This window comes from Strix aluco, chromosome 7 (genome assembly GCF_031877795.1).
Source record: "Strix aluco isolate bStrAlu1 chromosome 7, bStrAlu1.hap1, whole genome shotgun sequence".
Lineage (NCBI taxonomy): Eukaryota > Metazoa > Chordata > Aves > Strigiformes > Strigidae > Strix > Strix aluco.
The window spans coordinates 33,750,875-33,895,053 of NC_133937.1; the positions used below are offsets into that span (position 1 = coordinate 33,750,875).

At 41.1% G+C, this 144,179-nt stretch overlaps 3 protein-coding genes across 12 annotated transcripts in view; 1 reads left to right on the plus strand and 2 right to left on the minus strand.

The window, feature by feature from the left end:
• Nucleotides 1-358: 358 nt before the first annotated feature.
• ENO4 (enolase 4) lies at nucleotides 359-21,469 on the plus strand. 10 transcript variants are annotated; one of them, XM_074831369.1, is made up of 15 exons: nucleotides 481-555; nucleotides 1,445-1,534; nucleotides 3,027-3,155; nucleotides 4,375-4,565; nucleotides 5,863-6,005; nucleotides 8,043-8,212; nucleotides 8,441-8,572; nucleotides 10,031-10,096; nucleotides 10,799-10,861; nucleotides 12,918-13,085; nucleotides 14,894-15,019; nucleotides 17,288-17,483; nucleotides 18,459-18,526; nucleotides 19,083-19,200; nucleotides 21,252-21,469. In XM_074831369.1, exons 4-15 carry the CDS (start codon nucleotides 4,393-4,395, stop codon nucleotides 21,422-21,424), a joined length of 1,596 nt encoding a protein of 531 aa, XP_074687470.1. In that variant the 5' UTR covers nucleotides 481-555; nucleotides 1,445-1,534; nucleotides 3,027-3,155; nucleotides 4,375-4,392; the 3' UTR covers nucleotides 21,425-21,469. The 10 variants fall into 10 exon arrangements, with proteins under 10 accessions (XP_074687461.1, XP_074687466.1, XP_074687467.1 ...); XM_074831360.1 differs by lacking the exon at nucleotides 1,445-1,534 and having other exon boundaries at nucleotides 359-555; XM_074831368.1 differs by having other exon boundaries at nucleotides 1,445-3,155.
• Nucleotides 21,470-22,349: 880 nt separating this feature from the next.
• On the minus strand, nucleotides 22,350-89,709 carry SHTN1 (shootin 1). The gene is made up of 17 exons (XM_074831370.1): nucleotides 89,426-89,709; nucleotides 79,569-79,621; nucleotides 72,114-72,174; nucleotides 67,618-67,712; nucleotides 65,333-65,501; nucleotides 61,939-62,036; nucleotides 60,888-60,969; nucleotides 58,114-58,208; nucleotides 46,523-46,669; nucleotides 45,065-45,218; nucleotides 42,714-42,819; nucleotides 40,916-40,998; nucleotides 37,080-37,189; nucleotides 36,353-36,406; nucleotides 33,320-33,440; nucleotides 32,217-32,400; nucleotides 22,350-23,911 (listed from the first exon to the last, which is right to left on the minus strand). Exons 1-17 carry the CDS (start codon nucleotides 89,481-89,483, stop codon nucleotides 23,701-23,703), a joined length of 1,881 nt encoding a protein of 626 aa, XP_074687471.1. The 5' UTR covers nucleotides 89,484-89,709; the 3' UTR covers nucleotides 22,350-23,700.
• A 52,268-nt stretch (nucleotides 89,710-141,977) lies between these two features.
• VAX1 (ventral anterior homeobox 1) overlaps nucleotides 141,978-144,179 on the minus strand; it is a 5,639-nt gene continuing 3,437 nt past the window's right edge. The window contains exon 3 of the mRNA XM_074830089.1: nucleotides 141,978-142,531. Coding sequence (XP_074686190.1) covers nucleotides 141,989-142,531 — 543 coding nt within the window. The 3' untranslated portion in view covers nucleotides 141,978-141,988. The remainder of the gene's footprint in view (nucleotides 142,532-144,179) is intronic.

A 144,179-nucleotide genomic window follows, 5' to 3' on the forward strand; every position in this document is an offset into this window, starting at 1 on the left:
ACTAAAGAGTACCTGCTCGAGGCATTCTGACTTGGAAGACCATAACCAGCCTCTGAGGGAAGCGCCAACACCGCACATTATTAAGAAAACCAAACCAAACCAAACCAAACCACCCCCCGGCTCTCCAACCACGCCCGGCCCAGCAACGCAGCAGAGGCAGGGCGTTCATTAGCGGCGCCGTTCACCGAGGGCCCCGCGGGCCGGGTCGGCAGCACCCTGAGCGGACGGCGGCCCCCTGAGGGGACAGCAGCACCCTGAGGCGACGGCAGCACCCTGAGGCGACGGCCATCGCTCCCGCCCACGGCTCCCGCCGGGGCGCGCGACTCTCGCGAGAGCGCGGGCAGCCGTCGCCTAGCAGCCAGCCGGGCCTGCGGCCGCCGCGGCCCCGCCATGGAGCCCGGCGGGCGGCGGCGGCAGCAGCAGCAGCAGCGGAGGCTCCAGGAGCTGCGGCGGGAGGCGACGCAGTACTACCAAGACCACCGAGTGCCGCAGCGAATGGAGGAAGCGCTCAACGCCCTCTTCCCCCAGCGCCCCGCGGATCTCTACGGGGAGCTGGTAGCGCGGGGAGGGGAAGCAGCGCGCAGGCGCCCGCCCCGGCTCCTCCTGAGGGAGACACACACTCTCCCCCTCTCCGCCCCCAACCTCGGGTGGGCTGCGCCGGGCTGAAGGGCCGCTGCGCCCTCCGGCGGGGTGAGCGGGGCCGGAGGGGGCTTTCCCCGGCGAGCAGGGGCCTTCCTGGCCCCGCTTCAGGGGCGAGGAGCGGCGTGGAGGAGGAGGCGGCCGTATGGCGCTGCCCAGGGCACCTGCGGGTGCCCGCAGGACTGGGCCTTACGGGCCAGTGGGGCCGCTCTCTGTGCTTGCCCTCAGGCGAGGGGGCTGCTGCCAGCCCGCCCCAAGGGTTTGATAAACCAACAGGTTCATGCAAGGAGCTCGACGTCTCTGTGACTACAATTAAGCTTCAGTAATTTCCTGCTGACTCGGGCAAGGTCCGTGATGGTTTTGTGTTTGTCACCAGTGGGACTTTGACGCTGGGCCAAATACATTTCCACATCAGCCAGCCTGTGTTGGTTGCTTGTCTCTAAACCAAAGTATGTTGCCCTAGGAGGGCACAGATGGAGGTCCCTAATAAAACTGCTTCTCAGCATGGTGATGTCTCGGGCCAGTGACAGCAAGAGACTGGGTGCTATTCACACTGCAGCTGTTCCTGGAAAGCAAATGGGCCTCAGTAGAAGTGTCGAGAATCAGACCAATTTTATCTGTTCCCAGGTGGCAAAATATTGTAGATAGTCTTAATGAAACCTCTATTAGTGGTGATACTGGAATAGCCAACACTACAATAGTGAGCAGCTCTTGAAAAAAGTGATTTCGAGTATGTTCTTTCACATGAAAGTGGCTGTGGAAATGAAACATTTCTTTACATCTTACACCCTTTTCCATCTCCAAGTGTTTTGCCGTCACCAGTGGAAGCAACTAGAACTGGTAATCCCTGTTCTTGCTTTGCTTGGTGTTTGGCGTGTTCCTCCTCTGTGTAGCTGTAAGTGTTTCCTAGTTTTCCCATTTGGCAAGTCATGGTTTGATGACCGTCTCTGATACCAGACTAAAGAATGAAACTAGGAAGGAAGTATGTAGTAAACCTCAGGTAGCAACTTAATCCTTTTTTTTTAAAGCAACAACAATGTTTATTAAAAATGAACAGAGCCCCGAAGGCTCTTCTCATAGTTGGGTGATGACAGTTCAACAGGCCCATTAAAGACGATGTTGGAAGAAGTAAGAGAACTCTGCCTGCCAGAAGTCTGGGTTTTCACCTTTCTCACACGGCTCAAAGCTTGCTCACCTAAAATCCCAGATTTCCTGTGGAGTAGTGATCCCTAGCTACATCAGTTGTCTTGTGTCCTATTAGTATATGCAGCATACCCACAACTCCTTAAAATTGTGCCAGCCTTGTTAGCTCTGTTCTGTCTAACCAAAAAACCACTTCTAATCAGGAGTGTTTGGTCATCATGATAAATAACCTTACACCAAGTATGTTCTGTAAGAGAGGACTCTACAAAAGGAGTGATCATCATTGCTATCGAGGAGCTTGCTGACAAGCTTCTCTTCCTGCCAGATTAAATCTTCTATAAAGATCTTTAATACTGCATTGGTTGAGTGTTGAGACATATGAGCTGCTGTACATATGTATTTGATGAAGCAACCTTGAAACAGTATTAGATATCTGGAACATTAAGTACTTTCTATAAGCAAGAAGTATATTCTGAAAATAGTTTTTGTTTTTCCCTGTCAGCAGCACATACAAAATGTTATGCATAGCATTTCACATGAGAACTTTTTCTGAGCAGGAGGATTTTGGTTAAAGTCACTTCTAGTATTTTTGTTAGGGAAAAAAAATTACAATATTATTTTAAAGCTTAATAACTACTTGTTAATAGATAACTGAAAGCACACTACAGGAATTTTAATACAACATTAGGATCTAGTTGAGTTCTCTATGGATTTCTAAGAGTTTCTCTTGTCCAGTATTCTCTTATGAGAGAGAAGAGGCATGTATTTTTTCAAGATCTTGTCCACAGAAGAAATCATTCTTTTATAGCAGCTCACTACCACAGGGCATGTGGAGGCTATATAAATTCTAATAGAAATGAGTTTCATGAGTAGCATGAGTAGCACGATGACTATTTTTGTTACTCAGTGTAAAGCCAAGTAAGCTTTGGACAAATGCCTATTATCTAGGAAGGTTAAGGAGATTTTGATACTCATGACTAACTTTGCCAAATAAAACACATATTAATCTAACCTGGATATGGCTTTGGACTTCCATGCTTAGATATGAGTTGGATCTGTTCCCTGGAATCTCATTCTTAAGCAGATAATACAGAAGTAAATGTGCAGTGTAACAAGTATGTTGAATACTGGAACATATAAATGGATTTGCTCAATAGTGGATTTGATTGAAATATATTTAATGGAACAAAAACCTCTTTGCATAGAGGTCAACTTTTAATTAAGTTCTTTCTCTTTCATTTAAGGCTAACTACTTTTCTAAATTTTCAAAAGCTCCAGTAATATGCAAATTAGTTGGAAGAAAAGTTCTTGATGGAGTTGGTCAGCCAACATTAGAAGTGGAAATATACTGTACAGTTAAAAACTATGAGAAGGTATGAGCTGCTTCTTCCTGTTTTGTTTATTTTAACAAGACAATATCAGGGAGAGGTACTATTCTGCTCACATCTTAAGGAACATTTTATTTTCCATCTTTAATGAAAGGATATGGGTCCCTGTGACTCAACAGTTGAGTGTTGTAACTTAGAAAAAAACTGTAACGTTAGACAGTGGCAGCAACTATAAAAACTTTTATTTTCCATGTATTAGACAATACTCATCTTTATGAGTGGGATGTGACAGTGCATCTTTGTGTATTAAATTTTTAGTTGTCTTAATGATCATGTAGCTTTTCTTTATACCCCATATCTAGCCCTGTAAGTTGATTTTCCTTTTACATTTTTCTTTTTTATTTTCAGATCCTTATATTTATATTTGTATGACAGTATTTCAGAAAAATATAGTGTAGGTGAAAAACACAGTATAGGTGAAGGCAGTTTTTTACACTGAGCTAAGAGGCTGATGTGGGTGATAATTAAGTCAAACAAATCCATCTAGCACCTTCATCCAAAATTCATGGTACATTGCTATCTCTTCCCCTACCTGAAATATTCAAGATACTATCTTTTGCAAATGTAGCTATTGTGGCGTAATTATTTCTACTTCCCCTCAGTTAAACTATGGTTCACTTCATTCTTGAATTAAATATACCTTCATAGATATTCACAGTACATAAATAGTATTCACAGTAATACTATTAATGCAGGCAACTGTGATATTTGTAAATGATGTCTTCGTTAAGTGAATTTTCTTAAGTATTGTTTATTCTTCAGCAGTACAGAAAGATAAGTTGTAAATTACCTACATAAGACAAAGTGTAACTCATCCTGAGGGATGGTGTTAAGCATGAATGCTGATGAATCATGGTACAACAGGCTACCAACAGCTGCAATAAAAAATGTCCTAATGCCTGTATGATCTTTAAAATAACTCCATTCTATTCTGATAACAAAATATATGTGTAAAGCAGATCTGTCAGAAGGTTTTTGCCTAAGTATTTATAATTTAGATCAAGAAACTTGAATAAGATCTGTAATTACCAAAGTATAAGAGACTAGGAAGAAGGTGTTGGATGAAAAAAGAGAAGTAGAGCAAACAGCAGATGTGGAGATAGGTCCTTGTAGAGTTGGTAAAGACTTATACTTCTTAGTCTTTCAAATGACATTTCCAAGTTAGAAATGAAATAGTTTTTTAAGCTTTTTTACTTTTTTGCAGAGGATTTGTTCCACTGTAATGTCTTCTCATTCTCAAATACCTGAAAATGCTTTACCTGAAACAACTGAAGCTGATGAGAAAGAAAGAAATGACTCCGTTAACACTGCTGTGGAATGGGTCAACGAATCACTGAACATGATGTTAAGAGGCTTGAAACCTACTGACCAGTGTAAAGTTGATAAGATTCTTGGGTAGGTCTTGCATATTATGCAAATTATTGCATTTGAAATATACACCATTAATTTATATTCTCAATGAAAAACATGCAATTGTCAGCGTTTTCTACTATTATTTTTTATATATTTTTAGGATGTGATGTCAATCTCAGATACATTGCACTATATTATTTCCTACGTTTTTCATAATTATGATACGAAATCACGCTGGTTTTTACAAAATTTCATACATGGGATACAAAAATAAGGGTCTCTGAGGAAAAAAATGCCTGAACACCTCCATAAGTCAAAGGCTCCATTCAAGAAACTCATTCAGTACCAGTTTAATTCAGTGGGGATGTTTTTTCAGTCTGCAACTTCACTTCTACTGTTCATTGCACTGCAGAACAAAAGTGGTACGAAAGGCCTGTGCGTGTGTCTTCTGCACTGAGCTAATCCACAGAAAACGTATATACATACAGTTTTCAGGTTCTGGTGGAGTCTTCTTTCTGAGCAAGCTACTCCAAAAGGCTTCTTGCTTGGGGCAGATAGTTTCTTTGGAAACAGTTTCTTTAGTAAACATCCATGTTCATTTTTTCATAGAAATATTTGTTCCTGGGAGTATCCCAAAGTAAAACAGAATGCCCATATTTTTCCATTCCCTGCCACACTCTGCACAGACTGTAGCAGACAGACCTAATTGCCTTCCGCGTGGATTAGCTTTGGGGAAACCTTGATGAAGGGAATAAAAACTCAATTGGAAAGAAATTCTTCCAACTGAAGTGAGTGTAAATAAGATTTTAATGAATTGTTTACTTTATATATCTTACATACTCAGTTTGCCTGCATTGGGTGGCTGTGACCCATGTATGCAGTTCCCATTTTGCGCATGTAATTGAAATTCAGCCACTTCTGAGTTTGCAGCCACTGAGATAACCAGAGTACAGCTGACCTATCAGATTAGCAACCTAGGCCAAGCTGTTGTATGTCATGAAGTTATGACAGGATCTGTCACTACCCGTGCAAAGTGAATACATCCTTCACACCAGGATTGTCTGCTCAGAGCTGGCTTTCAAACCAGTGTGGTTTGAAGACCATGTGTTAACGTTTATAATACTTGCTCATGGTTCTTTTTGTTTAATCAACGATGCAGATGACTACCAAAAAACCAATGTCATTCATTGACTTCTCCAGCTTCACACAGTGAGTATATGGCAGAAGCTCAGATGCCCTTAATCTACCTCTTAGCATGTTCTTTAGCCTGAATCCTATGTCTGCTTGTCACATGTCTAACAATATTTTGAGCCAGTAATCTTTATGCCTCTTCCCTCAGTGAATACTTTACAAAAAAGGTAGAAGAAAAAAAAGAAGTTCAAAAGCAAGAAGAAGAAGAAGAGGAAGAAGCCACTCTTGCCCTTACTTCATGCACTCCATCAGCAACATCACTACCTGGGAAAAAAAAATCAGCAAAACCAGGTTTTACTTTATTTTAATATTTTCTGCAATACAGGTATTGATAAAGGTGCTAAAATACTTTCTGAAGTATTCTGTGGACACTGAATACTTCAGAACACATGACACAATGTCTCACATTCAAAGGGTTTGGTTACTCTCCTAAATCATCTTTCTGATCACAGCAGTTTCTACTGCAGAAATGAGAGAGGGGAAAATACAGAGTTTTCTCATCATTCACATGCATTGGTTGAACAGAGTTTCTGCCTTTGTTCTACATTTGGCTTAGACAGGAGGTTATTACTCTTCAGAGTGAGGAATAAGAATGGAGGAGGATGCAGTGAAGAATAAAAATGAAAATGTTAAGAAAAGGGAATCACAGAACTGAACAAGAAAATGGAAATAGAATTGAGATAGAAGTTGAAAAGAATGGAAGGAGAGAGGAAGTTTCTTGCTAATAAAAGGAGGAAATAAGGTGAAAAGCAAAAGAGAAAGAAGTAAGGGGATGAGATGGGAATGATAGGCAGTACAGAGTAAAAAGTAAGCAAACCATCCTACTACAGGAAAAAATGGTGTGAGAGTAGAGAAATAGGGTAAGTATACATGGCCAAAAAAAAAAACCCACAAAGGAAAAAACCCTATATGTTACCTCCATAGATGCGTTACCCTCTGAAAAAAAAAGGTTTGTTATAATTTATTGTAAGGGCAGAAAATCTTGGCAAATTATTATTTCTTACCAGTTTAGTTTCAACTGTCATATGCTATTAGTAAAACCTCCCAATTAGTATGTTAGATGTGTGCCCAGTAAATTCACCTTTGACCTGAAATGTAACATCTGCCATTGTCAGCTTCATCCAGATATCATCATGTTGTATATTATACTTTTAGTCAAGCTTTTGCTGTTACATATATTACTTGTTTTCACTAATTGTATTTTCTTTATACTTGATTGTGACATTGGCTGTAATATTATTGTTGGAATCAATACCTGACGATTAGGAGCCAATGATTATAAAGCTACTTGTTACAGAAGACCACTAAGAGATAGTGACTTCCAGTAGCAGGTGCTTTCAGAGGTAGCATCTATGTTGTAATTCATGCAGGTTGGAAGGTAGCGTAGTGTAAAGGATCTCTGCAGTTTGTCAGAGTTGCTCAGTACTTGATTACTAGTGTCTATGTGTGTAGCTCTTTATCCTCAGTGTAAGGGGTAAAGAATCTGTGGACAGTATGCAAATGATGTATAATCTAATGTGCATATCCAATTAAGGTGCTATTAAGAACATTTTATCATAAAATATCAGTTGTATCCTGTAGTATTTATATTTTATTGAAATCAAAACTTGTACGGCACTCCTATTAGGAACCAAAGTAGTTTGGTCAGATTTACAAAAAAGTGCCCAATCCATATGATTCTTGAGAATCAGATGGCTTCTTTCGGTTTCATATGGGTGCCTACTGTGCATGTTCGTGTAAACACTGTAGGCAATAAATAAGCTAGTGGGAACTGCTGGGTTTCAAGCATTTTGACAAAAGTTACTGTATCTGAAAGAGAAATAAGTTCTTTTGAAAATTTACAAGACTATGTATGTGGTATATTTAAAAGATCTGTTTTCTCAATGGAAAATCCAACTGCAATAGGCCTAATTTTTTTTCACAGTCATTATTAGAAGAAATCAAGTATGTGTACTCCCAATCAGGTTGGAATGTAATCTTCCAAGTTGTTTATGCAATGGCTGAGCATATAAGGAGGATGATAAAGAATACTGAGATCATGCTTATGAAAGGAACCTGAAAAATGATGTCACATTACTGGATATAAACATAGATAAATAGATTTGAAATATGTTTGACACCAGAGTGAGGACAGATGCATTGATTACTTGTAAGGTCATGTCATATAAAGCAACTGACAAGATTAACTTTTTAAAAAAATAACTGATTCTTTTGTAATACATTGAGTACATACTGAAATGACAATATCATGTTTACTTGTATAACTGTGATACATAAGCACATGTTTTAAACCAAGAAAATATTTAGCTACTACTCTCTGTCTTGTAGGAAAGAAGGTGGCAGTTGCAGAGAGACCGATCCCACCTGCAGAACCTGCTGAGTCAGTGCTTCGGGGCAGCGTAGCCATTGGGGGCACGTCACTTGCTGTAGCTAAGGCTGGGGCTGCCGTTAGCCGTATCCCGTTGTATTTACATATCGCACTGCTGAAATGTGATCAGGTACATGTGACTTCTGTAATTTTGTTTATTTTATCCCAGTTATCACAATTATTCTTGAATTCTGAAGCCAGTAGTCCTTTGTGACAGTGGTATTAAATATACCTCATAGAGTACACCCTTAAGGCCATTGCCTATAGCAGTCTTTGAACCCTGTGCCATAATTAAAATATGTAAGAAATTATTCTGATTTTTAACATTTTTATTTTCACATGGTACTCCCAATTGCAGGATTCACTTAAAGAAATGACTCTCCCACTCCCAATGGTTACTCTGTTGAACTGTGAAAAAATTTCACCTGCAAAACTGAGATTAGTGAAAGAAGTTATGCTTATACCACCAGTTCAGCTATCACTCAAACAGGTACTGTTTCATTTTCATTTTTATAAATGTATTCTATAGACTTCATATAAACTATATATGTACATAAGTATGTAGATCTTTTCAATATAGTCCTTACAAACTGTATTTTTCATTTTTTGTTTGCTTGCAAGGCCATAGTCTTAACAAATGTTAGTGCAGAATTCTAACACAAGGAACATTAAAAGAAGTAAATAGATGAAGACTTTAAAGAAGATACATGAAGATTTCAAGCTTTAAAAGTATGTGTTTGTATAGAGGAAGAAATCAGTGTATGGAAGAAGATGTAGGGGAATTGTGTAACAATAAAAGATTTTAGCTTTGTTTAGAATGTGATTTTACATTAGATTATAAATAGTATCAGTTGAAAGACAGCACACAAAACAGCAAAACTTGTAACAAATTCACAGGAAAACATAAAATCTTTGGGAATAAATTGCTTTAAAAATGAAATTGTGAAGATAGAAGGGAATACAAAGCAGAACAAAATCCATTCAAGGGGCAAGAAGGATGGATGAGACAGACTGGATCAACCCTCTCTTTTTGTTTAGCCAATGTGATGCATTAAAGAATGTATCTGCACAAGATGCCTACATTAGGGCTGTGATTCCTACTTTGTATGCTGGTGACCTGAACAAATAGCTGAGCTCGATTCTCTTTCTCTTTCCTTTTCCTTTAACTTTTTAGAATTGTCACCGAGAGCTTTTAGTAAGGTTGCTAATTCCGTACCTTTCAGAGACATAATGCCTCCTAGTGCTCATGGGAGAGTAGCAAGCTGTTTGCTGCAGTGCACAAAATGTAGCCATTCCTCCTGTGTTGGTGTGTTGTCAGCTGTGACTGACTTCTGCCCCCTTCAGTATTCCTTTACTGGCACAGTTTAAGAAAATCTGAAATGTCATTTACAAAGTTAGCATTAAACTTCTACTAACTCAGCTGAAAAGGAAAACGAGTCTTGCGTTAAAAGCAATGGATTCAGTTAATTGGAGTGTTCCTCCATTCCCGTGTTTAAAATGAAGACAGTGATTTTTCCCTGCTTCCTGGAAATGTTCTAAAGGGAAATACATTGAATTTTGTCAGTTTCCAGTTAGGAAGACATAGATAGAGACACAGTTGTGAACAGTGATTATCATCTTCCCGCTTCTCAGATATTAGGCAGACAAGTTGCTTACCTGTTAAATTTGGGAAGGGTTCCTTTTGGGGAAGAAGAGACCATTTTTCTTGCCATCCCATTCAGCAGCATAATCAAATATTCCTGTTCATTCCACTGCTACTAACCCTTATCATTGGACACCTGACTGCATTTCGTAGGTGGGGGAATTGTGTTAAGGAAGTCTATAAGAGGTTTTTTTTTAAATTCTTTATATTAAGATCTGGGTTTAGAATAAGTGTTCTGTCCTGATTTAAGCTGCTAAAATGAAATCATTTATCTTTCTTTTGAAGATTACTGTCATTTAATTTCAGGGCATAGAAAGAGTTCTGGATATTCAGAAAGAAATGATGAGACTGTTGCAGCCTCCAGGCGAAGCGGTACAATAAAAATGCATAATAATAATGTGATGTTCTTTATACTATTGTCTTTTTAAGCATAAACGTGTAACATTTAGCCTATTGCCAGGCTTAGTCTTATGGCACAGAATAGAAGATGTGTTTCTCTGACAGATGAATAAAACATTGGCCATATGGTGATATTAAATTAATGACGATAGAATAAAACATTGTTCTAAGCATAGCAAGACTGTTTACCTGAAGAAGTATACTGGGAGTGAATGGTACCAGTGAATATACAATAGGTGGTTCTGGTCTTGCTAAGTCTCACACACAGGCAACACATATTATTCAAGGTACTATTACTGTAGTCTATCTGTCTCAGTATTGTGCATATGCTTTTTGCAAAGCAAGATTGTTGGGTTTCTCCAAGTACAGAGCCTAGATTCTCATTTTTGAGATCCCTTGTATTTTTGATAGCCTAGGTAAGAATCTTTTGGAAAACAAATGATGTTTGGGGTGATGCCCGCATTGAAATAAACATTTGAAATTAGTTACCACCACAAAATAAAACTGGATAGTTGCTGATAGTGTTCAAGACCAATAGAAACCATTTCCTAACTTAAATATTTGCAACCTCTTTAGACCAAAATTCAGTCAGCATATTTTTTTTCTTAATTCTGAAGTTTCTCTATCATTTTTGGACTTTTCCATGGAATTGATTTCTTTTTTCACTCCCAACAGCCCAGTTCTCAAGTAGCAGACAGTAAGAAAGGCAGAGCACATAATACAGGGAAGAAAGCTCCGGTAAGAAAAGATTTTCATTTTAAGCCTTCAGCAAGGTATTAACATCAGCAGGGAACCATGTTCTTAAATGAAACATTAATCTACATTACCATTTTGGAAAGGTCAAAGCAAGACTTTTAAATATTCCAAATGCTCATATTTTACATAATATTTTGGATTCCTCTGACTACACCTTCGCTTCCTGTGGGACAATGACAAAGGGAAAATTCTTTTGGAATCTGGTCATTTTTCACATATAGAAATCCTGGTAAATTATCTAAATGAGCATTTTGCAGGCCTGTAGCACCAGCAGAGAACATGCCGCTTTGATCATGTAAGCCATGAAACTACCTGGAAGACTTGCATGATGTGCTGTTTCCTAACTCCCCTCCTAATCACACTGCATTAAGTTCCCAGTTCTTGTTTGAGGTTGTAGATAATGGCAGATATGAACTGCTGGGTAAAGGGCAGCACTCACAATAGTGCACAGGACATTATGACTCAAGTGATCTTTTTTTATCACTTCAAAACCTGTAGTTTATAGATGAGTTTTCCCGATAGTGGAATGGAAATGCCATGCTGGTTTTGCTTTCCATTCTGAGATGATTAAAATGTTACCAGGTGAGAATTTTTGCTCTTGAGGAATACTTAAAAGAGAGGATAAATAAAAGTTTTTCTATTTTTTTGTTGCTTAAACAACACAAAATTCATCATCATTAAGCAACTGGCCAATGTTCTTCTGGTGGGTAAGTTCCATATTCTTATCACAATATGTACTGCAGCCACAAATTGAAATAATTCCTTAAGATATGCACAAGGAAACAGTGCATTAGATTCTCTGAAAAATTTCTCTTTATTTCAATAGCAGAAAACTAAAGGAGATGGTAGTGAGACTGATGAAAGCACCATGTTAGTTTGAACTTTTTGGGGGGAAAACAAAAAAGGAAAAATTACAAAGTAGGCAGTGAAGAAGAACTTGTTTAGGTTACAGAAGTAAAGATTAGACAGAAAAAAATGTTTTTATAAACAGTGCTTTTAGTAGAATGTAACAAGGCACAACATATGGGTGCCTTGAAAAATCACATGAAAATGCAGACTTAACCTCTATCTCACATTAAATGCAGGAAGACTGCAACATTTCATGCTGTCTGTTGCTGCAGCTTAGTGCTCCAAAACCAACAAGTCAAATAGATTTTCTCTCCTTGCAGATTGCTACAAAATAATCTCGTAACAATTTGACCTGCATTTTCTCCCTAATTTTTTATGTGAAGAAACATTCATATATCCTCTGTAGCTAGGCCTCTGTTCTGTCCACTGTAGTTAGTTCTCAAACTCTTGTCAAAACCAATGCCTTCCAATTGACTTCTCCAGTCTAACCCAGGATTATATCCTGCTGCTTTCTGGGTGAGTTAGTGTCATTCTTTGTAAGCCAAAATTCACAGACTTTAAAGTTAAAAATCAGTCATTGAAAAACCTACAAAAAACTTGACAACAGAAGACCATGTGAAATATTTGCTCAATACAGCTCTGCTTGTGGCTCATGTCCAGGAACAGTGTTCCTGAGGCAGATGACTCCATGCAGCTGTGCTAGAGGTATTTCCCCTCCATGAAATTTGTTTCTTCTAGAAGTCTTGGAAGAGTCTAGTGGTTCTTGAACACTCCACAGAGGCAATATCAAAGTTGTAGTTGAGGATAAAGGAGTAAAAGCTGTTTAAAATTGGAGAATATGTTTGTGTGGCAAAGGGATGGTCCACAGTGCTGGAAACTTTTACATAGCATCCATGACAGCTCAGTGGTTGTTAAGAGTTCCTTTAAAATCTTTCTGTAAACCAGTACTGGCCATATAAGAGCAAGAACCACAAGACTTGAAATATTTCCAAGGACTGTGTGCTCTCTACTTATTAGCACTTGATTACCCCTCATTTATAGAGAATTATCCTTAAAGTTGTCAATGCGATTTCTGAGCGCAGATGTATATTTTGATGACTGAATGCATACTGAAACAGCAGAGAAAATACGTATATATAATATATATGCATGTGTGTAAATAAAGTTATTATTTTTGTTTTACTTTCAGCCACGAGCCTTAAAAAGAATATCACACTTAGGTTGCCTAATAACGGGGTGCGATAATCTAGAACAACCGCTACTCCTAATGCAAACAGTTTGCAACAATATAGGTCTGGAGCTAGGAACAGACATGTACGTAGCAATAAATTGTGCTGCTCATGAATTAATGGATTATGTAAGTTATTTTCAATATCTATTTGTTGGTTTTTAAAAGGAATGTAGCTATTTGTTAACATTATTTATTATTACATTGCTAACTCACCTAGAAGCTTCTAACCCCATTTTTTAAGGTAGCAATCAAGCAAACCAAAAGATTTGCCTCTGAATTTATAAATTATGGTTGAATCAGTCCTACAAGTGTAGCAGATATGTTATTGGATTGTGAGTGCAAGGGCACGAGAGATGCAGACAACCTTCTGGTAGCTTGGTGCAGCGGGAGCAGGGCGAACGCACATATTCCTCCTCCCCAGCGGTACCAGCACGCTGGTGCTGCACCTTCCCCATGATAAGGCTCGCTGGACCACGGCAGACCCCCATTACAGCGTGTGTCCTGCCTACAGGAATCTCTGTTACTTTCATGATTTAACTTTAATCATTCAAATGCTATAAGCCTGCCTGCATCAGCCAGGTTTGTTCCTTTTCTCAGTTTATTTATTTAATATAATTTTTCAGATCAGTCTGTGTCAATTATAACAAACTCTTAATGGGCAGACACCTACTACATGCTCTATTTAACAGACCAGCTTTATTTCACATTAATTCAAAATTGCCTAAGATGCAAAGTATTAAGTAGCAAATCCTGTTTTGTTTTTTTATTTCACCACAAGGTATAAATGAAATAATTATTTTCTATCCACCTTGCTTTCAAGGATGAAGAACAAGAAATTCTTTACACATGTATGCTTCTATAATTCCTTCACACCACTAGATGCTTACTTGTCCATTATATTACACTCCATCTGTTGGTTTTTCAAACTACCTTGACCTTTCTGTGTATTTTTACTATGGTATGTTTCTATACCCACTAACATTCATCTCCTTGTGTATCAACATTTATTTTTTAATTCTTATTTTTCCATATTTTTATTTGACAACATTTATTTATCTCCAGCTGAAGTCTTCAAGTTCTTGATCTTGTTCCAAGATCAATCAGGTTTCTCTCTAAGCAGAAAAAGAAACTTCCAATTATATTTAATATCTCATGAGATTTTGTGTATTTGGGTGTACTATAGTGACAAACCTTCCATTACTATTATCTTTTGTGAAAGCAGTTGCTTTCCTGACAATCTGGTATCTGTATCCTGTACCAGAATAAGTAAAATCTTAACCAATACATTATCAGTAATTCTTTAACTTTCTGTTATTGAATTGTTAAAGTCACTAAAGCAGCAAATACTCTAGCTCAGTTTGACAGTGTGCCCTTAATAATCCTCATACACTCTGGTTTGTGCTTCCCATAATGATGTTTTAAACTAGTCTTTTTTTTTGAAAGGGGAAAGAGGCAAGGAAAAGCAGTATCTTGGTTTTGAGCACTGAGGGTGCACTCCTTTCCCCTAGCAATATTTTCTTCCTGAAATGAGGACAAAAAATTAACTTTTTTTGGAAGTAAAACGTGAGATTTTTCATGCAAGATTCAATAAAAATGTGAGACATTGCTAACTTTATCATAAAATAGTGTAAAACTGTCATTGTTGCCTAGAAAATGCTGAAATAGATCTCCCTTGTTTTGGAAGTGGCATCTTTCAGAGACTGGCATGAGCCCACTGGAACCCACTGTTACTTTAGGCAGAGTTTTCTGTAACAATGTGCTGACCACTTAGACACAGAGTAAAGTAAACAAGTGAATGTGTGCTTATTGGAGAGCACACAATCCACCACCTTCATAGAGATATCCGTGTCACAGGATCTGTATGCTTATGTTAGTACTCTGGGGTTTCAAGTATTACCTTCCTTACCTTTTATGCTTTTTACTTTCCTTTCTAGCTTAAAGGAAAATATGAAATACTCACTGGAACATTCAAAAGTCCTGATGAAATGGTTGACGTGTATGTGGAACTGATTAATAAATTTCCTTTTATTATTGCCTTAATAGATCCCTTAAGAAAAGAGGTAAGATACCACAGTGCAGTCCTTGAAAAATGGATAATAATGTTAAGTGGCATATTACTGAAATTTTCACATTTTTACAAAACATATAAAGTATGAAACTTCTGTTTTCAGAATCTTTAAGCACAAAAATATCACTATAAAAAGGTATTTAATAATTCATTTGTATATCTGTAATTAACAATAACTCTAAATTTTTCTGTATGTTTGACATAATTCCTGACAGAAATAATCCTGGCATGAAGAGAATATGGTCAGTACAAATATTTTAAGGAGTTACAGGAAAACGCTTTTTTTTCTGATTCTACTTGCTAAACTACTGTCCTTTTTATTACATTTTTCTTCCTATGTAACCAGCTCAAATTATAAAATCCAATTATAAAATTCAAGTGATATATAAATTCAATTCTATTCTATTATATGGGAGAAGCTAAAATTTGGACATAGCTATATATTCCTTAGAATCACTCAAAAAAAAATTATTGCTTCTATTCTTATGATTGAGATTTATACTCAAAGCCAGAACAAACCTGTCACTGGCAGCATTGCTCAGCAGAATTTTTAAAGTGGTAGTAAGATACCATGTATTTACCACCGTGATCAAAGTTAGAAGAGTTAATTGAGTGTGGCCTATATGTTACAACAATAAAATAGAATACTATTAAGCATGTTATCAAGTTCTAGATGGGTTAAAGAAACAGATTGCTTAACCTTAAATATTAGCATTTATATATGTAAGATTAAGTTTCTATGTATTACAAAAATTATAAAAACTTAATTGTAGCAGAACCTACAATTGTAGACCTAGATTCTGCAGTTGTACAACTTAATAAAAATTTGCTCTTGCTGTCAAATTGCACACTTTATCTTCTTTAAAATAAATATATGGGATTTGTTTTCATGAACAAAACATGAAGACTGTGATTGAAGGGGGAAGCAAAGTGATGTTGTCTTTGTGAATCTGCCAAGTGCCTGAATCAATAATTCTAAAACAGATGAACTGCAAAATCCATCTGATTTTATTCTTAACTGGAACGTTAAAAGTTCATTTTCTAAATATCCGTGTTTACTGTTACCTCACTCTAGTCAGCCTTGCCTCCCTGCACTGCTTCAGTCCGACTCTCTGAATTACCCATGTTCCAGAACATCAGATTATTCCCCACTTCTGCCACAGCTGCAAACTTCCTTGAGAATTCTTACGAAGAATCGTATTTGCAATGTGAAAATCTGCAGGAGAATTACAACGGATAGTGAAGTACAGTTTGAAATAGAATACTGTTTAGGGAAATGCCTCTCCTCCTCCTCCCCCCACGCAAAGCTACAAAGTTTACCCATGCCACATCTTTGCCACAGATAATTAGGTCCTTGAGGATTAGCCTGGGTACCAATTCATTGACAGACAGCAGACCACATTAGTGCTTAAGTTTAAAGATTTGTTCAGGTGTCAAAAACTTCATTTTCACTTACATGTGGGCTTGAAATCCTTATAGCAGTGGACCCTTATACAAATTGCAGCTATAAGTACAAAAGTCTGTCTGATCCACAGACCAAGAATTATTACTGGCAGAATTATTAACTAGAAAAGTAATGTTTTTAATGTGAGAACCTTGCATTCTCTGGACACAAAGAAAGCAAATTAATTCATAAATTTCTTCTTTCAAATTGTTTACGTATCCTTGTCCTTTATTTATCCTTCAATCTCAGTACCATATGGACAGTGCAGTAAAATCAAGAAACAAAGACCCTAAAACTGGAGCTTTGCTGGAAAGAGCGTTGTATTCTGCTGTTCCCTATGGGTCAGTCTTACAGCTCTGATCATCCTGTCTTGATAGGTGTCATTGAGTCTATGACTGCCTCCTGTTTCATTATTTTATATTCAAACAAATATTATGACACTTAAAATATTAACACGAGAATGAGTCCTCTGAATAAAATAGAAAATTATTTTATATTCCATTAAAATTAAATAAATGTCAGGAGGGAAATCAAAATAGCAAACTCCTGCAGTTGATTTAATTTGAAATACTTTAAACTATACTTGTATGCAACTAGCTTTGATTAACTCCAGATTAGAGTTTATGTTTTCTAGCAAAATCTTAAAATCCAAGCAAAATTCCAGTGGTATGTTTTTCTTAGGTAGACAGATTTAAAATACAGTATAAAATGTAGTATGTTAATATGAAGAGTATCTTTAGGATAAAATCTCCTCAATTAGGGTTTTATTCAGTTCAGGTTTTTGAACTCCAGTTGTTTACTTGATTGTTTATGCAGGACAGACAACAATGGAGTAACATATGTTGTGCTCTTGGTTCCAAATGTTACCTGATTGCTGAAGATGCTGCCACATATATTTCCAAACTTAAAACTGACCAAAACATAAATGTACCGATGTGCAGTGGTGTTGTCCTAAAATATATTAATGAAACCAAGGTATCAGACCTCATAGAAGTTACTGGACTTCTGGACGGTGAGTAGAGGGGGGGAAAGGCTGACTTTCAAACCCTACAAGTCCATAAATAGTGTTGCTACACCTGTAAATATTACATTTTTCATTTAATTATTGCCACTTGTAATTTAGAAAGCGCTTGTCAGAAGGAACTAAATTCATGTTTTGATTCACAAATCTCTGTTCAGGAGCTTAAAATGGCATTCAGGACTTCAACTCTAGTAAATTAATACACTGTGGAGGTTTTGAATGTGGGTGCCCTTTGACACTGCAGCTAAGTGTCGTACAGTTAGATATGAGAATTAAACAAACTCAAAAAAGATGTAATTGAGTAATCTGAATTTTGACTAATACTAGTATTAATAATTAAGAAATCCAAACAAGTCCAAAATGTTTAAAATTGCAGTTTACGTAGATTATTGACTACATATTATTGAGCCTTTGTGGTAACAGTACTAAGAACTTGTGCAGTTTCATATGTAAGTTTTCTCTTTGTATCAATTTTTCTTTATTTATTTTTATACCCAAGGAATAGATGGTCAAATTTAATATATCTAAGTTCCTTCCTTATTCCTTCAAAAAGCTCAGAATCGCTATATCAAAGTGGGTAAATAGCAACTTAAAGATTTCATTCAGTCAGGATGGTAAACTCTTTTTTATAGCGAAGAAAAATCATTACTATAGTAAGGAGCACATTTGAAATAAATAGACCAGCCTCCTAGCCTGTAGAATACATTACCAGAGAGATCAGCAAGAGACAGAAATTAGGATAGGATGTTAGATATTCCCTTATGCATGCTGAAAATAAAACATAATGTTAACGTAGCTAACTAATATAGCTTACATTTTTGTGAGATGGGTCTCACTGGTTTTACTCCTGTTTGTATTTAAGCTTAGATAGCCCAAGGGTAAAAAAGAATGAAAAGTCCAAACAATTTCTGTGTCGAATATATAAAATATACACTAATGAAGGTTTTACACTCCTGTTATATATAGGTCAAAGACATATTACCATATTAGGAAGTCCAGATGGAGAATCTTCTGATGATAGCCTTGTGGATCTGGTAAGTATTGAAAACTGTTCAATTGCAGAATTGCCAAAACACTGCTTTTAACATGAACTATTTTTAAGGAGAAAGCCTGTTTCTGCTTGAGAAAGAAACATTTTACAAAATAGGCTTTTTCTAGAGTTGCTTTTTTTCCCCACTGAGAGTTAATCTTTGAGTTTAAAGAGAACACACAGGAAATTTGCCAGAGCTGGGAGTATATTCTAAAGCGTCTATGATCTATTTGGTTGCATTAGTTTATAAAAAAATGCGTTACTTAAAACATTTCTGAGTAGTAATAATATTTTAGGCAAAAATTCTTAACACTAATATATTTAGTCTTTTTGTATTAAAGCTACATTTGCAAATAAAATTTCATTTCATACGCCAGTGAAAATTATTGTTTGCATCCGACAAATCTTTCATTAAGAGATTTTATTTCTACTTAGAGGAGGGTTTTTATCTGTAGAAAGAGGAGAGTGTTAAATTAGAAGCAGGATACCATGTTTAATAATGAAGAATGACTTCACTTCCCAAACCGTGTAGTTTTAAAATACGCACTTTCTCGTTTAAGGCTGTTGGACTGGGTGCCAGGTTTATCAAGTTGGGAGGTCTTTCCCGCGGAGAAAGGGTGACCAAATACAACCGCCTTCTTGCTATAGAGGAAGAACTGGCCAAGAATAGAACGCTACGTATGAGCTTCTTTCTTACTTTGTTTTCAGCTTGCAATGAATACGAGAACAAAGATTGGAGGGAGAATGATTGAAACTGCACCACAGGAGGGAAGCGAAATCAAAAGACTATAAATAAGCGCTGACAAAAAAAACCTAGGATAGCACTTGCCACAATGTATATTGTTGTCCTAATGGATTATCTGTTTACTGAATGTTAAAATAGACCCCTTCTTGAGGAGTAGCCTACATTAAGCTTTTTTCCAGAATTAATTGGTTGGAGTCTTGAAGCCCACAGTGCAAAAGGAACAAAACAAAACCCACGCATATAACACACCGAAAAGCTGCCAAAACGGAATTTTAGGCCAAATACCCCACCTCCCTAGAGCCCCTAAACATATATTGCTAACAAAACTTCATTTCACAACCCTCCTTTGTGTGTTAACATTTCCAGCAAAATGTGTTTGGAAAGCTACAATTGCATGGGTAAGCATTAAAACCCCAGAAAAACCGAAGTTGACCGATGCACATTCAGCCTTAGCCACTTGTATGCATCTGCCTGCATTTCAGAATCTGCATCTTTTTTTTTTTTTTTTTACACTATATGCTACATTGTTAAATGCTTAACAGTTCATTAGAGCCACTTCTCACACGCTCAGGTATCAATCAAGACAGAATAGAGGCATACAGGCTGAAGGGGAGGCAGGGAGACAAGGGGAGGAAGAAAGGAAGGAAAGGGTTTGCAAGAATTTATTATGTCTAAGAAAAAGAAGCATGAAGGAGAACTAAGTCATTTTACCCTCTTGTTTCTAATCATTTTCAATGTTCTATACATAGGGTAGCAGCACTTGACATGCACACTATAGAGCAAAGTTTTTATTTTAACAAAAATTCTGTTGAAAATATTCTGAATTTTCAAAATCTCCCCCTCAATCATACATAATCATTATAAAAAATAAAAACATAGAAATAATTTTTGCTAAGAAAGTAGTTTCACACAATGTTCAAAAACAATACAGGTAATTATAGAACTATGAATTTTAACTGCCTCAGCAGTATTAATATATTCCCTATTCAAATGGTACCGTCTAAACAAAAGAGCTCGAGTTTGACAAATATTTAAACCTGTATCTCGTAAAATGAAACAGCAACAATTCCCGAAGCTGTTAATCGTTTGGCAGAAATAAAATCCAATAACTCAATCAACAGCAGGGAAATATTGAGACAGCATGTCTGAGCTGCATCCCAAGCTCCTCATTTGGCGGGGCCGCGAGCTGCGGCAGACCCCGAAGGGCCGAGCCCAGGAGGCCTCTGACAGTGTCTCGTAGAGGGGAGGTGACACCGTCCTGTCGGGAGTCCCCCGGCGTGACCGAAGGGGCATGCAGCTGGGCCTGGGAGCTCCGCGGCCCCTCGGCTCTGCTGGCTGGCGTAGGAGGCCTGGCCTCCGCGCAGCCCCGAGGCCGATGCTGTGTTTCAGCCATGGGAATCATCTGGAAGGCGCGTGCGAACCCCACGCGAGCCCATTCACACGCCAGCCACCCCTTCACCGAAAAGTATCCTATAGAGCCGAGATAGATTCAGGGACGGGGTGGGCACTGGGCGTGCAGCAAAAAAAGGGAGTTGGGCGGTGAGGTCAGGGAGGAAGGAGTGTGACGGTGGGGGAAAACAGCAGCGAGAAGAGAGGTGAAGTGTTAGTTACAGGAGCGACATCTGGGCTTACATCCAGTTGTTAAGGGCTGGGTGAAGTGGCACAGCTGGCTGGGGGGAACTGCTGCGGGAGCACCAGCACAGAGGAAGGTGGGTGTTCAAAAAAGGGGTGGCAAGGTGAGATGATTAGCAGAGAAGGGAATGCAATAAACACCCCAGCTCAGGCTGCTGCACACCAACCCTAATCCTGCCATCAAAGTACAGGACTGTCACTCCTTTGTTTCTAAGGACCAGGCTTTGAAAGGTGTTTAGAGACCCTCGTAAGCATCACGTGGCATTTAAAAAAAAAAATTGAGTGCACCAGAGAACATTGCAAGAAACCGGATTACAACAAACATGAGCTTCTTTTTTCTCTTCTATTTCAGGTGAAGCAAATCTTGAATTTATTGCTTTTGCTGAAGAATCACAGCCAGAAAAACAACTTTCTGATGTACTTCCTCCCCCAAAGCAGGATTCGCTGCCTCCACAGCTCTCTCAGCCAGCCCTGCAGGTTCACAGCCTGCCTGCTCAGCACGCTGACCTAGGTCATCCAAATTAACTTTTGGGTACATTTCTTTAAAAAAATAAAATTCTATGATAACTATTCCTTAATCCATTTACTTTCAAGCGCCTTAGCCAAACATTTTTAAAAGCATTCAGATACTAGCTTCTCTTTTCCCAGGAGAACATTGCTTTCAGCTGAAACCAAGTGGCTATAGTTTGAAAATACCACAAAATTCTGTGCTGTATTTACAAATTGACAAAACAAATACCTCTGTGTTAAGTCCAAAACTAAATGTTTGCTTTGGGAAAGTCAAAATCTTTCTCCATACAAAGAGCAAGCTATTGACAAACAGTAAAAAACCCACATTTTACAAAAAACAAAGGCCTTGACTGTTATGCTGCTCCATCCCCCCACACCCCCTCAATGCTGCGCTTAGCTCTGGCCTACAAGGGAAACTTTGCTCCAGTTCTAGCTCTATCAATACAATCGCACCAGTGCAAACCCCAAATGTAGGGCACAAAGCTGTAATTGGCATCCCTAGGAAGCCTGCTTCACTCCGAGGCAGGGAAGAACAAGTCAATCTCACAAGGTCTGGGAAACTTGTCAGGAGTCTTTTTAATAAGTAACAGTGAAAAGATAAATAAATAATTTATGTCCTAGGTAACAAACAGTTTAAGTAAAGGAAATACTTCTTAAAAAACTTCGGGGTTTTGTATAATTTGAAAATTTGAATGTATAATACAGCAGCAATAATTGGAGGAAAAACACACACATAAAATGTTGCATTTTAAATTCAGAGTAACAGATACCTAAGTGAAAAATTAACCACCAGAGCCAACTGCCCCCCAGAAATGAAGATACCAATGAGAGACAAATTTCCCCAAGTTTAGGAATTATATGTAGTTCAGTAATTAGATCAAGTCCAAGATTTTCTTAGCAAACATGCAAAAAACACCAAAAAAGATGTGAAACTACCACACTCGTTACTATCATTTTATTTTTAGGAAAAGCACCAGACAGTTGCATGCAGAGCCAAACCAACAAACTCAGAACATTCATCCTTCAATACTATCACTGTTTCAAATAATTAAATAAAAAATAATCCAAGTGCATTCAAGTACTTGACCACCCAATTTCAGTTACACCAATCTTAGGCAAATCCCTGATTACATTTGCTTGTTCGTTATAAAAGAATGAGATAACCGTGTTGAATTTAAAAAGAGACTACAATGGAATGTGAATTGGCAGTGGAGCAAATCAATTCTGTACCTATCTCAGTCTTCACAGGAAATAAGGGCTGAGGGAAACTGGGATTTGTGTTATCAAATACAGACATCTAAAATGTTACCTAGTAAAGAAATTAATGCCACCAGCGTGTACCAGGTTCAAAGCAAAGGCTCATTTGTTAGTGCTGCGAGCTTTCAGCTGGGAGTTCTCAAAATGCTGATTCCAAATAACTTGCAATCCTAGAATGACTGAATCCCAAATGTAGTCCACACTCACAGGAGCCTAGGGTAAGTGGTTTTTTTTTTCAGCACTAAATGCAAACTCCTGTTGCAGCAGTTCCAAACTTTGCTATGTAACACTGAAACAAAACCCAGGACTTACCAGTCCTGCTTTGAAAAGCTTTTCATCCAAATGAGAGCTCCAATCTCAACCCACAAACTTCTGACTTTGGATGCTGTTACCAAAAGTCCTGGTACCAAAATGACGTGCTGCACTGCCTCTGCTTTTCAGCCTCTGGGCTAGCTGTCCACCGGGGAATCTGCTTGTGCTTTTCATTTCCTCCAAAGAGCGTGTGTGGAGACAGCAGTGAGGAGACCTACAAGGTCATGGTTTAAGTAGATATCAAAATATTTTTAAAGCAATGTGCCTAAACACTGATTTTTTTAATAATTAGTAATATCCCCCATACTAAAGCTGATGTGTGTGTAATCACCTTCCTAGGGTCTAACCCAAACCTGTCCAATTCAAAGAGGGATGCAAGGGGCTTCTGGCAAGCTTTAGAATGGACCTTCAACAAGGCATCTGCTCAGTAAAAGAACAGTTAAAAAAAGCCTTTTCAAATACAGTTTTAAAGTAAAGGTAACTGACACTATCTAGGAAAATAATAACCATACCTGCAAAATTAAAATGCGAAAGGGATTTTGAGTGATACATAGTTATTGAACACTTTAATGCATGTAACAAAACTGCATACAAAAGACTATTTCAATCTATGTTATTGAAAACTGTTTGTGGAGTACAGACCGTAGCCCCTAGTAACACACCTAAGCAATTTACATGTCCAGATAATGATTCCCAAAAGTTACAGCCTTTCAGAATAACAATTAACAGTTAGAACTGTCTGTTTCTTTTATTTTTTCAACATTAGTTTCTTTATGCAGCGGCTTGCTTTTTTCTTCTTTCATTTTGTTCTGATTCAGCGTGTTTTCAGACCTCTGATCCCCACTGGTGGAAACGGGATCTAAAACTACAACAGATTCTGTGTCTTTTTCACTGCTGGAAGCTTTTCTTGTAAGTTCTGTATGACTAGTTGATCTAAAGGAGAAAGAATAAATATATGAATAAGGTAACAGTTCACATATTTAGGAGAAAGGCCATAAATATACAGAAAAGCATTTCTATTATTAGTAGCACGTATGACCAGGACAGGTCTACTAAACTAGTAAATAGATTTATAGATTTAACAGCTGTTACATACAGATAGTAGCGCACAAAATGCAACAGTCACATTACCCCTCCTGAACCATTTGTTAAACTGGCTGTGGAAGATACTTAACAGGAAAAATGAACTCTCAAAGCACTGAAAAAATCCTTAGACTATGAAAGAATCAGTTTAAAGATAGCCTCAAGAATTTATTTACTCTCTGCTCATCTCGGAGCTGGATTTAGGTTCCCCCATGTTCAACAGAGCAGTTGCAGACAGAGAACACGCCACCAGTTCGTGCAGGGGTCCTGCAGCCTGGGAGGAGAACATGGCTGCCTCTCCACACCCCCAGTCCGCAGCAGCCTGTGCGGGGCCCTCGCTGCACCCGCTCTGCCCTGGGGCAGCCAGGGAGACGCAGCGCAACCAGATTTGCCGCCGTGGCCCGGCACCACCAGGCTGCTCGTGGTCTCGCGGGGAGCAAGCGCAAATGATTCCTGAAAATTCACCTGCTGGATTTGCTGAAATACAGAGGGCGTTAAACCTACATTCTGCACCGCAGAAATGGGGTTATGTCTTGATTGCCTGCAGTGCAGGGATTCTTGCAGATAAAAAGCCCTCTGAGCAGGGAGAGAGGAAGGAAAGGTCAGAGACACCAGGGTTATTTGTCGAGGCTGGCATCACGCTATAAACACTAAAAGCACTTGTCTATATTCAAAAGCTTTGTCCTAGTGTTGAAAACGTGTAGGCAAATCCTCAGATTAACTAGAATGCACTAGCAGAGAACAAGACAAACACTGGGAAAGCACGACCTGAGCAAGTGGCCCAACACTGCTGCATGGGCAGGCGGGCAGCTTGCAGGCCCAGGCTCACACCTCCACCACCAGGCTTCCCGCACGGCCCAGGGTGTGTGACCAGGCAGGCTTAGAGCAGGTGGCCACGCAGGCAGGCTTAGGTGGGGGCCTTACACAACGGCCTAAGCACCCTACAGATCTCCACACCGACATGGCTACAACCACCAAAGACCCTTCGTGCAGGAAGGTCCTACATGCGCCAGTGGGAGCGTGGCTCCACTCTCCTGGGCAGCCAAACTGGAGAGCTGCTGAGTGAAACTGCATTGGCTAGTCCAGAGCCTTTTTTTTTTTTTTTTGTGAATTTTTCATGCTTAGTCATGAGGAACAGCCTTCCATACTGCTAAGATAACACCCTTGAAAGGAAAAAGTAGAATCAACTGGAGGCTAGAGAAAGAAATTCAGCTACTGGATCCATCTGCTATGAACTGCCCTTTATTGTGACAGTCTTTGTCCTAGAGAAAATGACAAAGAAAAAAGAGGTCACCCCACTCAACAATTAGAGCATGGGGCGGAGAATGTACTGGCTCCCACCTGACAGGGAGAGTGTAAACATACAGGTTAAAACCAAATAAATAACCACAGAAACAACAGTTGTTGCACTTTCCATTTCAGAAAGAATTTACTCAGCTTGCTATTGAAGCACTGGATAGAGCAAATGAAATTCCATGTTCAAGCTTTAATTACAAGAATTGTCTCTAACATTAGAACTTTGGTATAAGTTAATTAATGCAGAAATTGGTGCTAATGGATACAGTTTCAGACTCATTTGATTATCATCAGAAGCTAGTGATTTCATAAGGAAAATAATGCTTATTTTATGCAAAAGTTGCCAATCATTCCAGAAAATACAAGGTGGGGTATTTTGAATGTTACAGCAAATTAAACTTTTTAAAGCACTGTAACCAGAAGAGGGTTATTTTAAAAAGTGCTACCTCTGAAAAGCTGATTGCCCAACACTATAAAAATGGTCAAAGCCATAAATGCCAAGTTCATTTTTATTTCACTTTGGAGGTAACTATCTTTCAAATCCCAACAGCTGGACTATTTAATACAATCTGGTGAATCAAAGTATAATTCTTCACTGGGCTCACAGTGGGGAGTCTGCATTAGTGTATGGCAGCATTCCAACAACTGATGCACAGCCAAACGCTCTGAAGTCTGTTTCATTTATAACAAAAATGGATAAAATGGCAATCATATTTACCACCTTCAAAGGACAGAAAAATGAAAGATGTCGATATAAAGTAGTTTAATGGAGAAAACCAGTGATTAAATCAGCGTTTCAAGCATAAAAATAAGAATTACTATTCAGACTTCGTTGTACTAGCATTCCCTTCTTCAAATCCTTTACACTGCTGCAGCACCAGCCTGACAGTGCTGCTGTTACAGCTGAGGTATTGTTAAAAATTATTAACCCTATTTATCAGGTATTCATAGTTCATTTTCAATAATTTGTCAAGAGCAAAATGCAGGCATAATAAAGTTTCAGTGAAAGAATGAACATAATTTTGGTGGTCCCTTTCAAAAAACAGTTTTTACTGCTACAAATAAAGCTGGGAAAAGCAATTAGTACAGATACAGTTAGCCACCGTTTTGAACAATTACAAATTTGTCCAGCCAAGGTATTTGCATTTAGTTCTATGCAACGCTCTTTCCTCATTAATATTGTTAATGTTGTTATCAGTATTCTTGTTATTTGTCCAACTATATATTTAAGCCAGAAATTAAGAACCTAGTTCTATTGTACTCATTCATACATAATTGTTTGTAAATCTGCATATATTTTAATGACTAAACACATAAAACCTGTACTGTGAAATCCAGATTTAGATGATAAATGCATTTTAGATTAATTGTATGGGATATGCAAAATCCCACGCAGTACAGAGGACTATTTCTGATGTAAGAGTATCAAAAGCAATACATTCTATTTATATAGTTACAGAAGCTACAGAAGGTGTAAAAAAAAAAAAAAAGGGTTACGCCTGACGGGCCGTCTGTGAACTAGTACTGCTGTGCCCTTTGTAAATAATTTACGGTAGGAGTACGAAAGGACAAACTAAGGATTGGATTGTCAACTGAGACTTGGATTTTCTTTGTTTCCTCTGGTTAGTATTATAATCCTGATATTATTTAACCTTGCTTATTGCTCTATTCATGAAACCACTATAATATGTTTCCACAAGAAACCAGAATTTTATGTAAGTATAACGGAAAATTTTATTGGATTAAGTCCCATCCAATTTTCTAACTATATGTAAAAGCAGAAGGCTAAAGGAAACCATTCAAGGAAAACACTGTAGGAAAATCCATGGTTTTTACAGCATATTTAGAAAATACTGGCAAAAATCTATTCCAGCAAAGACTGGTTTTGCAAGTTCATAGTAGAAGCATGGGAGACTCCATGTAGATGCTCTACTTGGAATCTGCGATGGTGTGAATGAAGTCATTTCTGCTACAAAAGCCAACCTTAATGTGGCATCCAATTAGTATACTTGGTTTTTCAGTGAGCTCCCTAATCTAGAATGCTGAAATAGCTGTCATCTGTATTCAAAGCAAAATTGCTTTCAAAGCCAAAATAAAACTCAACCGGTGCTATTTGTTACTCCCCAAAAGATGAGATTTGAAGCATTAAGATAATTTGGCAGTTGCTCACCACCAGTTGTTTCTTTATAACACTTTAAAACCGTGCCTGCAGGTCAACTATAGCTTGCTATTTGCCTAACTACCACCCACCCTGACCCCAGCACTCCCATCTTCCTGCAAGATCCCCACAACTGAGGACAAACGTCACTCGTGCAATAAAGCTCGTACTCCAATCTCTGTGTCCTTTCCAAACTACCACACTAGGAGGATTTGCCAAACAACAGCAGCTCAGCTGTCCCATGCCTGACCTGGACTGAACAGCCCACAGTGTCAGGCTGTACAGGAGAGCAGGTCTCAGCTCGGTGAAGTGCCACTGCGGTCTGTCTGATGCGTGCCAGACCACAAGAGGTGAGTCAGTTTTATCCTCAGTCAAAAAATTCTATTGAGGATAAAAACCAAACTGCAGGTGCGTTTGTTAAATATTTCAGAACTCTTAACAAGGCAGAGGAACACAACAGACAGGACCAAAGGCTAATACCGAACAATAAGTAAAAAATACACCAATTCCAAGTCTTGAAAGTCTTCAACGAACAAAAAATTCCATCACACTACAGTATTTGTCAAAAGGAAATCACAGGGAATACAAACAGTGACAGTAGTGAATTAGTCTGTTGGTTTCCTCCTCTGATAGCACCAGTACGATCTGTAACACCAGACATCTGTGAAAAAAGTGCAAGAAACCTTCTCCATTTCAGGAATGCCCCTGCTAAAGCTAACTGAGTAGAAAGGTGGTCAGCATAGCAGTGAGCAGAACGGAACTGCAGACAAGTTTTAGTATGGAAACTGTGCCCATTTTTAGGTGTTTCTTTGAAAATGCTCAAGACTGGCAAATTCATTTAAATGAAGAATCTTGGAGAGCTTCTACCTGCATTGGGAGAGCACACAAAAAGTACACTCTAAGAAAAATGTGGGACAGTAGCTTTTAAAACTGTTAAAATTGAGGACACCTCAAACTTCCAGAACATCCCATTGTTTTCTTCATTTGTTGTTCAGACTAAATTGCCCATGTTCAAGCTGCACTGGAAAACCTTTGCAGTTCTGTCTAGCTGAGGCTGAGCTGCTTCCTGCAGAGCTGGTAGATGATTCAGGGGTACTAAGATTACAGCCAGGAGAAGGAGGACAAATCCTTTAATTGTATAAAATCATCAGATTAAGACTAACCCTCTCTGTGGTTCACTCTGTTAGCGGAGAATTCTGCTTCCCAGAAACAAAATGTTTACAAAGTGCTGGAAAAAAAAAAAAAACCACCACACCAAAAAACCCAGGGGCAGAGCCAGACACACCTTTTCCTTCTGTGTCTACACACTGCAGGGAGTCACAGGAATTCTCTTTGCTCCCAAGGGAACTAAATTGTCACCTATTCTCTTCGAAGCAATTGTCACAGAATTAACTCACGCTGGGTTAAACATTTGGGAAGAGATTTGCAGAGGAAGTTACCTGAATACTGAGGTAAGACCTTAATTTCTTTATAGGACACACATTATTGATGTCTTCCCCCTCAGCACCACCTCAGCAAAACTTGACACATTCCAAATCATCTGCTTAATGGCTTCAGGACCTTCATCTAACAACCTCCTGCACTGGAGTAACACCTCACCTAGTGCTTCAAAACCCAAATTTTTCTTCTGAAGTTTGATTACAGGAAAATTTAAGACACAATCTGTATTTGTCGATGTTACAGACCTTTTCCACAATCCCTCCTCTGGCAACTCACGCCAGTGGCCCAGCTGATTCAGCTGGAGGTCAGTGTTTTGGTAACACTTACCCACAGGAGTAACCACATTAGGGGTGGAATCCTACAACCAAAGACTGAAATTCCTTACCCTGTGCATATTTAGGTTAGAATGACATTGATTTGGGGTTGGGGAGGATCCAGTCAATGAGCTGACTCCTGTCTATGTATTGTTCATAGATACATTTTCAAGACTGGGTCTTTTTCAAAGGCATGACCTTCTTCATGAGAACGGGTGTGTTCAACTGTTACTCAACATGAATGATGAATAGGGCTGCTCGCATTTAAATGTCTCCACCTTCAGATTACAAGACTTAGTAAATGGATGCTGCAGCAAAATGAAGTATCTCATGCACAACTGTTCCTAAGGTTTTCTATAGGAAGCTGTACACTAAAATCTAGGTGAAGAAAAAGGAACAACACTGCCCTGCAAGGGACACCTGGAGATGATGAGACATGCAGTACTCTACTGTGCTAGAAAAGGTTTGCTTGGGTGCTGCAAACAGGTGACACAGGTCACACCTTTGTCAGATTTCAAGGAATTGCAACTGATGAGACTGCTCCATCCTTTTACCTCAGGTATGACTAAGGACAAGAGCCACAATAAATGTTTTTTACACCTTTGTCATTTAGGCTACCTGGTCAAATCAGCGTACTGTTTGTTTAGTGACCACAGTCTACTTTAGGAAATAGTGTGGTGCAACAGGAGCAGACGTGTAGAGGAAACAGCCTGTGCTTCACACCGATGTCCTCATAACACACGTTTCAGGGGGTTATTCACTGAACTAGGTCTTGCGTGGCTCTGGGACAGCCCTTAAAGGCTGGATCACATCTTCTGGTTTAGTTTCACTCATCCAATGTATCCAGGGATCCAGTTTATGCACTAAGACCACTCCAGGATACAAATCAAAGCATAGCAAATGGGGACAATAGGGAAATTTGCTTCAGAAGTGCTCTGCTGATCCAAACTAAACTGCTAGTACAGATGCACCCAGGGAAGCCCAGAAAACTGCCTAATTACAGAGCCAAGTTGTCAGACATGTTAGACAAATGAACTTCCTTCTGATGTCTGCTTCAAACAAGCCCTGTTACACACCTTGGAGTCTGGAGGCTGCTGCTAACCTTTGCTGCAAACAGTACCCAGGAGAAAAAAGAAAAGTAATTGCACTTTAACACGATATGAAGCATCTAGGTTATTTCTGCTCCTCCCTGCCAGCCCAGCAGCAGAAGAGTATGAGAGCCCCGGCACCATCTCGCTCGCTGGAAAACCATCCTCGGCAATGAGCCTTTCCAGTTGGGCAGGTTTACACCAGTGACTCAGTACAAAGAAGCCCTGTAGCACTAAGGAATCTGGCCCACCACATTTGTGTTAATGCTTTAAACAGATAAATTAAAGTGAAATATGTCTTTTAGGATGTCACTGAATAGGCAAGCTGAGAAATAAATTGAGCTTCACATATGCTTTTATAACACATAACAACTGTGACTGTCAAAACAAGATCCTTTTCACTGTCAATTCATCAAGCATTCTGTGAGACCTTGGGGCCTGCAATTATTTCATTTCCTTTCTTGTGAATGCAATTTCCACTTAGTTTGGTGGAATAAAGGTAGACAAAAGGTGGTAGGAGTTGCTGTATTTTCTGATTAAGGTTATCTGTTTAAAATTGTAGAAATCCATAAACTACAAACACAGTATTTTTCAGGAACAACCTCACCTTTCTGTCAGGGTAGTAGTTCAAGAAAATGCAGTGGCATTATTCACGTCTAAGTGTTGAACAAATCTTCATCTTTCTGATTAAAATAAAATGAAGATCATCTTTCTTCTAAGGATATTTAATTGAAATAAAAGGGGAAAATACATATGATTGGAAAAGGCATTCTGCTTTTAAAACTTGGTGTGAATTAAATAAAACTGAGAGCACAAATGGAAAGAAATTGGGCTCTTTATCTACTCAAAAATAAATTATAAAAGTACCTGCAGGAGAGTGATGAAAGTATCAGTTCATAAAAATAGATGTGAACTGAATTTTCAGCTCATTTGTTGTGACTTACTCCTTTGAACCAAGCAATGGAGACTTGCTAGAATTGGTACTGGTGGTATTTTTTAACTGATAGAGCAGGAAATCAGAGGTTTAATTAGCCATGATTACAATATTCTGCTGATCTGATTTGTCTCATCTATTTCCTTTTCTTGAAGTGACAAACTGACAAACAACCTGGCAAGGGAACTGAAGCAAGTGCACAGCCTAATTTCAAAAGGAGCTTGGTATTGTTGTAAAACAAACCAATCCTCCAGGGGATCTGTCTGAAATAAGTATTTCTGAAGCAGGTTTAACTCTTTGATGTTTAACTGGCACCTTGGATCTTCAATCTGTTGTGACAAAAGATTCTTCTGCCCATCTGTGCAAATGCAGCACTAACTGCATTTTATCGTTTTTTTTTTAAGAATCTTAATCTTGAGATTTCAACGTAATTCAGAATTTTTACTGACAAACGTTTAAGAGTAATAGTCAGGACTTGTTTTGGACCAACAGAAACTGTCCTGCACACCTGCATACAGATCAATATGACTTACATGATTCTAATTTTTAAAATATTATGCTAGAACTACCTTTTTTTTAATTAAGAGATAACTATATAACTATTATCCCTCTTCTCTTCAGGATATGGAAAAAACCCTCAACCTTGCTACTCCTCAAAAACTCTTGAGTTCTTTTTCTTGGCAGAGAAGATGAACTTTTTTTTTTGAAGAATGATCACAGATTTTACAGGAAAAGAACTTTATTACAGAGAATTTGATTTCTACCTCTACGTGAGACTGCAAATTATTTGAGGAGTCAGTGGTAAACAGCTGCAGACTGTACATTTATCCTGTTAATCAAAATTGATATTAAATCATTTTCAAAATACACCAGCTAAACCGATCTGGTACTAAAATATACACCTAGAAATCCATATTCTACTTACTGTAATGTAGGCTTGGAGCCCGTGACACCCTTAAGCTGGTTAGAGCCAGGACCTGAATCGGGTACTTTGGAACTGAATTCTGTCTCCAGGTCTTTCTTGTTCAACGCTGTTTGTGCGGCACTGGCTCCCGAACCTAGCACAGGCAGAGATTTTGATTCTGATGTGGCCAAGATTCCAGTGGGACCTAAAACCCAAAGAAAGTTTAACACTTCTGTTATCCAGATTGACTGGGCTAGAAACAACACGTAAGCACAGCAGAATTCAAGCTAACTGAAGAAATCAGAATGGAATTTTAATAAACACCGTCCAGTGCATGAAGAGCATCAAAGTACTGGTTTTGCAGCTTCTGCTCTCCCTGCCAAGATTAACCCTTTCTTGTACAACAAGCAGGGCTTGCTGTATTGCCAGTCATGCACTCAACCCCCTCAACTTCTGGGATGGTAAGTCCTGCTGCCCACACAGAACCACCAAGTCACAACTTGCCAGTGCTCTCCCAGCCTGAAATGCAGCTGGAGCAAGAGCCAGCCCAGTGACAAAAAAGCCTGTTCTCATACTAAGGAGTAGTCGGTGAACTGTCTATCTACAAAGTCCACGCTAAAACCATACGGTGACATTAAAACCAGCCACATCTGCATCGACTATGGCATGGACTCACACTTGCACAGTCTGTGTTTCTAACCAGGCAGAACATCAACAGTTCCTCACAGATGATGACAGCAAGGCATCGCTTAAAAACTGCAGACCCTTGCTCTGCAGAAGAGGTTAATTCAAAACATTAGTCCTAAACCATCATTTCTCTGGTTACCATTACTTTCAAGAGTATTTTCACAGTAGGCTCAGACTATTAACAATGTCTGAGCTCCAGGCAGGACAGAGGAACCTGTGCATACATGGCTGTGTGTGCAGAAAATCCTGACAGAGGCATCTCCTGGAGAAAATGGGGATGAAAAGCGACAGGTGCGACGGGGAAGTGAGTCACTGCAGGAGTAAGCAGGGTTCTCCGTAATGGCTGAAATGGCAATGGTCTGGAAGAGAAAGTAAAGCTTCAAGGGTCACTTAATGCAGGCAGAGGAAGAGGACCACAAAGGAGTCCGGGCACTTACTGCCACTGTCCTGGTCAGTGGTTACTTTCCGGCGTCGCAGAACTCGTTCCAGCTCTGTTTCACTGCTGTCTGTTTCAAGGGACTTCAAGCTTCGGGAACTAGTGGATTTATTCAGTGTTTCCTACAGCAAGAAATAGACACAATAAACTCTCTGAGGACATATTATGCCTTGCCAAACATCCCACATGCACAGTGTAGGAACATTTTCTGCAGTTTAAACTGCAGAAAAGCAGCCGCAGTTCTAGACCAGCGTGCGAAGCTCTTCCATTAGTACAACAGTGAGCATCTGCAGACTGGCTCACCATTCCTCCGTTACTTGGATTTCCTGATGTAGGGATTAACCATACTTACCTACACATTAGAGGGTTGATACTGGGCTTAAGAAGGATGCTCTGGATCACTAATGAACAAATTCTGATGTTTGCAGAGAACTGCCAGCTTCCTCCACCTTAACATTTAAAGGATCTTAAAATACTGCTAGAGCGTTATCATGCTCGTAATTAACCTTTATAAGCAAAAAGCCAAAGATCCATATTGTACTGCTCCATGTTTTGTATTTTAGCATGGTCCTCTGTTGCTGCATCCTGGTGCGTACACATACCTGCAGAATTCAGTTTGTACGAGTTGCAACTGCAGCATGTTACTGCATCCTATAATCTAGCTGATCCGCTATAAGCCTGACCCTATGTCCACATACTTCATGGTTTCTCTTATGCACAGAGTTAGATCTCAAGTTGAAACAGTTTTTTATACATAGAAAATAGAACTGCATGCTATTACTGCCTTATGCCAATGTTAGTATTTAGTATCAGCAAAGCTGCAAGTCCAGCAGCACTTTTCTTAAGGTGAGGGGGAAAAAAGGCTTTAATCAAAGCCTGAAACCTCTCAAACTTGCCCACAAGAATTTTAACATACACACAGTGTGTACTGCATGCATCTCCCAACTGACAGGAGACAGTTACTGGATCAGCACCCACCTGACTGTAGAATTTCCCCAAAATGTTTACAATGCAACTGAAAATTTGGGACCGATATGCTATTTCATTCTCCCTCTGAGTCTTGCTGTCTTTAGGAATGCCCAGGAATCCTGTTTATTCAGCTTTCCAAAACATATCAGACTCATAGAACTTTCTTCCAGAACATAAATAACATATTCTTAACGGCTTTTGTTGACAAACACATAACTTCTAAGCAGAAATAGCAAATAACAAAAGGAAATGGCATTGCAAGTTGCAAAAGCTGTCCTGCTTTCAGGATCCCAGCAAAGTAACTCTAATTTTTCATCCCCATCCAGAAATTATAATATTTTATTTGGAAACTCTTTGAAATTTAACTGATCAGGTACATTATTAATTAGTAGAATGCTCCAGATCTGTACAAAAGCAACTTGAGCAACAGAGTCGCTCAAACTCTGCAATTTACAAAATATAAATGTGTTTTGTTTGTAACAATTATATGGAGGTCTAAATGAAATGCATAATTAGCATAGTAACAACAAATGTTTACTCCATCACATCCCACCCCCATGTTTGCTGTCTGACTGTGCATAATGACTGGTCTCAACAATAGACTGGAATTGGATTTTATATAGTTTGTCTTATACTGCAAATATCCTGAAGGGCTCAAAAACAACAAGCTAGATACAGAAGTACAGTGACTGTAGGTTTCCCTCTGCTCCCTCCAAAGTACATAATCAAGTCTCCCCTGATTATCAGTGATACAGTGTCAATGAAATAAAATAGCTATTAGAAAACGAAAGGACCTTCAGCAGGATCGTTCAGTCCAACCCTCACTGGTCCAAAGAGCACCCATATCAAACTATTCCTATAATTACAGAGTTCCATTTAAAACATAATCTCCGTGTTGCATTTTGTTCCTTTTCTATTTACCTCCACATTTAATTATGTGTCCCTCTAATTAGAGCTCAGCATTAAGGTCTGGTGGCTCTGTAGATCATTTCTTCCCTTCTTCCCCTGCTTTCATGTGACTGGAGAACAGTAAGTTTAGCACGTGACTAGTGCCACACTCGTGATTTTAAATCACAGCACAGGCTGTGGCTACACTCTTTGCTGTACTGTCTTGCATCACCCAACACAACACTGAAGTTATTTTTATAAGGGCTCTTTAGGTGCTATCATGGATGATTAGAATGATTAGCCGTACCTGCTGCAGACTGGATGTGAAGCATTTTGCTTCAATACAGGCAGAATTTCATCGAATTTCACCTTACAAAGGCAAAATTTCACCTGATGTGCCAAAGTTGCACTTCAACTTTAAAAGCTTCAGGGTCACAGAAGTCAGCGAGCAAGAAATACAGCTCCTTCTGACTGCTTGATACAATTTTAGCACTTGTGCAAAAGCAGCAGCCAGTTAAATAAGCAAGGAAATATACGAGTAAAGGACAGAACAGGAGCAAACTTCGCACATTGCTCTAAGCAGGACCAAACACATGCCTAGTGTTGTTATTTAGTAATAAATGGGCATTTGGACAGCTATTCAGAATCATTTTTTTTCTACCTATAAATGCAGACAGACTAGAGAGCTGTTGCTCTATTTAGGCTACATCTCCGCTAATAAGAAATTCGGTGCCTCAGCAGAGAGGAGGAGTTCAGAGCAGTTGAAGAGGAGAACCCTACAGCTACTATAGGTGCAGTCCAGGGGCTTTACCTTGGACTAGATACATTCAGCTGCCTCTCCCTCCCTAAGGAGCCCACTGCGAGTACTAGGAAAGTTTCCAGAGGATCTGTGGCAGGTACAGACCCTAACATCCCCTCTAGTGGCAGGTACATACAAATCCAGAGCAGAGTTAACAGGTTAGTCTTCTTCAAAATAAATTTTGTTAGCAAGACCAAACCCAGTCTTTCAGTCAGACCAAAGTCAAAAGTGGAATCAAAGGATTCACTCCAAAACTGCTCTACAGCTCCAAACCAAAACACTAACACACAAGTTTCAAATACTCAGCTATTTTGCACAGAAGGCCGTGTCAGCTCAATGAGAAGAAAAAACTGAAATATAAATGACAGGTTTTCTTACCAGAATCCCTTTTAACTCTTTCATTGCACTTTCAGAGGGCTTTGGTGTTTCTGGCTGTAAACAAACATAACACAACACACGCATGTTAAAAACCACGTGAAATGGACCATGACAGACTTTGTACTTGAAAACAGACATCACACAAGGGTCTACTGCATGTATACAGTGTTGTTGTAAAGTACTGTTGTATTACGTTCCTCTGTTCTCTCTTTGCACAGGCACATGGCTAACATTCAATCCATTTTCTTATACAGATGAAGGGAAGGGTCTTTGCTCTTAACACTGTGAATCACAGCCTATACATAAAGAAAGATTACGCTTTTGTGAAGATGGTAAGCAATATTTTATAGTAGTCACATTCAGGTATTAGAGCTAAATGTTGCTAAGAAATACTGCTAAATAGAGTCTACTTCTTGATCAACCCCTTTAACCAAATCAGTTATTCTCTCTGTGCTTTTCGTTTCTCAGTAGCTGTTTGTTTACAACATGCTTGCTTTCAGTTCCTTTCTGGGTCAAAGAAACTGGGTTTCTATTTACTTACTGCTGGCTTCACTTCTTTTTCTGTTCTTCAGATATATGGTGCTCTAATTCATTTTATTCAAAATCAAGCAAAGCAAATGAGGTGAGGCAAATGTATTCTTTTGAATGTTTTACAGAAAGCCTGATTTATTTTCAGTGTAAATTACTGTACTTAGCTAATATTATTGCTCTGCTATTTATTCCAAACCTTTGTTTTAGGCCTGCTTGACTGGTTAACTGGTCTCAGATGAACTCCTTTTTTAATTCTGTCCATCATTTCTTCAACAGCTTGTCTCTTCAGATCTGTAACTTCTTCACCTGTTCCAAAAATCAAAGAGCATGTCACATTCCAGATATGAACTACAGAGAAATAGTGCAAAGAAAAAAACATGTTAAACCAATAGCCTCCTAAACAGCTTGCTTGCCATATACAGTCAGTTACCATAATCATAAATTAGTTTTAATGATGAAACAACATTTACATATACAGTGTACTTAGTTATACTCTGCGCAGGAGGTCTCCCTGCCTGTATGTGTGAGGCATATTGCTCATGTACTATCCAAATCCATGCTTTTTCTCAATTAAAAATGTCAATGATAAGCATAAATATATAGGCTTATTTTTCCCCCCATAAGTGGGCTGTTCAAAGTTCTTCTTACAGGACCACTATCTTACTCTTTGTTTCCCCACCACAAAGAGGCACTTCACCTTACACTGTGTACATCTATATAGTAGCAGAAACCAGCAACCTCATCTCTAGTTATCAGGAATTCTAGTTTCTGGACCCAGCGCTATTAGCGATCTTTGCTATCAGCTAAACTGTCACAAGCTCTTCAAGGATAAAATGCCAATGTACACACACTGAGGATCCAGCCGTGGACTTTGCAAATGCCAAACCACAGTGCCTGCAGAACTTTGGACAGAAGCAGGGCCCAGATCCTGAAAAAGGCAAAGCTATAACTGTGTGGGAATTGCAAAACCTCAGTGCTATAGGCTGAAGCACCAAGGACTGAAGAATACGGCCCCACTTCCACCGTATCTCTTCATTGTGGCTCAGCAGAAATTCCCACAGCTTCACTGACACAGGACAAGCCGATAATGCGAGGCCTATACGCAGCCCATCATAAGACTACTGAACATGTCTTGTATTTGACATGGGTTTGAGAACCTTCCTGGAACAATACACCTGACTGAACTCAAACCACACATTTAAAGAACACTGCATCGAGTTAAAGGGCAAAACTTAAATACCATGAAAGGAAATGGTTGCTTTTTCAAGACATTCAGTATCAGAACTGCAAAATATTCAGATGAAATGGGAAGCTCTGTGATGAACCTAAACAATACCTGTTAACTTATCAGTGTTCTTGATAATGTAACAAAAGACACTTAGCATGCCATACCAAAAAGGGGAAAAAAAGAGTACTTAAAGCAAATACATGGAGAAATACAGCTGATGCTATTCAAAGCTGCAACGCTGTTCCTTATGTAACAGGAATTTTAAATAGACTTTCGCTCGCTCACTTGTCAAGGTACTATTGATGATTCATAGAAATGCAGTTTCTGTATTGTAAGCCGATTTAATGTCAGGCTTTAATTTCACAAACAGGCTGTTTCAAATATAAAAGCTTAATTGGTGGTATGGGATAGAAACCACTCATTCTAAGTCCTTAACAAGGGTCAAAACAAGCTCAAGTTGGATATAATAACTAGATCAAGAAAGAACTTTCCCCCTTTTTTATTTTTATTTTAAGCACAGCTCAACTATTAAGAGAAGCAGTTTATATGTGATTGAAGAAAGGTCAGAACTGTTAAAGTTTGCTAATAAATAATGAAAGAATGGGGTGTAGAGAACTTATAGTGAATTTTACAGTATTTCCTGCAATCACTGTTTGTAACAGTCTCAACAAAAAGGTGTAATCAAAACATCTAGGATGCTTCAAGGCAAGGAAACCTGATAAATGAAGGCAATATAACTGGACTTTACTGAAAAATAAGATTGACTCTTCATCAGAGATCTCGGTGCAAGGTCACTTCTCTAATTATTTTACCAAGACCAACAACCTTATTTCTCTCAGACTGGTAACCAGTTCCCAAAGATTCCCCCAGGGACCTGTTCAAGTCACGCCACTCCTCAGTTCCTCACTTGAAAAATGAGAGGGGTAATACTTCTTTTCTCCCACTTTCCTGTTGGTCCCATCCAAAACTCCAGCCATGCTTACATACCATTACAGTCTGCTAACAGCAATTTTTTCTTTAACAGTTATATCTTATACCTGTAATTTCAGTCAAGTTCCCTTCTGCAGCCCCCTTCTTTGTTTAAGTGGCAGCAAATGAGTTAAGCAATTCACTACAAACAAACTCCTGCTGTTTCGGAAGGAAGAGAGAAACAGCGAGAAAAACCTTCCTTATTTAACTGGCAATGCTCGTCTAACTAGCTCTGACTCTTCAGGCACTCATGATCATTTCTAAATCTGTACTTAACTCCTGTTCTCAATCTGCTAAGTTTCCAGCTTCCATTAACAACAATAAAATGCAATTTCAGCTGTTACTTTGCATGCAGAGCCACCTTAGTGAAAGATTCTGTTTTGTTTTAGGTTTTCAGTATTATTAAAGGATTAGCATTACAGTGAACTCCAAGTGGTAATTTTGCCAGATATGAATTGAGGGATGAAAACCAAAGCATTTAACAAACTAGCTCTGTGGAGAGACTCTGGACAGAAGAAATCACAAACAAGAAGCTGCTTGGAAGTTGGAAACTTCCCCGTATTATGCTGTATATAACCTGCTCTCTGCTTAATGCTTGTTGGGTTTGTTCTGCCTCTTCCAGATAACCTATGGAAGTGCAAAGCCCTGGAAATACTGTAGCTGCAACTACACGCTGTAGTGTCTCCAGTTTAGAGGCACAGGTCGAGCCTCAACGTTGCTGTAGTGCAACTACTACAGGCAGTACCCAACTGCCAGGGTGTAACTGAACAAGCTGCACAGAGTCAGAGTAACTGAACCATCCTGTTCTCCTCATCCATCACCCAGCACATCACCATACCCAACTAAGTGCTCATCTTGTAAGGTCCTTCCGAGAGCCTATAAGAAACATGACCACTCTCTCCCCAAGGGATTAAAAAAGAAAAAATTTTTTTTTTCTTCCACATCAGTGAACGAAATCAGCTCAGTGACATATCTGATAAGCATTAGAGCCAGAAGTAGGAAGATTATAACTTTCCTTCAGTTACACCAAGTGATAGGTCTTCCCTTAAGGTTTTTGATCTGCGGCCTCAAAGATTGCTTGTACTAAAATCCTTTTGGAAAAAGTAAATTGGATGCTGATCACCAGCTCAGTTGTGAAGGCATAGATGGCTATGAGGGCCACACAAATTTGCTTGGGATCTTGAGGAAGGTTGCAGTAGAGTAGAACAGAATATATCAGTTGGAAGGGATCTACAATGATCATCTAGTCCAATGGCCTGACTATTTCAGGGCTGACCAAAAGTTAAAGCATGTTGTTAAGGGCATTGTCTAAACGCCTCTCAAATACTGACACACCTGGGGCATCGACCACCTCTCTGGGAAGCCTGTTCCAGTGTTTGACCACCCTCTCGGTAAAGACATGCTTCCTAATGTCAAGTCTGAACCTTCCCTGACACAACTTTAAACCATTCCTATGTCACTGGACCCCAGGGAGAAGAGATCAGCACCTCCCTCTCCCCTTCCCCTCTTCAGGAAGCTGCAGTGACCAATGAGGTCGCCCCTCAGGCTCCTTTTCTCCAAACTCAACAAACCCAGAGTCCTTAGCCACTCCTTACAGGAGTGCCAAAGCTACAGCACCGAAGATACCACTTCCTAGCTCAGAGCACATATACCTGGGCCGCAATCACATTTCTGAACTGAAAGGTAAATGAATATGCTGGGACATGGATAGCAGTAGTTAATGTCGACAATTATACACATCTGCATCGCTATCTGTATCCACAGTTTATTCTCACTAGCTTTATCTGCAGTACCTAGTGAATAATCCGCATGACTTGAGGAAGGATGAGCCATACCTGACTCCTGCTGAGGAGGTTTCTCCTTCTTGCTCACGTTGGTGTTGGAGTGAGATCTCTTGCGAATCATTGACATGAGAGACCTTCAGGGAAAATGAAACTGCAGATTGTCATTCTGTCCTGTATTACACACTGTTAGAATGAACTTGAACATGACACACAAATAGCTTGCTTATACCTGATTATACAGCTACTTACAAAAGACTCATTTAACAGTTCTTGAATGCAGATGTATGTACTGAATTACCCCCCACGATGCCTCCCATCAAAATGCACCAGAGAAATTTATTTCTTTTTAACAGACATTAGGCACAAATCAAAACACTCCAGATTTGAATATTAAAACACAGTGTCTCATTGTGACACATGACAAATTGAAGCTGCTCCAGCATAATAAAAAGAAAGAAGAGCCGTAGATATTGAAGTATTATTCTCCAGAGGACACTTAAATATGGTGATCGATATCTCCTCACCAGCTCCAAGTTTGTAATCTTCTTGCAGCGTCAAATAATTATCCTTTCACTATAGTCAAAACGTAAAAGTCCAGGCAAGGAAATGATTCATCTTAAAGTACAAGCTCCTGTGCACATCTGATGTGTCAGTGGGGCCTATCACTCCCTACTGAACATTGCTCCCCACGGCATGGAGGGACGTCCCTGGCATAAAGGGTCAAAACTCTGTCCCAGAGAAAAGCAGCATCCAGTGCCTAGGCTCTGAAACAACCTCTATACACACAAATGTCACAGTGCATGAAGGAAACACTACGATTTAGCCACTACAGGGCTTAAAATGAATAGGGTTATCTATTCCAAGTAGTAAAGGGCACAAACTTAAACAAAACCCCACAACACCCCCACACAGATAATTCATGATGCAGATTAGTGAGAAAAAAGCAAGATAAATGAGTTAATGCACATAAAAGGAGCAGAAGACCAAAACACAACTGTTCAGAACATGTTTAGCTTAGATTTCTAAAAACAAAGCAAGATGCACAAAGGGATGAATTCTCACTACTAATCATCTCTCTTCACGTATTTAACACAGTAGTTAACAAGACTCCTGTATGTAATTTCTGTCACAGAAGGTTAGAAAGTGTCATCGATGTTCATTTATTTTTAAAACCAAGCAGACAACATCAAGATTAGCTCAGTTCCTAAAATTAACTAAGCACACTTTGGGGCTTAGTTAATTAATTTGGGTCTAAGCCTGATACATCATATATTGGTAAGCCTCTTTTACAGTTTTTTGCAAAAATCAGGCTTGATTTGGATAATTTTGCCCAAAACTGCTTGATGATGGGGTGGTGGTTTTCTGCATTATTTTTTTTTTTTCTTTTAAACTTATGAAAGCAATTGTTGGAACTCAGTGGAGTCTACATTTTCATCACCAGCATCCGACAGGAAGAGACACACTGTAATCCAACATATCCTTTGGTTCAAAGGGGTTTTCTTAGCAGTAGATTCAGACAAGCACTTCACAAGTCTATAATTACAGCTATCAGGTAAATAGAAAAAAAAATAATCTCCTAAATTTAGAGGAGACAGATATCCCTCCTCCTTCAACCTCACAGTCTAGACAATTCGTTAGGCTTGGCAAGGCAGACACTTTTCAAAATTGGTCAGGGTGTTAGTCTGTTGGCAGGTGGGGCACAGAGCATGTCCTGCTAGTAAAGAGCCCAAGACAGATGGAGAAAGTTTTTTTTTCTTTAAAGTCACTCTGCCTGCTTGGATGCAAGCTCATGTAATGCATTCTGCTTCAGCAAAGCATTAATGCTGTGACCCTTGATTTAAGCACTTACCGTATAGGGTTAGGAGGAGGGGGAGGAGGAAGAGGAGGAGGGGGTGGCGGTGGAGGAGGTGGTACGGGATTTTCAGTCTGCTGTATTCGTTTCTGAAGTTCATCAACTGCACAAGAGTAATAAAACAACCTAGAGTGAGTTCTTGGATTCTCACATCTGCTCTAAAAACCAACTCTGATGGTTTAAGCAAAAAAGCTACTAATTAGCTAAAAATCAAACAACAAGACTAAACCACACAACTGCTAGGAAGTCCTATTTTTGGCAATATTTGCTACCAAAGACAGTGTCCTAGATACACAGGATTCTCATGAATCCAGTTACCTCCAACCTGAGTTACTTTTGAAACTAAAATGACACTCTCCCTAAAATGATAGAGGAGGGAAAAGTTTATCACATTCCTTTGACATTTTGAGGTTTTTGAGGTCTATCTGAAGTTGCATTTGAGAATAAACTAACAAGAGATGAAAGAAATGAACAATTTCAGCTTCCAGACTTATCTCTGTCTTGCTGATGGTGTGGGTTTTCCCCTTAAAAATGGTCAAAACTGGGTGGTGGGCAGAATGGATTCTTTCTCTCCTGTTTTCGTGTCAGACTTAAAATGTAGAAATTACTTTTCTGCACTTGAAATGTTGTCAAATACAATTAATTGGGGAAGGGCAGAAACAGGAAAAAGTCTTAAATTTCTTTTAGCCACAAAAATTCTTAGCAATTGTTCTGAATAGAGTAGGAATTATGGCACAAGTACAGAATATGATTTCCAAAATGGATATGGTTCTTTGTTCTCATAGATTCAAATTAAAATTACAATCTTTAACATTTACTTTTAAATTTAAAAAAGAAAAAAAAAAATCAACTGAGTGACTTTATATTCCAGGTACAATCTTTATGCTGATAAATTCCTCCTGAAGGACAAACAAGCATGGAAGGAAAGAATCTGCTGTGAAGGTTAGATCTTTTCCAAGGCAGCTGAGAAGAACTCATGCTGCCTAGGCATGTTTTTAAGGCTGTGTAATGTAAAACTCTAACACAAAGCAGTTCTTCCAAGCAAGACTGCTAACAAGCTTAAAGATAATCCCGCTCTTAAGGATATATTTCAGAAAAGCATGGCTATACGTGGAGTCTTAACTAAGGATAGGGACTTTGGCCTCCTCTGATGGGGGCTCAAATGCTTCTCTGACCAGGTATCATACTTAAAACTAGCACCTGCTTAGGCCTTGAGCTGAACAAGGCACGTGAAAATACTTAACCAGCCATAGCCCCACGTTCCCTATAGCGAGGCCACACATACCAGGGGCCCTTTTTAAATGCAATTTTAAATAAAGAGCATTAAGTCAGAAATTTCCTCATTCAATAGGATGCTGCAGACAAGCCAGGCACCATCCTGATAACAATACTTGTATGAACACCTGCACTGCAACAGTTGTTCCCTCCCAAATACCCTGTGAATCTTTTCTACCCGTGTTGTTGGGTGTTAGTTTAAATCTTAGAGACAGACACACAGAGTAGCTAGCCAAGACTGATTCTTTCCTTTCTGTCACTTGACATGTAACAAAATATTTGACTACAAGTAAGAAATTTAGATGTATAATTCTGATGGATATGAGCCATAAAAGCTCGCCAGATTTGTTTGGCTAACTCCCTTTGTAGGGCTCTGAAGGCAGTACCTACTTTTTAAATATCTGTTTAAAAAAATCAAAAAACCAAGAAAACCACCCAGAAAAAAGAAACAGCCCCACCAGACCCTCTTGCATCAGCAGAAATTGTTTTCTCACATGTCAATATGAAGGGCTAAATCATGTCTTTATTTTCATTGGTGTCTTCTATTGTAAGACTAGTAAATGGTTGGGTAGCTTGGCAATTATGGGATGTTTTTGTACAATTCATACAATGTAGACTCCACAGTCTGATAAATCACTGTTCATCTTCACAAAAAAAAAAAAAAAAACAACAAAAACAAAAACAAAAAAGCAGAGTTATCCCATTTTGTTTACTTTTAAAACTAGGTAAGAGGAAACATTTTGACTGAATATGAAGGATTGTGTCTTTCACACAGAAACCAATTCACATGTATATATCCCTCTGTAAAACTCAGGGTAATCTAACAACAGTATTTTTATACCTTACAGAAGTTTTACAAGGTCATTCTTTCACAGACATTCTGGACACGACTGTACTGTGGTTGAAGGCAGCTGCTGTACTTTATCTTGTGAAGCACAGGTCTGGATCTCGCCTACACAAAAGCTGTTGTTTCTGGGGTCTCAAACGCAACATGTATAATTCTATTAGACACACACCGCTCACCCCCCCACGCTGTACCTCTCAAATGGAATTAAGATATTACATGATTTTACCTGAATGCTTTAGGTCTCTAGCTTTTTCTTCCGAGTTCTGACACTTAAGCTCTAGTTCCTTTTTATCTTCTTCCAAAAGTTCTAGTTGCTGTTTAAGACGACTAATCTCCTTATGCAGTGCTTGATTCTCTAGCTGCTCTTCCAATTCTTTGATCTGCAGTTGGCAAACAATAGCATTCACTACAATAAAAGGTATTTTCTGTCTTCCCTTTTGACAAATAACCCATTAGGCACAGTTACTCCTGAAAACATGATGTTATAGTATAGGAGTGAACTACAAGTCCCAGAAAGGGGACCATTTTTGAACGAGAGCTGGACAGATTTTTCTGAGAGATGTCAGAATTTTCTATTATGATCCTATCTTGTTTTATCTCTTCTTTAGAATACATCTTCAGCTCCAAAGTACTTAAGCTGTAAGATGTTCCCTTTTTCTTTTTATAGAGCTTTTACCACAGAATTTAATTTCAGAATGTTTCTTCATTTGAAGCACGAGAACATTGACATTTTTGTTCTCTCACTGACTGCTTCCACTGACAGGTTGGTTATTTAAATTCCCTCGTCTCAACTCATACAGATGCCAGTGGGTGAATTATGGAACATCAGGTTTAGAGGCAGCATTCAGGTGCAGAGTAGCAATCACTTTCCAAATCCCTAAATATATACGTTTTGCTCTAGAGTTCAAGGAGCCAAAGATGCAGAGGTTTTCCATGAACTGGCAATTATTCTTCCATTCTCATTCAGAAGAATGTGAAATTACATATAGTCTTAGTATTGCTGCATTGATGAAAGCACAGGAACTGTCTACCTATTCCTAGCATTGCTCTGTCACCAGGGTTTTAAGAACAGGCCTCACAGCACAGGGAAAGCTCATTTTCAGGCTTTCAAGTGAAGCAATGGTGATTTCTCGCAGTTAAGAGATTGATCCAGTCCAGTTTCAAAGAATGTATCTGTTTAGATCCTAGCACTTTAGATCCTATCACACCACTGTGAAACATTCACCTAACCCTGCTCAAGTATGTCTGGCTCTTCCCCATGCATTTCTTTAGCAAGTGACCAGACTACTAATGTGAACTGCCTACCTCTCACTTCCTGTCTTCTTAGCTTATCCCCCCAAAATACCCTTTGGGCTCAACGTCCAAAATATTCGCCTGTCATCTCTTCTTCACTTAGTGGAACCTGACTTCATGCTTGTAATTGCACTTTACTGGCATCCAGACTAAAATACTTACCCCAAACCAGAGCCTTCAGGCTGAAAACCCTCCAGGTTTTGTATTCGTGCCTTACCAGTGACCCAGAAGAAGGGAACCACAACCTTCTCTGAAGTTTAGTTTTTATATTGTGAACTCTTATGGGGGACAAGATCTCAAATAATTCTGAACATAACAAATACATGACACTCTTTAAATTCAGGAGACTTTCAAAGAGTACTGCATGAGATGAAAAGTAATCCTGTTTTACCTTTTGTTGGTGTTGAAGCCTCTCTTCTTCTAATGTGTGCGTTAGCTTAGCATTGTCATCCAAAGCCTTCAAAAGCTGTTGATCAGGAGCAGAATTTTGCAGAAGCAACTGACTTTGCCTTTTCATCTTGTTTTGTTCAATAAACATCTGCCAAAACAAAACCCACCCCCAACAAAAACAATAGTTAAACATAGTTTAATGCTATCCTGGGAAAAAGGGCAATTGGAAAGAAAATCAAGAAATTAACACTGTGTTAATATGGTAGGGATAGTGAGGAAGAAGGTGAGAAGGAACAGGAAAGGAAGTTTGAGAGTAAAATTTACAAGAGCTCCCACTGAAAGGAAACAGGTGTTTGGTGAGAGAACCACCCACTGCTACACCTCAATTACCCACATGTTGGCAGCATTCAGAATTTAAACACATCTCTGAATTCTGTTTCCTGGAAATGGGAACAATCTGATCCCTATTCTGGGAGCTCTGGAGAGATTAAAAGAACATTAGGTGGAGGAAAAAATGTCTATGAATTCACAGGCTACCTCCTCAAACACATCTGCAAGCCTTGGCATAAAGCCCACTTATTTGAGGGCTACCTGGATATGTGAATGATGAAGAGTCTTTGGGAAATGAATTTCAGTCCATGTTTGTGTAATGAGTGTATGCACTTGCCCCGGGAAAAGGCACTTCAGGGCAATTTCAGCCTTTTAGTTCTGATCCTTGTGTTCCTTTCTCTTCCCCAGTTATATTTTTTGTGTGGGGAATGGATACATAAGGGGAAAAAAAAAATCAAATAGCCTAGAGACTTGACACTGATAAAAATATCACACATTTCTCTAGGCTTCACCTAAGAGGTGCAGAGGCTGTCAGCACATGCATTTTCCATAAGAGAGATCTGCTCCTTCCAGAGTGTTTAGGAACGCAGAAGAAAAAAAGATTGCTTCCTGCCAAAAAAAATTCCTAGCAAATTTATTCTGCATCTTGACATCTCTTTCAGGTAGAGGGTTGCCCCCAGGGCAACACGGGCTTCCACTCTTGACAAACTCAGCTGTGCCTGTTCTTACAGCAGAAACAGGGAGTGGGTCACGCTGAGGTTTGAGATGAGCGTGCACAGGTCAGCAAAGCATGCCACTTACGGCAGGAGAACAGAGAGCAGCCTGAGAATGCAGGCACTCCCTCAGACTGCAAAAACACTGTTGTGTAGCACAGCAAAAGCAAGATGATATTTTAAGAATAAAGTACTAGAAATACAAAAGTTCCATGAGATCTTTTCAGGTTCCCACACTATTTATTCACAAACCAAAATTACAGATACAACATACGGTTTCTTCCTGTCTGATGCTACTGCAATGCTACGCAATTTATTTATTTTTTTAATACAACTGGATTTTAAAGAAATATCTGCCGATGCAGATTCATGGCAAGCATTCCACCCAGTGCTTTGCACGGACACTTCAACAGTCTTATCAAGCGACTCTCTAGCTGTACATACAGACCGAGAAGCCTGCTGACCGCACTGAACTTTTAACCCACAACGCAGCCTGCTTGACCCTGCGTGCCAAGAAGAGTCAATTGATGCGGCCTTAATACTAATAAAACCTACAATGAACACTTCATTGGGCAAAGCTGTGCCATGGGGGTAGGCAATAAAGGACTGGAATTATTCGATGAAGAGGAAATGATGAATACAGGCTCTAGTACTATACTTATAAAACAAACAAAACCAAATTTATGACAATACACATGCCACTGCGGCATGGTGCAAATGTGCATTGGACATCAGCTCCCTGTCCCAAAATTCCACCAGTCAAACCAGCTATGCTTGCGTTACCTTACACTAGTAGGACTGTGGCAAAAACAACTCAAAGTCAAGAGAAGTTCAGAATCAAAACTACCCACCCCAATCTGTAAAGGTTTGTCTTTGTATTGCAACTCATCTGTTTAACATTTTATCTTCTTAAAAAAAACAGCATCTTTGAAACATCATACTTTAAAAAGGCCTCTAAATCACTGCTAAAGAACTCAATACTTCCTCAAAGCCTCCTGCTTTCCTCTTAAGTCAGCCAAAAGTTAGCAAACCCTGACAGAAATGACATCTCTCTAGAAGCCACCTTTAGCAAACATTGCAGTTTACCTCCCGTGAACTTTCAAGGCAGAGTGAAAACTTGGGTTTCATTTTTTGGAATCTGAAAAATAGTTTGAGGTGATAATTCAAGATTTTTGTTCCTTGAGTTTCTGCCACTAAAACCAACAGAACAGAGTTGTTCCAGCCTGAGGGAGCAGAAAGCTGCCAAAACAAGAAGAAATCAAGCAGAGCAACTTGATTTCTTCAACTTGAGCAGATACTTCACCAAATGTAGAAAATTCGTATTCACTTTGTTTCATGCTCTTCTGCAACAAAAGGAAAAAAAAATCCTTTTGAACACCTGGGTGAAAACCTTTTCATTCAGAAGTTTTCACATGAAGTCCTGCATTTCCAATTAGCTTGATAAATTGCTTTCATGACACTGCAAATACATTCCCACTTACAATATATGTGAAAGTGTCCTCTTCATCACAAAAAAAAAATTGTTGCTTATAACTAATGCTGCAATCAGACACATTGGAATCAATTTCTCATGGGGAGTCCCATCCATGTCAGAAGTTACTTACACACGTGTTCTTGAACTACCAGCATATTCTAAATGGAAGGGACAAAACCAGACAAGGTGGTCATGGCAGATAAAGCAGAAAGCAAGCTGGTGATGAACTGACTGCAAGTTTTTGAAAGGTTGCTCTGTGTGTTCGAGACAGGACAAAAAAGACCCTTAGAAATTAATTCTAATTTAAAATTTTAAAAATCAATTCCTGCTTCATCAGGGCAGAAACCTGACTGCTTGCACAACCCTGAATATTAATTAAAGTGACTGCTGAAAGGGCAAAATAGCTACTAACAGGATTATTTGGACTAGGTGGAATTTAACCAATTGATGGATTAGTTCCGACTTTGCCACCTGCTAGACAATTATCTGCAGAGTATCCCAATCAATGCTAGAAATGTAAGTCAATGCTAGAGGAATCTACGGAAACCACACTGCAACTAAAGGCAGGTCACAAAAGACAATAGTTTGCTTACATCTCATTTTCATTTACAAAACCTGGTCGTGCAAACCAGCTACCTGTATTTCCCACGTGAGTTAACAAACAGAAGCTCCAAAGTGCAGGAAATCTGGGACTTTGCCACTTTCCATCAGGAGAGTTTGCACAAGAACTGGGGAGGGGGAAAGAGGAGGAGGTGAAATCTTGAAAACAATAGAAGTTTTTCCCTTGACCTTAATGGGGCCACACCTCATTCTCAGACCCTGCTCTAGCCATTACCCTACAGAGTGTTCACTGCAGCTGTTTTTTTTGTTTACACCAGAGCTGAAAAAGGAATTCTTCCTCATTAAAAAAGTTAGAAAGCAACTCGGTTAGTGTCAAGGCCTTGGGAATTTCAGTCCTCATTCAAGTAGCATTCAGGGTCTGACTGGATGCTTTCCAACTAACTCCTCTCCCAGGAGCAAAATGAGGCCAAAGGAAATGCTTTAATATCCATATGTTGCTACATTTCCATCTATACATCGTCGGGGTATTCACTGTGTGGAATAACTTTTTTGTCTTAGCTACAGTTTGATGGGAGAAGACTGTCTCAATAGAGCAGCGCTGTTATAATAAGGTAATCATTGGTTGCATGAAGCAAATGCTACCCACTATGAATAGAGTAACAAAGGTACCTAGCAAGGCAGAAGCAAACTTCGGAAGTCTCAAACAGAAAAAGAGAAGATCAGTCAACCTGATTTCAATCCTTGGCAACACTGCTCCATCTCCTCCACATCCTAGTGAGAGATCACTCCTCATGGAGTGGTAACCCACTCATTCACACTCTTCACCGTTTACAGGAGCTTATGCCTTTTGCATTATGTGTACCCTAAAGCCTTATAGTCTTGTGTTCAGACCTGAAATAAGTCCCAACAGAGGTAGGGTCAAGGTACTTGTATCTCCCCAAAAGAACAGGCTGTTTGAAGAATTTTATGTGATGGGGGGACACAGAGTGATTATGGCTTGACAGGAGTGGTTCTAAATTCAGGAGGTACTCAGTTTAAAATATAAATCCAGGCGTGGATTTTAGTTCAATGGCTAATCAGGAAAAAAAATACTCTTAACTTTGTAACTGCTTAACTGTACTGTATTATCAAGGACACCTGGGCTTGTGAGCTTCACTGCATATAAATACTACAGCAGGAAACAATGGCTAGTGGGTTTTTATGATAGAAGAGTTGAAAAACAGATGTATCTTATTAAAACAGATTAAAAAACACCCATAGTTTGGACATTGACCTAGAAATGCGCTCTCTCAGGCTCAGTGCTGCACATCAAGCAATGATATCAGCCTCATATGAGTTAGAAATCCCTTGTGGTTTAGTGGGTTCATAGGTGTCTGAAGTGCTACTCAGGAAAAAAGCTACAACAAATAAATGGGTTCTGCAGTTAGGACACAACACAAAAAAGTCACTTTGGCACACGCTTAATTTTAAGTGCATGTGGCATTACTCTGATCTGAAAATTTTGTATCTGGTTCTTATATTCTTCCCTGCCTGGGAACAGCTTTTATGGAAAGTAACTACGTCATGTGATGTCAGACAGAAAGAGAAGATTACTCAAACAGTTAATATCGGGGGCAAGGAGGGCACAGGACAAGACTGTCTTAAAAAAAAAAAAAAAAAAAAAAGGTGAAGTGTGGAAAACAAGAGCAGATACATTTCTGGCCATGTGCTGTGACCTTTGTAGACTTCTTCCTTCAGAGGAGCCACAGATCCTAGTTGGATTTTCAAACTGTCACAGAAAACTGAGCAACATGATCATGAGAAGGACATATGTATAGTAATGGGCAGCCAACAGGCACTCCTCTCTCTCTAGATGATTCGTATGTTATGGTTAATAGTTTTTGTTAAGACCTCTATCAATTTTAGACCAATAAAGATACAATACAGTTGCTTTACCCACTTGGCTAATTGCCAGAAACTTCTGAAGGGACTACTTCTAAAGAGCTACAAGATGTAACATTAGTAAGTTTTGTGGCTCAAAAGGTCTAATTTATGCAGAATGGGGGAACTGGAATATATGAGTTAACCCTATTTCTTGTCCATCATTTGCTTCTCACCACAGGTGCTTGGAACATGTATTTTGAGTGTGAGAAAACTGAATTCCCATCAGCACTGTGACTTCCTTAAAAACACAGTATTATTTATTTTACCAGCCTCTTCTGCACAAAAGGGTTTGTCAAACTACAGCACTCATTCTTCAGTTATGAGGCATAACTGCCCAAGGCCCAAAATAAAGGGAAAAAAAATAATCACTGTTGTTACTTATTTCTTCATTTCCTGCAGTTAACAGTTTTCTTTTTGCCATGGTAGAAGTATAGTGATACATTCTATAACGTTCACAGTCTTGGAGCATTTAGACACCATCTAATACATTCAGAAATAAATCATATACCACATGAAAAAGGAAGAAATCTCTTCACTTTTTTTTTCCCAACAGATTAATTGCCTGAACAAAAAAGAGAAGGCGGGGAGGGAAGAGAAAGAGACCAAAGAGGGTTTCCTAGAGCATACATCTGTTACCATTTCACAAACCTGTTCTTGGGAAAAAGCTTGATGAAACATATTAGTGTTACATCATGCTTCAAAAGTGGTAACATTCAAGCTCAGGAGAATTCAAGTACTAACCACTTATCATGTCTCTTTAATTTTTATCTCCAGTTCAGTCAGCTGGACTGCAAATTAATTATCTTCAGATACCAGTTCCTGTTGAACTATCCTTAATGCACAGAGTGTGGTACTTGTAAGCACAGAGTTGCTCCATGAGTGCTGGTTTTGCTGTATCCACTTACAGATGTAGCACGTTAATGCAAAAGTCCTCACAAATTAACCCAAAAGGTCACAAATGCATCTGAGAAAGAGTTCTTTGGGAGCTCATGTCATCAAGATAACCAAATCCATTGCACGCAACCTCATGAGTAGTGCAGACATCTGTTAAGAACAACAATAATTTTTGCTAAGTCTTATAAAATAATAGTCACTTTTTATCTTTCAGTAAGGGAAGATTCAGTCCCAGATTAAGTAACGTCAGCTGTGCACCGGGCCAGGCATTTTGAGGTAAACAAGTTAAATGCAAACATATTGTTGTGTAATAGTTACTTAGAAACACAGACGTAGGTATAGTATGCTGGTTTAATGCATCCGTAAGTATTGAGAATTGGAGGGAAAGTCAAGGAAAAGATGAACAATGCACATTACAGATTCACTTTATTTTTTTAATCCATCCAGATCACAGTTCCTTTGAATGCAGCCTTTCAACCTCTCAAACCGCGAGCTATTTTACAGACAACCATAAACACGTGAGAAACCCTTCATTTTTTTTCCAGTTGTGTGTTTTGACCAAAAGCCTACACTAGCCTCAAAAGTGAGAGGAACCCCAACAAACCTGCTCAGCAATTTGACACTTCATTTCTACTTATCCAAGATACAGAGGACAGAAAACAACAGCTCAGTGCTAACTTTGAGAGCACACTGTCCCTTCTTCGGGAGGTTTCCAGAGTAACTTTAGATGCAGGGGTTGTCTCTGTGCCAGCACACACGACAGTAATAAACTGTTCACTTTACAAAATATAGTTGCAAGGCAGGACTTATGCTTAATAAACCATTAATTCCAGATTATTTTATTAAACTCCTGGGATTTTTACATTGCTACAACTTCCAATTTACTTCCCTCACTGTATTCCTCCCCTTTTGGCTGTATGCATTGCATTTTGCTCATCTTTGTGGAAGAGTGCTTTTCAGGGCTAGCCTCTATATTATTGCGATGGCCTTCAAGATACTCTCTGCCTGCCTTTGTTTTCTTATAAACTGCTCCACAAAGACCTGAGAGATCTTAAAGTGTCTCTTAAAACATGACACTAGAATTCTGGTTAAGCTTGCCAAGATTCCTGTTAACCCTGTTTTATTCAGGTACAGATTTTTCCATGCCCCCGCCCCTTACACATTCTATTTATTTAGTTCTTTTATGCAGATTCCTGTACCTTTCACAATGGATTGTGACTCACTTCAAACCCTCTTTCTTTTTCCTTCCCCCTCTCCACACCACGGCTGACAATATTTACTCAGTTTCGTTAGAACCTCTAAAGAACATGAATTCTAATGTTTGAAGTTGGATCATTTTTGATTAATTAAATATATATTATGGTGATGCCAGAAGCATGACTATAATTAAAGCTGTATTGGATTTTTTTTTTAATCAAAAGCTCTGGTTTTCAAGTGTTCGCTCACTCCTATATGTGCTTGCTCTCCCCCTCTCCAGCTCCTTGTCTTTCCTCTCCCTCCCATCTGTGTTCGCTTCTGCACACATGCTCACCCACCCATTATCTCTCACACCTGCACTCCCAATTGCTCACGTTCTGTCGCAAATTCTCCTCGCTTGTCAGAAGGGCAGGACGCAAAGGGCATCTCTTCGAAAAGCAGCCCGCCCCAGCCACTCATCTGGTCTCCTCCCATCGCAGCCGAAACGCAACCCCAGGAGGGCAAAGCTAAAAGATGAAGCCACGCTATGGAGAAAGGGGTTAATCTGAATACATGTGCCAACTCCCCTCATGAAGGCAAGTTTCAGATACCTCAGCCCCTTAGAAAGAGAACATGCTCACCACCAAACAAGCCCCTCACAGGCAGTAAGTCCATGTTCCAGTGAGGTAAAAGACACACCTAGGCTGTCTGAGATGTCACAAGCAGTAATATGAAACACTAAGATGTGTCATTCTAAAGTCTACATCATGGCACTGTGGTGACACCCGCATTACTCAGAGCCTATTTCCTTTCTCGAGGTGCTCCAAAAAAGTCAAGCACAAAGTGCAGTGTTGCCCTTTACTCCAAGCTACTTCTTCCCTCAACACTGCACTTATCACAACCAACCATTGCGGCAAAACTCAAGCAAAAATCCAGCAAGAATTTTTGTTTTTTCAAGAAAAATTATATAGGGACAGAGAAAATGTGGCTGATGAAAGAAAGCAGGAAATCCCTGCACATCCTTAGCGTAATCCAAACAGTTCCTGTAAGCACATCCTAGAAACCTCAGCTCTCAAAGCACAGTTGTGACCTTGCGGCATGATCCATGCGAGAGGACGCTCATACAACCTCACCCGAGCATGAATCTTTGCTGTTGTGGATGCAGTTGTGGGCCAGAGCCTGTCCCTCTAATCTCTCAGGCCACTAAAGGGACACCATCAGTGTGAAACCAGGCCAACGATAACAGAATTTTAAAGTAATTTGAAATGCTACTAGTTCTCCAAACACAACTGAGCAATGTCTTTGTTATCACATGCTTCTGTATTTTAAAAAACTTCCCAAAAATCTTTCTGAAAAGCATGATACAAAAAGAGGGGAAGTAGGTACACAAAGAGAAGACTAACGCAGGCCTGAAGCTCACTGTTGCAGTGACTCCATTTTGGGCTGGGGAACTTCATGGAATGAAAAGCCTCAACTGAAGGGCTACACTGTCAATCTGCAACAACAGGGGCCCATATTTTAGGAAGAGACAACAACTAAATAATGACAAAAAACAAGAAGTACTTGTTTGCAAATAATCACCATTCCTTTGGCATTGTACTAAACAGCTTGCCTGTCAGATTGATATTCAAATACAAAAAGTAGTTTAAATATCATTCTTCAAAATCTATAGGTGTCTGAGTATTACAGTTACGAATCTGAACAGAAGCACCACTCCAGGCCCAGAGTATCAGATTATATACTCTTTTAGGATCTGAAAACCAACTTAACTACGCATTTATAAATTACTCATTCCTGAGAGATGTAAGACCTTTACCTACAGTCTTCTGTTGTCAGTTAATGAACAGAAGCACATAATTGTTCTGTACTTCAGAAGATAAAGCAAAGCAACAGTGGGAGATGTAAGATAGGTATTGTAATAATGCATGCTAAATGAACATGCTTAACATTCTTAGAAATTTGTTTTCTGAAAATAAGAGTTCTGCAGATGTTACAGTCAACAAACACTAATAAAACACTAATGCCTGCACAATCTCAGGAGGTTTAAAAAAATTGCATTATAAAAATAGATATCATAAAAGCATGTGTAACAAACAAATCCAGGTTTCCTAAAATTTAAAAATAGTTGCAAGATGGTAATATTTTATAACACAGACTGGTAACAGTACTGAAAAAATCCAAATGAATACTTAATAAACATAGGCAATATTTTGTTTAACAACATTTAATCACTAATAAATACCTCTATCTTTAATAAACTTGAATGGAATTTGCAGATCTCATTTTTATTTCTGGAAAAACAGCCTTTGATCAAAATGTAAATGGCCCAATGGCACTGAAACCATGGCAAAGGGAGGTGTGCAGGTCTGTTCAGCAGAGGAATTTGGTCTCCATCCCACAAAGCTCTATAAAAAATGAGGTTTGGAGAAGGCTGCATGTGCAGACTCTTTGATTTCCGAAACTACTCCTCTTGAGTGATTTCTCTCCCACATCTCTTGACTCTAACAGCATCCTGAAAAGTCTATCACTATATTTAAAATTTGGGAGTTAACAAGGCATTTTAATAATTAGTAAATAATTTCCATTTCCATGGTTTCTTATTCCCTTGGGGGGAAAATATGTCAGCTGCTTTAGCTTTGCCTGAAGTACAGTTATATTTTCAACACGTGGCAGAGATAGTGACAACAACAGACAGGAGACTGAAGGTATGTGTATATATACACAAGTTACATAAATTAAAATTTACTTCAACTACAAGTTGACTCATCAAATGATTGAAGCTTCAGTAGCAGAACTGATAAGCAGTAGATTATATAAAGCTAGGTTATACCATATATCTGTATGAATGAAAGAGAATCTGCCAAATCTTAATACACTTGAACTTGCAAATACCTTTCTCCTTTAGGGTGAGCACCCAATCCTGTTACCCAAATGCAAATTTTTCCTATTAACAGAAAGAGAAATTCATCTGTACCTAGAAGTTAATAGGTTTCTGCCAAGTTAGCTCCTTCAGTGGGTTTCCCAAAGGGTCAACGGGATGACCTTGCAAAGGAAAGAACAGGGAAGAGTGGCAAAATGTGGAATGAGGAGAAAGAGAACCAGTACCCTTGGCCAAGGTGCCCTGAAGTTCAACCTTCGTACATGGCACAGAGAGACCCCACTCTCAGGCACAAGCGAGTGCGAATGCAAGCATCTTCATCAACTTCTTCACCCCTAGCTTCCAGATTTTCAAATTTGTTTAGTTTCTCTCAATCCCCCCCCAACATTCATGTTGTTTAAAGTGTTGCTATATGATTCTGTTCATATCCAAATACCCAGCAAAAAACCACAAGATTAACAGAACACAGTAAGTCTGTTTCCATACAGGTTCAAAATGCATATATGCCCTTGCTTACAATCACTGACTGAATGCAGTTAGATGTACAGGAATTATCAAATATATTTTTAAATTTTTTGGGAGAATCATCAGCAGCAAAGACAAAAACCAAAAGAGCTCTCTACTCAGACAAAGCTGACTTCCTGAAGGCTAAATACCTGCTTGCTGGCAGCCACGGTTTCAAAATCTAAAATCCACTTCATATCAGATGTTTCCCTTACTTACAGTATTTCAGTACTGATGACTCATGTAATTTTGACACATAATAGTTTTCTTCAAACCTGAACTTGCTGAAAAATGATTACTTAGGAAGCTCAACTTTTATTAAAGAAAATATTGATGCACGGCTTGGGATAGAAAAGCTTGAAAATATAACCCAAGTGCAGAGCTCTCAACATCCAGAGTGCAAACAGAAAAAGCACATGAGCGCGAAAAAAAAAAAAAAAAAAACAAAACCAAACTCATGGTTTAAGAGGGCTTCAGTCTATCAATAGAATGAAAGAGTGTCAGCATTTTCCAAGGCAAACATTGCCAGTCACAAGCCATTGGAGCAACCACCAGCCATTCCATAGTACTACCCAGTAACTCATTTTCCTCTTTGGGAGTTTATACCTTTTCTAGAACACAGAAACAATTTTTTTTCAGCTTGAATGCTCCCTGCACTAGGTTATTCAAAAGGCATATGTTAAATAGCAGCCACACTTGCACAAACCTTAACTAATACTATATTTTGCAACACTTTTTTTGTGAGTTCACATATTTTTCAGAAAAAACACAGTGCTTCAAATTATATCACTAGAAAGGCAGCTAATGCTTCCCAGACCCAACCACTACATATACCACATTGAAATGATGTGGCTGACTAAGCCCATTACAAATTTAAAGCCTCGCTTTAAAAGAGGAAAGACGCTTTAAAAGAGGAAAGAGGTAAGACTGCATGGGTAATTCTGAAGTGTTTTATAAATGCTGTTGAAATAGTAAACCCATTTTATGGATGAAGTACAGAAGTTAGCTAAGTACTATGTGGACGTTCAAAGACATCTTTTGTATGAGAGCTGGGACTTGAAATCAAGTCATCTAAGCTGGTAGGCTTTTGCCCAGTTGCAATGTCTTCATTTTACAAGATCCTTTTTTTGACTACTCACCTCTTGTGCAAATGACTCTGCTTTCTTCCGCAGGTTCTTTTCCAGTTCAAAGTTTACATGAAGCTCTTCATATTCCTCTACTGCCAGTACAGACACTGTTTATAAGAATAAAACAACATCAGAAGTAAAAGTGGGATGGATCAAAACAAGATAAAAGTACTGCTTGATTTACCCAGACAAGCTGTTATTCCCCAGCACCATGAATCCTTGAATGAAGGTATAACTTAGTTTTACATTTCCATATAGTCTCCTTTGCAGTATTTGTCCTGTTTGCTCTAAACTGCAGTATATATAGATGCACAATTACTGATCTTCTGAATAGAGCAATACTCCTCCCGCCCAGACTCAAAACTCCAGTAACACATGTAGCACTGACTGTATTTTGCCTCCTTGGGCGTGAGCAATCAAAGCCTTGAGAGGGCCTTGCTGAATCTATCAAAGATTACTATGTTATTTTGGATGTACCTGTATTTGCCTGCCTAGTTTGAGTGAGGTTTGATGGGTCCCTTTACAACAGACATTTAAAGGAGCATCAAGAAGAAAGCAAAGCAATTTTGTATTGCATGTATTTAAACTGTGCTCACAAAAGCAAGGCTCGTACGGGTGGCTAAAGCTAACCATGGGCACACTTCCTCAAACCATTCTGAACAGGCCTCAATACAGGATGACAAGCATCATTTTTAAGTATCCAAGTATCATTTATGCTTAACATGTCTCAGTGACCACTTGCATAAGCTTTAGCTCTTACTGGCTGAAGACTAGTTTGCAGGATGATGACATTGGATTTCTAACTAACACTGTCCTATGTAAGTTCCTTGCTTCTTTGGAGACGAGCATAACAGTTTTTAAAGCTACGTACAATAAGTGGTACTTCAGTGTGGGATACACATCCCAGACCACCTGACTCTCAAAATGACGTTAATTTAAAAAGAAAAACAAACAAACAAAAAAAAAACAAAAAAAAAAAAAAAAAACAAAAAAACAACCCATACTTAGGAAGATTCAAGACAAATTCACCAACTCTGACTGAAATGTATTGATTACACGTCTCCAAGACACATAGACAGAATGCAGCAGGTATTGAATAGATACCTTGGTAGCTCATTTCAAGCATACAAAAAAACCCTGCTTAATGTTGCCTGTGCATTAGGACCTAAGCTGGTATAACCCCTCCTTCCTGGAAAACAAGCAAACGTGAAATAAAGGGTTGTTTTTTTTCAGAAACATTTGATCTGCCACACTATCCCATCAAAAGCTGGTCTGTCTAATCAACCTATCCAAAGTTTGGTGTTTTAAGTCTTCAAGTACTTCCTGTCATAGACTCAAATAGTGCAAACACATGGAAGAGATAAGAAATGAACACCTGGTGGAAACCTACAGAATATACCCTACTATGCAAAGCTCCTCTCCCTAAGCTGAGAGAAGCATTCATAGAAGATAACACACTGTCCTACTAGACAGTAAAGGAAAAAGTGAGAAAATAATTTCCCACTAAAAGTTCATACGTTTCTCCATAATTCAAAACTCAGCTGTTTCCTTGAAAACATGGACTACACTGATTTTTCGAAAGAAAAAGAGACTATTATTGGCAGAAGGCCATGGCATGACTGGAGTCTTCACTACTCCAAAGATTGCACTTTTCTCATGTATTTTCACTATTTAGCTGGGCTATTTCCACGGGTCCTTCTGTGTGAAAATGGCAGCCCTGGCCATTCCCTCCACTCCCTGACAAATGTTTCAGAATTCCTGGAAGATGTCTTAAAGAGATTTTTATTTTTCCTCTGTAGGTAAGCAAGTAAAACACAACTGCAAAGGAACAACTTGAAGACAAATCAGAATAACTGGGAATGCAGCTGAAGACCTCCAGAATGTATTATTAAGGTGCTTTGAAGGTGCCGAGTGCCTTTGGAAGGTAGAACAAGTAATGCATCAGGACAGGCAGGCATTAGAGGCAAGACCTGTTGTCTTCCACTTCAGGAAAACATGAAACAGCCAAGGAGACTTTTAACCAAACAATCTTTAATTTTACAAGGCTAAATCAGCAAGTAATCCAAGGCACTAAAGTCTTTACCCTCCCCTCTGAATTACCTTTTGGGTCAACCATTTCTCACGTGAAGGCACTCACCTTCACTAAGCAAAAGCTTTGCTTTTCTGAGCCCCATCTCTTTTTAGACTTTCACTGCCCTGGTTTTACTTCTCATCTCTTTCCAGGAAAGGAAAGTCCCTGCTTTCCTTCCATAACTTGGAAATCCTATTTATCTCATTCCCAGAACTCTTGCCTTTTCCCCATCATCCTCTGAACATACAAGTTTCTCCCAAATATAGATATTAATTATATAGAAATATTCATTATAGATATTAAATATAGATATTCAAAATACAGATATATCCAAAATATAGATAGTCAAAATTATTATCTATGTCCCAGCTAAAAGGAAGGCAATGTAATGATTTAGGAAAATAGGAGATTAAAGTTAAAACTCCATCTCTGTGAAGGACTGCCTTCCTGTCCTAGCTTACCACTTGTGCCACAGAGCAAAAAGTTTTCTTATTCTCACATTCAACCTGCTATTTACACTGTCACATTTTCCTGGAGTAGAGAGAGTCTAGAATAGTCCATGTGTTAATGCAGTGCCTGCAACAATAAGGCCGAGTCCCAGATCTGGACCACAGTCGCTGTTCTGTAACCTACTATTTGTACTACAACATAAAAGCTCTGAAGCTTCTGCAAAGGATGTAGCAAACTGTTAAGAGAACCTGCTGAGACCACACACCTCTGTTACATTTCTCCAACAGTTTTTGCTGCTTACTAACTTCTGTTGTCAAAACGGCCTTTTCTTCTTTCACTTTATTCACCTAGAGAAGTGTAAAGATCAAAAATAAGAGTATTTTAGTTAGTGGCATAAGGCATCTAGCAAGACATAATGCAAACAATATTTCGCTTTCAGTAATTCTGTTTCTTAGGGTTGGCTTGATCTTAGGGTTTCCAGTGGGATAGGAAGCATTTTTACCCCAACTTTCAGACCCCATAGCAGATGGCATTAAAGGGTTATGAACTAATCCTTCACACGGTGCTCCCATGGCCCATTCTCATGGCACGTACCAGTCACAGCTGCAAATATCACATCTTTGGAATCTTTCAGGATGAGGCGCCACAGCACCTGGTTGAAAAGTTACTAGCTTGCCCTTCATGTTTGCATTTTAATATAGTCAGGGTGCTGTTTTGCTTTTTTTCCTGGGCTCTGTTTATTGTCCAAGAGCTGTCAGCTGTGTCTTTCTGAATGCAAGTGTTGCACAGACAGGAAGAGCCACTAAGTCCTGATTTGCATCAGTACATGGCTTATCCAGTTTTCAAGCAGGAATGAAGCTGCTGGCTCAAAAAGCCAATTTGCTGGTCTAATTACCATGACAGGGCACTGCCAATGGCTAAACTCAAGGATATGCTCAATGAAGTAGCACCAGTGATTAAACTGGACATTCTCCAGAAGCATTGCTTGCACATCTACAGGTTTAAAGAAGTCCAAAAAAACCTGCAGGCTGTGATGGGTGAGGGGCTGTCAGGAAGTAGAGATGAGAGTTATAATATGGGTATTAGAACAGATATTGAAAAGTCATGTGCCAGCAACAGCAGCAGACTGGACTCTGACGTAGAAGGCCCCCTTCTAGATGTATGCCCTAAGTGGTCCATCATACGGGCAGGCTGGCAGGACTTGCGATTAGATAGTATTCAATTAACTTCACAACTGAGGGTTTTTAGCAAAATTAGATACAGAAAGTACTGACTACACGCTAACATGGTCTCGCCTTCTGTGGTACAATACATACTTCTTCAATTACTTCTACAAGTTTGCACCTCAGGTTTTCCAGTTCAATGGCTAAGGTCTTCTTTTCCTCATGAACAGATATGATTTGATCTCGCAGCTCTACAGTTTGAGGAAGGAAATGAAAAATATATTTTATTCTTGGAAGAAAACAACAAAGGAAATGTCATAGCAATTCAAGTACAATCAAGTATGAAACACCTTAACTGTATACAAAGAATCAGCTGTATTCCAGGTACATCCTCAATAATTTAGGAATTTCACATAAGTGTCAAGTAACAGATCTACAACAGGGCCACAGTTTCAGATTTACTCTATTGAGGTAAGCTGCCTTGTTCAGTACCGCGGTCTTTATTTGCATTCTGAATGATTCATTTCCTGCTATAACGGGGCCAATCCTGCCACCACAGAGTGTCCTCAGTCCTACTCAGGAGACTGTCACATCACAGAGACTCTGGTATGGAGGTAGCAGAAAGCAATTTTTAATAGGAGTCCTTTAAAACAAATTAATGCTCTTCAATTCTTTTTGGATCATGAGTTCTTGTCACAAGGGAAATAAACAAAACAACAGGCAGTTAATACTTGGGAGGTTTTCACTGAAGAAATTGTCCTGAACAGCTGCCAATTTATAGTCTTTGTAACATTATGTGAACAGAGTCAGAATACAACCTTTACTGATGGAAGAGCTAATGCTTGTAATTTTCCCCTCAGAATTTTTGTTCCTTAATTATCAAAATATGAAATAAATTAAATTCACAATAGAATAAAACATTTGATTATAATCACTTCTTAACAGGAGATCAGTTTGCATACATAATATATCAAGGTTTAGGTTAACATAAAACCACCACAAAAATATAAATTTATTGATATATATTAGTTTTCAGTAAGTGCTTTCATTCCCCACCTGCTTCCAGTATTTCATAGCACTGCTGTTTGTTGAATACCAGCCATGAGTTGAGAAAATTGTTGCTAATCAATTGCAGATGATGACGACATGCTGGATGTCATTCTGTTTGGTCTCACATCTTGAAAATGTTAATTCTACCCCAGCCTCCCCCTCCCAATTCAGGAGCCTCAGATTTATTTTCCTCCAAATTAAAGGCATACACATTCTAAAGTAAATAAAAAGACCTGTTTTCCCAGAAGATTCTGGAACCAAATCATCTGTTTTATGGATTTGTGCTTTCCAGTGAAATTAATGAGGACAAGTCTCACTGAAATTTATGGTAAGTGGATTAAGTCAGGTCTTACAGTACATATATCAACCTCATTATCCAGAGAAGAAAGTATATCAATAAACCTAAATCTTTATAAATGTGTACAAGAAATGTTTCCTTTCAGATATAGGGTGTGCACTAAACTGCTTGATCAACACAATGGAGTTTTCAGTTCTTGTTATATCCAAAAGGACAACTAAAAAGAAAAAGAAAACCCCAAACCTATAAATGAATTTCAGGTACCACTCTGAGACCACTCTACACTTGCATTAGGAACTACAGCTTTACTGTCACCTTTCCCTAATGTATGAGATACCTTCCTCTTTCTTGCTATTCGAGAGAAAAAATTTTATCCCTTTAATAAATGAGAGGGTGTTACTCAAAGAGCCTCAGACTGTACTACCTTATTTGTATATCCTTACAGAAAAGCAGTGGGGGGGAAAGAATCATTCCAAGAAACATCCAGTATTTTGTTGAATCGTGAGAAGGCTAAAAGGCTTCCAAGACATCCACCACAAAACCCAAACATTTGGAATTATAAACATGCATAGAAGAGATTTCACCTTGGGCAACACCACAAAGCATGAAGGGGAGTTTTGAAAACGCCTCTTTCATTGCATATGATCTTTCACTTAGCAGATAGTCCAAGATGCAACTCCAGATTTTTCCCTGAAGACAAACGCCACACAGCTCAGCTCACGCTAGGGACACAGCCCTAACGCTGCCTTTTGGTACATGTTATCAGATCACTCTTGCTACCATACACACACACGCTTCTCTCCAGGCACAGGGATGGAATATCTTCTCCTATAGCAAATGGAATGCCAATGCTTTTAAAAATACCCAGCACTTCTCAAAGTAAGGTCATTAACATTAAATAATAAGGACAGAGAGAGGAGCAGAAACAAGGAGTTCTAGATCCTTTACAACACACCACATTTTGTTCTTTAATGAATTCTTCATCAAGACAGAAAGCATATGCATCAGAGCCTTTCCAAAATATTTCTCTAATTTGACCCTGCTACCCTCGTAACCACGTTCTCCTCTGATCTGCAGCCCAAGTCTTTGCTATCTTTAACCGTACCCTTGACATCTCTCTCCAGTAAAAGACAGGAGGAACTACCGAGTCTTATTTCCAATTCAGATGGGTTGCATGGTGTGGATCACACCATTCTCTGACTCTTTTCCTACATCTATAGGATGGAAAACTGCTTATTATAGAAGGGTACTATGACATCTGATTTCTTGGATGGGATTTTTTTTTAAGCATTTTTATAACACTTGTTCTTTTTTCTCAGTGATACTTTGTACCACTTCACTGAGCCTGCTGCATTCAAACAGAAAACAATTAACAAGGTCAGGCCAAAAGTTCAAGAAAGCTGTACTCAGACATCATTTGCTATTGTAACTTACTACCAGAAAAAAAAAATGAAAGCTTTTTTTTAAAAAGTAAACCACTTAATCTCTCTCCCTGTCACCAAATGCAGAATGTGGACATTCCTCTTTTTGGGATACTATGATATAACAACATACAGAATCATGACGACTTCATCAGAGTTAGTCAAGAAAGGAAAGCAGATTTTGGATTATAGAAATACAAATTGCCTTTCAAAAAATAACCAGAAATTTCTGAATAAAGCACAGATTTCTCTTAGCGGTGTATTTCCACGTTCCCAAGATTTGCTGTTTTACACAGTACAACAGTCCCGTTTTAAGTTGCTTGTTTGGTAGTAGCTCTGCAATATGAATGAAGTTTGTGCATACAAATGTATACAATGGAAACAGAAATGCAGAGTCATGTCTTACAAGCTTTGAAATAGTGACATTGCAGTTGAAGCAATACCAAGGCAACCTTGTCCTTCTGCTTAATTTTTACTTTGTTAAGGATCTGAGGAAGTATTTCTTTTACCGACTCAGTAACACTGAACTCTCTTAGCTGTGTAGACCTCATTTTCCTGTTGCATTGTAACTTGCTTTGCAGGCTGTATATCCACCATATACATTACACAGTATCACCACAAGCCTACCATGTTCTTACAGTCTTTCCTGGAAATCCTTTGACGACCACTCTCAGAATCATGACTCGGATCCAGATGGATCTCTGGTCCAAACCAATACTGCCATTCTTTAGACAACTTTTGCCTTGTATGGTGACATAGGCTCAGCACCAGCGCTCACCTTTTATTTGCTGCTGACAATGCACAGAATTGCATGATCCGGAGTTAGCTTCTGTATCTGTGGATGAATCGTCTTCGTCAATGTTAATCTCTTCAGTGATAATTTCTGGGCCCAGTTTTGCCATATAAAGCATACTAATTCTTTTCAAGGTCTTATTTTCTTTGTTCAGCTGAAAGTTAAAAAGCACAAACAGTAAGAAGCTAGTTAGTCTGTCTTTGAGCTGCCATGCAAGAAAAAAAAAAAGTCAACTGTATTTTTTTTTCTCCCTTATCTATCAAACAAAGATGACAAAGTAACATTAGATTAAAAGCTCCATTCAATATTAAAATGGTCTGAAGATGGGAAACTTGTCCACTTTCTCCTCTGAGGAGGCCTGAATTCATCATGATACTTCATCCATGACCTTCATTCCTCTCTGGTACTTCTGATTAATAAATACCCTGGGTAGGTTCAAATCAAATCAGCTATCAAGTTTACTTAATGCTACACAGTCTTCACAGTAGCATTTACTTAATGCTACACAGCTACTTCAGCCCCTTACCCTTAAGCATGTACCAACATCAACAGGAGCCCTAACTGAATAACCTGAAAAAGGGCTTGTGTTCCTGAAAGCTCATCTGGTTTTGCCAATTATATCAATTGGTCAAATAAACACTCTTACCTCCTCCTATGCACTTATTTTCTTATAAACTACAAACACCACAACTACTATACTACCAGTCACAATAGAATTACCTCAAAATTCTTTTGAATTATTTTCAATTCTCAGGAATTAGTACTGTAGAGTCAACACACGCAAAATGAAAGCCATATCATAAACCAATTCTTTATGGGTCAAACCACAAGTCAGAAACCACTCTGCACTGGACGCTTAAACACATGCCTGGTTGGTGGATGATACAGAAGTTCTGTAAGGCATCTCCATCTTGATCAAGGAGATCTTGCCAGCAAAAATTGAACAGAGATTGCTCCAAATTATTCACTTTCACCATTTCTTTCACTGTTCTGCATCTAGACACCCCATGCCAGCAGCTCTCAGCAAGCTCAGCACAGTCTCAGTGGTGTTCGGATGTATGTTGGGGTGACTGCCCACCCACCAGCCAAGCATTCCCTGTATTCAGGTCTTAGAATGAGGCTCAGTTTTCTGCTAATGACATAAAATATGTTGAAGTCAACATTTACCTTCAAATAAAATGTATATTGTACAGTTAGGTTGACCCTGAACTTTTACCTGAGCAGTCACCTTTGATCTCACTTTTTCTCAGCTCCCCAACCACAGAGATTTACTCAAAAACTTCTTAATCTCATTCCCAAAGAATGAAATGGAGCAAGTCAGCTCACAGCAACAAACAAATCAGCTTTGGCAAAGCAGCCCCACAGGTTAAAGCTAGTCTTCAAACTGCCCCTGTACATGCATTACAGGAAAAGTGCAGAGAAGAAGTTGCATAAATATGTTCATTTTCTTACTTATATGCTGATTGACTATCTTATGCATTCTAATATAGTGTCATTATGCGAACAATTAAGTAAATACCTCCAGAAAGTACATTGCTAATGCATCTAAATTAAAGTGATTTCTTGCTGGTGTGATTTTTACCATATCTAAGGATGTGCTTTGGGCAGGGGATAGGGAGGGGGAAAAAAAGAAAAAGAAAAAAAAGGCAGTCAGCATTGCTAATGAAATTTGGTTCAAAATTGCTGTAATCCATTTTCTGATGAAGTGGCTCAGATGCATTTTACACAACCAAAAATATATAACACAGAGATAAAAACATTCTTTAGTAATAATGCACTTCTGATGAGATGGAATATAGAAAATTACACACTTGCTAAATTCATCAGACTAGACGCAATCAACAGAGCAGCGGAGGTCACCTTTCCCCTGCCCTCGCTTTGCTTTCATAAACAATCACCTGAAATGTAATGCAGTGGTTGACTTTTTCCATTTGATTTAGACACTGAAATGCTCATTATTGTTTTATATCTCACACAGGACAGTTCTAAAACTTGTTTTCCATTTAACCTAAATGCATATAAAAAACAGATATCAAGATGCTGGTCCATGACTTACTGTTCCAAAATAGAAACTAAATTAAAATGGGTATTTTTTTCTTTAAAGGCAGGAATTGTATTTGCATCTCACATATGGCTTACAGTTTTTACCGCTTCAAAACCATTTCACAGATCTTCAAAATTATACAAAAACATATATGGGACATGCATACAATCTCAAGTTAATAAAAAAAAAAAATCAAATGAAACAGAATCACCATAATTCTTCTCACCTTAGAAGCCAAAGCCTCAGCACTTTCACGGCACGTCTTCTCAATTTCAAGATGGTTCTGAATACAGTTTACTTCCTCAATAACCATGTGAGAAACTAGAGGAAGAGTTTCAAAATTAGTCAGTATTTTCCTGCATTTGACACATGCATCCCATGACCAGAATCATTACATCTTTTTCTGTTAACTTTCTATCTAAGCATTTCAAATACATGGAAGCACATACTTAGATAACCTCCATGAACAGGAACTGTTTTAACACTGAATATTTGGCTCATTGCTTTAAGCAACTCTCTCAAGCCATGTCTGCAGCATTAGAGGAGGAACTGGAACATTAGTTTATGGAAGTAGAAGACAAGCAGGAGCCTCCCTGACCATCATCATTCACCATCTTTATTTCATTAACACTTGAGGAATCAGAGTCAAACATTAAGATTGTCCCTTCAGATTGCCATCATAATCCTCTTGAAAATTTGGTATGGATGCTGTTTTCAGAAGATTGAAACCTCGATATTTTTAAACAGCAAGATTAATTCAGGTGTCTTACAAAGATTATTTTCACCTTCCAGTCTTCAGGTTTGTATAGTATTTTAAGTGTCATCACACTCAGTAAGCACACCATACAAGAAAAGCTGTAGGATGGACATATAGCACAGGCTTGTGGCAAGTCTGCTAGGAAATGGAGAAAGGAGCTAAGCAACCAAAGCCTCCATATTTGCAGTGCCTCCTACAGCACATGCTCCACTGAAGTCAAATCATTAGCACAGCACAGTTCCTTCTTCTGGTTCGGCCCCATCAGCTTCAAAGCTACCTGCAGCAGCTGGGATACACCCTGATGGATGCAATCCTGACAGAAACTCAGCAATTTTTGCCCAATTTTTTGACAGCCTCAGGTGAACAACCCAAGGTCTGTATTACTATATGGCTGTGACTCCAAACTGTTGATTTGAAGCCTCTCTGTGCTTGAGCATGCCTTAAAATAAGCACTGTGGTCTCACACCCTGCCCTCACAGTCCTACACAGACTCAGACACCAGCATTCACATGTGAACATACCCAATCTGTCATGAGACCAGGGCAGCTGTCTGACTGCATCTGAAATACCCGGCTGTGCTACTGTATTTGACATCACAGCTGGATACCACGGATATCAATGGATACAGAGGATACCAATGTGAGTTAGAGGGCATTTAAAAACACAGATGCGTTTTGGCTTGCATTTCCCATGAGCTTCCAGCAGTACATAGGTACTTAACTAGTGTAGAATGTCATCTTCTAAGTGACAAGCTTCAAGTTGCACAGTGGATCTGGAGCAAAGCAGGAAACCCAACAATAGTTACCCTCTCTCAGGCAAGCACCTTGGTCATTGACACGACTCCTCCTTGGCTCCTGGCACCCTTACCCATCCTAAGCAGCAGCCTGGACCCTAATTCTGTAAGTCACTTCATGGCATTGATTCCTTTTCAGCCCAGTGTCAGGATTTCAATGTGCAGAAAGGACTAGTCACAGCTGAACACTACTTTGGAGTAGGAACATGGCTGGAAGAATATAGTGTAAATATGGAGGACTTTTTCTAGTATCTCCTTTCTTTTTCATGAAGATAAGCTTTAAAAACCAGTGATTTCATACCACTGGGTAGAAAGTGCCACTTGTCCTCTTCCAAGACTTTTGCCTAAATACTGAAGAGTTATTTAAGTCATCTTTGATATACAGAGGTCATCTTAATGATTACAAACCAGGACTTTAGGATAGGAAAAAGCAGGCCATTAACAAATGTTATTTATGCAGCTTTATTGATAGTCAATATTAACTAACGTTTTTGCTAATAACAAAGGAAACCAGCAATACTTTGGAGTTTGCTGTCAAATCAGTAGCTCCATGCAAGAAACAAGTTCTACAAAACATGAGCAGCCAATAAATAGAGCCGGGCAGAGAACTGGGAAATCTTGGTCCAAAAACTATATTCACATCAAGTCTTTTAACAGCAGAGCAACCACGCCTCTTTCTTTGGTTGTCTTTTTATCTCCATTTTTTCTGACTTTGGAGACATTATCTGCTCCAAGCACATGGTGCCAGCTGCTATATTTAACCTGAGAGAGGAAAAGCTTCATGTAGTACATATCCATATCTCTTCTGGTTTTGTTCTACCTAGCTCTGGAAATTTGGAGCAATGAAATGCTTTGGGCAGGATGAGGGAGCAGTGGAGGTACAGAGCTGCTCCCATTTTACAGCCAGGAATCTAACGGCCTCAAGCAATGCTAAAGTTAGGAAACGAGGATTGGGCTCACATGGCAGAACTAGGGATTAGTCTTGGTTCATTTAAGCTTAATTAACCTGCAATTATGATTAACTCAGAGGAAAAAAATCTTTCCAAATTAAATACAAAAATATATTATTTCCTAAGTCTGTCCAAAGTTCTTATTATGTCAATATTAAAATTCATAAAGCAGCACTAAGTGGCCTGAAACATCTCTAACCTTGACAGTTTTTTTCAGGGGTAATAATAATCCGCAGCAAATGCAGGCCAACCAAAAACCACTTAACTAATTAGTAGTTGCAGTCACCAAGAAAACATGAATCAACACTGTTATTACAAGTGGCACATTTGAGTGGCATCTAATTATGACTTGATGAGCACGATACTTGCATTATCAACATTACTACTGCATCCCATCAGGGACTAAAAGCCGCTGATGGCATTGACTGCGAGAAACTCCCACTCAATGGTACGGCAGCACCCAACAATCTCCTTGGCAGGGGCACCCTCACTAAATGACATGTTAAGCGTAATTACTGGTAGACATTGTAAATAAACAGGATTGGAAGTGAAAATTGTACCAAGTGCATAAGACACAATCTGACACATTGGAAGTGGCAGCCTTAATTGAGAGTTTCTTTGACTGCTCAAGATCATTTCAACTGCATTTCTCGGAGGACAGTGATTATAACTGTGGAGACAGACGGCATAATGGTATCAGCACTGCTGACAGAGCAGTGAATTAAATTGTATCTGCTGTTGTGTGAAAGCCTTGATGAGAGGTACAGATCCTTAGTGGTCTTATCATTATAACACAATGGTCATGTTGTCATCAACCTTGCTGGCTCCAATTGAAAAGAAATGATTGTGTGTTGAAGCTTTCCCCCCCACCACCACCTTCTATCTCTTGTGCTCAATAGAACCAATTTTCAGAGAGCTATGAAATCACGCAATAGGGCCTAAAATGCAGCTGCTTGGCATACAAACGGGGCCCCATTAAACTGGAATCACACACAATATGTGTTTATGCCAGGAGAACAAATAGAAGCTGAGTACAGGCCAAGTTTATTCACAGACACAAAGCCAATGTAGCTCTTCATCAATATAATTGCCTTTTATATTGTCGTTTAAATAATGGGCTCTATTATTGCCTTAAAATCCTAATATTCCTGGCATTTTATCACTATGTTTACAAGGTATGTCCTTTAAAAATGTGAAAGGAAGATAAAAGAAACCTATAAAATTTTACAACATCAAATATTACTTCAAATTTTAAGTCTTAACTACTTGACATTTTCTGCCACACTCTGGTATTCCTCGTATCATAACAAAAACAAAACAGGCTGCAGTTTTTTCCAGAGGAATTAGACTTCTTAGAGAACATTCTTGCCTCACAGAACAGCTATCTAAGATCATTTAAGGCATCAGATGATTCCTGTTGATTTTAGATTATTTTCCATAATTGTATCATATGAACAACTGCAAAATAGAAGTGAACAAATTCCTCTATTAACACAGTCACACAAAAGTATAGATCATGTGATTTCCTTCTCCTGCATTAACTTCATCCACATTTCTGATGCTTCATCGTGCAGTTCACTGTACTGGCACAAACCAGACATAACAGACCACAATCCTATTGTAATTGTTTCTTCTAAGGAGCTATTCCACTAGGATACTTCCACTCCCATTAGATGTGCTTTGTTGCTTCCAGACACCATACAGTTTCAATGGAACCATTACCATAAAAGTGTAAAACTGAATATTGACATTCTTACAGCCCAGACAAGACAAAACTTGCTATAAAAATTATCAAGAGACAGCAATTCATCCTAAAAACCTTTATTGGTGTGCCTATGCTTAAAGTAATTTTACTCCTTCTTCATGCAAAAATTACCATCATTATTAGCAATCTCAGCAATAGGGTCAAATCCCACTCAATCCAAGCATATATCATTTCAAAAGCCACTTGCAGAATCCAGCATTAGAGCCAAATTTGTACCACTGTATTTTCACCACTTTGCACCTTAAGAATGGCTACCTGTGTCAGAGCGTATAAATGCTGTGACAGCAGTTAGTCTGACAGTGGTCAGTCTTGCTGGATTAGCTCCTTAAAACAAGGCTTTGAAGGAGAAACAGCAAGTGGACCTGAACATCAGCATTCTTAATGCAGCTGTAGAGTATGCAGAGTGATGTTCATAACCCTCTATACCAAAAAAATCCTACTAACATTATCAGCTTACTTTTCTGAAACTCCTCCAGTTTTTTGACAGCCTCATCTCGTTCTTGCTTGATTTTGTCACACTGTAGGAGAAGAGAAAATTGACATGAAATACTGATCCCAGTTATTTAATTAGCAGTCAGTCACAACATGCAAAATCAACAAAGATCAATTGCCGGCACAATAATTTACAGAAGTCTATCAAAGTATCATTTCTTTTTGCTCTCAGTCATGTAAGAACGATGGAAAGTATGCATAAAAAATTCATTACCCAGAGTGTTTCCTAACCAAACTGGCAAGTTGTACTTGATTTGGTGTTCTAATTCAGAGCTACTCTGAAAATATTTTAGAAGAGCCACATTATCCAAAACTGATATAAACAGTAATCCACATTCTACACAGCAGTAAAAGCACTACTTTGCATGTCAAGAATATGCTTTAAGTCTCATTTCTTTAACACAAATAAACTTGGAAGAGAGGCCTACATTTCTATACCTACCACATGCAAGGAAAACCTCAAAGCCAGTAAAAGCAGGGACATGCTGTTCAGTTTTATAACATTATGAGCAAAGCCTCAGCCTTGAAGAGAGGAGGGCACTCATCTTCATACTTTGAGGATTTCCCATCACCCTAGTTTTATTCATTTGGGGGTTAATGCTAATACTACACAGGGCTGCAATCACTGATCTTATGATGGAAAGGTTTCTTCAAAGAATAAGAATAAAACAGATGTTAAATAGACTTCACTAAGAAAACCCCTTCTATAAGCAAATGAAAGAACGCAAAGAAATGAGTAAACCTCACAGGAGACACAGTCAGTGATTAACCACACTGTGAAAAACACATGACCCGGGGGGAAGTATGACTGGCACACAATGTGTCTTACACACACAGCATACCAGACATCCTTCCTCACATGCGGCTGTGTATGTTCACAGTCATAAATCAACGTAAGACCATGAGTTAACTTCTGGAAGAGATCTGTGTGACTGAGCTCCTTACAGTGTAACTGCAATTACAAGGATACCAGTCATTGGAAAAGATCTGGGGAGAAAAAAAACTGATATGATTTTACTTAATTTTCAGTTTTTCCACATGAGGACCCACTTTGAGTTAGCTGGGAAAGGAGCCTGCTGTTAAGTAACAAGAAGGGGGAGAGCCTAATTCAAAGGCAGCCAAATTCATGAAAGCCCTTCTATCAGCTCTGGAGGACCTTGGATGAGGCTCAAAGAAGGATCTGCTCTTGGGCAAGGAGAGGATGCCATTGGTGTCGCCTCAGAGGCAGTCACCACACGGGCATTGGAGGTGGCTGCTGATGGCTATCTGTAGGAGCAAAAGGAGCTGCACTCTCTTCTCGTGGCACTGGGGTGATGAGGCAAGGGACAGTGGCTGAGTAGGGGGGACAGGTCAGTCACCAGCTGCTGTAAAGGTCTGTGAAACAAGACAGAGCTGCAGAAAGAACAAGACATGCAGAGCAAGTAGTGCCAGATGAGGACTCACCGTTTCATCCGGCCCTGTTAACAAAGCAGCTGTTTAAGAGAACCTTGCACAGGAGAGGTGGGGACGGGAAATCTGTGCATTAATCTTGCCACTTGCTGCCCTCCCTCTCAGTTTCCTCAGCAAAAATTTACCTTACCTTACCAGCAGAAGTGCAGTCTGAGAACAGAAGGCAGTAAAAGATGTAGAAAGAAAGTATTTCTGGTTACTCCTGCAGAGCACAGCTCCGCTGCAAAAGCCAGATCAGCGTGAGCTGCTGCCTCTTTGTATTTTACAAGAGAGACACTGTAACCACACTGGCATACTTCACCCACGGATTTTTCTGCATGCTGCAGGCTTTCAGCCCACTGCACATTAAGCGAGCAAACACTTTTAATGCTCAGTTTAAAAATCAGGAAGATTAGCGTTTTAAGGATCTCATCAGTCGCCTGTGGAAGTCAACAAGACACTTTCCTACTGATGAAAACCTTGATGTAGAGGATGCAGTACAATCCCTGTACCAATGGTAGGAAAAACTCCTTTTGAAACCCTCCAGCAACACACTAAGGCATAACAGCTTTCCCTGTGCAGCGAAAGGGGAAGTTAAATGACTTATTCCACTCTACCTCGAGTACTGCTTCCAGAGACCTCCATTTGGCCCACAGCAAGCTGACTAGTCTCCTGACAGCTACACATGTGTCTCTGCACAATCAGGGTCTGTGGGTTTGGGTCTCTGCAGAGCAATTCCTGCTCCCTGCTGCAGCTTTCTGAGTATTTTCCTTTCGCTGCTACTGAGCTTCAGAGTGAAAGAGCGGGAAGAAAAGGAGAACTGGAGATTGTTGCCCTTGCTGAAACGATCAATGGAAAGCACTTTGCCTTTTGTCTTGCAATCAGACCTGTGCAAGCAGAGCTGTTACAAGTCCTACCAAAAAAATCCTAGTTTATTGCCAATTTAGCAAAGAATCAGAAAAAGTTGAGATCGTCTTTAACTACTTGTACTGTTTCAAACTGGAAAGTTACGCAAACAAAATATTCATATAAAGCAATTAAGTTTCATAATAAAAAAGTCACCCTTTAAAAGAAATTGACCTTACCTTTAAAAAAGGAAAGTTTAAAAATATCAAAATTTAGAAGCGTTAGATGCTCTGAAAAAGCTGCACAGAAGCCTTCAAAATTCACAAACACCTCACTTTTCAAAAAAGCAATCTGAGGCATATACAGTAGAACTGTTAACTGACAAGAATATCACTAAACCTAAATGTTAAAAGGCAAATAGCATAACATTACTATAAAAATCTACTGTTCACTTTTCACATTCAAGAACATGCAACTGTTGAGGAGAAACAGTCTTCAAGTATTTACTAAGTCCCCCCTTGTCAGCATTAACAGATAGCTCTATACTCGAGTACTCTCAAATGAGAAAAAAAAAAAAAAAATCAGTAACTCCTGGATTGTCAGTCATTTTTCTGGTTTTAACTTTATTTTGTTAAAAGTTCCAGCTGCTCTGCAGAGGAAAATAAGCATTTATACAATTTTATTTACTATATTTTTAACCTAATATTTACAGCACCATTATCCCAATTAAAAAAACAAAGGTAATAGACAATATTCCCATTCCTGTCCTGAACTAGCTGTAGGAGTCAACAATAATTTCTTGGCAATAAAAAGACATTACATCTGTATCTTTAGAAACAAATAGTTCAGTTTCCAAAATTAATTTTGTGAATAACTCCTTACAATTCTTCATCTTTGCAGAAGCAAGTTCAGAAGCTTTCCTGATCCCACTTAATTTCAGATTTCGGCCTTCTAGGTACACAACATAAAAGGCAATACTTTCATTTCTCGTATGGAGAACCGATATGCTGACTACTTACAAGTAAATCATGCACATGTCAAAGATCAGTCCTCAAACCAAATACTGGACATACAGCAAGGTGAATAGCAAGCAGTACATGAACTTGGCCTGTACTTGGAATTAGCACAACACCAGGACAGCACCATGCCAGCACAGGAACCTGACACTACAGTGTGATGTTGGGAGGTCGACGCACACAACCACCTGGAAGCCTGTGGATTCAGAGTCTCCACGCACCCGCTCCCACCAGCCTAATGACTCTTTGCCACTAATTCCAGGGAGGCCTGGGTTTCTTGTCTATTCTCTTCTAACAGGCTTCTTTTTTGCCAACTATTTTGCACATAAGCTCCTACTGACTTCAGTAAAGGGCCTTCAAAGGGCAAAAACAAGAAGGAGATTGTTCAGTCCAGATATTAAGATGCAAGAAGTCCACGTAGTAGCCATATAGTCAATTAAGCCATTGCTAAGCAACACAAGATACATTCTTTCCCATTTACACAGATTGTGAAATTTATGCAGATTTAATGCTTGTTCTAAAATTACGAGTTTCGTACGGTGCTCAAAAGTATCCTATGACATTTGCTATACTCTACTTACAGAAAGAATGAGCATGTCATCAAAGCAGAATCCCTTCTGTTCCCATTTGGGGACAAAACATATAATCCACTCTATACATGTGCTTTAACAGAGCAAACACCATGAATGATGTATCAGAGATAGAGTATTACACCTACTGTTTTGGAAAGCTGTCTTGCTTTTTTTTTTCTCCTACTGGCAGCATGACAAAACACTGTCAAAACCAGTGTTCGGAGTCATTTCTGTCTGATTAGCAAGTAGTCAAATATTTATTCATGATCTGACTCTGAATACGTCAGAACTGCATATTATTAAGTTATCTACATTTGTGGGCAACTGAACATTAGTTACCTATTTTTTGGGGACTAGTGTGCACGTTTAGTCAGCTACTTCAATTAAAAGGATGACCTAAGAGAAGTAATCTGCCAATGCCATTTTTGCTCCAGTTTTTGAAGGTATTTAAAAATTCTAATAAAAAAATGCCTGCACCAATTTTGTCAGAGACCCCACCAAAGGTCTCCAAATTGGCAGTTTAGCAAGGCAATGAGGAAGAGACACTGTGGATCAAAGATCTTATATTTTGCTCCATGGTTATTAGCATCCTTTTAAGCAGCAGTGCTTTGAACAAAGTAACCTACATTAAAGTCAGTTTACTTTCTAATCTTGAGAAAAAATGTTTAACAAAGAGCATAAAATTCCAAAAATTAAAATTAAATCTTAAGTTAGCTGTCCATTATCCACCAAGTTCCGTGTTTCTAACATAAACTAGGATCATTTTTCCATGACACAGCTCATCTTTCAGAGACATACAAGTGTAGTGGTGACTTAGAAAAATATTCCACCAAGTGCATCAAAAGCACATACATACAGACTACTCTAACTCCTGTGTGGTACTTTCCACAAATAGGCTGCAAGTCTTCTTCTAAAAAAAATTAATTTCTCTTCTCTTCCTCCTATCGATGCAATTATATAACCATAATTGACAGAGGAAGCCGTTTGCTTACACTCATCCTGACAGGGGCAGAAACAGGAACAGAAGTGACCTACAACTTCCCAGACCCACAGGCAGAGGTAGCCTGTGCTATACTTCCTCCAGCATCAGATTTGATCCTGCAAAGCATAAACTCAGATACAAAGTTAGAGAGATGCTAACGAGCTTTCACGATTACCCAGATCTGCAATAACACAAGGAATAGTTTCTTCCAGTATTGTCACTGCTGTAAGCAAACATAACCACAAACTCTGTATCAGTAGATTTTTTTTTTGTGGAAGAAATGCAATTAGGGCCTCACACTTAACCACTTGAGTCCATGCACTTAAACAATTAAGCAGGACTGCTTACACAACCACACCAATTTGCAGGATGGAGGTTCTTGGATGGAGAATACTTGTGTAACAACTGAAAATCCTCCAACCCTGAGCACGTGCTTAATTAATTTGCCCGACTGGGGATGTAATCCCCATGTGCTCAGTGTTGGACGATTTTCAGTTGTTGTGCAAGTATTCTGAAAAACATACCAACCTTCAGAAGAAACACACAGGAGTGGCTACAGATATGCATTTATAGAAAAGAAGTCTTGCAATCAGAGGAGCAAGGAAGAAAGAAGAAGAGAATGCAAGAAACAACCTCAGAACATCTCAAATTGGCGACAAAATTTTTCATTGGAATTGCTTTTGAAGAAAAAAATTTCCTAAATAAAAACGTAGCTCAAGAAAAGCCTTCTTATTCTGCCACACACACACACCCCCAACCTAAACAAAGCTTTGTTGAAGAAACACCAAAGCTAGCAGGACTTGGGTTCAGGGCAAAGCTGAGGAGCCTGTTTTTCATGCAGTGGACAGTCCTGGTGTGAAACTCCTCACCTGTGATGGAAGCCAACAATCAGCACAGGCTTGGGGGGGATGGGACAAATTCAAGGAAGAAAGCTGTGGAGGGCAGAACACACTGAAACCACATGCAGCTGAGGAAGTCCCCAGGCTGCAAGTGGTTTGGAGACTAGAAGAGTACTCTGTGGAGGTGTTATACAGGCTCTTACACACCTCCCTCTCTGTTGCTGTCAGACAGGATAATTCTTGGTCTAACTCAGTGTCATTCTCCTTTCCTTCTAAGCACTAGGAGATGAACTGCCACAGTCTTCCAAACAGCAAAAATAGAGGACAGATTTCCTACGATATCTGAGGCTCTGGTACAGCACAGCAGAACAGGAATGCAGCAACAAGTACAGTAAAAAAAGATACGGAGGTCAGTGGGTAGGAGGGAGTGAAGCACAGTATGCTGAGCTCAGTGGAAATACACACAATCGTTGCTGAAACATAACGTGAAGATAAGCTTCAAGTCTTCTTTAATAATGAGAAAGTAGTTAAGGACAAGGTCTTCCCAATACAGCCTTGAACTGCAACATTTATAACAACTGGGCTAAAAGTGACCATTCAGAAATTACTTCACAAAAAGCTAAATTAAACCTACCTGCCTTGGCAGTTAACAGGGATTTGAAAACTAACATCTCTTGCATTATCAGCTCACTCATACTGGAGAAAGATTTTTTTTGTTTGTTTACAATACAGTGTAGCACTAACAACTCTGCCTTCCTCACTCTCTAGAACTGTTAAGAGGCTTTTACTGGCCACAGGTTCTTTTGGTAAATATCTGCTAAAAATCTTTTGCACATTGACATGGATTTATGCAACATAACACTGCCATCAAACCTCTTTAAGTTCTCTGTTCCCATTGGTTTCCTTGCAGAAACCAGGTGTGTTGAATGAACAAGAGTCCTGGGTGGAAAGCGATACCTTAGTGAATATGCTTCATTTTACTACTAGAAAGACAGTTCACCACAATTACAATGAGCAATCTAGAAAGCAGTCATTATTTCTTACTCCAGTATCCCTGAACATTAAAAAAATGAAGCCTGCAGTAATGCATGAAGTTCAGCCCATACATTCAAAGCTTCTTTTCAAGTTGGAGAGGCACACAGATTTCACAGAAGGATGTGTGATATGCTGCTAATCCATTTTATGCCACAGCACCATTCTGCAAGTGAAGATAAGACATCTTGCTCTCCTATTAAAAATTGGAGATTTTTGGTTTGAGTGGTTTTTTTTTTTTGGGGGGGGGGGGGGGGTGTAGATTTTAAATACCTTCAGAAATCATATCCCTACATTCTGAATTTTCAGAAGGCCTAGGTGAGGGGAGTTGTTCTATTTCCTTTTCAGTAAGTCCCACTGTACAAATCAAGTTGTAATAAGATTTAGATCCAAGAGACAAGTTTTCCTAAGAATATCTATACACTTGAGTTGGTCTATGCTCACATTGTAATCATAGGCAAACTGGCTATAGCAGCAATAATTTAAAAAACATATATATTTATAGCAACTTTTCTGGAGTAGGACAGCTAGAATAGCTGCTGGGAGTTGTATTCATTGCTTCTTAATACATATAGGGATTTGTCGTAATACTTATTACTTGTAAGTAATCAGCTGAGTTCACAAAAGTAAACAACCTGCCATAGCCAATAAGATATTCTAATATTTAGCATTTTAGTATTAAAGAAATAATCAATAGATACAAACCTCTTCTTTCGTTTTCTTATTTTCTGCTCTAAGCTCTTCATATTCGCCAACAGCTATACATGAAAAAAAAAAAGAAAAACGTTAACATTGCAGCACCTTCTTTACCCAAATCAGCTCTCCATGTCATTCATTTTAAAGCTCTTCAGGCTATCTACAGAATTCTTAAATAACATGGGTCAAACTTCATTAATAGCCTATGGAGGAACTGGATATATTTCTAGAATTGAAGTAATTGGGAAGTGTCTGAAAAAGATGGTGGCTCCCAAAACAATCAATTTTTGATCAATTGAGAGTTAAACAATCTTATTGATTGAGTTCAAAAATTACAAGGTGAATGTACTGGCTTGCAGTCACTATTTTAAACCCGCACTGGCTCAGGTTACAGATCAATGCTAGAAAGCATGGTTAATGCAATTCTGTTACACATACGTATCTCCAGAGTAGCTGAGCACCTTCATTCATTTATTTATTTATTAACATTTTCTTCCAACAAGAGTCCTATGAGAGATTTTTTTCTTTAAACTCCGTAGTGGAGACATGAAAAGATTATATGATTTACCCAAGACCACACAAGAACTCAGCTGTGGGGATCAGCAGGGAAAGGATCAGCCTCCAGGATACTGGAAGTCTACTGTTTCAAACCAGTAAATAATATGCAGCTACCAATTAAGCTTCCAGTTTACTGTGTGTTTTTGTGTGCCTTTCTTAAACCTTTTATTTTACTACCTTCGGGACGTGCCATTGTTGCCACAACTTCCCAATTCTGTTGTTCTCTCAGTGTGTCCCATGTGGGCTGTTCAGCCCTCAAGACCATAGAAATTTTATTGTCACTAGAAAGAAGCTGAATACACCTCCAAATGTTAGAGAAACAAACCTTGCCAGAAAGGAACACTGTTCAGTCTTCAAGATGCATACTGCAAGAATAGAATGAGAGGGCTGTTGACATCAGTATGCACCTTATTCCAGCCCCTCGGTACCTCCTCAAATTTTTACTTGTACCTAAGAGAAGCTACACTAGCAAACAGGTTTTATTTCAAGCCAACTTCAATAAAACCAGATAAAGGGTATGAATATATAGTTTACAGCTGATAGCAGAAATGTTGGAGTTTTATCTTAAATTTAACCTGTCTTGCCCTACATCTGAAGACATGAACATATAGACTCTGGTAGATTAGTCCACCTGGAAACCTACTACCCCTTTCCAGCTTTAGATAGTTAAACTTTTTCAAACAAGAAGCTCTTACAAATAAAGTTACACTTTACACTGTTATGACGTTCCTCTTCTCCCCACTCCCCAGCATCTCAAAATCTGTTGAAATAAAACAAATTCAACTCACTCCTGAAAGCATCACTGTTCTGCTTGCCTCCAGCACGTCTATTACTTACTCTCTCTGCAGCAGCACAGAAATACCTCAGATGTAAAAAACTCCAATTATCCTAATTCCTCTTTTTGCCAAGATCACTTCATTTTAGAGATGCAGGACTGAGTTACATGAAGTCTGGGATACAGAGTATTTGCTCCCAGGCTAGTAACTCAAAACACAGGACTCTGCTCCTTCTGTGCCCTGACCAGCAATGGGGAAATGGCAAGACCCTGCTGACTATGTTAATGAGAAAGAGAAATGGAAGAATGCTAGAAATCTCTTAGCCAGAATCTCAGCTCTGCTGTGACCAGCAAGTGTTGAAAAATTTCCAGGGTTCTCAAAGAAAAATGTTAAATAAAACCACTGAAAACAAAATCACTGCCCACATGCAAACTCACAGGAAATCTGATAATTTAAACAGATGGAAAAATCCTCACTCCTGCTCATTCAAGTAAAATGGTGTATCTAAAGATTAGAACGAATGAAACCAGGTTTCTTAAAAATGTGTCCTGCATCCCCCCACCAGTAAAACCAAGGTCTCTCAACCATCCCTTTATGTTGTCCCCACTTCTCCTTACCTACCCCTGAGATCCCTACCCACCTCCCGTACGCAAGAAGCAGAAAATAACAGGTAGATGAACAGAGAAAAAATCACCCTGATGCAGTTGCTAGGAAAGAGCACCTAAAGTGAAGCAACTTGTTTTCTACACAGGAATGCAAAAGTTATGCCTCTTGACCACTGTTCCACTTCTAAGCTATTTCCCTGTTCACTTCAGGAAAACAAAGGAAGAGATTTCTAGCATCCAGATGCAAGAAATGAAATTAAAACTGTATCAACAGATACAATTCAAGCTTCTTCATACTTGAAAACTCCTAGCATTTGCTTGTCTTTAAGGCAAACTCATACTAGCTATTCAGTACTTTATAAATGATGGAAAATGTAAATGTAGATTTGTTCCACCCTTGACAGCTCTGCTCACATACTGGTGAACAGAGAACTCTGAATCATCAGCCCTTAAGGCATGGATACAAGAACAAGTAACCAAAAAACAAGGACAGGAACTTACACAACACTCCAGCAATCCCCAGTAAGGGCTCACCTGTGTGAGGCAAGGAATTAAACAGCCTGTTCAGGGTAGCCCTTCCCTCTTTTACTGCAGATGGTAATTCACGGCATGTTTGTCATGAAATGCCAACACAAAATCATCAGCTACTTCATGCTGCACTCACAGGGCAACTTTCTTCAGTGCCGTTTTACTATGCCCACCCCCTTACTGTTGATGCAAAACTATTAGTTCTTCCTTGAATACAGGAAGGACTAATGCACAGTAAGGTATCTTAAAATAAGGTTGTTCTTTGTGGATGGCAGCCTCTAGGTGATGCTCCCATACAGATCCCATCATTCGGATTTTTGGGTATGGATTCATTAAACACTAAATCTAACAATGAAACTGCTATTTTTATCAGGCTTGGAAATAGAAATAATAATTAAAAATGACTACACACATTTTTTGCTGTATATCAGATTCTCTGCAAAGGCAGAAGATGAAAGTTGGTGGATTTTTTTCTTTTTCTGAACATTGGGGGTGGTTATTGGGAAGTTTTCATATGAAGTTTTTCAAGAGTTTTATGTACAATGAAGTTTTGAGGCCATCTAAGTCAAAAGTCTACATAACCTTCACTGAAGCACTAAATGGCATAAAGGTGACAATGATCTCTTTGCACTAAAACTACCCTAGAACAATACCAGCAGCACTAGGCAACATTCCCCAAATCTCATATAGATTATTTAGTCTTAAAACTCTCTTTGGTAAATTAGGAGATATCATTATCATTCATTTATTGATTGACAAAAAATAAATCCTGTTGTACAAGGACTTCCCTAAACCTTCTCTGAGAGACAGGACTATTTTTTCTCCTGAACCTATGAAAGTGCTCACACAATATACCTGACAACAGCACCTGAGCATCTCAAAACTTCTTACATCTCACCTTCATTCAGATTGTGCTATACATAATTTACCCTGGAATAAAGATATCTCTTTCCAATAAATTAGTGGTGAATGAACAAGTGAAGATTCTTTACTAAAGGTGCTACTAAAATTCCAGAACTATAAATCCTTTTCTCAAAGAATCAATATAGTAGCCTATATTGATAGTAAAATGCCTACATTGTACTCAGCCTCCAGTGAATCCTGAAGGACTATAATAAGTACATATCAGAGACCTCTTGAGATCCTGTCACTGTCTGACGCTAACATAAATATATCCTTAATAGAATTATTCCTGATATACAGCAGCATTATATAAACAATTTATCAGGATCCAGATCATATTTGTTTGCTTCACACTATCTTCATACAGCCTGAGAGCAACACTACAACTTAGTTTCAAGATTAAGGAAAGAAAAAAGCTGGAAAAAGGAGAAAAGAACAGAGTATTTTGGGCTATAGCTCTTAACCCACCCAAAACATATTCCCAGCCCACCCTGCTCTTACTGTAAAACAGTCAAACCACAAAATAGCCAACATGGGTGAATACAACATTCCTCTTCACAACACGACCATGCTCATTCACCAGCTACTCCTTCACTGTTAGCCAGAAGAGACTGTCCTGTCAACCTGTATCAGTGAACTGTATTAAATTAAGCAGGTAACTTTGTATACAGAAGCTCCTTTAATTATATCTTAGTCCTTTGATTTTTAGTTGTGAACCTGTGTCTCCTGAACCTGAATTTGCTACAGAAGATATGTATTACCTAAATTAGATGTTTTATATGTTAGATACTTATTATGGCTAAAAAGCACTTATTAGTAAAACAAGGTCGTAAGGGTAAAAGTAGGTAACGACTGTAATTCATAGTGAACAACAGAAGACACCTTCATTTACACAGACTGAGGCGGTGAGACTCTTCCTACTCTTTTTATTAAAAAATTCATCAAGCCTTTTTCTAAAGCTGAGTACTAAAAAATACAAATTAAAAAAACTACCTTAAAAATGCTACATGCATATACTTTAGCATTTATATTGTAAGCCAGGATGGCCTTCAACTAGACTGAGAGCCCTTCCATGCCAAATCTATGAGTAATGCCACTTCAGCCTTTCAAACCTACTTATTTAATCAAAAAGTAAAGCAGACAAAGGAAGCAAGTGTCATTCCACCATTTATTCTTCTGGACTATGGACCAGGCATGTCTTTGCTGGTACAGGCAAGAGAAAGAGTTTACAGTGCAAGACATCTTTTGCTCCAGATGAAACAAGCTGTCCTAATGAAGTCATTCTTTGTTGGTAGAAGTAAACCAACACCTGGGGTTTTGTGGGTTCGGATGTATCATTAGAGAGAGAACTACCCCTGACAGAAACACCAGAAGCTTTAATGGGACTGCTGCCACCACACTCCTCATCCCAGTGTACTTGGAATAGGAAGAGTCAGGCCAAGTCAGTTGTACAAACCATTTCTCAAATAGCAATGGTCTCCCTACAAGTACAGCATGCACAAGACCTGTGAATTGCTGTCAAGAGTATAAACAAAGTCAAAAGGGCTCAATTTTTCTCTTGCTCCCTGCTTTTGGCTCAAAGATCCCTTTTGCTAAACCCAGGTGATCTCTATTTCAACAGGACATGGTGTGGCATCAGCAGCACTAGCCACGTGCAAACTACTTCAAACTAATGCCTGGGCAGCATTTTTAACTTCTCCTGGGCCTTCACAAAACAGAGATGGAGCTGAGGAACAAACACTTATGAGCTTGTGTAAATGTGAATGTATATGATGGCATTATACCCATTACTTTATAATGACTCCAAGTCTTGAGTCAGAATATATAAACCTATCATTAGGCCTAAAGCTTGCATGGCCAAAACAAGCTTTTGGTCACATATCAGTTGCACTAGCTGATACCTACAAGATTCAATTACCAAACAGTTCTTAAAAAAATAAACAAATAAAAACCATGTGTGTAAGTATACATAGGTAAGCGTGGAGTATAAATACTGTAAGTCAGATCCTGTGTCTATGTTCCCACAGGCTGTGATTTTACTCAAATTTATAAAAGTGTGTACAAAGAATTTTTAATGAGACCCTAAATTTGCATTCTGCAATCTTACAGCTTCTTGGAAACTGGACAAGGAAATTAAACATACCACTGTCTGATAAAGCCCAACCACTAAGCTCACACCAAAAGATTTGCCTTCACAAGTTTCTGAAAAACAGATATGGTTCAACAGAAGAAACTGAATGGGGAAACACTTTTAAACTCTAATAAATGAAGAAAACATTCAAGCAGAATGGGTTCTGCTGGGGAACGATGACTGTTGCACATGAACAACCGCAGGTTCAACACAGGTACATGGGGGGGGAAAAAAAAAAAATCTATAGAGCAGATGACTACAGAGGGGAACATAGCAGCCAACAAGATATCCTACCCTAAACAAAGAAATTCCCCTGGCTGTAAAAATTATGCCTCTGCCACAAAGAAGAATAAATTTGTCAAACCACATTAAGAGCTTGTCAATACCATATACTTAAAAAGCACTACTCTGAGATATTGCTGTCAGATTGGCAGTCTGTTCCTTAGAAGATATATATGGTATTCCCTTATTCAAAGTTTCTAACATTTCTCTATTATTTCTTTTCTTAAGAGATCAAATAGACCTTAAAAAAAAAAAAAAAATTATACAAAGCCACAGTGCTTCGGACTAGAGACTGGAAATCATCACACTTCATCAAACCCAGCCAACAAACACAGAGCAAGATAAGACCTTTAAAGCTAATAAAGAAAATTCAGGCAGTATAAACATGTTTAGTATATGTGTAGCTAACAGTAGTTGTTAACCACTGTAATTTAGCAAACGTGACTATGACAGTGGCAGCTGAAGTGTAATTTTACCTAGTTTTTAACTCCAGACGTTTTGGTTGCTGACTCTCATTTCCAACTGAACAAAGTGACCACAGCGGAAGATGACTCTGTCTTTAAGGGCAAAGTACTGGCAGTGCAAGTAACACCAAAGACAAGCAGGGCAATCTTCCAAGCACGTAATCAGCTACTGTTATGATACAGCTGTTAGCCAGTTTGCTGTGGTTCCTCAGGTTCTACAACCAACCATTAAGAACGCAAGGTTTTACCCGCTTGATTCGGTTTTGTTTAAGTCTTACCCATAGGAATTATAAGGGCCAGTTGAATATAACTGTGCGCTGCTGGAAGTACACTTAAAGTACAGTTTGGTAATACTAATATTTACAATGGACCTGCTCTATCAAGCCAAGGCATCTCAGAAAGCTATTCACAGGATTAAAATTCGAACAATACTTTTAAGTCCTAAATATCATCAGTACAGAGATCATGTTACTTCATGATGCTCACCTTAAACTTGATAATGGAGCAAGCCAAAGAATGATCAGTATCAGGTATCTGAGTCTAACACACGGGACTTGGAAAATTCAGCATGGGTGAAAGATAAGCATATCTTGCACACAGACAGCTTCAGTGTCCTTGTCACCTTCAGAGCTCTGCCAAACCGCCAAGTGAATTTGCCCAGACACCAGTCAGCATCACAGCTGCCATCAAGAATTGAGCGGGCAGCTACAAAACACCTGCCTCAGGTTCAACCTACTGACCTTGTTTAGGGAAAGTTTAAGCAGTAGTTGAAACGTGACAGCAATCAACCACCTACGCTGCTGTTTGCCTTCCTCTCTACCTTTCACATCACTTCTCAGTCAGTTTAGTTACCTGGTGTCAGGCAAGTTTCTCAAGACTAGAAAAACACATCCTGAAAGAGAAACCAAACAAGGGCTAGTGAACAAATGTTCTCTGAAACCCCTCCAAATCAGTGGGTGTTTTTCAGAAATCCGACTACAGACCATAATGCTACAGTTATTTGAAGCCATATGCCGCTCTGAATGCAATAAAGATAAGATAGATTATGTACACCCATTTCTCCAAATATTCAGAGACAGCAGATCATTCCACCAACTGCATTTACTTCCAAAGTAATACTGTTACCTACACCTGGAAGCAATAAAGAGGAAAAGTAAGAGATTTTATTTCCTCCTTTCATGCTGCCTCTCTTTAACAGAGCATCCTAAAAATTACTTGAGGAAAGTTGTTAGTACCTAAAATAGTCTTGTTTTGTTATCAATAAGAATGGAGGGGAAACTATATATTCAAACTTACAGTATATGAAGAGGAAGCAAATTACCTACAGTAACAATATTTAGGTCATTAACGTTAGGATAATTTTATGCATCTCATTACCTTTTCATCACTTGGACTCTTTACTCTGGACACCTCAGACTTGTCAGTTAACATAATTTAAATACTAATTTAACTGTGGTGTGCTACCATAATTTTGCATTGGTTTAGATGCAAAACAGCATATAGGAGAGTATTTTCAAAAGTCTTCCACTGGCTAACTTTTCGCCCATATAAAACAACTTTTGCGCCAGCCACACAATTACAAAAACATTTGATAGCCTCACAACAACATACTACAACTCCTGCTTTTGGGGAAGAACATCCACCAAGAACAGTGCCTTACAGGACAGGGTCTGCTGAGTACAGTTTCTGTTTCAACAGCTTAAGTGGATCTGGGACAGCCAGTCCTCAGGTTACAGTAACTTTCCCTTGAACTAATTCCTGCAGTCCCGTAAAATTTCATTAGACATTAAAGGAAGCCTACTGGAGCAGAAGACTTTCACACATCAGAACCAAAGCCCAAATCTAACCAATTTCAAGAGGCTAAGTTTTCTCTAAAGAATAACCCTCTCTTGCCTTTTTTGCAACTGATTATTGTCATTTTAGCAACTGTCCTTTCGGCACAGACAACTCCTCTGGAGTCAATAGTATTGAAGGGAAGCAGTCAGAAAAAAAACAGCTTTTAGCCTTAATTTTTGGTCCTGTATTATCAAAACACACAGCTATAAGACAATGAATTTTACAGCCATTGAAATCCTTGTAAGTCAGAATCCACCCAGTGCAGCTGGTAATCATGAATTTACAATGCTGAGTGTACAGGAACAACCAAAAAAACCCATGCCAATGCAGGTCATAAATAGTTCATAAATATCCAGATGAAATCTGGTTAAGAAAAGCTTCTGCTATACAGCAGAGGTGACAGAGTGCATTTATGGTCAGAATGAATGACAGAAAAAGGGGCACTGATCACATCCCTGTAATTTCACTCTTTTACACAACTTTGTCGAACAGGTCCTTTCCAAATAGCTCCTCCCAGGCTCACGGGAGACCAGGAGGACGCAGCTGTGGGAATTGCCAGCTGCAAATTACAGCGTTGGCACTCTGCACCTACTGCGCATGAAGCTGTGAGACAGGAGGCACACCGGTCGCTTGGTGCGTGCTCACAAGCAACGTCCACAATTCAAATGGCTGGTAATGCTGGTTCTTCAAATGTTGCCTACCTGCTGAACCAAGGTAGAAACCTCACTGGACCAATGTGGTTCAAGGATAGACTGACCAGGGAAGTTAAAAAACACGCTGCCTATTGAGCATGCAAGCTCTTTTCCATATCTTTCCTTACAGAAGATTAAATATTACAGTGTTTTAGTTTCCAAGGCAAACTACATACTCATGAAGCTAAACATCTGCAAAGCTGAAGCACTGGACTTTTCTACAAAAGCACCAAAAGTGACTCACACGGGGAACAAAACCAGCCCAGGACAAGCGCTTCCTTTCATTTACACTGGAACTACAAAGGCTCTACAGAAACTTACGGCATATCAGGGCAAGCCCCGAGCTATCGGCGGGAAGTTGGCACACTGTCGGGGAGCGGGTGGAGGGTGGTTGACGGGTTGGGTTAGTATCGGATCCCGCAACGCAGAGCAGGAGATGGGACACGACGCCAGGTTAGGCGCAGCCAGGCACTCCACGCGAAGCTCAGCTCCACAGCCTGACAGACGGACGTGTAGCCCCGGGAGCTGGCCAGTCCTCAAGGGCTCGCTGGTACCACCAGCCAGGGGTCCACGCCAGCTGGTAGCCATGCACCCCTCACCAGCACCGGGCTAGACCCAGCACCGGGCGGGAAGGGCCGGGTTGAGGGCAGCTGTCAAGGCGCCTCAGCCTCCTGCCCTCACCCCGACGCCCACCCAGCCTCGGCCGAGAGCACCTGCGGGGAGGCAAGGCCGCTGGGATGGGCACCCACACGGGGCACAGCCAAAACGCTTCACTCCCCCCATTTATTTTGTTCAGGCTTTTATTTCGTTATTGTTTTCTCCTCCGCGTGGCCAGAGAAAGGGGCCTGGGAAGGAGACGGGAGCCGGTCGCCGTGCTGGGGGCCGCCCAGGCCGCCCCCGGCGCAGGCCGCGCCCGCCCTGACGCGCCCCCGTCCCCCCGCGACCCCGGGCGCGGAGCCCTCGCCTGGCGCCGCCTCACGCCGCCCCGCGGCGGCCGCGCTGCCGCCGGCCGAGCCCGGGCCCGCGGCGACGGAGCAGGAAACCGCTCTCCTCAGCGCCGGCGGCGACGGGCGGCGCCCGTCCGCTCCTACCTTGGTCCTTCAGGCTGGCGAGGAGCTCCAGCTGCTTCTCCTCGTCGGAGCTGTTCATCCTGCCCCGCCGCCGCCGGCCAGCGGCTGCCCCGCTCCGCTCCGCCCCGCCTCGCCTCACCTAGCGCGGCTTCACCTGGCAGCGGGCGGGCGGCGGCGGCCGGAGCCCCGGGGCGCGGCGGGCGCGGCGAGCGGCCCGGCCCGCTCTGCACATGCCCAGACTCCCGCGGCGCCCCAGTGAGCATGTGCGGGGGTGCGGGCACGGCCGCACCTCAGCCCGCTGGCAGGCACCGGCGGGCGGGATCGCACCGGGGACTCTGCCCGCTCCCCGGGCCGGGCAGGGCCCCGGAGGACGGCTCTGGTTGGGAGCGAGGGGAAGGGGGGGAAGAACCCCCCCCGCGACAGGCCAGGGGTCAGGGGAGGTGTGTGTCCTCGTAACCCCGTCGGCGCGGGCAGCCGCCCTCACGCAGGCACGGCCAGGCCGTGGGCGCCCTTCCCTCCGCGCCACCGGGTCCCCCGGGAGCCGGGACGAAGCCGTCCCGCCCCGCTCCCCCCACGGCTGTGGGTGCGTGCAGGTTTCATAAACCCTTCTGCCCGGTTGGCCTGGGGCAGCTTTCCGCTTCGCATCCACACGCTGCCCGGAGCGGCGGCGGGAGGCCATAGAGCTGCTGTTTGAGTACCGTTGGTACGAAGAAAGCTAAAAGGTGTAAAAGAATAAACAGTGGGAGGGTTGCATTGTTGTTTGTGAGGATCCGAGGGAAACAACGGCATGGGAGTTCCCATGTCCAGCATTTAATCGCAACTTCGGAGCAACGTGAGGGCGGAGGGCTTTGACAGGGACCCCGCTGTGTTCATCTTGGAAAAGCACAGGTCTCTGCTGTGCTCTGATGATCCCTGTGTGAAAAGGCAGGGGATCCAGTGATGGCGTCTATATTAAAATGGTTACCTTACCCAGCTTTTCCCAAAGCTGGCACTGAGTGCACTGCAGAATTTGTTTCTGCCTCTGTTTTTTGCTGAACTTCAGCAGCGGTCAGCTGAGTGGCAACTATCTTCAGATTTGCATGGGCAAAGGTACAATTTATGCACCTCCTTCTTTGGCAAACGCCCATCGTTGACTGTGGCAGGCAGGTCAGAAAACACAGCATTGCCGCAGACGTGGCAACATTAGTTAGAAACATCTGGGAAGGAAAGGAAAAAGACCTCACTACAAAGAGTTGCTCAGTCCTCCTGCCTCCTTCCTCCCAGACTACATCCTCTAGTCTTCTCGTCTTGACCTAGTAAACCTTTAAAACGTGAAGAGACTCCATATTGATGCTTTACAGCATTATCTGTCCTAGAGGTAGTTAATAACACGTGTAGCATCCTGGAAAGAAGCCAGGAGATCCACGTGAGCTATACCGGTGTCTCATAAGCGTGGTACGCTCATGTGAGGCAGAGGAGGCCACGCAGGGAAGTTCATAAACTACTCAGCTTATTTCGAACTAGTCAGCACAAAACCCATTTAACTGTACCAGATGCAAAGTTATAAATTCATGCTCCTAGAGGTGGAGTCATATGCAAAGAATGGGAAATTATCTTGGAAAACGAAGGCTCTGTAGAGGAAGTGGGAGGCAAAGTGCAAGTAATTACATACGTGCTGCCAGTAAGGTACTGCAGCAAAATAATGGGATGTACGCTGACAGCAGGGAAAAAAATTTCTTCTATGACATTGACAAGACCAAAATAAAGTTACCGTATCCAGTTCTTTAAAATATGGTGCAGAGACATTTACCGAGAAAACACAAGTGACAAAAAAGTGACCAAAGGTTTGAAGAGAGTGCTTCGCAATGAGAGACCCCAAACCCTTGATCTTTTTAATTGAGCAAAAAGGAAACAAATTATTTTATTATGTTAATTTCACAGGAGAAAATCCGCAGTACTTGAGGGCTTTTCAGCCTAGTGGAAAAGAGACAACCAGAATCTGTGCCTGTAACCAGAAGCCGAACAGAAAAGCTACAAATAAAGTCACACATCAATAAAAACCTCCATTTGAAGGAACACAGAGCTCCTATTTAGGTCCTTAGAGTTCTGGGCTGACCTCATTTTCAAGTAGCCCCCACTTTAAGTCAGAGCAGTTTTGCCAGTGTTTTACTTTCTTGGGCTGCCTGTTGGCTTCCCTGTGGTTGGCTGAACCACAGGTCTCATTCCAAGCCCCTCTTCCCATTGCTCATATCACCCCCCTCCGTTTCCAAACCAATTTCTTTCATGCAGTGCAATAGCAGGATTCGCAAAAGAGTCATTGTAAGGTTGCTTATCCCTGCACTGTGCCAAGACACCGGACATCTTCGTCTTGCAACAATGTTCTGTCTGTTGTATGCAGCCAGAACAGGGCATAAAATCCCTTTGATATCTGCAGAGACAGTACGCCGATTCTTCTCTTATTTATTTATTCAAATTAAAGTATTATGGCTCTGGCAAAAGAATTCCCTTCCATAATTTGTATATTACGGCTGCATCATTGTTCTTATTGTTATTATTCACTTAGACCTACATCAAGTTACAATACCTGGAAAAGTAAACATTTAAAACAAGGATGTCCTTGTTGCAGACCCTTCTGGTTGCAATAGTAGGATGGGTGCCACTACAACATTATTCCTCAAAGATATTAAATAATTGTTAATCAAGTGTTGCTTTTCTTTTTCTAAGTTAGCAGACAACAGAAAAATTAACTCCATTACTAAATTTACTGATGGATCCCCCTATGCTCTAAGGATTTAACATCTCCAGAAATGTTTCCCTGGATCATGAATTCAGTTCATTGTTTCAGGGTTATTTTAAATGAGTTAGTCAGTAATGCCTATTTCTATGTAATATAGTGTCTACATAACCATGCCGTAAACCATGAGGATCATAAAAGGCCTCAGTGGGCAATACAAGCATCCAACATGGGATTTCACAATGTTTAAATAGGAACTGGGTAGCAATTGCTTCCTCTATCAAGGAAAAAGCAACATTCTACTTCGAACACACATAACCAGTTTCTAGTGATAGCATTTCAAGAATATTATTTCTTCATTGTTAAATGGGAAAACTAAGACTAAAGGTGTCTGAAAACTTGTCCAGTACAGAGTCAGTACCAGTGTTGGGAAAAAAAAACAGAAATTGAGTCACATTCCACTGGACATGACATGTAATGGATAATCCATGTCCTTTTGGAGATGAAAACGCAGAAGGATTCACCATATCTTTAGGTTCTGCCCATATGTGCCTGTTATTTCAGGACCAGGAATAGCTTCGTCACAGACTCTTCAAAAGTTTTGAGATCCACAAATTATACATGGTAGGACAATGGAAGAAAGACATGATGGGGAAGGCTGGAAGCACTGTAGAAAGTGGGATTGAAATTCAGCTCTTGCCCAAGTGGAAAATTGATTTCAGCTGGGTATCATTCTACACAATGCTCTGTTATGCTACTTAGAAACAGTGATAATCAAATGCATCAGTAAAATAAGTGCATCGTTCCTGGAAGTTTGAGTAAATTAAAGTAATATGTGGCTGTGAAAAAAGACAAAATCTGGAATATAAATAAGTACGTAAGACATGCTGTGGTTTCTTCCTGCTGCGCTTGACTGGTGAGACATCAGGCAGAAGAGCATGCCAGCTCCTATTACTACGTGTCAAATAGAAACACAGACCTGCGGGGAGAGTCTGCAGAGAGCCTGCGATGAGAGCAATCAGTTCTAAATGTAACCTGGGCCTGTGAGAATCAAAAAAAGGTGTATTTGGGGGGATTGTTCCCTGTAGGGAAAACCCAGGGAAAGAATGATGAAGATCTTGATATCTGTTAAGGACTATCACAAAGTTGTTGATAAGCTGTCTTCAGTAACCATTGGGTTGGAGAATTAGTGCAGGGTTTAAACTGTAAGAGGGGAGACAGGTTGGGTATTAGTAGAGATTTTATTAGTGGAAGCACTGGAATAGACTACAAAGAAGAGGGAAGATGAAATCTTCAAAAGTTTCTGACAAGTCTAGGTGACCTGTGAGGGTCTGCGCTCCTGATAATCTGTGTAGATGACAGGACTGAGAGCAAATGTACTACTCCCGCTCCTCTCTGCCTCCAGTTCTCATCACCCACACCAAGGCTAACTCACAAGAGGCCTCCCCTGCCACATTTCCAACTCTTTGTGGGCAATTTCATATCTCCAGACAGGTCCACATATACCCAGGAGCTGGTGATGGATTCTGACTGAGCTCTAAGAAGGATGAGAGAGAAAACTAGAGCTGAACGGCGATATGTCTTCCCTGCTGAATCTCTCAACCTAGTAATGCAAACCAGATACTTGGAAGAGTTTGCAGAGCCCTGTGTTTTGAGGGATGATTCAGTCTTCCCATATCTCTGCTCCCACCCCCTGTTGTTCACAGATGATTAAGTTTATAAGCTTTATTGGAAATATCACTGACACATTTGTTCAAACCCCTTTGTTGTTATTCTGCTTGCAGCAGGACAGATTTATTCTTTGCATCTGCTGCTCCTGAGCAACGGACAGGCCTGTGTAGGCTCACCAATGAAAATTGGGTATGGCTGTGGCTCTGCAGCTCCTGGAGTGAATGGAGAGAGGCACCAATAAACAAAAGGTCACAACCTAGGCTCAGCGTCCAGGGCAGCATCCCTGAGCAACAGTAGTGGAAGGCAGCAGCTCCAGGTGTTGTCTTTGAAATAAAGTGTGGCTGCTGTCCTTCTGTTTGCCTCGCTCGCTGCTCTGCCTCTCAGCTGCTGGCAGCTGCCCAGGCAGTGCAGGTCAGCCCCACTGCGCTCCTACGGTCAGTTCTTCCGTAGGATTTCCAGAAGGCGGGTTGGTGCCAGTAGGCAAGGGAAAGAGCAGGCGATAAGCAAGATCACCTCAAACCCTTGCAAATAAACTAGTCATAAGCCTGCCCCTGACCCTGCTGATCTAAGAACAGAGCAGGTCTTATGTCCATATCCAGAGGGAATAGGAGGGGCAGTGCCCAAGAGCTGGGTACTTTTGAAACAGTGATGTCATTCCCAGAGAGGCAATTTCTTTTGTGCCCATACGTGAACTCTCCTAATCACAAGGTAGTTTGGGACCTTCATTGCTCATCATTTCTTCCTGCTACTATCAGCTTTTGGTAATTTTTCAGGAGGCATTTGCTCACCATCTTTTGGAATTTTTCCAAATGTTCATTTTGCTGATTGTAGCTTTTTACCAACTTCTTCCTACTGATGACATTTAATATATATGTACATGTATATCTTTTCACTAGGGCTGCCCCCCATCTGTTTAAGCAATACAAATACTCGTTTACTTGTTAAAACTTTTATTGCTTATATTGCTTGTTAAAACTTACATAGCATACCTGCACTTTTTATGACCAGAGATTTCCAGTATCCTCACAAACATAATAAAGATGAACAAACACTAAAGGGAAAAAAAAGTACATAAAGCATTCAGAATTTGCCTAAGATCAATATTCGGTATCAGAGTGGCTTCAGTCTTGTGAGAGGTCTTCATAAAATCACATCCGTTCACATCAAAACATAACCAGTGCACAGGGTGGAACAAGAATAATGTTCATAGTTATAAGAATCTACTAAAAATGCCAAAAATTAAAGGAATCATTGTTTTTACTCCAGAGACATTCCTTTGTGGTACCTACAGGAATAGATGCTGAGGTGAGTAAGAAAAGATATTCATAGCAGACAGCATGAAGGGAACCATGCAGTTGGGACCATATCAAACAGTAAGAGGAAAACAAATAACAAAGAGCTCAGAGCTGCAGTGGGTGAGAATCTGGTTGGTAGTCTCAATTTCACAGTAGCCAACAACCGTATAAAATAGGATAATTATATAGAAAATGGAAGAGAAAGAAAAATACTGAGAGGTTTAACTTTCTTTGTCTTCCGTTGGGATAGATCTTGGTGAGATGTGGACACCTCCTGTTGTTTTCACTAATGCTTGAAGCTGATGAAAATGAACAATTCCCAACACGTATGTGTCACTCAGACTGTTGTAGCTGTGCACAATCTTACTAATAATTACTTGCATATCATTTTTGCAATTTTTTTTCATGGTTAAGAGCATACTTTATGCCTGTTCTCCTCTTGGATGGGTCTTTGACGAATATCCACACAGATGGACTTTGCACGTTGAAAATAGCACAGAATGACACACTGAAGCAAATGATAGTGATTATTCACATAACTCCTAAATTCATAGAATCTAGAGTGAAGAGGTAGGAATCGGAAACAATTATCGTGTGAATGAATGATTTTGGCCTGGAATCATCTAAAGACAGTAGATTGTGAACCTTATCTGTTCATCCTTATATTCTATAATTTTTTTTCTCATGAATTATCAATTTAACAGAACACCACAGATAATTGTACATGCAGAAGTGAAGAGTGTGGTACCTTATCGAATAGGTACTACAATCAGAAGTTTGATGTAGTGGTTATCCATGCTAGAATGTGCATATTACTATTCTTCATTTGGGATAAAAGTTATTCAGACCTTTTACTGGACACAAAATCTTACGTCTCATATGTAAATAAAACCCCAACATGTCCACTAACAAACAGCAAAGAAGGGAGCAGCAGACCTCCTCTAGCTGGGAGAGAAGGCCGTTCTCTTCTGAAGCAGTGGCATCCATCAGTCCCTGCCTAAATTAACTCTTGAGGATTCATCATCCTCCTGTTGAGGAGAGTTTCCTGGTGGAAACAATGGTGACTACAGGCTGAAGGTACCCTCAGGGCATGACTACAGCCATATGTTTACCACTTTCAGAGCAGACATATTTTGAGTGGAGGGAAGGGGGGACAAGAAAGAATAAACTACATAATCACTGCACAGATAAACAAGTATTAAAAAACTCAAAAAAAAAAATGAAATGGCAATAGCTATTTGAGTATATAATTAACACGATGAATAAAACTAAGCAGCTTATCTGCTGAGGTAATGTATATTTTTCCATCAAACCAATCAGTGCTGAATAATGACTAGCATAATATATCTGGGTAAATATAAGCACTTCTTGTTTCCCTAAGATGACAACTAACTAATCAACACACATTCAAACTGGAGTATAAGTATGATTAAAAATAAAAAACTCAGATAATATGGATTCATTTGAAAAACTTAACTATTTGATTGGAGGCACTGGCATGATCTTTGCTAGTTATCTCCATCTAGGATGGCAAACATGTCTATCTGCTCAAAAAAAGGGCACAAACTGATTGGAGGATAAATCAGAAGAAGATTAAGTATTTAGCATGGCATTTTAAAATACTCTAATTATACCGTAATTAACCACCCTGCATATCAAATTTGCAACTATAAAATATAACTAGGCAAATTATATCTACCCGCCCTTCATAGCAGTACATCGTACTTTGTGCGTGCTCACCTTTTATAACTTGGTTGAAATAGGTGCTTCCTCTCTCTGCAAGCACAGACAGGTGGTGGGTTTCACCTGCTGAGATGGGAATACCTGCCAGCACGTGCAAGGACACATATTTAGAGATAACAAATAGCTCAGAAGTGATTCACTATGTTCCTACCAGCAAAATATGAGATATCCTTTGCTTCCAGCTTGGCAGGGACAAATATCATGCTCTTGGAAAGCTGAGTCGCTCTCCAGACCTCTTTTCTGAGGTGAGGGACCCTGTTTCACCAGTATCACACTGGAGAGGCTGGACGTCTGGTTTATTCTGTAGCTCTTTGGATAAAATGGGCTGCCAGAGCAGAGAAGAGAGTTTGTGTGGGAATGTCCTTGCAAGAAACATTTTCATGCGTCCTGTTTCTCCTTAGAAAGTACATTACTATGTTCACTCAGAACATATGAGAATTGTTTTGGCCAGTTTGAGGGAAGGAATAGGCACCTGGCCGAGGCATCACATCACTTCTTTAAAGCAGCTGTAACAGGCTTTTTTGCTGTGGATGTTACACTGGTGATCTGAGTCATTAAAAATACAAACTCACCAGTAGCTCTACAGCCCAAGAGCTGGTAGTCCCTCTTACAGTTCCCAAATCAATTCCCCTGGTTTCAGATGGAAAATTTTCACCAAGTATTAATTTGTATATGTTAAAGTCTTTATTTACATATAAAAGAGAGAGTTCAGCAAAGGGCCTCTAAGACCATTAAGGCACTGGAGCACCACACATGAGGGAAGGCTGAGAGAGCTGGGACTGTTCAGCCTGGAGAAGAGAAGGCTCAGAGGTCATCTCAATGTATATAATTGCCTGATGGGAGGGTGCAAAGAGAATGGAGCCAGGCTCTTTCCAGTGGTGCCCAGTGACAGAACAAGACACAAGCTGGAACACAAGACATTTCCTCTAAACATCAGGAGATATTTTTTCACTGTGAGGATGACCAAGCACTGGCACAGGTTGGGCAGAAAGGTTGTGGAGTCTCCTTGGAGATACTGAAAAGCCATACTCATGGGCAACTGTCTTTAGGTGAGCCTGCTTGAGCAGGAAGGTCGGACAAGATGACCCCCAGGTGTTCCTTCCAACTTGAACCATTCTGTGAAAGAAACTCTGCCTCCACTGATACCTCTGGTCAGATGCTCTCTCTTCTATGGTATTCTGCAAAGAGGGGAGGTGAGCTGGTAAGACTACACATGAACGTATCTTCTTGAAAGAGAATCTGAGGTTCCCCACTACAAAAGAAGTTACTCCACACAGTCTTATCAGCACTCTGGAAATTTCATAAGTTGCCTGTTAACAGCTACCTGGTCTGCATATTGCTCATCTCCAAATACTTTAACAGCATTTGCTCCCAATAGTCCCTATACTGATATCTTTAAAGAGTTACAGTGTGTTACGTGATGATAAATGACAATAGCAAAGAAGCCTTTTTTTTTTTTTTTCCCAGGGAAGAAGGGATGACCTACCAGATCGGGTGAAAAAAAATAAATCTTAGTCATCTAAGATCAAGTATGTCTGTGCTCATAATTTCATTATGAAACATGGACATAATCAGTTTTTGGTGTGGACAGATGTTTATCATGGGAGAAGTCTTAGGGAAAGAACACACTGAAATCTAATTAAGTGTCACCAAATACAAAGCTAATCCTTGGTAAGTGTTTCCTGGAGCTCACAGTGCTATTTTAGACCTTGTTATTTGATAAACAACTGACATAATTTTGAACTAAATAAGAAAATCAGTTAGTTAGAAACTTAAGTATGTCACTATACAACAGTCAAGGTCTCTTGGTACTGACCATAGGCATGTTAATAAACTATTCATTATGCATAACTTTTGAATTCAGTGCCACTGTTATTTTGCCTACATCTTTATTATGCTGCTCTGTAAAGTTGCCTTCATAATTAATTTCTACAGGAAAGGCAATTCATTTCACTTGTATTAAGCAATTTTGCAGCTTATGAGAAATAACCCATTGACCTGCTTCCTTAACACACTTTCCATGAAGTATTTATGTGCAACTGGAGCCACTTTGTCTGTCTGTCTCTCTCTCTCTCAGTTGAACTTTGCAAACAACGTTTATGCTTTTGTTCCTGTTGCAGACTTGTCCATTTTCTGGTGCTTGCACTACCTCCATAATTAGGGTCAGATGCTAGTTCCTTGAATTAAAGGGCATTTGGGCTCTCCTTCCAACAAGCCCTTCTACTCCCTTCTTGCAAAACAAAGCTGTCACATGCATTCTTTAGATGGTGTTGGATTACATCACACGACTTGACCACACTTGCTACACTAAGATAACTATGCCAGGTATTTTGCTGATAAAAATCACCATGGCATTATTGCATGCCGTGAAGCTCTATCAATTCCTGCCAGTAGAAAACTAGGCTCTTTGTAAGAATTTAAGGACAGAAACAAAGCTCAAAGTTGCCATAAGGATACTTATGAGGTTAACCAGCATTTCTGGAAGTCCTTCAACAAAGTGTAAATAAAGGGACCAAGGAGTAAGCAAATTTACTTCCATAAAAATATCAGATAAACTTTCTCCCACTTGCCCAACTGTTCATTATCAGGTACCAAAGAAATATCTCCTTTGCAATACTTTACATTTTGCTGACCTGCTGTACCACAGGGCAGCTCCTACAGCTCACTCAAGCACTGTTACTGGCAATACTATAAACAGAGATCAAGAAATTGTGTAATGAACCTTGCACTAGAAATTCCAAGAAGTACGTAAAGGGCTGCTGAGAAGAGAGAAAAAAACGTTCACAGTGGAGTTTTACTGGGACTGAATTTGGCCCAAAGCATTTGTTAACATTGAAGATAACTCCCTGCTCTTGGAGCCTACGCAGAGCAACTCACTTCTGCAAGCCCTCAGCCACCCAGATGAGCTCGCTGCGTGGATCAGCTGGAGCTGGGGTTTGTCCTGCAGCTTCTCAGTGTTATGTGGCCTTTTTAAATGTACAGCAAGAGGTTGTTGCAAGTTCCCACAGGAGTCTGAAACAGAATCAAAGACAGTGAAAGCAGAGAAGGGCCTCGTGGGCCAGTGCATCCACCAGTGCTCACCTAGCCAGGCCCCCCCGGAGAGTTTTAGCAAACAAAACACTCCACTGTGTCTTCCCTAATGAAACAGGCCATACGAGAACTCCATAGAGTGAACACTAGGGGTAAGAATCCTGCTTGCCACACTAAAATTAGTTTTCAGTAACCACCTTGACTTTAAAATTATTCTTGGTTCACCCCATTTTAACAAAGTGTTTATTCTATTCCTTAGATGAGAATATATACTATTTCTGTCGCAAGAAGTGGTATACATCATATTGTCACCCTGGCAGTGCTTTTTATTTGTATACTAATTCTATGTTAAGGCTTGTTAGTTGAAGTAGATAGCAAATCACACATTAACCACATCTCTGGGTCCAATCAGAAGATCATTTTGAGGATTAATTGTATTCTTTTTAATTCACTCCCTTCACATTCCAAATATCAAGCATATGTCTACTCATATAAAATAAAATACCATAAAACTACATGAAAATATTGCTTTAATGGAAAAAAATGGAAGTCTTAGAGAAAAAACTAATCACTACATTGTACAAAACCAGTACAATGCAACAATCTAATAAATCAGAGTGTTCTCACAAGGTGAGTTGTTTTATCAGTTAAGTGCTTGAAATGCTATCTAATGTCTCTGTGGAAATGACTGAAAGAAACAGCAGATGTCTCAGATTTTTGCCTTTCATATCTTATTAAAATCAAGAGAAGATGGAAAGGCAAACAAAGGGTTACTCATCATTTTTCTCTCCCTGGAAGAAGTTCCTATGAACACCGCCTACAAGAAGAGGGAGTGATAACTGAAAGACAAAAAGCAATTTAGATAACGATGAGCTTTAATAAACCAAAAGGTTCATGAAGAACACTATTCCCAAGGATAAAAGGTAGAAAGGAGCCAAGAAATTCTGCAAGCCGCTCATCTGACTAACGTAGCAGTGCCACTGCAGCCTTTAGCAAGCCATCTTATATTATTTCTCACCAAATGCATTCAGCTGAGAAACTCTGCATGAGATGCTTGTGATCTGATCCAGCTTGTGCTGGATACTCTTGACTTCATTCTCTCATTAAGACTTGCAGCTCTGGCCTCTGAGACCCATCCCTGCTCTGCAGGATCTGAAAAGCTGTTACCTAAGTAAGGCTCAAGCAACTTTGAGCATCCAGCTCAATGTTTACAGCAAAGCTTTCCACTGCCATCGTTTAAGATGTCTGCATCTCCCACTTTCATCAGTTCCCTGCATTGCCTTGTATGTGAAACAGCAACATTTGCCATTGTTGATTATCTGCTAAACAACAAGAAATATTAAAATCTGCTTCACATTGCTATGGTAGCCACTTACACTTTGCGCTAGAAGCCAAAGCAAACACCCAATCCCTTATTCTATTATTTTCTCCTTCTGTTCCTGGAGGAAGGCAGATACATAATTTGCATTGGCTATACAAAGCATCACTTGATAAGATGAAAACACTTAGAGAAAATGCATATGCAAAGTGTGACCCAAGCAGTATTTCTGAGCCCATACTTCAGCTCTGGGAAGAGCGAGTGAGCGCACTCTGGGGATCAGACCTTCAACCAACGCCCTGTGTGCGTGTCACTGTGCATTTGGTGTCTTGCAGCCCACCAGAATGGCTGATGGTTGCCGGCAGTGCCCTGCGATGCTGCCTGCGCTGCCCACTGCATCACTCACACTGTGGCTGCCTGAGGATGCCTTTCCCACCACTCCCGCACCTCCCTAGGCAAAGGGCCAAGTATTAAACTCCGAATCATCCCAGGCTGCATACAGCAATGCTCAACAAAACATTAGAGAAAAGGTGACAGAGTGAAAAGGTGCAGGAGATCAGACTGTTCTGCAGTATAAGCCACTTAAAGAAGATGTGCAGAAATCCAGCTGAGACACTTAAAAAATAAAATAATAATCCTGCTTTTGCTTTTCTGAGCTAAAACTCTGTAGAGGACTTCATACAGAGTAGGTTAGCTTTGATCTTAAAGATGTTACACTTCAAATAAACTGAAGAGACAATGTTTCTTTCCTTAGTTGTTTTCATTTAAGGCCTCAGTCCCAAGGTGTTGACAGTGATGGGGTGTGCCGATGCTAACTGTCACTGAAAATCGACAAAAAACAGTCTTTAAACCAGTGAAGGATCTCCTATGGAATGCCAAAGGCTACAGACACTGAAAAAGGTTTGGTGGGTAGTGTATGTGAACATGTCTTTAAAGAAGGCTCTCCTCAATTAGCAGGCTGTAGAACAATTTAAAAAAAACCTATAGTTGACTAATTTTTGGATACTCCCTACAAAGATGCAGCACTGTGTATTTATATACAAATGCATGGGAATCAAAACACTTCTGTACCTACTGTAAAAGGTTTCAGACTAACTGTAAAGCAGGTCTAGTGTCACATACATGTCATTATAAGGCATGGTTTGGTTTTGTTTATAGTGTGACCAAAAATATGATGATATAGACTAAAGAATTCAGTGGCAAGTTTCTGGCTAAAGCCAAATTTTGGGATTGTTTCAGCGGTTACATTGGCACTGATTTTGCGTACCTTAAGGAAAAAAAACCCACAACAAAATTTATTGCCACTTGGTTGGGAAGCTGTAGCACCTCACCACCTTGTGGCAGCTCTAAAAACCCAGCCAGGGATCCCTGTGGTGGCCAGGAGACCTCTCAGCCACACAGTTTGGTTTTGCCAAAGCAGAAGGCTGGGAGAGATGGGGCAGAGGCATCCTGGAGAGGGTGGCCTCTGCACCACCTGAGCTGGAGCAACCTAGAGATGAGCAGCGACAGCCTTTTTGCCTCAGGAAGATGAGGGGAGGGACGTGGCGAGAGGACATGGCGTACACTGAGGCTGTGGTAAGAAGGAGGAGATGGAGTGGGTGGGAGCAAGAGTCACTTACAGAGGGGAGTATGGAAAGAGGAGGGGAGAGTGGCTGGGAAAACAGGTGACCTGTGGGTCAAAAAGGGTCAGTGGGGTCCGTAATACTGGGACCCATTGTCCAGCTGGAGTTGATCTCATTATTTCCAAGCATCAGATTCCTCCCTGGCCTGCCAGCTGATGATGGAGCCCACTGGCAAAGCATCTCCATCGCCTCCGGTGAGGTGTCCACACTGCAGTGAGCCCCCTCCTCTGGCTACCAACCCCTCCAGACAGCAGCTCTGAAAAACTCATCCTCATTGATCATTCATGTGGGAGGGGAAATCAGGACTATTCCAACCTGCCTCCTGTCCCTCCTCCCCCTAGGTTTTAATATGCTAAAATTTAGGATTAAAAAATAGCATCCAGAAATAAACCATAAAGCATTACCCAGCTGTGAAGCACTTGCAAATCTGTCCGCGCAGCAAGCCTGGCTTGTCTTGACTTATGTGTACTCTTGAGGATGCAGTCTTTGGTACGTGATCACATAATCATTTTCCCTGTGGGACCCATCTTATTCCTTCCACTGCCATTATTAATAGTAGCCCTGCCCATCTTGTTGCAGGAGCTGGAAGATGTACAACTAAATACCAGAGCCTGTTAGAGGTAGTTAAGGCAACATTCTGTTAAAGACAGTAGTTATTTTTTTTTAAAGTTAGGATTACTGTTTGTGTTATACAATTTGATTCTGTTTCCTACACTGAATGTAGCTTTTCTTTTTTTTTCCTGGAATATGGGGGGGTTAAGGTCTAGTGTTAGGCCTGGGTTTGTCGCACAAGGTAAAAACTTCTTTCCTCTTGGTGGTGAGCAGTTGTGTGTGTGGATTAAAAACAAAACCTTTGAGTAAATCAGGTGTTACAGTTATTCTCACACTTTTCGAAGCAAAGCATGCCAGCTCAAGAAATCGCAAGTAGAATAAGAGAGCACCATTGCTCACTGCTTACAGAAACCTTGTCCTGCTTTCCAACACATTCAGAAGAAACACCAGAAGGCAGCTTATTTCTACAAGAGCCACTTGAGCCTGAGTGTGGCACCACGGTGCCCTGATGTGAAAGAGCTACATTTGAGTGCTGAAGCCACAGCATCAGCTAAGCAGGTAACTCCCCTGGGGTACAGTAATGGATGGTCCCAATTTCTGCTGCTGGCTACCCTGCAAAAGTACTCTCTAGAAGAGTGCTCCATACTCTTCTGTATATCTTGATCCACTGCTTCAACACATTTTCATTCTCCATTTAGGTTTTCTGATACTCACATGAGATACCCTCAAACTTAGTACTCAGGTAGATTGCCTTCCCAAATGCTTTGACTCTGAGTCACACAAGGGTAGCCAGAGCAGTGCAATGGCCATGTTCCCTCTTATTTTTGAAGTACCTTACATCTGGACCAGATCATTAGCAAAGTCACCACTGCAGAAGAACCCTACAGAAAAAGTAATCCCTGTTCTGAGAAGTTTGGACAGCTCATTAATACTGGTGAAACTGTTCTGATGTCTGCCAGGAAGAAAACACCACAACTCCTGTGTGACTTCTCTTTCTGGGGCTTTTAGATCTGGTGCATCCAGTTAAAGAAAAGCCTTAAATACTGCAATTCTCAGAAAAAGCTGAGCGCTTATCAACCCAAAGTCAGCTAAGGCCTCTAGGTGGTATTATAAGACAAACACAAAATAACTACCCTTTGAGGATGGTAAGTTAGGCACTCAACTTTGCAAAGAAAAGATTTGGGTCTGAGTGCTCTAAACAAAGGCTCTAATCTTGACAATTCTTCACTGGAGCAGGAATTTACAGCAGCAGGTGCTGGAGGAAGGAGGGGAAAAGGCGACGCTGCGAAGGGGGCATTATCCCCGCTATTAGCCCAGGCTGCTGTAACATGCATTCCTGTCTCACGACAGGATTACAGCTACAAGTCTGAGCAGCTCCATCCCCTCTAGAAAGGGGAAGATACAGAGCCACTTCATTCTCTGCTGTCACTGAAATCAGGTTGCCCATGCCTATGGCACTGTTTATGTGAGACTACTGAGGCAGGAGAGTCATCCCTACGGTTTGTGCAATACTACCAGCTCCAAGATGTTTATAGACTAGCTGTTGAAATAGGTGTAGTATGGCTTTGTAAATGTCACACCAACACTACCATCCTGGTTCTGGGTCCCCCCACCAAATGAACTGACCTACAGCCACACCAGCTTTTGAAGAAACGCTTTCCCCTTCACCAAAGACATACATACGCCTCTGAGCTGCTCTGGAGGCAGCAGAAGAGCCAAGAACAGGCAGTCTTTATTGAACAGCAGATTTCTTTGGAACAAATGCTTGGCAAAAAAATACTTTTACATTTTTACTTCCTACAGTGCCTCAAGAATTATGCTTGTTTAACTAACATGTGCTTATTAAACTGGTAAAGAAGACATTCTGGTGTGGTTAGAAAAACACACAGGCAATTGTGTGCTGCGTGGGACACAGTCCAGCTTGCCTAGCTTATCTGAACAGCCTGTTCTGCCCTGTCATAAATGACACTTGACTTTTATAAAGGAGTCAGCTATATTTTATGGAACTAAGGTCAGATCCTCCGACCACAACCAAATCCGTTGGCAGGAAGAGTCTGGAAATGAAGGCGGCCTGTGGAGGTGAGAATCACTGCCTGTCTGGGGAGAGCTGGCACTGCAGGTCTGTGAGATCTCCTCCAGTCCTGGCTCTGGGGTAAGCATCAGAGTTAGTAATGAGTCTCAAGCCCATCCAGGTCTGATAAAGTCCTTGGCAGGCACCGATGGTGATTTAGTCTCTATTCTTACTCTTTCTGATGAAGAACAATGGACTGCAGTAAAACAACACTGTAAATTGTTCCACCAACAACTCATTTATACAGTTTACCAGTGCTGACAGATGCTAATACCTTTCTGTCTCTTTCTTGAAGCTATTTGCATCAGCAAATAAATCTTGACCCAGTCTGAGCTGGTAACCTAAAGATGGACAATTTGAATTTCAATCTCCTCTCTTATGCTGTCTCACCAGAACACATTCCTGCATATCCAGAGCTACTAAAAGCCAGCCACGCTTTCAGTAAATACAAATTTTCTAGCTCTGCTGCTTCTAATGCTCTACCGCCTTCTCTCTGATCTGGACAGTTAGTATCTCAATAACACTTTTGAAATGTGTCTTAGCCTTGAGTTCCAGGTTAAGATTTTGTCAAACATCAGAAAATCATCCTCAAGATGATATCAAGAACAGAGGAGGTAAATATCTTCACATTACCCAGTGCTTTCCAGTTCTCTGATGTCTAGGATGAAGCCAACTGCCTCAGTGGGACTATGTCAAGTTCAAGGCATCTACACATGGTCAAGTGGTACAAATTGGATGGAAGTGTATGAAGAAGGGAAGGTGGGGGGAATATCAAAACAAACAAAAGACCAGATGAGATCACAGTAGGAATGAGAGTTCAACTACATGAGCAATATTAACATAGGAAGAATCAGACTTCTAGTGTGTACTTTGTCTCCCCCTGCCTTTCTGCCCTCTTCATTTCTTTCACCTGCTCAGCAGATTGAAAACTTTACACCGATCAGCTATTTTCCAGGTCCCTTCAGGTTCCAGGTTCAATCTGCTCATGACACTCACCGCCCACCCTTTGGAGCTGGGACAGAGGTTCCCCACCTGGAATTCTCTGAGTTGTATTCAGTTGTTTGCATTACAATGGCACTAACCAGATCTAGCTGAACCCTGTGCTCCTAGCTGCCATAAAAACTCCTGGAGACAGTATCCCAGTTAAACATCTCCACTCCCATCCCCTCCAAAAAAAGAGTCAGCTTCAATAGATAATGCAAACAGAGACTGATAGAAAGGTAGCACTACCACTGCTGTCATTAGACAGCCTCTGTTGCTGTTTTTCAGTCTGCTTTTGCCTATCAGCAGCAGTTGGGCTCAAGGCTCTGGGCCTTTTGTCCTTGCTTTGGCACATTCAACTTGTGGGATTCATCACCCTCATAAGGGTAACATCTGCTTTTAACTATGCAGGAATTCTATAAAGCATTGTTATCATTGCTTCAAGAGAGGAGAGCTATTGGCACAAATCATACAGATGAACTGAAAGAAGATTTTCAGGATTAATAGGTCTGAAATATTTCTGACAGATCACTTAAAGGATGCATTAAGGCAGAATATAACGCTCATCAAGCTCAAGAATTGCTTTTCTTTCCTTGACTTCTACCCATTGGAGCAAATCCTGAGCCACTAAGTCAGCTTGTTGACATACTAGGGCAGGAATAACTGAAAAACACTAGTAAAATACATCACAAAAGCTCTGTAATAACACTCCATATCTTAACATTACTGCTATTTACAACAGTCATTCTTCATAGGGTTGCTCAGTATTCTGGGTAGCCAGGAACAACATTCATTTTAGATTATTCTTACTTAAGGTACATAAACTTGGAGAACTATATCCAGGGAACAAAAGTCAGCTCTACCTTCCATGAAATTAAATCAAGAAAGATGACTGCAATAGAGGATGGTGACAGAGAGCCTGCTGTTGAAACGGTTGCCCACATTATTTTGATGTAGATCAGGAGAGAATCTAATGCTATATTTTCAAGTGAAGATAGGGGTAGTGGACCCCTTGGAGGAGCCACCAAGAAGTAGTCAAACATCTCCTTGCCAAGTCACCAGCAGTGGTGGAGGAGTTGTTCCCACCTGGCTGTTGCATGGATCAGGGAGGTTTGGGCTCTCAACCCCCAACCCATGAGCTGCCTAAAAAGGCTGGAGTGAAGCAGCCCCAGGAAAGGCTTTTGGACTGGTGGAGTCTTGCTGAATTGGAGTCAGGCTTATGGTCTGATTCATTAAGCAAAGGGCAGTTTCTGCATCAAGGCCTCCAGACTGGCAGGGAGATCTGAGTAGGAGACCCTCCCACCTGGGGACAGGGAGTGACCCAAAACTGCCTTAACTAAGACAACTGCATCTTAGCAGCTGCTTAGTCATCAGCAACTGCTCCAAACAGGAGCCACCTCTTAGCAGGTGTCTCTACATGGGCAGGGACACTTCATCCTCCCTTTGCTCATAGACAGACTGCACAGCCATGCTTGAGATGGTCAAGCTGTCAATACTTCATCTCCTTAAATAACACCACTTATCCTATGCAGCCAAGTTTACTTTTATGGCATTATGGAATCCCTGGACACTTACAAATATAAAGGCTGCATTGACTAATGCTTCAGCCAATATTATATGTATATAGTTCAAAGTTAACTGCATGACTGATTCATGCTGAAGGAGGATGGCCTATTATCCATCAGAAAAAATGTAGGTGCTACATAAATACACTTAGCTGTCAAATACAAACTGGATTATGGCTTTATTCTTATATAAATAAAACACCAACTCTCTCCCATAATGGTAAACAGGAACAATATTTAAAGGACCTAAAGTACATGATGAGCAGTCTCAACCATTTTACAAAAGCAAATGTAATAATAGAGGAAGAGAAGGGTCTTATAAAAATATTATAATGAAAATGGCATTCAGAAATCCATTAGCAAGTGACTGTGCTTCATCACAGCACTGGAAAAGTATTTTAAATGTAAGCAAAGATCTTTGCTTTTAAAATCCTTAATGAAGATGTAAAGTACTAAAAGCCACCGGGAAGTCTTAAAAAATGAAAACAAGACCATACAACAAAGCTAACACCTTGGTTCATAATGGATTACAAGTCGATACTGTTGTTCTTGCCTACATTTCTGCAGACTACCATTATCTGAGTGAATGATACTACAAAACTCACCTACATTTTTTTCCTTGGCCTCCTTATTTCTAGTAAGATTTGCTTCATTTATTGATCTCCCTGACGGGTACCATAGCAATGGATGAAACAGGACCATTTATTTAAACCGCCTTTTATTAAGATAAAAAAATGCATTCAGGTGAAAACTCAGAACACTAAGATAAAATAGGAACTGAAAAAAGGTAAAGAGAGTACTTGCAGTGGATTGGCTACCAAAACCTAGCTTAAAGTCTGTACTTTTGGCAGGAAGTGCAACGTAATCTGTACATTGCAAAACTCCCAACTGTTTTTGAGGAGACAGTTAGGATTTACTAGGTGCAGAAGCTCCTAGTTGGGCAAAGGGATCCTGTATCCTGTAGCAACATCTGGAGTTCAGAGCCTCCCAATGCAGATGGTGAAGACACTGCTGCTTAAAGACTTCTTAAAAATGTCTTGCACCAAAAGGGAGCTTTTTCCTGAAGATGTATAGGATATATAGACAAAATCTGCGATTTTTTTTATATGACCCTTTTTTTTTGACAAGTGTTCACCCTCTGTCCTTTTGTTGTCAGGTATGGCTATAACAGGGTGTGTTGTGCAGCCACTGAATGTGTTTGAGGAATGCAAGGGCAGAACTTCATTTCAAACAACTCATTCAGTAGCACATTGCTTACTCTGCCACATCAAGGAAGAGAAAATGCCCTGGAAGTTGCAAAGCCCTGTAGTTTACCCTTTGACAAGAAATGACGTGAAGAAAACCAAGCTGATACCTTGTATTTGTTAATGCAAATCACAATTAAAGGAAGAAGGGCTTCCAAGATAGGTGGTATCTGAGAAAGGATATTTTTAAGCCTGCATCCTTTGCTTTCATATTTGGAGTGTCTTCTGCAATAAGGATAAATGTTGTGCCTGGGTTAGTGATGCTGCGCAGCTCTCCTCAGTGAGCCATCTCCCACTGCTGTGCTTGAACCAGTGCATTTGTGCTGCAGGTCCTGCTTAACCCACATTTCATATGCAAGGAGGTGTGCTGACAGGCACCAGGGAGGATGGCAATGTCCCATAGCCGGGCAGCAAGGCACAGCCCTCCACATGGGCAAGTATTTCTGGCATATGGCAAGTTCCATCTCTCATCACTGGCCTGTGCCAGAAATGCATCTCTTTAATGGGAGTCTTGTATCATCACTTACTTACTGGCATTGTCTCAGCTCCTCTGGATACTGTATTTTTATTTGCAGGTGTGCTCAGCCTGCAATACATTACCCTCTTGGACATGTAGAGAAAAGCAGTCATACAACCAATAACTGAAAATTAACTGGTTGGCTAGGACTGAACTCCAGCACCTTTATAACAGGAAATAAAACACCTGAAAAAAATTAGTTGTAAAACAGTCCCCAAAGTCTCACCTTTGGCCATCATTCCAGACATCTTCCAAAAGTCTGACATACCCCTGGACTTCTGGGTCACTTTCTGATACAGGCAGCATCTGCTCCTGTTTTGCACTTACTGAGTAGGTATATGAGTAACACAGCCTCCTTGCACCTGCTTTGCACTACAGGGGAGGTTAATGTTCAACCCTAGATTGAAGCAACCTGGTTTTGAACTCTCAATTATCTTAGATACAACCAAGTACACATTTCTAAGGTGAGAGAAGCTGATGTAAGAGCACACAGCTGCATAAAAGATGAGTGATTCAATTCCTTATGCCTGATAGAAAAGTCAACGTCTTAAGTGTAACAAAGTTGATGAATTATGGGATTAAAGAGGTGGATGTTGCATTTGAATAAAAGAGAATGCAGCAGGCATTCAGGGTTGTGAAACTAGTGTTTACACACTCCACAGCTTAATGAATAGCATAACAATATATAGACATGGATTTTATAAGTTAACATAATGATTTCATACACAGTAGCTGTTATAAAGAAATGTATTGTTTGGTTTTGCTGTCAATGCCCAGCAGTAACTGGTTATTTGCTGTCTTCCTGCACAAGAGGAGAGTTGGCAGGAGTCTTACCTTGAAGTCAGTCATAAGATTCATTTTTAAATGGTTGCTAAGAGGCCCTCAGATGTGCTATTTTACTTAAGCCTTGTGCATGTCAGTACATATTTCTTCAGAGATCTGAAAAAAATAGTTTTTATCTCTCCAGTTATCTCAGTTTAACTTCCCAATCCAGATTCTGAAGTCAGGATGGAAGGACAACTCCCTTTTCTCATGCACCGAAGGTCTTTGTACACAGCCACTCCTGGCATGATCGTTTGCTGCTCAAGAAACTTGAGCCAACAGAGAAAATCCAGGACATGCTGTTCAGCCCCATGCATCATCTCAGACAATACCTCTTATACACTTATCAAGCTCCCTTTTACAGCCAGGTAGACACTACTCACACTTACTCTGATGCAAGGCTACTCAGATGCTAAACTAGAGGTTAGACAATATCTAACTACCTATTCACAGCATCGACATTACCTTACATATTTGTAAAGAGTAATAATTTCCCCTTCTTCATGCACATTTTGATAGGATGAGCAAGCAAAGCTCTGTTAGTGTCTCTGAATCAAAGGCTCTCCATTTCCTAAACTTCTAGCCCTTTGCTCACATGCCCCACTCTCCTCCTCCTTCACACTACACAATTAGTTGCTTTCTTAGCAGTCAAACATAACTCAAGTGCTGCTTGTTCCATTAAGTTTACACAGGCATGTACCATGGCTAGTAGGCTTTGAGCAGGAGGCGCTCAGAACTTGACTTAAATGATCAAGCTTAAATGCTTGCATTTTATTAGGATCACTATGGCATGAAGTACATCTTTCGCCTTTATTTTTGGTTTCCAGAAAGGCACTGCCTGCTTAGGATCTCTGTTCAGATGAGAGAGAGTCCATCCAATTCTCCAAACCCAGGATGAAGGCAAACCTCATGATTTAAGCAATCCTTTCCAGCACTCAATCTCCAAGTACTCCGCAGTTTACTTCTACAAGGATTCACAGAAGTTGAGAGCAGAAATTTCCTAAAGATTTTTTACACAAAACCCACTTATTTGAGATAACACAGGGTAGAAAAGACTAAGGTGCAATAAGCCAGCCCAATAGTTAGTATCAAAACTTAGATCAAGGTGCACACATGAGTGATGCAAGCTTAGGCAGAAAGCAGCCTATCAGCCAGGCACACAGGATACAAAACAGAAACACATTCAAACCAAACTGAGATGAACTGCCCAAAAGCTCTTCCCTGCTGTGGGGCTGCTTTAAATAGAGTTAGGGCTCTCAGCAGGGTGACCACAGGTGTAGTTAGGAGCCAGTAATTTCTTGGTGGCCTCAGCTGGGACAGCTCAGATCCCAGCCCAGGAGCCTAATGCTCATTAGTTGAGAAACGCAACCATGTGAGAACAGTGTCCCTCTGACCCACTTCCAGATCTCCCTCTTTGCCTTCTCCCTCAGCTTCTCTGTCTCACACTACTCACTGCTTTTCTTCTTTTCCCTTTTTCAGAATTTTTCCATTCTTTTCACAAAGTGGGCAGAGATGAGAATATTTGGGTTACAAAGACCTGCTTTTCTAAGCCAGGGTAGTCACTTGTTAATGTTTTCTAATGGTTGCCCATTCAGAAGATGTTACAAAGGCTGTATCTATGTTGATAAACAAAAAAAGTCCAGGGAGAAATCACTGTCCCCAAGGTCAAAAGGCCCAGCCTGGCTTGTATCCTTGCTGCTCAAGACTAGTTTCTCTTGATGAGCCATGTTTACACTACATTGGAGGTGGCTGTTGGTATTTCCTAGACACACTGTGGCCTTAGACAGAAATAATTGTATTTTTAGGGTTTCTTTTTAACTTTCAAAATACCTGAAATAACACAAGTGCTGTGTTGCAGCTCACTAGATTTTTTTTTTTAATTACGGTAAACCAAGACTATGTGCTGTGCACTGGGGTTGAGACATGGGGGTCTGTGCAAATGTTTGGGACTGCAAAGCCTGTTGGGATAATGCCAGAGAGGCCAAACTGCATGGTATCACAAGACATGCTACCTTCTGGGAGCAATCCCTGCAACAACTTGTCCCTAATATTATGTTGGAGACTTAGAGCCTTGAGAGCAGCTGGGAAGTGATCTAAGCAATATAGTCAATGGAAGTCCCAGGTGTCCAGCCTGCTCCTTCCCTTCTTTTATTTAACCATGTAGATGTACCCAAAAATGCCAGTTCTCCTCTCCTCAGCAAACAAGGAGCACCTTCCCTGCTTTCTGTTGCCAGTCATCTTGTGAGGCTGTCCAAGTCCACAGAGCAGCAGCAAATTCACCTGGAATCCCACTAGCTCCTTTTCCATACTTTCACCTGTGGTGGCCATCCTGAGTCATTAGACACCTTGACCTCCCAGTGACTGGGACAAACACACACGGAATGGAGAGTATGGCATTCTGTTTTTATCACAGACAATTTTTAATTATTATACTGCTATATTGTTAGAAGGGGGGAGAAAGTCTTCTTTGTTAGAAATAGGAGGGAGGGAGCTGCATACCCCTCCTGCTCTTCCTTTTTAATCAGTTTTAGGCCTTTCCATTTAGGAAGTTTCCACAATGAGCCATGTGATGGAGTATGTGAGACACCTTTGAGTATATGGAGAAGAAAGATGGCCCTGTTCCCCCAGCTATATCACCCAGGCCTGCTGTCTTTCCCCTGCACTGAGAGTTTGGGCACTCAGTCTCACTTTGCTGACACAGGTTTTCCAAGTGGCTGTGCCTGATGATTTGAGGCCAGGACTGAGAGAAAAAAAGCATTGCCCTGCAAAGCCAAGAAGGGCACTGGGGGGACAAAGGGTTGGGAAGGGAATGCAAAGCTGATGCTGAGCATGCAAGTCTGGACATGCATGTTTTGAATCCTGGCTTCATGGGAACTTAGCAAAATACCACGTGTTCAGGTCTAATGAGATAGTTGGTTATTTCTGATAGGTAACATGCATATCAGACCCAATTCTTTCCTGAACTGGGTTATCCCATTATTTAGTGGAAGTTGTGCATCTCTCTGAGGATAGTGGCTGTGTGGTGGGACAAAGTCTTGCCATCCTCTGAATGGAAGAGATGTTAAGAAAATAAACATTCAAAGAGTGAAATGACTTGTGCAGACTAATGCAGTGAGCATGTGTGTGCAGACGTATGCAGCATCTGGGGGCATATGCACCAGTTTGTTCTCTCTGATGCATTTGACGGTTTAAGTTATTATACCTGCCAAACCCCAGGACTGATCCTTCATTCTTCTTTGAATAGCCCATGCCCTTTTTCTTTTCATTTCAATGACCGTACTGCTCTTGGATTGTGGCAGAGAGGATTCACCATTCTAAAGCATCTTTATCGGCATGATTTACTGTATTTGACATCAAGCTGCCTAGTCTTGTGGGCACTGGTAGAATCAGAACCAAGTCTGTTCTCCCTCTGTAGTACCAGGGAATTAGGATTTCTACATAAGATCTCAGGGCCGAAAGACTTTTAGCCATGTTGGTATCAGTGGAGATATTCTGGCTCATAGCTACTGAAGCTCTGGTCTGGTATTACTGGGTCTGCAAGGAGTTTGATGTTGCACCCTCAATGGACCCTTTTTATTCTTATTATTTTTTCTGCAAGAAAATAAGGCTTTGAAACTGCTCAAATATTGTTGGACTTGTCTTATCGTGTGTAATTTTGAAGCATTTGTTCCAGGCACACTACAATTCTTGCCATTTAGTGATTACCTTTAAATTCTGCGAAGCCTTTTCTCATGTGCCCTTGTGCAGCGCTTTGGGAGATTGTCTGATGTGAAAGGCACTATTACACATTGAACTGATTATTGTTGTTTGCTGCTGTTAACACAGACAAGAAACCCTCCTGGCAGGGAAACAACTTCTTTGCTAATAAGTATTCATAATTTGTATCTCAGCAAAAGATGTAAACATATATTATCATTAAATAGGCTGTAATTTTAATTGCCTATAAATGTTATTAATTCTGATTGTGATTATTCAATAGGTAATAAAGATAAAGGCTGTCAAAATTAATTAAGTACATATTCATTAAATTCAAGGTAGCTTCAGTTTCTTTATTGCACAAATACAATTAACACTTAATCTGAATCTCAGTAAGTTACATAATCATGTGACTCAAAATAAAGGGAGGATACAACCTTGGCCTTTTACTTTTTACATGGGAAAACATTAATGATGCTGACATTGGAGACAATTAGACAGTGTCGGCCAATTGTTTTTAGTCAGCTTTCTCTCACATCTGTGGTGTCTACAAGCAAGAAGGGCCATTGTTTCTGCAGGCCTCCGTCGTGCTTTGGCTCTTTGTGCTAACCGTCAATCTCTTGCTGAATATCAAAGCTGTGAGGAAATTAGAACAGACCAGCTCTACTGCACCACACTAAAGCTTAGCAGGGTGCATCCACTATGCTACTAATTAGGCAGTGGCCAACAAAATAACCTGTCAATGTGTGCTTGCCATTTCCCACACACCTGCATTTCATACACTAATAAGCGTACAGCCAGGGAGAGAAAGGGATAACTGCTGAAGTGTGAAAAATGAACAAAATATAACAATGTTTCTCTCCCCACCTATACTACTGCCAATTACCATTTAACATTAGGTAGAATCAACATGTCGGAAGAAATACAATACAGTATCTGAAACTAAAGAGGGGGTAGGAAGGGGCAAAGCCACACATAGCGAGTGTATTAATGTTTGCTGCAGAATGTCGCACTAAGTGGAATCTCTTCTTATTTGTATAAACCAGGAGGTTGAAAATGATCATGATTAGGGTTTTGCTATTCATGCCAACCCAGAGAGAAATCCATATTTTTGTTGCTTACCAAAAATACATGAATAAACACCATAGCAAATGACATCCAGTGCTCTTGTAGCAGACCACATCCTCCGTGAGTACTGGTGAGGTTAAGCCAACGCAGACTGACTGAAATTCTGATTCCCTCATATTTACTTTCAGCCATTCAGTTGCAAGCCTCTCAGAAACTGTTGTGCACCATCCTTCCACCTTGTGACTCCTTTATTTAAAATCATATCAATCAGGATGTCAGTACCAGCTGGCTTGGTGGACTTTACTACATTTGTGTTTTTAATTCCTGTCATAATCTTTTCCCTATCAAATACATGGTTAGAAAACTTCTAGAAATGTCTTTTCAGTCCAAGTGATAAAAATATACAAAACTGCCCTGTTATTACTATTATGACAGGGGGAGGAGGAATGCTTATGCAGTGATTACAAATATTGTGTTTGAAAATGGCTCATCCTCAAAATACAGAAATCAGTTTCATTACAATTGTTATAACATAGCATTGCTGTGAATTCACCCAACTCCCACTTACAAGCCTTTGTAAATTGCTAGGTTTCGTAAAATAGTAATTCGCACACCATACATTTCTTTCCCTTTCCCCTTGCTTTAATGCCTGATCAGATTGCAAGAGTGATGATTTAGAAGTGATATGCACTGAAAACAAAGCAGAGCAGAAGTAAAGATATTAAGTCAGGTGCAAAATACCGGGGCCAAGCTGCTAAAGCCATTACCTCCACTGAGGATCTGGCTCGGCTGAATTCAGCACTTCAGACTTGGAGCTCTTTATTTTTTTCCCTATTTGCACAAACCCAACGTGTATAAATGCAAATTTACTCATATGAAACACAGTGATTCCCTTGTAGGACTCCCTCCCCCTCCATCCTGATGCATATACTTAAATTCTCTCTTATTTTTTTTTTCCATGGGCTTGTGCTGTGGTGGATCAGGTAGACGAATGGCAGAATTCCCTTCAAAAAGAGATTTATGGACGTATGTCACTCCTGAGTGGCCGTCTTACCGGGCGTCTTTAATGTATAGCTGAATTTAAAACAAGAAATGAAAACCATAAGGGCCGATGCAATGTGTGGATGAAGCTGTTTTCCTCTACAAGAAAAATCACTTCATCTCAATATGTAGGAGAAATGACTATATTGTTATGCTATCCTTGATGGAAATCATACAATAAAGGCCAATATTCAAATGGTATTTGTTAGATACTTTTGAACACCACTCTGCCTTTCATTAGACTTTATCCAGGAGCAGCATTTTCAATTATAAATAAAAACTTTCTCCGCCTCTTCCCACTTGAGCTCAAGTACAGAAGGCCCCTATTTAAAATGCAGCTCCCGAGCAGGCCACCAGGCCGCCTGTTCAGCTGCCAGTGGCTTTTGTGTACAAAGATGTTAATTGGTCCTAATCCCCTCCTAGAAGCTGTTTTGGTAGCCTGACCTGGCACCCCAAAGGACACCTTGGTGTGAAAAACTAAAGGGCCCATTGAAAAGAGAGTGAAAAGCAGCACTGAGCATTCCAACACATTTTAATTTCAGGAATTAAAAAAAAAAAAAAAAAAAGAAGAAGAAGGGAGGGTGTAGCCAGAGGGGTTATGGTGGAGGGGGAGACGGCACACATCATCTTGCTGATTCTGAATCGGTTGTACAAAGCTTTAGTAACTGTGAAGTAAGCTCTACAAACACCCTTTCCACACACATAAAAATAATAAAGCCAAGGGGTGCTTATATTTCAGCTTCAGGTTTGGATCCTTCTTCCATTTTGTTATTTCTAACACACAAATTATGTTTCGGAGGGCTGGAGAAACCCAAATGCAACCCAAGGGTCTGACATCCCATCCTTCTCAGGAGGAGGTGGGTAAGTCCAGGCCAAAGTTTGCTTCCTTGCATATTCTGCTGGACCATTATGTGGCACAAATAAACATCCAGGATCTGAAGTAGAGAAGAGATTTTTATTAGGCACTTCCAGAGCAGCTGGGGCGAAAAAATAAAGGACGGAAAAAGGAAAAAAAGGCAGCTATTATGGCAAACTTATAATCAAACATGCACAAGAAATGTTAGATATAAACACTCCCCCTTAGGAAGTTGTAAAATGCTATCTGTTCAGCATGCCATTGTACAAAGTGTACATTTACAGCTTGGGTGGTAAATTATGCTAATAGAATGCACAAACCTCAACCGTGAGGTTTTGAATTTTTTGACACAGTTCACAGATCAACTTCATAGGTCAAAGGAGTTTGCCTCCCACAGCCTGATAAAGTAGAAAGAGATAAAGTGTGTGTGTATTATTATAATCTTGCTGAATGTAAGTTTTTAGATAGAATACATTTGGTATATTTTCATCCCCACATTTGCTCATAATGAATATTTTTCATTAGACAGTGCTCTAGGCAAGGGCAAAGCACTTAGGAGACTCTTTTCACAAAAGTGTTTCAAGGTGTTGAATGCAAAAACCCAGTAATAAAAGCTTCCATAGCACACGGATGTACACAGAAAGGAAACTACAGTAGCAATTCTTTCACTAAAGAAAAACTGCTCAGACGTACTTTTTCATGAGCGTTTGCAATACAAGGAAAAAAATAAGGCATATGAAATGATGGATACCTTAACCAGCAGGGACTTGCTGGTCAAAGAACAAGGACCCATCGTTAGAGTTGGACGGTAAGACAAAGACATAACGCTTGCAAAATTGCCATAAAACAAACAAGCCTCCAAATATAAAGTGCTGAAGGAATGTGGAGGATCCATTTGGAGAGAACAGCAAAAAGTGATGCATTCTCCTATTGATCTCCTAAAGCACTTTTAGTGACCAAAGGGTAGCAAATGAGATTGTCAGCATTTTCCATACTCGTATTAAAAAAATTAGGTTGTTTTTTAATGTCAAATAAAGAAAGGATAGCTACCAAAAGTTAATCTTGTTCAGTTATCTCAAGGTGCATATTCAATATGAATGACCAATTCACTGCTCTCATCATGATAAAAGTAACTCTCTGGCTTGGCACTTTCTAGGTCAGCTGCTTCAAATTGTTAAGGTAAGGTATATCTCAGAAACAAGACAGGACCACAAAAGCACCTTAAGAGATGGATGGAAAAGCAGATGATCAAGCTGGAAAAAAAAGTCGCTAAGAAGCTGAAAATTGAATTAATGGAAATGTCAAAACTTTAATGCATGGGTATAAAGGCTAATAACATTCCTTCTCCCTCAATATATTCGTCACTTTAAAGCATACAGATGAATTTTAATTATTTGGGATGTTTTGTGGGTTTATTTCTGTTTCAATTTACTTCTTAGCAATAAAAGCAAAAGCAAGAAGAAGGAATTCTAAGTGACTTGAGGAGCCAGGGTCTGGGTAAGTGGCAGGGTGTTTCAACATGCATTCCCTGTGATGTGCTGGAGGAGCTGCTCAGCAAGCACAGCACATCTGATGGTGGAAAAGGTGGCATATTTTCAGAGTTTCAACAACAACAACAAAAAGCGGAATCAGTTCTGCAGACTGAGACTTCAGACCTGAGTCGACTGCGGGTGAATCATGCACTGTCTCCTGAACTGAACTGATTATTCACATGAGTAAGGTGAGCAGGGCTTGTTCCAGGGTCATCCATGTACAGTCTTCATTATAAAACAGGCCTGAAGCTGCACGAGGTGAGGCAGCAGAAGAGACTGAACAAACTAACCCAAGAAATCCTACTGCAACCCAACCTGTGGCTACCTCAAACTCTACAACCTCAGAGCAAGGGCTTTCCCTGAGAACCACAGCAGATCATTAGTAAAAGAAAAAATAGTATTTATTTTCAAGGTGAGTGAAAAGTAACTGCTCTGGAGCATCAAATGGTTCTTGTTTTTCACTGGACTGCTCAGAGAAAGAGCTTTCAGATGAAGCCATGCTTATGAACTGCTGCTGATGTATGTAAATCTGTTTTCCACTCAGTATTATGGTACTAGAAAAAAAAAAAAAAAAAAACAGGGAGAGAAGTAGCTTCTGAAAACCACTCCAGCCTCTTTGGGGAGGTGAGTGTATAGTGAATATGTTGAACTTTTTTTCTTCCCATTCCAATCATTTCCCTCTACTCCCCCTCACATTTACAGCTCTAGTGGTATTTCAATCCAGTTAATGTATGTGTGTTGTAAATGTCACAGGGGTTAATCTCTACCAAGCTTTTAAGAAAATAAATCAGCATTTTGACTGATTTGATACTTTAAAAAAGTTTCCACCCACTCTTCCTTTCTTCTCTTGACATGGCAGGAGGGGTATTAAACTCTGGGTGAGCCTATAAGAAACTGTTGGGTATTTTCTGTTATCCCTGCCAGGTGGCAAAGAACCACAAGAGTATACAACTCCTTTTTGCAGGAGATTAGTAAAATAGAAGGATTCCTAAATGAGGGCCTGATCCTGCTGGGTACCGTCTGTCCCTCTTGATTTCTGTAGCAACTGAAAAAAAAAAAAAAAAAAGAAAAGATGAAGTGAAGAATTTAAATGAAAGAGAAAAAAAAAAAAAAAGAGGCAAAGTGTGCAGTGGGATTGCTTGTCCCTGTTGTTGCACCCACAAAACTTTGAGCTGTGTGTTGCGTAGCCTCCGGGAATTTCTAAAGTTGTATTTTTTGCCTTTGAATTCACATTTGTGGCTTTTCAGGGAAATTGGTGAAAACTGCAACCACGCTCACACCTGCTTAAATCGGCTCTCGAAGAGTGTTACTGTCTCTAAATGTAGCTATGGCAGCAGGGCTGGCTGAAAGCGTGGACAGAATAGAATTGCAGAGGGCAGCACACTTCCAAGGTGTAAAAAATGTCCTGAGTTCCTTTTTTATGTATGTCAGCAACCAGAAAAAACAGGCGACTGGGAAAGAGGAGTTGTGGTGTATGCGATGCCAGCTGCTGTGATGGAGGGAAGGAAGACACACCACGTCCAGCAGCTGCAGAAGCAGCAAGGGCAGCTCTTGGAGGGTTCTCCTCCATCCTAAGCCAGGTACCCAGCGACCCATGCTGCATCCCATCCCCCGTGAGGGGCCTTGGGTCCGCTCTGGAGGGCGATGGCAGGGATTGAAACGGAGTTGGCAGAACTGCAAAACTAACCTGGTCTCTTCAGAAGGATGTGGAGTATTACTCCTATGATTTTGCTGACATAAATGCCTAGTGTGATCAAAAAGGTAAATAATACAGGTGTTCTCTGCACACCCTATGCATGTCAGTGAGAGACACTTCCCATCATCCTACCCTAAAATGAAACTATTAGTATCTGTGTTTCAGAAATGGAGAAGTTTGGTAAAAGACCTGGCACATGACTTTAAGAGAGTCACAAAATCAGGAACAGAACTTAAATATAATGTTTAAACTTTGGGGGCTTGACACTATGTACAGCATGGCCTCTGAAACCTGCTGGCATTGAAGCCAGGGCTAAGCAACCCCCTTAGAAGAGGTGTTACAAGACTCCAGAGTGTTTAACCTCTCACACGGGGTACACTATCCCCCAGCTCAGACTCAGATGATAACAGTGGTTTCTGTGAATCAATTCATTCCTTCTTCAAAATCTCCATTCCCTTTTCTCTTTACCTTTTTCTGTGAAAGTCCAGCAGTATCAAAACGCATGTTTTTTCTAAAACGGATTAAGAATGAAGTGCCAAAACCCCTCTTGTTCTCTCTAAATAACCTACATGCCCAGAAAACAGTGAATACCCAGTGAATAGACAATTTAAGGAAAATTAATCTACATCTGTCCCCAAAAGCACAGCAAAGGTAGCGGATGTAGATTGTCTTCCTGTATTTGCATTTCCTTCACACAATGAGTGGATCTAGTTACATTTGTTTCACCTTTCAGCTATTTCTCCAATTTTCCTTTCTGAATGGAGGAATTTATCCCTTTTTTTTCTCCCAGAGTCAATGCTGGGGAGGGAAGCAAAGAAGTTATCAAAGGGGGGAGGATGGGGAGAACAGCCTAGCCAGAGCTAAGGCTGTAATTACTTTAGAAACATAAAGGTCTATTCTCTCATTGCTGAAAAAGGGGAATTACACACATAACTTCCATTAACATTAATGGGACTCACCTACATAAATCCCTGGTACATCAATGGGAAAATAGATCCTGTATAACTATAGGTACTGTTTACTCAAAGGAAGTGTGTACCAAAGCATACTGCCTAAATCAGGATAGAGTGGGTGAAAGCTCTACCTTACTCATTTCATTGTCATTTGCTCTTGAAGGGCAATTATCAAGAAATTATTAGGTAGTGGCATCTTAATATCATGCTCTCCTGCCTTTTTACTTCTTGTCTGACAAAGGCAAAAGCTGACAGAATGTAAAATATTTTCATAATGGATTTTTTCCTAGTTGTTTTTCTGGTACTCCCCCAGGTTAGTTTTCTGCAAACAGAGGCATAAAACATTTCTGTTTATCCCCCTCTGCTCTGTCTCTGCGTGTGATTATGAAGGCTGAGCTGGTTTATAGCCAGTAATGTATTCGAGGACTTTATCTCTTTTTCTTTTCATGAACATATGAGAAAAAGAATTTCCTTTTTTTTTTTTTTCCAAATTGGTCTGCTATTCAGAACGGTTAGGTGAATGTCTTGCATGAATGTCACTGCGGAGACTGCACATAGCAAGGGATTTAGTGTTCACTATTACTGTTACACACAGTGCAACAACATCTCATTGGGTCAGTGCAATCAGAAGGAAGAAAACTGGGAGCACCAGCTACCGGCAATGCTTTGGATTGTTCCAGATTTTGGAGTGGTAGGACAAAAATAAAGAATATTTAGAACAATTCTGGAACTACGAATCACTGTGTGAAACTTTATGACTATAAAATTTAAGCTCCAGTAATTTTATAGGCTTACCTTGGCAGTCTATCTCAGTGTACTGCCAGCACCACCACACTGACAGGAGGGTTAAACGCAGAGTCCAGGCAACTGTCTTGCTACCAAACAGAACATCCCTTTTCCTATATTCCTAAAATATAGGTCTCAAAGTACTGCGTGATTCGTCCTTATTTAAATCTCACATAACTTAGGTGGTTTTTTTTAATTTCAGGGTCAGTAAAATTCATCCACAGAAAAGCATTCATCTTTGGATGAGGCAGGTATCACCCTCACCCAGGAATTTAGTGAAGGGGACATACCACTCAGTGCATGCAGAGCAGGACCCCAGCCATGCCCTACCAGCCAGCTCCCTGCTCTGCTCCACACCTCTCCTTCCTTGCTTGCTCTTCCCTAGTTGGCTGGGGGCTCACTTGCTGGTCAGATGGCTGTATGGGTTTGGGACTCTTTAGTCAGCTTGTGCTGCTATGCATCCCATCCACTGACAACACAAAATCTAAAATTAAAGCAAAATGTTATGTGGGAGAACTTAGTTGAGAAAAATGTAGATGTTGCTTCATCAGAGCCACCAACTTTAAGTCTGGAAGCACAGCAACAAAGTCATCCTTTGCTCTAGGAGTTATCAGTTTCTATTGCTAAATACAAGGATAAAAGGAGGAGGAACAGAAAATAAAATCCAGACCCATTCAGGTCTGATATACAAGCCAGGGACTAGACTGGATTTATAAAGCAACACAGCTAATGTGAGTGGCATGAGTCGGCTCAATATATCATATTCAGAGAGGGAAATCATTTGTGATGGTCTTGCAGCTCTTCCAGGCATCTGCAGAGATCATATCAAATCTGTGTAAAATGTGAAATTTCTGGTTCTGTAAGTCAAAGTCAGTTATGTCCCTGACTTTGATGAGGGCAGGGTTTCTCTCACTATAAAGACAGAGGGTGCAGGGATGGAAGTTCTCACTGCTGGCTTGTTTTATTCTTTGGAGCTGCTCCTTCAATGATTCCCCTTTTAATCAAATGTACTTCTCTAGCTGTGAGGGAAGGCCAGGTTCTTCAGTCCTTAGTTCTGTCAAGGTGTGGTTGAGTCAATATGAGTTTTGCTTGAGTAAGGACTGCAGATGTGACCCTGCATTTCGGTAAACCAGCCTCCAGAGAGGTGATTCGTTTTGTAAGCAGCAAAAGTGGGGAGAGAGGGACCAGCCAGCTCAGAGAGGAGGTTTATAACTTTAGAAAACTGGTGAAAACAGGGGAGAGATTTTAAAACCAAAAAGCTATTTTACTTTGAAACAAGTGTCCTTTAAATCTCTTACAATTTACCTGCTCAGCACGGTATGCAGCCAGCTGAAGCATAATGTATTGACTTTTCTTGGAAAGATTAACTTCCCTTTTGTACTTTGCTGCCTATTTTTATGCTGAACTTCTGCCTCTCCTGGAAGCTCCTCATACAAGTGCCTGTAGCCAGATTTTATCTATGTATGTAGTGATCTGGCAGGAAGAATACACTAAGTATGCTATTTTCTTCTTTTCGTGTCTTAAGCATAGACTTTTGTATCAGTCAAGCCTGATAACAGACCCTGAATACAAAGTAAACTAAGGTTGGTAGAAAGCAGTGCTCTAGCTAGTTCAGCATCATATAAATATATTTCCTCATAAAAAACAACTAACTAACCTTCTCTCCTCAAAAAAAAAAAAAAATCTTGGCATCCACAACTTGGTCCACAAATGAGAAAATCCTTTCAGAGTGTGTCAGGTCCAGGAAACCTCGCAGGAACATGTAATTCAGGTTGGTTTTGTTGGCGAGTTTGGGCACAACTTTCATAGGTACATGTTGAACATCCTTGTCTCAAAGAGGTTATATATGTAGAATCATAGTCATATAAATTGGAAAAGACCTTTAAGATCATTGAATTCAACCGTTAACATTGTCAAGTCCACCACTAAACCATGTCCCTAAGTGCCACATCTATACATCTTTAAAATACCTCCAGGGATGGTGACTCAACCGCTTCACTGGACAGCCTGTTCCAATCCTTGACAACCCTTTCACTGAAGAAATTTTTCCTAATATCCAATCTAAACCTCCCCTGGCACAACTTGAGGCCGTTGCCTCTTATCCTATTACTTGGGAGAAGAGACTGACACCCACTTCGCTACAACCTCCTTTCAGGTAGTTGTAGAGAACAATAAGGTCCCCCCTGAGTGTCCTTTTCTCCAGGCTAAACAACCCCAATTCCCTCAGCCTCTCCTCATAAGACTTGTGCTCTAGACCCTTCACCAGCTTCATTGTCCTTCTCTGGACACACTCCAGCACCTCAATGTCTTTCTTGCAGTGAGGGGCCCAAAACTGAACCCAGTATTCGAGGTGCGGCCTCACCAGTGCCGAGTACAGGGGGACAATCACTTCCCCAGTCGTGCTGGCCACACTATTGCTGATACAAGCCAGGATGCTCTTGGTCTTCTTGGCCACCTGGGCACACTGCTGGATCATATTCAGCCAGCTGTTGACCAACATCCCCAGGTCCTTTTCCACTGGGCAGCTTTCCAGCCACTCATACCCAAGCCCTCAGTGTTCTGTGGGGTTGTTGTGCCCCAAGTGCAGGACCCAGCACTCAGCCTTGTGGAACCTCATACAACTGGCCTCAGCCCATTGATCCATCCTGCCCAGATCCCTCTGTAGAGCCTTCCTACCCTCAAGCAGATCAACACTCCCGCCCAACTTGGTGTTGTCTGCAAACTTACTAAGGGTGCACTCAATCCCCTCATCCAGAAAAGGAGCTGTCAGAAGCAGGATTTGAGCCCACGGCTCCAGGGGACACTGCAAGGACACTGCAACCTGGATGCAGCACCTTAGACTGTTGGGCCATCCTGACCCACTGCCATCTATCAAAGCCTATTGATAGAAATAAACCGTGAATGTAAATGCTAATAAATCTCTTCTCTCTGAGAATAGCTCCTGCCACCAGACTTCTCACTGTTGCCAGCTTGGGGCTTTTGATTCCTCCTCAGAATGAATGCTTGTGCCCTGTGCATGCTACTAACACTTCTTAACATTTCTTCCAAGAGAGAAGAACCACCTCTATTTGGGGGTTTAACTTGAACAGGCAAAGAAAAGCTGCCTCACTTTAGCAATATTCCTCAGTCAACAAAGACTGTGATGCCCAGATCTTAGCCATAATTATTGAACCATTTTTTCCTTTAGAAACACACAATTATTGAATTCATTGTAGACATACTGTATGTACTAACTTAATTTTAGCTGTATAATCTCATAATGGACATCAAAGAATAGAGGATTAGTCAAAACCTATTAATAAAGAGATATAACAAGCCCTCCAATATTTTCTTTCAAAAGGCACAGTAAGCTTCAAGTTCTGCTTCTAGATTCAAGCCTAAGTACCCATCCTGCGTAGCGGGCATCGCAGTAGGGGCAAGAGGGAGAAATCACTCCCTTTAAATTGTGGATTAAAAGCAAATCTACCTTGCAGGTCTGACTGTAGTTTTCAGTTTGCAGCAATTGCCTCATCTTAACACCTCCCTCCCTTGAGGTCCCTGACATTCCCTCAGAGGGTGGTGTCTGAATCATGTCCCAAGCCCACAAGAGTGCCTGTTTGCTTTTGCATGGAAATCTGGGCTCTGTAAGGTTGTGAGGACTGTGATGGTGTGAGACTGAGCTGGGGCTAGTATGGCACACCACCAGCAAGGGAGCAGCAGGGCAACTTCCATCCTGCATATTAGCTGTGTATTTTCATTGCTAGTTGCAGAAGAGCAACAATACCCAAGTGTGCAAAATATCCAAATATGATCTGTTCTAATGTGGAGCAGTCAGAGAAAAGGATACTTCTTTTATGCATGTGTGAACACACATTTATGTGTTTAAACCTTAGGAGGAATAAAAGCTTCAAGTAGTTCACAGGGTAATTTCTTCCTGATGGCCTGATTCAATGCATTTGAAGCTGATAGAAACTTTCTCCTGCCAACAGTGGAGGCTGGATTAGAGTTTAGATGAGCTGTATTTAAAAATTTATTTCAACACACATTGGAAAATTGTTTGGAAAATGCGGACTAAGAGCAGAGAAGCAGCTAGAAAGAGAGGTTAGCTGAACATCATCTCTGTGCCACTGGGAATAATTTAGCTGCCTGGCTTTTAAAAGTTATCTAAGAAGAGAGTGACACATCCTGAGAATTATCCAGTAGCTTTTTCCAAATATATTGTTATTAAAAAAAAAAAAACCCCAAACTATTTTATACAGTTTTCATTCACCTTCCTTCCCAACATTGAGCGAATGACTTCTGACATCCTCAGGGTCTCTCACACCCTCTATGCCTATAAAGTCATTCCAAACACAGACCAAGGAATTATTTGGGAAGATCACATAATACTGCTGAGGAAATTGCCTGCCAGCACTGAAAGTATCCAGCAGGTTCCTCCCAGCCTCGAAGAGACAGTCCAGCACCTGCAGACAGTAGACCCTAACCCATATCCCACAGCACAGTGACCTTCTACCATGCACCTCAGGTCCCAGCTGGCACAGAGGCACCCACTGCAGAGTTGCCCAGGGCAGCTTCAGTCACCCCTTCCCGTCACATCCATAGAAGAGTGGGGACAAGATGTTGATAAAGGGACAATAAGAAGGAAGGTGGGTCCTCCAACAATTTGTGTCATTTGTTTCACAGGATGTTCAGTGGACTAATGATTTCCTTTGCTGCCTAGAGAGCAGACTATCCCAAGGCTGTTCCTGCAGGGTTTGTAATTTCCTTCTCAGAATCCAGATGGGTAATGGACAAATGGACAAAAAATGGACAAAAAAAAAACGAAAAAAAACCAACAAACCAATTCCCCCCCCAAAAAAAAACCAAAAACATGAGATGGGTGGAACACAGGACTATCATGGTAGTCTTATGCCATATATTGTCTGAGGCTTTCTTAGCAGAATAATTTCAATGCCATTTTCCAGGATACCCAAACCCAATTTTTAGCACCATTTTCAATTTCAAAGTTATGCCAAAGAATCACTCTCCTGAAAAAGGCACGAGCACACCAAGATTATACTACTACTACTACTACTACTACTACTACTACTACTACTACTACTACTACTATTACTACTACTACTTTCATGTTACAGTAGGTCATAGCAAGCCTGGAGGTAGGAACCTTAAAAACACCCTACATAAGGTCAGAGCAGATGGACTGTGCTGTTTCCTGGGGCCCAGTGGTAGCTTTTCCATTGTGATTGAGGCAACTCTGTGTAGCATGGAGAAGTGCTGGCTGGACCACAGCAGTACTTAAGAACCACTGGCAGAGCTAAGGGGCGATAGCTGTCACTTTATTCTGTGCACTTAACTCCTATTAGTATTAATAGAGCTGCACACAAACAGTGAGAGCAGATCATGGCCTGCAGCTATTTATATATTTCTGTTTCATGTCTTGTATTTTACAGCATTGTTCAGTGGTGTCACCCATAAGCTTGCAGTCATTGTGTTTCAATTTTGACATATATAGGAGTGTGCATGTGAAATTTATAAAGGCAAAAAGGAAGCATACATTTTGAATTGAAGTGTATTCTTCAAGAAAGGAAGCAAATTTCCTTAAGTAAACACTCCTGCTGCACAGCCCCCCACTCCAAGTCTTCGTGTGGTCCCAAGAGCTGCTTTTTGTAGGCTGCTGGTGCCCTCACCATCTTGTGCAGAACTTGTTTATTTGTATTGCAGTGGCACTTAGAGCTTCCCGAGGAGTGAGGTCCATTGTGTTATGTGCTGGGCACACAGCTGAATTGGAACGAGCACGGCTTTCTGTGTGAGTGCTCTAGAGAGAGAATAGATCATTAAGGTCACTTGTTTTCCTTACAGAGGCCAAGGCAGGATTGATTCCTACATTATATTCTATCTGTGTATGTATTTTTCCTTCCCAGTTTCAAATAGCCAAGGTGCCAAGATATTACTCACTTCCCTTAGGAGAGTCTTCTGTTACCCAGACATCTCGTTCAGACAAAGTTATGCTTGAATTTTTTAAGCCCACTTTTTTTTATTTCATTCCATTATTTCCAGACAGGGAATATTCATGCACAGAAGGAAGCTTGTCACGGAGGTAAAAGGGAAGGAAACCTCAGCCCCAGCCAGAGCAAAGAAAAGATTGGAGGAGGCTGCCTGAGTCAACCATAAGAAGGGTCCCACCAGCTCTTTCTACCTCCACCCACTTCTAGACACTCCTGGCCATGTTTGAGACAGCACCATTGAATCCATTCAGCACTACAGCATTGTATCTATTCAGAGAAATGCACTTCAACAGGACAACCACCCTTAAAAACAGCCCCATTGTTTCTCCTAAAAGCCTCATTGAAATCTGCGTATATAACTAGCTGCTGTTTTGTGGGTTAGCTATACTTGCGTGTTACTGATTTGAAAGTGAATGCTCCTTGGAGAGTTATTTTAGTTGAAATACAGCTTCTCAACAAAATGTTCCTCCTTTCTTCAACAATACCGTCGTGGAGATTCCTCCCTTTAGAAAGATGATCAATATTGCTTTGTGAGCCAGGATCTGATAGGAATTTATGTTGTTAAGAGCATCGGATCAGTGGTTTAATGAATCACACGGTTCTGTGTCTCTGTGTTTGCACATTTACTGAGAAGCAGTTTTACCTGGCTTGCCCACCAGAGAGAGACACAATAACTTGCACAAGCACTCCTACACACACACTCCTCTTGCACGCTGCCGACAAAACAGTAAAGGCAGCTGGACTAGAAAGAGTTGCTTCTCAGGGACAAGGAGGAGTTATTCTACATACTGTGTTTTTTGCTACCAAGGTATCTTGCAGTAGCAGATTTGTTTGAAGTCTTAACAAAGCAAACGCAGACTGAGTGCTGACAGAGCCAGCAACCAGGCCCAGTGACACCTATTCCTCCAGGTGACAGTGCAAACCAGGGCAGGATGAAAAGGCAGGAGAGATCTGTGAAGCACTGTTCATGTCTGGGTTTGCCAAAGTTCTAGTTTGTTTCATTAATTACACCTAGAAATCCCCCAAACTATAAAAAGATATTATCAGGTGTTGTAAATGAAACCCAGCAAATGCATCTAATGTCTAAATACCTAAAGCAGTGTGCCAGCCTTCACCCCTTTTGCGAGCCCCGTATTGATAATCAGCAATTTATAATTAGCTTGTTTGGACCGTTGTCAGTGTAGGTGCCTCCTTTGAGATACAGCCACCACTCAGTGATCATAGAATCATAGAAAGGTTTGGGTTGGAAGGGACCTTCGAAGGTCACCTAGACCATGAGCAGGGACATCTTCAACTAGCTCAGGTTGCCCAAAGCCCTGTCCATCCTGGCCTTGAATGTTTCCTTGGATGGGACATCTACCACCTCTCTGGGAAACCTGTTCCAGTGTTTCACCACCCTCATCGTAAAAAATTTCTTCCTTATATCTAGTCTGAATCTTCCCTCCTCTAGCTTAAAACCACTGCCCCTTGTCCTGTTGCTACAGGCCCTACTCCTGTCCCCACCTTTCTTACAAGCCCCCTTTAAGTACTGAAAGGCCACACTAAGGTCTCCCTGGAGCCGCCTCTTCTCCAGGCTGAACAACCCCCTTCTTCACAGGAGAGGTGCTCCATCCCTCTGATCCTTTTTGTGGCCCTGAAAAAGCTCAACCCTCTCTCTTTTCAGCATCGACCCAGTGTCTCTGCTCCTCCTGCCTCTGCACTGCTGCAAGAAAAAGCCCCCTTTAAGATCTGGTACACCTGCATCCCCGCTTGATATGGCTCCTGGCTGTATGAGTTTTTCGTGCAGAGTTATTTGTGCATAGCACTGAGGTGCATGCTAAGGTTGGCTTCTCAGGTGCATTAGGAAAGGCACATTCAGCCCTTGGTGAGGGAAAAAAATTTCCATCTCCACTTTCAAATGAGGGGTTAAACAAACCTGTGGCAAATTTGACTGCTTCACAGAATGTGGTAATGGAGTTGATGCGATGAGGATGGAGGAAAGTGTACACGATATTGGCCAGTTGTTTGATACTGCCACTCTAAAGGCCCCAAGAATTAGACCAATTTCACACTAGAAGAGGTGCTTGTTTCTCACATTTTCTTTCACAGTTGGAGTCCTGGTCACTTGTTGATCTTCTGTCCTCATAAAATCTTTCCAGTTCATTTAAAAGTTGGCTCTCTTGTGCATTTCTTAAATTCTTTTTGAAGCTCAAGGTTTGAAATGCTTCTTTACTTCTGGGACTGAAAGGGCAAAACTGTAAACTGAGCACCCTGACCCCAAAGGCCTTATGCTGCCAAATACAGTCAGCAAGACTTTGTGGTAAATAGGGCTGCGGGATCATGCTCCAGTATTAAGTACTAGCTAAAAGGTAATCTGTACTTGAAGGCTTTGAAATCTTATGCTTTCCCTTCAGCTTTCTCCAATGCATCCCTACACTACAAGCTAGAAGTTCTCCACTGAGAGATTTCCAAATTTATAAGAGAATATAAGCTCATATAAGGCTGGTAAGTTATTCCCTTCCAGTTAAGGATATCTCTTCTTTCTACATCATTTTAGAAAATACTACTGTTGACTCTTTTTAATATGTTTGCTTGCAGGCTAACCCATGAAAAAATGGTGCTGCCTGTGCTCTTCCCTCTTTCCCTCTCTCAAAGTACACTGTGCACAGACATGCATGGAACTGAATATTTATTACATAGCAACACAGATCAAGTAGAATTATATTAACTAGTGATCATCTAGCAAGCATTCCAGTTTAGACAGTGTCCAATGTTTCAGCTGACCTTTAGTTAGTCAGTTATGGAACACTTTGTTCCAGAAGCAAAGTTTCTTCTACATGTTTTAAAATTGTTGTTCATGTGTGAACTAAAGCACAACACCTCAACTGAATCCTCTTGAGTTTGGGGCCTGAAATAACCCTGAATACAGAGGAAAATTGGTCTATACTTAATACACAGTTCTATCTATGGAAAAAAACCAAATTCAAGTCTTGCTCTGTTTTGTGGTGCAGAACTTGCCAGTTCTAGAAAGTCGCTTTGGGAGTTCACCAGCAGATTAACTCTTACATTAATCAAGACTAAAAATGTTGCTTACTAGCACTGTTGCAAGATGTATTAGAAGGTAACTCATCTGATTGGCATCCCAGACTAGTCTTCCAGGAGTTAATAGACTCAATATTAACCTGCGCACAGTTGGGTAATCCCCATGCTGTGCTGCCTACCACCGCCTGCCAAGTCATACCCTGCAAATACCGAAGTCCCTCACCCTGTTCATCTGAAGCTGATGGACAGGAAGCAGATCATATGTAAGAATTTTATTTTACAGAATTTAATCTGTGTTTTTTCTTTCTTCTGGTACTTGTGAGCTCTTAATCTTTATATATCAAGAAGTCACAATGGGGCATCTAATAGTTCTTTATGAAAATGTCAAAAAAACCCTAGCTGAAGGTTTTGTTTACTTTCTGCCTTTAATTCTTAAGCAATGAAGTTCAGAGTAACCAAAGTAAAAAAGACTCTGTTTTCCACCAAAGTTTACTGCACGAGTCAACTCAGGATCTGGATCTGAAAGTCAGTATTTCCCATCTTCCACTTTAGGAAGCCATGTAATTAGGCAGAAATATTTCCTCAGGGACCCCTCTGTGCTGATGCAGCTTTCAGGAGAGAGGTCACTTTGTGCTCTTGTTCCTTTCTTGTCATTGAAATGTCTGCCCTGGATTTGCTCTGCTGTTGGGATTCTTACTGCTTTGGCCAGCACAAATGGACACTGCGAAATCTTCTTTGTTGTTGCAAATTTTTCTATGTTACCTGCATATATACACCAATGAGCTATGGAGTACGAGCTATTTCAAAAATTCTTAACAGAAACATGCATATGTATAAATATAGCCAGATATTAAACTTCTTGGAAGCTCTAAAACAGGTGAACTCCATAATTTTTTTTTCATTAATAAAGTCCCATGGGAGTCAGCAGGGGTATTTTATAGTGGTGGTTTATCCACATGCATCTAGAAAGGAAGGTATCTGCTCTCTAGGCTGTGAAACTAAATGAACAGGCAGAAAGTTATCATTTATCTTGGGTTTAATATAAACTAGCATTATAGTTCATTCAAGGGCTTGAACTTCTGACTGTAGAGTTTTCAGCATTTACTATATGCTCAAGGATTGAAAAGCTGTTTATTATTGTTATTCATATTAAAGCAATGCTTACTGACTGGCCTAATTATACAAACACATAGCAGGAGAGAGTTTCTACCTGCAAATCTTACAGTATAAACTAAATAAGAGTGAGAGCAGAATGGAAAGGGAAAGCAAATGGACAAAGTGCTAGAACTGGAGCTCTCTGATTACCACCCAAGGTCTGCATGGTCTGGCCCCACTGAATCTGTTATAACGTGATACTTTCTAGCAGAAGTTTCACAGACACACAGCTGTAGATCTGAAAGAGCAGCGAATGCTTCTAAATAAGGATCCTGATCGCCTATAGGTCTTAGAAGTCTCTTTTAAGAGATGTCAGGGAGATGAGATTGCTCCTGTTCACTGGGATAGGACAAAACTGTTTCATGTACTTTTGGATTATCTGGAGGTTAGGAAAGATGGTAGTATGGTTAGTGTAGTAGGGCTGAATTAAGCTGGCTAACCTGCGTGATGAAGATGTGCAGTGTCGTAACAGAAGGGTGTTGCAGCAACAGAGTCTTTCAGCTGAAATAATTTTGTCTTTGCTAAATTCTCTTCCCTGACTGAAGAGATTCATGACATGATGTCTCATCCCTCACCTCTGATTAGCTTTTATCCAGAGCTACTTTACCATTACGGGTACATTTTGAGATGTCTTCCAGTCATTTCAGCCAAACTCCATTTGATGCCGACACCGACCCCGGCACGCTCCTGCCAGACCAAGAGCCGTGGCGGGTTTCCGACGGCTCCCGCAGCCCAGCCTTAAAGCCTCACGGCATGTTTTCTGCTCTGATCACCCCGGGGAAGCCCCGCGGAGGGGCCGCGCTGCGCGGCCGCGGAAGCCCCCGCCCCGCGGGTCCGTGGGGCCGCCGCTGTCCGCGGTGCTGAGCGGCTCCGGGCGTCGCTCCCGGCTGCCCTCGCTCGGCTGCCAGCGGCGGGGCGGGGCGGGGTGTCCCCCAAATGTCCCATGGCTCCAGGGACCGACCTTCCCAACGGGGCTTGGCTCCGCAGCGTCCCGTGGGAGCGGTTTCTGCCTCTGGGGAAGCGGGAGGGTTTGGGTCCGTTGTGCTCCTGTTGCGCCAGTGTCCGGCAGAGCGGTCAGGCAGCCGGTGTGGTGTCAGCTCTCAGCCGTGGCTAAAGAAAAGGCTCTGCCTTCGTCCGGCACGTTGTGGAGAACAACAACGTGAGGTCCCCCAGCAGCCCGCCTGGCGTGACCAGGCTTGCATCGGGAGCAGGTTTCTCTCTGGAAGTGAGCAGTTATACATAAAGGTATCCTAGGAATCTTATTGATATCAATTTGGTTTTGTAGCATCACGGGTGCTCAGGGCACTCTTGCAGAAAAAGACAATAGCCTTTGCCTAAAATTATTGTGCCTTGAGGGCTCACTGGCTGAGCTGGTGCTCTGCAGGGTTGCATTGTATCTTTGCACTTGAATTCATGTGTCTGACGGTCCAACGATAACATACAGAAATTTAGCTAGAACATTAGAAAATTTGTCTTGTCTTAGCTCTAGACAATGAGGTAGAGATAAAGCTCAAACCTTAGGTTTCATACTAATTATATCCAGATGGATGTGAAGTTTGGCTCATGAAGAAGTTTCGAGACAGTAACACCATCCCATCACAGAAGCAGTACTCATTGTCCCTCAGAGCCTGCAAAAGGTAAATACATACCCCAGACTCCTATTCTTAGGAAGAGATTTCTAGAGACATATTCTGAGTAGCAGGATTTGGGCATCTTCCATCAGAATGAAAATATTTCTTCTTTAATCATTTTTTGAAACAGATTTATAGCAAATACTATGTTAATTGAGTTTCATCCTTCCCTTATTAATCCAGTCACCTCAAATAACTTTCACATGTTGGTTCTTAGCATTGAACATACTTTTTAGAATTTCAAGATATGCCATAGAAAAGTTTCTACTGTCTGATTAGATGGCCATTTCTTCTTTTATGTGTACATCTTAGACCTTGCTTCTGAGAAAGTCCGTACATGCAGTACAAGGCATTTCCCTGGAGGAGCTTTGCCACTCAGTTAGACTACCACAGCTCTGCACAGAAACTTCAGGAGCTCCAACTGGAAACTAAATACAGACTAATATATGAACTGGTAATATGCCTTATATGACTGGCACATTCCCTTTGCAATAGATAAATTCCATGCTTAAAGGTTTAAATCAATTCCTCTGGATTTTTCCCAGCTTGGTTTTTCTAATGAAAAAGAAAAGTTATTCCAAACACAAATGGCTTATACTAAGACTGAAAGCAGTAAGTATCAATATCATCTATGGAGATCATCTTATCACAAAACACCATTTAAACTCAATATGACAAGGGATCTGATTTCATCAAAAAAAAGGCAATAGGAGAATTAGCAAACACACCAAGTTTCTTGGGATCTTAGACTTAATAAAGGGCAGCTAATTCATGTATCTCACACTATTTTCCCTACAACCATCTTAGAACTATGCTAATGGAAGAAAATATTAAATATGCATGCGAACACATTTAAGTGGGACTAAATATCAGTTCTCTTAGTAAATAATAATAATGATAGTAAGAATATCTTATAAGATGCAATGCACTAAGAATAATAAGCATAATCCTTTTCATTAAAAATATTTCACTCCATGGGGCCAGTAATCCAAGACTGTTTCCATAAGGCTTTGTTGTTTTAACAGCTGTGGACATCGTATAAAGTTTCCCATTTGGAGCCTGAGCACAATTAAAGTTCCCCTCAACACCTGATGAAATGGCTTCTTATTTACTAATTCATCTCAGCAATCAGCTGATCTTGAGGATGTTCGCAATTCTGTGTCCAGAGATGTATAGAGATTATCTTGGAGCGTGCACTCAGGATGCCTTGGATTGCCTTAGCATTTTATCCCTCCTTAGCATTTTATGGCAACAGACACTTTATTCTCCTGCCTACTTCTGATTTCCATTTAGGATTTGGTTTATGAAATTGTTTAGAGGCCTCGAAGAGATTATGACCATCTAGTGGTAGGCACACTTTAGAGGTTTAAATCAAAGAGACAAGGCAGGAAAAGAGGGAAAGGAAGAAAGATCAGGGCTAATGAGAGGGAATGACTGCAAGCAGTGAATTGGAGTTGACTATGGTGGCTGTTAAATTTTTGGTTACAGTTTTCCCTCACCTTCATTGAAGCAAGAATATATACTGATACCTCCTTCTACATAGGTTTAGATGGGTATCAGTATTCCCATTTCAGAGGAAGAACAGAAGAAGCTCCCTGACCACTGGCTAACAATGTTCTTAGGATCAGACAGAAATTCTGGTAGAAACAAGAACTGGTCTCCTGTTCTTAATTTCAGGCTAGGGGCTAAGCTGTAAGGACATCCTTCCACACTTCTGTACACACACTATTTTGTCCCTTCACTTGCTTCTCTCTCTCTGACAACATTTTTGTAGCCAGGGTGAGGACTTCTTTCATTTGACCTTTTATATGGTTATCTTCAACTTTTCCCCAGGAGTGGTCTCAGTAAGCTCCCTTGTCTCTCTCTGAGTTCTGGCTGGCTTCCTTCCCAATATCCAGTCTGATTCCCTGAAGCCACAGCTCCTGACTTGCCAACCTGATGCTTGCCAGCATGAGTTTCTTTCTACCTCCCTGTCTTTTCTGTGCACTAAAGTAAGAAAAACAAAATTGTGGAAGGGAATTTAAAAGGTCAAGAACACCATGAGGTTTTCCTTTCAAAATCTTCTCCAGATTGATCCCTGTGCATCTGGGCTAATAGAAATAGAAAGACAATCACTGAATATGTAGGAGATACCCACCTTAGAAACAATTCAGATTCACATTAGCATTCATTTTCTTTTCTTTTTGGGACAGAATTGAAAAATCAGTTTCCCTTCGGTTTTCTGTCAGTCTCACAGTTTGTTTTTCATGCACCTTCGGTGATGTGGTGCTGGGTTGTAAGAAGAGGTTTCTACCGGGCAGATGTACCCTGTTCCGTGACAAACTTTGTGGACCAGCCTTGTGTGGATTGGATTGTGTTATTTGTCCTCTACTACCTCTGTTTTCTTGGCTGGCTGCTTCAGCTGAAAGACAGAAAACACATGTCATTCACCCAGGCTGTGGCAACTCAACAGATGAGTCGTGCGATCCTGTCCATAACACCACGTGTCAGGTAAAGGTTTGTATTCTGGGCGAATCCTTACTGGTGCAATGTTTTCATCACTGCTCACAGCAGGGGGATCAAACAGAAAAATGGACTGCAGATAGCTGAAGAGAAAAAGGCTCTTGGAATTTATTGCTTTGTTTTTTCACATGGAGAATAAGAAAGGAAAGGCAGCACCTCTTGGCAAACAGTTATATTAAGTGCAGTTTGCAAGAACCGTGTATGAAAAGAAGTTGAAAGGATTTTGATTGTTCATGTAGAAAGGAGATGAAGAAGAGGTAACGTGGTAAGAGAATTAAAAAGGATGTGGTTGCAGAAGGTAGCTTGGGAACGTCTGTTCTGCTGCTTCTAATGACAGAACTTGAGACTATTCATGTTAATAAAAAGTAGAAAATGAATATGCAAAATATAATAATTTTTGTTCTCTATATGATTGACTGTGGAACTCCACTAGAAGTGTTTAAGACTTAACATTCAAATTAGAATCAGTTGCTCACAGAGATATGAAGAACAGCACTAACAGTAACAACTACATATAAAAAGATAATAAACACTGCGCTGAAGTCTCTCAGCAATTATTAGAAGCAGCAAGGTGGAGAGTAAACTGCTTATTAGAGAGTTTTTACATCTGAGTCAGAAACATTTCATGTTGGCTTCTGCCAGCCAGCACTCTGGACCATGGCTGTGGTCCGCGGTCACAGCTTATATTTACGCCTGTTACATAGACAGCATCACATCGATGGATTTCACTTTAGCTTCCCTGGTAATTTTGTTAAACACTTGCCAGTGACTGTGACTTGATTCTGTTCAAGAGTTATTCTTTTGAAGTGTTTTTCTTTTCTCTAAAGAAATAAAATACTCCGAAGTTAATCAGGGACCTCATGTGCTTTTTTACATGTCACAAGGTCATGTATCTTGGGCTGATGACAGGGTTGCAAATGGAGACAAAGTGGTCAGAGGCTGCACTAATCCCTGGCATGAGGGATATGGAGGAGCAGCAAATAAAGCAGGGCCTATGTTAAGTGGGTGGGCAAATGCTTTTGAAAAAATCCTCTAAATAATAGACTAATTCCTCTTTTCCCTACATGGACCTGGCTAACACTGCTTTTTGTTCACCCTGGGTGCTCTGGAGCTGATCCTGGGAGTTTTGCCTTCCTGAGAGCCACAGGAGCAGACACTCTGTCCGTGTACCTGTGAAAATATTCCTTGGGTTCAGCTGAACAAACTGAAATAACCCACACTGTCCTCAGTCTTTGTTATTGCTTGCTCACCCTAAGTCCTACGGGCAGCTGCTGCTAAAGGAAAGTTTGAGCAAGTCTGTCTGCCACAGAAATGCTTTCATTATTTCCTTTAAAAAATCGTGCTGGGGATAGATTTATATTTTGTTTATTTGCTTTCCTACTAAATATTCCCGCCCCTCACACTCACACATGCTCCGTCTGCATAAGCCTAATATTCCTCAATTTGAGCTCAGATGCTGCAGTGATGGGCATAAATAATGATACTGCATGAAACACAACAAAACCTTTCAGCAGCAGGTCGCTTCAGGAAGGTGGTTTGTGTTCATTGCTCCAGTAGAATAAAATTCAGCATTTCAATAAAAACAAGTAAACAGTCTCTCTGGGCAGCACACAGCTTCAGAACAGCTTTGGTTTAGTTGGGGAAAAAAAAAAAAAAAAAAAAAAAAAAAACAGGACTATTATTTATAAGCAGCTTTTTGATTCAGGCTCACTGTATACATGGATGTGCATATGCGTGATTTTTGACTTGCCCTAATCAGTGACACAGCTACAGGTGTTATTCCCTTCCCTTTTACAGAAATCAGATGAACAGGTTTCAGTTTGTTCTCCTGTAGAAAGGAGGGAGTTTAGGCACCCAGGAACCCCATGCATTTGGAATTCTGGAAGTTTTGAAGGAAAAAACAAATTGCCTCCCTCCCTGTTGGAGTCCAAGGTTTTGACCTGAGGAGTCACAAGCAGAACTGGAACAAGGCTCTGATAACCCTGAGTGAGAGTGGAGAGCCTGCAGCTTTTGCTCTGACCTCAGCCCAGAAGCAGCCTCCAATACATAGGTGGGACAGGTGGAATTTGAAGGAGACAGGGAAGAAAAAAAAAAAAAAAGTCTCGATGCATTTATTTTACTTGAATGCTTAGACAAGACCCCTTTGCACCTCAGGGCACATCCTTGTTTGGAAATATTCAGAAATAATTAATAATCATAGTAATAAGAGTAAAAATGTCTTGCTCTTCACACGTATACTGAGAAGGGCTGCAAAGCTGTAGAACAAAGATTTCTGCTTTAGTGTGGGGAATTTAGCTTGACACTGACTTAAATTGCCTTAGGTGAGGAGCAAAGAGCTTACACTGACCATGGCCCCAGCCCTGGGACTGCAGGTCAGGCCAGCAAACAGGGAAAAAGGGCCTCACCGTGCCTGTGTGAGAGGGCAGAAACCCCCCTACTGCCTCTGGTTGAAAAAATAGGATAGCAGGGAAATCCTCTTTTTTACATGAAGGCACCTGAGGCAGCTCTGGCAGGACACGTTCATGCTGGTGTTCCCTGTCACAGTGCAGCAGCAGATTTGGGCAATGAAGTGGCCCCATCTCAGCAGCAGGGAGGTCCCTGTGGGACAGGGTAAATTCATCACACAGGACAGCCCCACGCAGGGCAGGGGAGCACGGGGAAGGTTTGAGCAGTGGCGATTGCCTCCTTGGCAAAAGCAACCCAGGCCAGGGCTCCTCTCTTTGTCCAGGGCTGCGGGTGATGCTGTGCAGTCCATGCAGGCAAGGCAGAAACCGAAAACTATCCTCTCCCCCAGGGTCTCCCTGGCAGATCTGTTTTGCCACACTCAGGTCTTGTCTTTTTAACACTGCTTCCCTTCTCCTCCCCTTAAAGTTTTGCAGTCTTGACCAGCAGTTTCAATGTCACCTCTTCAAATGTCACCTGCGATCCCCTCCTTCACCCGGGTTGCCCTTCCCCAGATCATTTCTACACACTTAAAAAAAACAAAACAAAACAAAACCAAATCAGCATCACCACCACATCCTTTCCCTCTTAATCTTGAGTATCTGCCCGGGCTGGGACAGGCTCAGGGCAAAGCCCAGGGGAGGCTGGACAGGGGACCCGTGGCTGGGGAGAAGCCGTGGGGGGGGCAGGTGCCACAGGCCCGGGGACCCCCAGTTCGACGCCTCGCTGCGGCCCGGGAGGAGCCAGGGCCTCGGGGGGGGCTCCTGAAAAACGTCGTTCTGCCCCACACCAGGTTCCCAGCAAAGGACTCTCGGGGTTGGACTACCAAACAGGATGGAAGTAAGAGCTCTTTCGAAAATACTTATAAATATCCATAGTTAGCACACAAGTGTATATATATATATTCAAATATATATGTGTGTATATTTATAGATGCTTATATAGATATATAGAGATCCGCACCCATGTACGTGCATCCGTAGGCGCCTGCCAGGCCCACACCCGCCACAAGCAGGAGAAGAGGCGCGGAGGTGAGTGGCCCCCTGCTCCGGGGCGGCGGAGCCCGGCGGTGGCACCTGCGTCTCCTCCCCACACGGGACTGCGCCGCCCCGGCCACGGGCACGGGCGGGGGATCGGGCCCGCGGGGCTGGGGAGAGCTGCGAGGGCTTCGTGGGATCGGGGGAGGGGACCAGGAGTGCCCCAAACTGGCCCAGGAAGAAGAGATCCTGCTTCACGAAACGGACCTCACAGCCCCCCGCTTCAAAATTAAAAATAAGATTTAAAAAAAAAAAAAAAAAAAAAAGGAGGGTTATGTAGGAATAGGAATTTTTTTTTTTTTTTTGGCAGCGCACATATCAAATGAAGGTGATTTGGGTGCTACGAATATAAGACGAAAATACACCTAATTCCATCATCATATAGATATAATATATTTCACTCTCACCACATAAATACAAAACATCCAAATATCCAAAACATTCAGAACAAAAGTTAGTAGCAAGGGCTCAGCACTCGATTCATTCATTATTTTGTTTCGACTAGTTGCCTAGAAACTTCAGACGTAAATAATTTACAATAAAATTACTATTTTCTTTCTGTCCGGCTCCTTCTGTCCAGTTCTGGTCTATAATTAATTCTATATACTACAGCAACCATTCCACTTTTTGTAAAATTTTTTTTTTTGGTTACAGTTTGGTGGCACGTATTTATACAGTTTGTAAACGCCATGTGTTAAAGTTAAAGAAAGAAAAGAAACTTAAAACCGAAGTAAAGAAATTTTTTTTCCCCCCAGAGAACTAGCTAAGTACAGCATCCCTTTTCTGGCAAATTCAAGTACCGAAATTGAACAGGAAATATTCGATCCGGAATACTAGAAGGTGAAATACATATGTTTGTGGAGAAAATAGCAGTAAGAATTATGAAGAAAACAAAAAAAAAGTGTTACATAGATGTATTTTAAAGTACAAAAATAACAATAAAAGATACGCTTTTTATATTTTACGTTCGTTTTAAATGAAGTGTGAACGATATACGAGAGGGTTATTTTAGGAGGAAGGAAGGCTAAAGATTTTTTTTTTAATTTAGATTCGCATTGAAATTATTTGGAAAAATCAAATAGAAAAAAAAAAAAAGAAAAAATACCATCGCAACAGATCTGGACGCAAATCGAGTCGCGCCTTCCATTATTTATCTGCCGATTTGCTTTTGCAGATAAGGTCCGCAGGACTGGCCCGTGGGAATGGGAAAAAAAAAACAAAAAAAAACAAAAAAAACCACCAAAACAAACAAAAAAACCCCGGGGCGTTGTGTTATCTCGAAGGGAGAGACAGTTTTACTGAAAATCTCTGCAGCCACTGGTTTCTGTCTCCCCGCTTCCTGCGTGTATTTTCACGGCAGTCCGTTCCGGCCCTTCCCACATTCAAGATTTATGGTGAAAAAGAAAAGTTGCTGGACGTTTTCCTGGCGGATGTTAAGGGCAACCGGCAAGGGGACTGCAGTGCGGGGAGGGTGGGGGAAACGAGGGCCACGGGTGGAGCCCCCAAACCTTTGTGCTTAGGAGTCACTGAAGTCTGGGAAGGAGGAGGGGGGGTAAAAAGAACCCGGGCATCACCTGGCAGCTCCGTCCTCCTCTCTCCGCAATCGTTCTCCCTCGCTGGGCATTGGCTCCAGCCGAGCCGAGCCGTACCCCGGCCGCTCTCCCTCTCCGTCCCTTTCCTAACGGTGTCAAAGCAAACGAACAGACAGACAACCCTCCCCCCCCAGCCCCCTCCCCGAACGGCCAGGCGGGCCCCCGGGCCGGCGGGGCAGGGAGAGCCGCGGGGGGCAGCCCCCGCTCCCGCCGGGCCCCGCGGAGGTGCCCGCAGCCCCCGCGCCCCGGCCCCGCTCCGCTCCGCTCCGCCCCGGCCCGCGGAGGGAACCGCGCCGCGGGGCTTGGAGGCGGCGGCGAGGGAGGGAGGGAGGGAAGGAGGGAGGGAAGGAGGGAGGGAGGGAGGGATGGGGGCCGCCGCGCCGCCCGTCCCATAAATACCGCCACAAATAGAGACTATAAATATAAATACGGGGGAAGTTACTTAGAGTCAGTCCAGTGCTTTTTTCTCAGCGCTTTCTTTATTGTTGGTCCGGGAGTAGGGCTCGAAGGCGGACGAGCTCAGGTAGCGGGCCGACAGTTCCTGCAAGTTGCCCGCCAGCGAGCCGGCCACGGCCAGGGGCGCGGAGGAGAGCCGCCCGGCCACCGAGCCCAGCAGCGCGGGCACCGGCAGCCCGAACAGCCCGTGCCCGGCGGCGGCCGCTCCGTGCAGCGCTGCCGGCGGGGGGGGTCCCGCCGCGCTGCTGGCGGCCGGCGGGTGCGGGGACCCCCCGGTGGGAGCCGCCGCCGCCGCCGCCGCCGCGGGGCCGGTGCCCGCCGCCAGGCCGGGCCCGCGCAGAGCCGAGCCCAGCGCGCCGGTGGCGCAGGGCGGGAGGAGGCCGGGCAGCCCCGGCGGGGAGAGCAGCCGGCCTTGCTCCAGCAGCCGCAGGACGCTGCAGGTGGCGGCGGTCTCGGACACCACCGACCGCAGCTCCGAGTCCTTCCCCTGGTCCTTTTTCTGCTTGGTGCGCCGGTTCTGGAACCAGACCTTGACCTGCGGGCCGGGGAGAGAGGCAGGGTCAGCGGGGACACGGACACACACACACACACACATGGGGGGGGGGACGGGACGCCCCCCCACACACACATACAGCCAGGTGCCCCCCCAGGACCCCGGCCCGGCCCCGCGGGGCAGAGCGGGAGGGCTCCGGCCCAGGCACTTGGTAGTGCGGGGCGTTTGAAACACGCACAAAGCGCCCCCCCCCGCAACCTGGCTGCTCCCCGACTCGGGGCTGCGCCCAGGGCGGGGGGGAGCGAAGGGTAACCCGGGAGCCTTTAACTCTTTTTATCGAACTTCATCTTTAACCTGATCCGTCTGGTTTTACCCCATTTTACGGCACGCCGGTAGTTCTCCGGCAGCCGGACCCAGCCCTTTCCACACCGCTTTATTCTAAGGCAGCTCCGCCGGAGCCCCCGGGCGCGCCCGCGGGCCGGACCGCGCAGCGCGGCGGCGGTGGCCGCCCCCCTCGCCCCCCTCGCCCCCCTCGCCGGGACCCCGCACGCTGCCACCGCCACTGCCGCCCGCTCGGGTCCAGCCGCCTTTCCTGGGTGTAACAACAGCGCTGCGCTGCTTTCCCCATCTCCCGGCCTGGAGAGTCTCTCTCCCGTCCCTACCCTTTCTAACAATATTTAACTTTAAAAAGGAATCCTGGAAGCCTCTCAGGGAAAAAAAAAAAAAAAAAAAAAAATAGAAAAAAAAAGAGCAACAAACAAAAAACCCCACCAAACCAAACCAAAAAGCACCAAAGTACCCATGGCGGTTTCTGTAACCTACGAGCTATTGAACTTGTCATTCCTATCCGGCAGGGGAAGGAAAAAAGCTAATTAGCTTGTCAGGGGAATTTATTGTTGTATGATATTTTGCAGAAATATGAAACCGGCTTTTAGAAGTTTGGTCTTTTTAGATGCTTCCCCGCACTCTCGCATAGTTTTAACCGGCCTGACCGCCCCCGCGGGACGGAGGGGCGATCCTCCCCCTCGAAAATACAAGGACTCAAAATACGGCCCAAATTTCAGTCCCGTCTCCGGATCTCCTGTACCCCGGAAAAAGCGCTCAGACCAAACGTCTCCAACCCAGCAGCCCCCAGAGGAAGGTGCCACCCCCCCACCCCTCGGGTTTTAGCAGCTGTGTGCCGCTTGCTGCGGGCTGGGGGCGGTTCGGCCTCTCCTCGCCTCTCCCCGGCCGCGGCAACGCATCCCCGCGCCCGGGGGCAACCGGCACCGGCACCGCAGGGCCGGGGGCACCGAGCCCCGGCGGGGCTAGGGCCGCTCCCTGCGGGCCGCCGGCGGTGGGGGCCCGCGCCCCGGCCCGGGGAGAGGTCTGGCTTCGTGGCCAAACTCCCGCGGACCCCTCGGGCCGGGCCGCCTCGCCGTGCGCAGACCCACGCGGCTGTGTGCGGGGACACGCAAGGCCGTGGGACTCTGCCGACAGAGTCCCGCCCGGGGTCCCCCCTTCCCTGGTGGCACACAGGTGTAGGTCCCTCAGCGGGCCCCCCCACACCCCTCCCCGACCGGACACGCGTGGGCACCTCGGGGGCGGCCTCAGCCTCTCCAGCGGGCCCGCGCCCCTGCCCGACACCTTCCGGGGCCTGCGCGGTGGCGCGCAAGAGGCGCGCAAGGGCCGCGGGGCCGGCCCACCCGTG

Excerpts from the sequence above, each read along its gene's own strand:
- ENO4 (XM_074831360.1), top strand. The coding sequence starts at position 391 with ATGGAGCCCGGCGGGCGGCGGCGGCAGCAGCAGCAGCAGCGGAGGCTC. Across the intron at positions 10,862-12,917 it reads ATACAGGGAAGAAAGCTCCG|CCACGAGCCTTAAAAAGAAT; the intron begins GTAAGAAAAGAT and ends TTTTACTTTCAG. Across the intron at positions 15,020-17,287 it reads TAGATCCCTTAAGAAAAGAG|GACAGACAACAATGGAGTAA; the intron begins GTAAGATACCAC and ends TTGTTTATGCAG.
- SHTN1 (XM_074831370.1), bottom strand. The coding sequence starts at position 89,483 with ATGAACAGCTCCGACGAGGAGAAGCAGCTGGAGCTCCTCGCCAGCCTG. Across the intron at positions 45,219-46,522 it reads GGCTTCAACACCAACAAAAG|ATCAAAGAATTGGAAGAGCA; the intron begins GTAAAACAGGAT and ends TGCCAACTGCAG. Across the intron at positions 37,190-40,915 it reads ACCTCCTCAGCAGGAGTCAG|GTGAAGAAGTTACAGATCTG; the intron begins GTATGGCTCATC and ends TTTTTGGAACAG.